General features: G+C 40.0%; 1 protein-coding gene across 1 annotated transcript; it reads left to right on the top strand.

The window, feature by feature from the left end:
- Positions 1-37,837: 37,837 nt before the first annotated feature.
- Positions 37,838-96,589, top strand: LOC309824203 (cyclin-T2-like; the record flags this gene model as incomplete). The annotated part of the gene is given in 6 exon segments (XM_082656921.1): positions 37,838-37,879; positions 93,162-93,421; positions 93,974-94,285; positions 94,563-95,838; positions 95,841-95,986; positions 95,988-96,589. Coding segments are annotated over 6 exon segments (2,208 nt in total). The 3' UTR covers positions 96,160-96,589.
- Between the last annotated feature and the right edge of the window lie 47,590 nt (positions 96,590-144,179).

Here is a 144,179-nt window from a genome sequence, read left to right as displayed (position 1 = left end):
CCAGGTCACTTTTCTGTTCTTCTGCCTCAGTTATTCTGCTATTCATTCCTTCTAGTGTATTTTTCATTTCAGTTATTGTATTGTCCATCTCTGTTTGTTCTTTTATTCTTCTAGCTGTTTGTTCTTTTATTCTTCTAGGTCTTTATTAAACATTTCTTGCATCTTGTTGATCTTTGACTGCATTCTTTTTCCGAAGTCCTGGATCATCTTCAGTATCATTATTCTGAATTCTTTTTCTGGATGGTTGCCTAGCTCCACTTCATTTAATTGTTTTTCTGGGGTTTTATCTTGTTCCTTCATTTGGTACATAGACCTCTGCCTTTTCGTTTTGTCTATATTTCTGTGAATGTGGTTTTTGTTCCACAGGCTGCAGGATTGTAATTCTTCTTGCTTCTGCTGTCTGCCCTCTGTTGGATGAGACTATCTAAGAGGTTTGTTCAAGCTTGGTGATAGGAGGGACTGGTGGTAGGTAGAGGTGAGTGTTGCTCTGGTGGGCAGAGCTCAGGAAAACTTTAATCCACTTGCCTGCTGATGGGTGGGGCTGAGTTCCCTCCCTGTTGGTTGTCTGGTCTTAGGTGACCCAGCACTGGAGACTACAGGCTCTTTGGTGGGGCTAAAGGCAGACTCAGGGAGGGCTCATGCCGAGGAGTACTTCCCAGAATTTTTGTTGTCAATGTCCTTGTCCCTGTGATAAGCCATAACCACCCCCCACCTCTGCAGGAGGCCCTCCAACACTAGCAGGTAGGTCTGGTTCAGTCTCCTATGGGGTCACTGTTCCTTCATCTGGTCCTGATGCACCCACTAATTTGTGTGTGCCCTCCAAGAGTGGCGTCTCTGTTTCCCTCAGTCCTGTTGAAGTCCTGCAATCAAATCCCACTAGCCTTCAAAGTCTGATCTCTGAGAATTTCTCCTCCTATTGCAAGATCCCCAGGTTGGGCAGCCAGGCATGGGACTCAGAACCTTCAGTCCAGTAGGTGGACTTCTGTGGTATAATTGTTCTCCAGTTTGTGAGTCATCCACCCAGTGGTTATGGGATCTGATTTTATTGTGATTGCACCCCTCCTACCATCTCATTGCAGCTTCTCCTTTGTCTTTGGATGTGCAGTACCTTTTTTGGTGAGTTCCAATTTCTTCCTGTCAATGATTGTTCAGCAATTAGTTGTGATTCCAGTGCTCTCACAAGTGGGAGTGAGTGCACATCCTCCTACTCTGCCATCTTGAACCAATTCTTACCATTCTTTTTTGACACTAAATGAGTTATGAAAAATTTTTGACTTTTAGAGCATTTTGGACCTTAGCATTGAACACAGGAGAATGTGAATTTGTCTTCTGTTCCTTCGAGTTCATTTGAGGATAGTCATAGGATAATAAGCATGTATATTGGTTTATATGATTATTTTATGCCTTCCCCACAATGCTAACTATAATCATCAGAAAGTGTGGACAATGTTCCATATTACATACCTGACACACAGCAGGTGTTCAATAAATACAAGTGTTATGGAAGGCAGAAGGGAGGGAAGGAAGAAGAATCCTGACTTCTACATTTCCCTCCACCATGTTCTATCAATGTCACCAGTGCGCTCATGCTCTAGGTTCAGCAGACACGTTGATTCCTGTATTCCTTAACCATTTGCAATGTGCACCGCTATTGACCACTTCCTTCTTGAAGCACTTCCTTACCTTCCTTGCCTTCCATGACATGGCATCTTCCTGATTTTTCTTCTTTATCTCCATCTTCTTTTGGAGTGCTACTTCATCCCCCTTGTCCCCTAAATGTCAATACTTTATAGATTTCTGCTCTCAGTGCTCTTCTCTTCTCCCTCTGTAAACTCAGGATACCTCACCTACTTTCTGGCTTTAATTGTCAGCATGTATGCTGCTGGCTTCCAATCCAAGTGTATCCCTGAGGGAAAGCTCTCATGAACTTCAGATTCACATATCTCTATCCTCTGAGGTGTCTGATAAGCATCCCAATTCCAACATCTTCAGAAGAATCCATCTCATTTTGTCTAAACCTAAATCTCTCTTTGTGTTGTATTATCATGAATGGCACCATCATTCACCCAGGCTAGGACCCAGGGAAGCATCTCTTCCTATTCTCTTAAATCAAGTTAATTGCCAATCCCCGCAGCAATGCCATATTTACCATCTCTAAGTACACCTCTACTTTTCCTTTCACCTCCTTTTAGCCACTTGCTTCACGCTGGTTCTTGTCAGAACTTCTTTGATTTACTTCAATGTTTCTGAAAAGGTGATCCAGAGACCCCTCCCCAAGGTCCAGGATGCTCTCATGGTTTCTGCAAGGTCATGATCATGCACAAGTAAAAGCCATTCAAAATGCAAGATAGACTAATAGATTTAGTGTAACAATATTTTTATTGCTATGGCTTCTGAGTCCACCTAACAACTAACCTTAAAGAAATTACCACTTGCTGATTTTGGTGTAGTATCAAAGAATAACATGAACACTTATCTGAAAATACTCCCTTTTCCAACTTCATATCTTTGTAAGTTAGATTTTCTTTGTATATTTCAACCAAATCACTTGCAACAGACTGACTGTGAAAGCAGATGAGACTTCATCTGCCTTCCATTAGGCCAACAATAAAGAGATTGGAAAAAAGGTAAAATAATACCATTTTTTTTCTCTAGAGCTTTTTTGGGTTTTGAAAATATAGTTTTGTTTCATAAAAATGTGCTATGTTGATATGTAATGTATTAATCATTGTTATTTTAATGAATTAGATAAATATCTTTCATTCTAATATGGCAAATATTGCTAGATACGACCCATAAAAACAAAAGCTTAGGGGGTTCCTTAATAATTTTTAAGTGCAAAGGGGTCCTGAGACGAAAACACTTGAGAATTTTTGATTTACTAAAACAACTTTATGACCAGTTTCCTTTCTCCAGTCTTGTCCCTCTCTAATCCTCCTCGGAGTGATTCTCCTGCAAGGCAATGTCATTATATCACTCCCCCGAATAAGCCTTGAGTGGGTCCCCACTTCTCTGAGGGTAAGATGGCCAGCAGGGTGCTTTACGATCCTCCAACCTTACCTCCTTTTACTTCTCCCTCTCTCCCAATTCACTAGTCATGCTAAGTGCCTCACATTCTCTTGTCACATTTGTTCACTCTCACTGGAATTTTCTTTCCATTTTACCAACTCTTCTAATGAGTCAGTTAGGAAGCTGTCAATTACAACTTAGAAAAGCCAGCTTAGATTGAACAACAAAGGATATTTATTGGCTCATGTAACCAAAGAGTTCAAAGTTAGGGTTGGCTTGTCAAGGGCTGAGCAGCAGCTTGGCCGTGTCAACTCTCATCTATCTCTTGCAAAATAGGCTTTGTCATAAGGCTGGTTCCCTTCATGGTGGTAGGATGCATGCCAGAAAACTAGAGATACACACTTCTTTATCGTGCCCAGTGGTTCAGAGTCTTTCTCCTCAAGTATTGCACAAAAAAACAGGACTTTCTCTGATAGGAGTATATTAAGTTATTGACCACAGATGACCAGTAAATTGGATTCCTGGACGTCCACAGTAGATGACCCCCATGTATTCCCATTGCAAATGTACTTTCCTATCAGTGACACTGAAATAGTGAATAGATTGAAATTGTTTGAAGAATTATTTTTCTCTTGTTTGATTCTAAGCTATATGAGGTCAGGAACTGTTTGCCTTGTTTAATGTTGTGTCTCCAATACCTGATGTAATGAGGGCATGGTATATGGTAGGCACTCAGTAAATGTTTGTTGGTTGGAGAAAAGTAGGCAAAGGAAGAGAGGCAAAGTCAGGTCTTAGCAAAGATCAGGAGAAGAATATCTGGAGCAAGAGTGGCAGATTTTTTCAGTGTCAGAAAATATGTCAACTCCCTGCTCTGGGTTTTCATGTAGGAGTGTGGTGATTATTACTGAATATTCAAATACTTCATATCTTACTTGAAAGCTTTAGAGAAGATACAATTTAACAGTCAAATTTGATTAAATTTTTTATTATAAAATTGTTAAGTAGATTTTAAAATTATCTTTAAAAATGATTATCTGGAGAATTTTGATAAACACAAGTAGTATAATCCTGAATTTTACATTTTGATACTTCGATGGTATCATGCCCCAAAAACTAGATTTCAGTAGCCCTTCATTGTGTATTACCTTGAGAAGACTTTTGCAGTTGCCTTGAATACATAGATGAACATTTTGACTATGTGTATGTGAGGAAAGAACAGACTTTTTTAAAACCGCATATCAAGTATCCTGTCTATACTTTGGAAAGAATCCAATCTGAATGCTTAAAGGTATAGCTTCAGTTATTAATAATTTTAAATGAAGAGAAAAACTCTCTATTTTGCTTGAATATTTTTTGGATTATTTGGGTTTGTGCCTAAGAAATTTTTTTAAATGTTTATCATTCAGACCCTGTTATCATTCTCTGCTTTAAAGGAGGGGGGAAATTAAAGGACAGCTCTGGATTAATGGTCATGAAAAGGCTTCCAGAAAAACTCTCAGTTTCAGAAAGTGATTTAATGTCTTCATAAAGCAGGCACACAAATTCTTCTGGAATTGGATTTCATGTGATGTGTTTTATATAGATCATTTCTTTGATCCAAACCCCTATTAGATTTAAAAAGTCAGATCCTTCCACCAAGCCCCAAATGTGCTTCTCAGCTGAGCCTCCCTCACCAGAGGGACCCCTAAGATTTGGTCTCATCCACTAACCCAAATGGAACCATTAAACTCAATCCAGTGTGTTCCCAGAAAGGGCTAGCTGGTATGTGCCTCCAAGGATCTGAGTTCTTAAGAAGCCCCATCTTGACATTGGCAAGGTGACCCAGGTTCTGTCCAATGTGAATCCTGGATGGTTTTGCAAAAATGATATAAAACTTGGCCAATATATTAACTATGTCTTTTATTTCCTGTACTTCTGATGCTTTTGTATCCGGGGCCTACTGACCTTGGAGGGACTGCCCCTCCCAGATTTAGCCAAGTCCAGAGAGAGTAAATGACCTAGACTTCCCTGAAGGAGCATCTCTCATATACACACCAACCCATACACAGCCCCACCCCAACTACCTCCTCTATCAGGCTCTCAGACTCTGGTCCACCATCACCTTCCCTAATAAACATGGCCAGGTACCAGACAACCAAAGATAGCCCCAGAGCCTGCTGAAATTATTCAAACTAGCCAATCCTAAGCCTGCTTACCTTGCCTCATTTTTTCCTTCAGATGAAACCACAATAAAGACTCTCACCCACAGATTCTTTCTTTCCCTCTGCCTCCTGACCAATGCTGATGCTTCCCTTTGTGGTCCCATGTGAAGTGGCATGCCCTCCTCTCTTGGGATTTGTAACAAGCTATCTTTTCAATGGCAGTCATCTCCTGATTTTTTTGGTTTCACTATGCCTCACATTTTCTATTAATACACTATATTTTAAAACTGTCAGTGAAGGAGATTTTCTCATCCAGCATCTACGTGGAAGGAACCAAGATAAAGAGAGTCACTCAGAAAGAGGGCTCCATCCTTAAGTGCAGGTACTGGACTGAGAAGGACCAGACTGGGCAGAGAAGGCCTACTCCTATGTGATTTCCCCTCTCCTCATCACACAGCACCCAGTTGAGCAAGTTTCTATCTGTCTGAACACCTCTCTACGTGTTCCCGTTTAGTGACACTTTTAGATCTTCTTTTTTGGGTCTTGAACTTCATGATAATCCCCATCTGCCTGAGTTAAGAATGAATGTCACAATAAGACTTGGCAGAAGCACTCACTTTTCTGTCACAGTTTGCAGCAAGTCTTCAGGCTGATTGGAGGAAAATCAATGATAATATATGTGACTGAGTGGTTGTTCTCAATTCACAATCACTTCGTGATGTCTTCCAGAGATAACTGGTTATCTGTGTTCTCACTTTGGGATGAAGAACCTGCAGCCTTAAATAGCAATAAGTACATACCTATCAATAATTACTATAAATATCAGTGAACTAAATACTGTAATCAAAAGACAGGGTGGCTGGTTGGATTGGATTAAACAACCAAGACCCATCTATATGCTGCTTACAAGAGACTCACTTCAGAGCTAATGACACACAGACTGAAAGTGAGGGAATGGAAGAAGATATTTCATGCACATGGAAATGACAAGAAAGCTGGGTAGAAATACTCATAACAGACAAAATAGACTTTAAAAAAAAAGCTTATAACAAAAGACAAAGAAGGGCATGAAAAAAGGATCAATACAGGAAGAGGATATTACACTCATTAATGTACATACACCCAATACAAGAGCATCTAAATATATAAAGCAAATATTGACAAACATAAATGGCAAAATTGACAATAATACAATAATAGTAGAAGACATTAACACCCACTTACATCAATGGACAGATCATCCAGATAGAAAATCAATAAGGAAACGGTGGTCTTAAATGACACAATAAACTGGTTGGACTCAATACCTATCTATATAGAACAATCCATCCAAAAACAGCAGAATTTACATTCTTTTACATGGAATGTTCTCCAGGATAGATCACATGCTAGGTCACAAAAAACAAGTCTCAACAAATTTAAGAGAATAGGAATTATATCAAGCATTTTTTTTCAACCAGGACAATAGGAAACTAGAATCAATTACAGGAAGAAAAATGGGAAAAGCACAAACATGTGGATACTAAACAACATGCTACTAAAAAAAGCAATGGACTTAATGAAGAAATCAGAGGAAGTCAGAAAATACCTCAAGACAAATGGAAATGCAACTTTCTAAAATTCATGAGATGTAGTAAAAGCCGTTCTAAGAAGGAAGTTTATAATGACAAAAGTCTTCTTCAAGAAACAAGAAAAATCTCAAATAACAACCTAACCTACCATGTAAAGGAATTAGAAAAAGAAGAACAAAGCTCAAAATCAGCAGAAGGAAAGAAATAATGAAGATCAGAGAGGAAATAAAATAGAGACCAGAAAACAAATAGAAAAGATCAATGAAACCAAGATCTGGTTTTCTGAAAAGATAAACAAGATTGATAAATCTTTAGCCAGGCTAATCAAGAAGAAAAGAGGACCCAAGTAAGCAAAATAAGAAATGAAAGAGGAGAAATAACAACCAGTACCACAGAGATACAGAAAATAATGAGAATACAACGAACAGTTAGACGCTGTAAGTGGTGCTGGGAAAACTGGACAGCAACATGTAAAAGAATGAGATTAGAACATTTCCTCACACCATATACAGAAATAAACTCAATATGGATTAAAGACCTGAATGTAAGACCTGAAACCATTAAACTCCTAGAAGAGAACATAGGCAGAACATTCTTTGACATAAATTATAGCAGTATTTTTTGTATCTGCCTCCTAGGCAAAAGAAATAAAAACAAACAAATGAGATATAATTAAACTTAAAAGCTTTTGCATAGCAAGGGAAACTATCAACAAAATGAAAAGACAACCTGCAGAATAGGAGAAAATATTCACAAATGATATGATTGATAAGGGGTTAATATGCAAAATACATAAACAGCTCATACAACTCATTAACAACAAAAAACCTGATTAAAAAATGGGCAGAAGACCTGAATGGACATTTTTCCAAAGAAGACATACAGACTAATAGGCATATGAAAAGATGCTCAACATCACTAATTATTAGAGGAATACAAGTCAAAACTGCAATGAGCCATCACCTCATACCTGTTAGGCTGGCTTTTATCAAAAAGGAAAAAGCAAAATAAAACAAGTGTTGGTGAGGGTGTGGAGGAAAGGGAACCCTTGTGCACTCTTGGTGGGAATGTAAATTGGTGCAGCCACTATGCAGAAGAGTATGGAATCTCCCCCAAAAATAAAAAGTAAAATTTCCATATGATCCAGTAATTTCACTTCTGTGTATTTATCCAAAAGAAACGAAATCACTATCTAGAAGAGATATCTGCACCCCTATGTTCATTGCAGCATTATTTATCATGACAGAGACATGAAAATAACCTAAGTCTCCATCAAATATGTGATATATATAGAATGGGATATTACTCAGCCATAAAGAGAATGAAACTCTGCCATTTGCAACAACTTAAATGAAATTAGAGGTTATTATACTTAGTGAAGTAAGACAGAGAAAGAAAAATACTCTATGTTATGACTTATATGTGGAATCTAAAAAATAACACAGAGTAGACCCATAGGTATCAAGAACAAACTAGTGGTTACCAGTGGGGAGGGTAAGGGGCAGGGGCAAGTAGGGAGAGGGGATTAAGAGATACAAAGTACTATATATAAAATAAATAAGCTACAGGGATATATTTTAGAGCACAGGGAAATATGCCATTATTTTTTAATAAATTTAAATGGAGTATAATCTATAACAATATTGAATCATGATGTTGTACACCTAAAACTTAATATAACATTGTAAATCAATTATACCTCACTAAAAAAGAAACAAAATCCTGAGCCCAAGTGGAATAGCATTCACTGGCAGCCTCATCTGGGAAAATGCTTCACAGGAGAAATGGGATCAGACAGATGACCTGTGGCCTGGTTCTGGCTCCATCCTGTACTAGCAGAAGGAAATCAACTCTGTTAAGTCTCCATTGGGAGCAGGAACTTTATGGATATTACTTAATTTCAAACTCAAAATAACCCTGCAGGTTAACTATTACATTCCAAACTTGTAGAGGAAGAAATTAAAGCTGAGAGAGGGGCTTTCCTGGTGGTGCAGTGGTTGAGAGTCCACCTGTTGATGCAGGGGACACGGGTTCGTGCCCCAGTCCGGGAAGACCCCACGTGCCGTGGAGCAGCTGGGCCCATGAGCCATGGCTGCTGAGCCTGCACATCTGGAGCCTGTGCTCTGCAACGGGAGAAGTCACAACAGTGAGAGGCCCACGTAACGCAAAAAAAATAAACAAATAAATAAAAAATAAAGCTGAGAGAGACTAAGAAAGTGCAGAGTTACAGAGCTAATAGCACTTACACAGGAATTCGAACTTGGGTTTTATTGGTTTCAAAGTCCTTATTGTCATCCCAAACAGGCTGAGCTCCCAGAGGGTGACCTTGGGCCAGTTACTCAAACACTACACTAACAAGTATGGAAGGAGTACAGGCTTGATCACTTAACTCCTCTGAGGTCTGAACTTACTTCCTAAGAACACTATGACCATCAGATGAGCCAGGAAAACCACTTTGTAAAGTGTAAGTCTGTGCCCCCTTGTGAAGTATGTCACCTTTGTCACAAAATTTGTCAGCATCAGGTCCCCATGAGGTACCCAAGGCAAACTTGTGCACGAACTCCACGCCATCAGCAAAGGCCAGCACAGTTTCCTGGTTTTGAGGTTATAATTTGCAAAGGATTGTTTGTCTGTGCCATGCTTCTGGTCAGATAGAGAACAGGCCTGCTATCTTTTAATTGCATGTGTTAGAAGCCACAGCTAATTCAGGACGAGCTAAAACATTTGAAATCAGTCCCAGAGTGGAAGAGCATCAGATGGTATTCCAAGCATTGCCACGTTACATAAAACAATGAAAGGAAGAGAAAACTGAATACAACAGGGTGTGTGATGCATGCCCACCTTTTCTAAAGACTGGCTTCAGACATGACTGTTGTGATTTTATTCGAAGAAGAAATTTTCATATGACCTTCTGGAAATCATCTGGACATGGCTCACATCCCACTGATATTTAATTTTACAAAGGCACAGAGGCTGGGAAAAAATGTGTGGGCAGTGCTGGATAAAAGTTCACGTAATACATGGGTGAATGAAGGAATGATGAGGAGATGCAGACCTTCCCTGACTCCGCTGCAAATAGGTCAAATGTGGGAGCTCAAACCCCAGCATTGTTTTCTGTCTAAAAGGTGCTCCTAGGAATTTCCTCTCACATTAGAAAGTCATAGCCCAGTTTAGTGTGTGGCCTGTCTTCTTTTAACTAAATATCAGTGTCTATCTGGTTCTCCCTTGCTTATTATCCTGTTGAAATTGTTAGAAAAAAGGCAATCATCATGTCTCCTTTAAACAAAAGTAGTCTTTTTTATCAGAATATGTTTTGCTATGTTTCAACACATATTCAGACACAGGAGGTTCTCTGTTGCCTAAATAAAGTGAACACATTATGGAATGTTGTTTATGCGTTGTGATTGTTACAATCCCATCTTCACGATCCTAACTTGTAGAAGGAGACTTTATCTTTGTTGAGGGTCTCCTCTCTATCAAGATCTCCACTCACAGCAGTTAAGTAATTTGTTGGTCCACCTTGTGAGGCATGCTACATTCTTTACTGAGCCCCATTTAGATGCTGGGGACAAAAAGATGGGGCATCACAGTCCCTGACCTCAGGTCACCCTCATACCAGGAGGGGTGGAAGGGCATGTAAAATTCTGTTAAAAGCATTAGAGAAGATTCTGTCGTTTCTATCACAAAATTATTTTCAGAGGACTATGCAGTCAAGGAGTAGGTCAAAGCTGGGTATTTATCCAAAAGAACTGAAACTAGGTCTCAAAGGAATATCTGAATCCCCAAGTTCATAGCAGCATTATTCACAAGACATAAGATGTGGAAACAACTCAAGTTTCTATCAGTGGAAGAAAGGATAAACAAAGTGTAGTATATACATACAATGAAATATTATTCAGCCTTACAAAGGAAGGAAATTCTGACACATACTACAATATGGACGAACATTAAGGACATTATGCTAAACGAAATAAGCCAGTCACAAAAAGACAAATACTGTATAATTCCACTTATATGAGGTATCTAGAGTGGTGAAACTCACAGAAGCAGAGAATGGAATGGGGATTGCCAGGGGCTGGGGGCAGGGGAAGTGGGAGTTATTGTTCAAGGAGTTCCAGCCATGCAAGCTGAGTAGGTTCTAGAGATATGTTGTGCAACATAGTACATATAGTCAATAATAATGTACTGTTCTCTTAAAAGTGGTTAAGAGGGTATATTTATATTATGTGTTTTTTTATCACCTGCAAAAAAGCAGGGCAAGGTCAGAGATGACCTTGAAAAGGATGGGTCTCCATTGAGTCCTCCCAAGAACACCGTGAAAGACAGTATTGCCCCATTTTACAGATAGGAGAGTTACAGGTACATGTGATGTGGAAGCCCATGATTTTCCATTATCCACCAATGTCTTTTCCACAAGTCACTAAGTCCATATGACTCATCTTAGAAAATTTGCACATGGAAAATCAGAAAGTGCAGAAATCGTTATAGCATCTATTGTCTGCAAACCAAAAATGACTAAATCAAGAACCAACAATTAGGGGGAAATGTACTAAACATTGAATTTTGTTTATGTATATTTGTTTACTTAGCTGCTAATGGACATGATTTAATTTTTTTTACAAAATCTACAAGTCTTTAAAGCTGTAATGTGAAAACTGTCTTCCAAAAAATGATTTCAATCAAATGGAGCCAATTTACTGAATGAGGCTTCCCAAAATGTGCTTCTTGAACACTACCAAAACAGCTTCAAACAAACACAGGTGCCTCCCAGCAGGAAGGAGAACACAGGATTCTTAGAAACCTTAAAAATAGCCTGAAATATAATTTTGTGAAGAAACTCATATATCTTCCTTCCTAAAGCAGTATTTGGAATTTTTGTTCATTGTTGTTTTGTTTGAAATACAAACAGTAATTCAATATGATATACCAGTAAAACACACTATGCTTGTCCCCAAAGAGAAAATATGAATTCCCAAAAAACCTATAAACAAGATGAGTAATAAATAATACATCTGGTGCAATGTTGTTGGGTTATAGCCATTGCTCTTCCTGGTTGTTAAATCAATCACAGTGGAGGCAAACTGTTCACAGGGTGATATTTTGCTCATGGTTCTCAACTGAGGGAGACTTTGCCCCTCAAGGACATTTTTGATTGTCATGACCTGAGGGTACTACTAGCATCTGGTGGGTAGAAGTCAGAGATGCTGCTAAACTTCCTTCAATGAACAGGACACACACACACCCGCCATGCCAGTAAATAAGCATTTAGTCCAAAATGTCACTAGTGCTGAGGTTGAGAAATCCTCTCTTATGCCATTGAAAGAATAGAAAGAAATTCTTTCTTATAGAAAGAATAAGCAATTTTATTCCCTGCCAGGAAATAGATCCTCAGAAAACACACTGCTCATGGCTGGGAAATGTTTATTTTCAACTGTGGTATTTTTATACAAATGACATAAAGTCATCCAAAAGGAGATAGAGTGATAGAATGCAGGCACCAGAGAAACCAAACACTTTTCAGAGCTCTGCACTGCCTTTACATCATATCGAAAAGACAGTACCACTTGGAACAGGACCAAAATGGTACATTTTCTTGATTTGCTCACCAGACCTGAAAAGAGAACCACACCAAACTCAGTACTCAAGATTCCATGTAAGTAAATACTTTTTACTTACCATGTAAGTCTCATGTATTCAAACATTTTATTATTTAGTTCAATTAGCCCATAAAAGGTTTCACTTGTATACAGCATAACAGGATTAAATTAAAATTAGAAAAAAATCAAGTCCATCAAACTGTAAATAAAAAGGGAAATAACAGGAAGTCAACACAAGAGGCAAAACCTTTCACATAAATTTACATAACCAGGGTTACCCCAAAGAAATCAAACCATATATCCCATGCTCCTTATCCTGTTGGAACTTATGTGTGGATGGGATGATCTCTTTATGTTGTTACCCAATTGTCTCTGACATGTTTCAGGATGTCCATACTTTCCCTCATTCCTACAGTTGTTTGTCCACTTGCTTAGTAGTTTTGTGCTATTATATAATAAACATTTGAGACCCTTGATGTATGTCTTCTTTATGTACTGCTGAAGAACGAATTACCCCAAAGTTTAGCAGTGTAAAAGATGCACATTTATGATCTCACAATTTCTGTGGGTCAGGAAACTTGGCATTACTTATTTGGGTCCTCTGCTTCAAGATTTCTCACAAGACTGCAATCACATGACAACTGAAGCAGTCTCATCTGAAGGCTTAACCAGGTAATAATCTACATCCAAGCTCACTTACACAAAATTCAGCTTCTTAAAAGCTTTTTTTTTTTAAACCCTCACTTCTTCTCTGGCTGCTGATCAGCAGACACCATCAGTTCCTTGACAGATGACCCTCTTCATCACAGCAAGTTTGCAGAAAAATCAGAGAGAGAATGCCAGTAGGATGGGAGCTCCAGTCTTTTGTAACTTAACCTGAGATGTGTCACCCCATTCCATTTGCTATGCTCTATTTTCTAGAAGCATATCTTGAGGTCCACACTCAAGGGGAGGGGGACACACAAGGTTGGGTCCCACTGGGGACCATCTTATGAGGCTGCCGACCACACTGTGCTGTTGGGAAAACTCTTGCTTTCCTTTTGAGAAGGTTCAATGTGGCGGGGGGGGCGGGGGGGCTATCTTCCCCTAGAGACAGAGACAGATTCAAAGCTTCCAATTTCCCTTTATTTCTTGTCAAATGTGATTCTAAGTAATGTGTAATTACGAGTACTATTTTAGTCACAGCAGTCCCAGGCCACTGAGCCAGTGCGGCTGTGTGTCAGGTGGGTGGTTATGCAGGGTTTTGCCTTCAACTATCCCCCCACCCTGTAGGAGCAACCAGGCAGAGGTGGGGCTGTATGTGACCACTTTTATCACCTTCCACAGAGCTTCTCAGAATGTCCAACACAACTTTCCTTCCATCCATTTTGGGAAGTAATGTGATAGTTTTCTCCACAACTATTTACTGAAATGTACATATCAATATATAAAGCAAGTGAATTCTCTGGGAATTTGTAGTTGTCCTCTTTTCTCCTGACTTACAGCAGATATGCAACCCATCTTTTTGGAAGTGTTTGAAACTATCCTGTTCAACAATATTCACCAGTAACCAAAGTATAATGATCTGCTTCCCAGAAGGACATAGGAAATTTCTGGCTAGAGGAGGGTCCTGGGGGCCTCCTACACTTATAAGCCCCTCAATACCAAAATCAGCAGCAAAGTGCCATCCCAAATTCCCCAGGAGAGGAGCCTGAGGCTTGGGTCCCAGGAGTGAGGGTAGGGGCGGGAATAGACTGAGTCATGGAAAGAAGAAAAATAGAGGGAAATGCTTGCCCAAGTTGACTTCACCTTCTTAGGAGCACAGCTTATGACTCTATCTCACCAGAGTCTGCCTGTATGACTGCCTCTCCAGATAGTTCATCAGGGAGGAAGAAGAAAGGACTTTTCCACTGGTGACCAAGTCACCCCATTGAGAACTGCCTCCCTCCCTACCTCTGGCCAACAGCGAATCCCCAGGGGTGGGGATGCTGTCAGTCACAGGGCTACATATGATAGCAACAGAGCGCAACACACCTTCTTCCAAGAAAGAAATGTCTACTCTGCAGCTTATGAGAATTTAGTTGTTGCCAGGCCATCTTCCTGGAGAGGTCAAATCACATCAAACAGAGAACGTGGGAAGGCAAATCTAGGCTGGTGTATACTTGCTTACAGTACTTGAGTTTGAAGGTTTTCACTAGACTAAGGACTTTGGATGGGTCTAGGAACACTGCACCAGATGTTAGAAGTGGGTATAGATGGCAAGCCCAGGTATGTGGCAGTTGAAGAGATACAGGAGTCACCTGGGACCTGGGAGCCCAGGATCTCTACAACAGACTTCTCTGGCAGCTGAGGTAGAGGTAAGAAGATGAAACTGGGATTGCAGGAAGCCAGGCATAGCCAGGCAACTGGGAGCCCCACTGGGAGTGAGTACAGAGGGCACAGACTGGGGAGATGTGCTGACAGGTCTCAGGAGTCAGCAGCACTTCAGGCAGTTGCACAAGTCTATCCAGCACATAACTATATCAGGTACTACGTTGGGTAATGTGATTTAGCAATGATCAAGATATAATAATAAAAAAAAGCCTCCATAACCTTTGGGATAAGCTCTAGATAGGAAGTAAACAGAGGAAGGGGGAAAAAAATGACTGGTTGAAGTAAACACTAGCAGTGCTCACCCCTGTCCCCTCATTTCATCCCACAGCTGGCCTGGAACAGCTTCCTACATGACCACTGTTTCCACAGATTTCTGCCTGGAGGCTTTCTCTGGCTGCAGGAGTGTGCTCAGCCCATGTTCAGGGCAGGTCGGAAATGCTGGAGAGATATCACCCCGGCAGTGACTCCCCAAGCTGCCTGCCCTTCAGGGGACAGTTCTGAGACTTGTTCTACATAACCAAAAAATGGGTTCCCAACAGACCTGAGCCTCATTTGCCCACAATATTCTCTTCCTTGTTTCACTTCTGCACCCTTCCCAGTGCTTCTTGGGATCACACCCACCCAAGTGACCCACTTGCTTTTAAATTCTTGTTTGGGGAGGCATGTAAGACACTGCCTTGCATGCCCCAATGAGGCCATGCCAGAGGCCCCAGTTCACAGATTTACAAACTTTCCTTTGCCCCTGGGCATTGTATGTACTGCTCCTACCTGGAATAGACTGTGTTCACTCAGCTCTCAATCTGGAAACTTCCTCCTCATTGTCAAGGACTCAGCTTAGTTGTTGCTTCTGCCAAAGTGTCTTCCCTGACCACTGTATTGAGGGATTCATCCTCCCTACAACCCCCATTGCAGGCACTGCACACTCTATATTATATCTCTCTGTTTCCTTCACTAGAATGTGGACTCCATGGAAGGCATGATCCACATGTTCACTGTGTTTTTATTGTAGTATGTTATTATTGTAGCACAGTGATGAGAGCTTCCAAAGTACTTAATAAATGGATGGATGGATGGATGGATGGAGTGAGTCAAGGTAGAACTTGGGGGTCTGATAGCCACCTTCTATTTAGTTATGGCTCTAGAATTTCTACTTAGAAGGGACTTGGAAGTGGCAATTGTATTGGAAAGAAATTTTTTGTAACTCTTTATATAATACTTTGGACAGGATTGAGAAAATTATGCAAAGATTGGAAGAGATCTGTTGGAGATTAAGGAGCTAAGTTCCAGCTCCCTCTGAAAGTAGCACTTTGTTTAACCACAGCTCTGTGATAGATTCTGCACTAGGTGCTAGAGACAAAATGGGATGTGAGACTGGGTGTATGGGCCTCAGTGATCTCACAAACTAGATGCGAAAGGATATAGACATAGGAAGAGAAATACACCTACAAGGGAATTTATGCTAAAGGCAGGTTGTCTTGAAGAGGGACTGTTTCTTGACCAGTGACAACTGAAGCCATCGAAGAAGCTGGAGTTGAGAGGACTTGAAGTCCAGCCCCAGAAAACTTGGGAGAAGGGAAGAAAGTAAGAGTGTGACCAAGTCACCATGAACAAAAATTTTAAGTTTGTTTGGGGACTAATAAAAAAAAAGCAGAGAGCTTATGTGGGAAATATATGAAACAAAATAAAGGAATCCAGTAATAAAAGTCATTAAGATGAAGGACTTGGGAGCCACAGCATCCACTTTCAAAGTCTAGCTCTTCCTTCTTGTTCCTGGGCAAGTTATTTCACCATATTGTGATTCAGTTTCCTACTGTGACATGAGGTGGCAGTAGTACCTGCTTGAGGGTGAGTGGGAGAACTGTGCACGGCACATGGTAGCAACTACCACAACGACCAATATCACTGATGTTTGTTATTCTGCAGACAGCCAGGCACCATAGGAGGATGTAGGAGAGGAGATAAAAAGCACAAAGTGATTGTCTAGGGAGATTCATGTACCTGAGTCTGCATCCATGGTGAATGGGGTGGGGTTAGAGGCTCTAATCCAGGCAGGAGTTGATGAAGACCAGCTCTCACAGAGTCACAGTGAGAATGGAAGGAGGACCCAGAAATGTGGGCAGGTCAATGGTGACCAAGCAGGCTTGAGGGGCAGATGTGAGGGTTGAGGGAGGGTTGCTAATTAGCTGCTCCAGCCTAGGTTGATTACAACAACTAGTTCCTCCTTCTATGTGTAAAGAGTGCTCAATAAATGCTGATGATTCAAAGTGAAATTAAGTGCATTCTAGCCATCTCATGGCCCCATCTCAGCACAAGGTTGAATGTAAAAAAATCAATTCAGCCCCCCAAATAATTTAAAAGTGGCTCAACATTTCACCACATCCCACTGAGAATACCATAAAGAATGTATAGTCATAATGCCCAAAACACTTTCTTAAAAATTCCCTAACTCTCTCATTTGAAAGGTCTCTCTTATACCTGGGCTTCCCAGCCCCTCGGAACTACCTCAGACCAGCTTGCTGAGGCTCCTATTTTTCTTCCTTACTCCTTGACTCTTCAATTTTTGTGCTTTTGCTTGGGTTGAGGTTTGTGTTTTTTTATTTTGTTTTTTTCAATTTTCCTGTTCCCACATTTCCTGGATTCCATCGGAAAAAACTAAAACAGTCAAGCTATGACTCTTATCCCAGAATCTTTTCTTTCTTGCTCTCCCTCTCCTTACCCACCTCATGGTACTGGTGATAACAGAGACTACAGGTGCCTATAAATTGTGTCTTTTCTTTTCTCTTTGTCACAGAAGTAAACCCTTGACTCTTATTTCACCTACGTTGCTGAGACTTAAACAAAATTAAATCCAGTCTGAATATTCATGTTTATTTAACCTTGAATGAGAACTACCAAAAAAGAAAAAAATCCATTCTCCTTGTGAGTCATTTTGAACTATAGCCATGATTTTTTTTAAAAAGTCAATTTCATGATCCCTAACTATCCAATTGCCACTCAAATTGGAGTTGTCCAACCCTGGGAAAAATGGAAAGATAAACAGCAAGGGACACTGGAGCTTTTAGGCTGAAATCAGTGGGCAGGATATTAAGAAGAAGAAGGGGTGAGAAAAAATGAATTCTCAATGTGCACAGGTGCATGTGTGCACACACAAGTACACGAACACATACATTTCCTTCATGTGTGTTATGGCTATTGCACCTAAATAATTAATACGGATGCCTTTTTTAAAACTGCACACAAATTACCAAGAGGGTGTACCAGCAGATCCCTGTTGGCCATAGGGAGGTTTTCAGATTGCCTTTGCTCCTCGTGTTCTGCAGATTCCAGCTGTTTGCCTTGAACCCTGACCACCTGTCCCCTAAGAGAGATCTTGCCTCAGGAATTGGTCCATGGACCCATCAGAGCACCCACATGACTCCCTTTTCTGTGGTGAAGGGGGTCGACTGAACATCCAGATTCAGCAGTTGGGATGAAAGCCCTGGATTCAACTCCCTGCTGCTTCCAGTTCATGCAAACTGTGATTTGAACTGTGCTGTCATTATAAAGTACAGGTTCAAATATTTTGCAAACAGTAATTGAACTGTGAATTAGACCTGCCTTCATTTTACCTAGCTGCTTATCACCTTTTCTTTATCTCATTGCAACAAAGTTATTCTGCAATATAGTAATAATGACATCTTAAGAATTATAAATATTAGAGATAACCCCATGAATATATTGCATAAATATGGTGACTTTGCAGAGAGGACATATTTTTATGTGATTCAGTTTTTAAATTAGAAAATATTCCAAGCGCACTGAACTGTCATGGACACCCATGTACCCATTATCCAGACTTCAAAAGTTTTGTCATAGTTGCTTCAGGTTTTCTGTAGTTGAATCCCAGTTTGTGCTGACTTATCCATCTGCCTTTCTTTCTACAGTGCACCAGGATGGAGAAAGGGCTTCTCCTCTTCTTTTTTCTAGATGGAACCCCCTTTGACATAGAACTTTATGACTTATTCCACCAAGCTTATGTCTTGATATGTTCAGTGAATTTAGAAAATCCTTTCTTTCTCAGAAATAGCTAGTACCAAGCCTATTTTCTGGATGTGAACTTAAAATCATCATCACCATCAACATACTCATCATCACTGTCACCATCACCATCATCACTATAACCACCATCATCATCATCATCATTATCTACAATCTCAGCTGACCCATTGATTCTAGCTGGTCTCTGCCTTTCTCCAACACACTGAAATCCAGGGCTCTGAAGGGTGGGAAGCTTCAGAGCAAAAGTATTCACAAGATAGGTCTGAAAATGGTTTCTAAAATATTACTTTTTTTACGTGTCTAACTACTCCAGGACCAAAAAACATTTAGAAGCCCCAACCATCCTCTGTATCAGCTGCTGTAAGTCATCTGAGGCTCCAGAAGGGTCTTGAGGTGTCTTCCTAAATGGAGAATCCAAGAGGAGACATATCCAGGAAGCAATGGATGTTGTCTTTTTTTTTTTTTTTAATCTAACCCTGAAACAGACAGCATCCCCACCGGGAAATCTACTGAAGTGGGACATGTACCTGGGGCATGGTGTCCATCTGCCTTAGTCTGTTCAGCATTCAGTATATGTGCAAATATTGACTTTCCAGGGTTTTTTATAATGACCACAATTCCAGATTCATTTGGACTCCAAGACTTACTATGACACCATTTTGAATTCCATAATACGGTGCTTATGTCATTGAGCACTGTGAGAACAGCCCTCTGGAGGGCTTCACAAAAGTTCTGGGGCTTGTGATTCCATTCAGAGGTGGTCACTTCCCACCTCCCACAACCTATTCTAGCATCTTACTCATGGCTGGTGAACTCTCCCTCTACCTTTCCTTCCATTCCAAGGGTGCTGCCAAGTGTTGAGATAATAGCTGTCTAGAAAAACTCAAGATTCCATTCTCTGGACTCAGACTTTTAGAGGCTTTTGATTCTATTCCGTCCAGAGGTTGCCAGGAAACACTCCCTTAATCTCCTCTGACTAGGGAGGACCCTCCTTGCTGATCTCTCATCTTTGACTTTCTTCCCCATCACCCCTCTGGCTTTTTATCCCTCTCTCCATGCACCAACTCCCAAACATCATTCAAAAAAATCTGTGGTTCTCCCCCATTTCAATGGGATAGGAGGTCTGTAGGGACCAGAGGGAGTTCTTCACATTCTGTGCCTTGCTGGAAGGGAGACTTAAATTCTTCAAAGATCTGAAGAGATCATCTAGAAAAACCTATGAACCTTTCTTGCTAATATTGAACACCTCTTATATCATGTACATTTCATGCAGACAGTGAAGACTTCTTCTACCTCACCAAAGGACACATCTCACCCACCCCCATCCCAACTCCAGTGGTGTGCTGAAGCTGGCTCATACCAGTTGACAAGAATCAATTTTTAATTTGTCAGGAATTTCACCTGCTTGTCAACATTAAGGTGGTAGCTTGAAATCAGCCACAGTGGAAATAGTTATACCATAGAAATGGCAGGTGTTATAAATCAGGGTTCACCCCTGCAGGAATGTTAAACCTTTACCAGCACACCTCTGCCCCTCAAAAAAAGAAGGTGTGGGAAGAGGGGAAATGTCATCCTAATACTTAAATAAAAGTTTATAAAATAGATGTAAAAAGTCAGCCATGATCCCAAAGTATTTTCTCCCAATTTTTGTCCTCAGGCAAATATATGTTTTCCTTTTAACCATTATTGTATATCTGTAACTTCTATTTTTTTGACATGCATTTTTCATGTCACTGCTCATCTTTTGTAATTATCACTTTAACACCAATTCCTCTACTTGTTCATTTTTCATTCCCATGGACATTTTAGAGCTTATAGCACTCTTCATTTTTAATATTTGTGTTCTGAATATGCATCAGTAATTTCCCATAATTTATTTAGGTTCCTCCTTTATTGAAAACACTGAGAAATGGAATTGGTATGTTCAAGGGCAGCACATTTTATAACGTGTTGCTAAAAAAGTTTAGAAAAAACAAACAAGGTGTAGATGCCTCTTTCCACACATATTCTCAAACCCTTGAATATAACTAAATTAAAAGAAAAAAAACCTTTTCCACTGGAATAAGCAAATCCTGGGTACACCGTGGCTCTAATTTGCATTTTATGATTAAAAAAGAAGTGGAGCAAGTTTTCATGTGTTTGTCATTTACAGTTTTTTTCTGAAAATATCTTTTTTATATCCTTTGCCTATTTTTCAAATGAATTGTTTTACCTTTTATTATTGATTTATAGGGGCACTTTTTACCAATGTTTCACCTATTAAATATGTTGCAAATACTTTCTACCACTCTCTTAATTGTCTTTTAACTTTGCTTGTCATCTATTCTGCTGTACACAAGTTCTAAAGCTTTGTGTTAATAAATCTGACAGTCTTTTCACTGATGATTTCTGTATTAGTCCTGGCTGCAGGTTTATATTTAAACTTCAAAATCCAAGTGAATTTACATATGCACACACACACACACACACACACACAAATAATTTTATTTCTAATTCAGAAGTTTCTGGTCTAATAACCCTTCCTGGTTTCTCTCCTCCAGATTCAGGGATCTGAGTCCTTTCATAGCATCCCTGCCCTCACCATGTGAGTGGGAGAAGGAAAGAGCAGACAACACTGCTCAGAAGCCAGGAAGGGCTGAACAGGGCCAGCATATATCACTGGCTCCCACATTCCCCCAGCCAGAACTCACTCACGTGTTCCTGCTCTGACGCAGGGAGGACTGGGAAAGGTCATTGTCCTCTTTGCCCAGGAGAATCAGGGGACAATTTGGTGAACACGTGGCCTATCTCTGCTACAGCTCTGGCTTTGCTTCTTGCTTTGGAAATCCTTCAAAGGGCTGCAATGTCTCTCCTATGTTCCCTTCTACTATTTTTTTCAGATGGTGTTCCCCTATTTAATCCATCTGGAGTTTACTTTTGAGACCATACTAAGGGTCTTAATGAATAATCACTTATCTCAAAACCTCCGACTAAACAGTCTTCTTCCTACTATTTTGATATACCTCTGTTTTTGTCCCAGTTTTATTGAGATATAAACAGCATATAATATTGTATTAGTTTAAGGTGTACAACATAATGATTCAATATATGTATATATTGAAAAATGATCACCACAATAAATTTAGTTAGCATTCATCACCACACACAGTTACGAAAAATTTTTTTCCTATGGTAAGAACTTTTAGGATCTATCCTATTAGCAAGATAGCCATTGTGCTACACATTACATCCCCAGAACTTATCTTATTACCGGAAGTTTGTACTGATATACTACTTGACCAAACTGAATTTTCATATATAAGTGTTTCTGTTTGTGGACTGTCTTCTATTTCCTTTATGTGTCTATCTTTCCTGAGTCAATTCCACCTTGTTTTAATTCCTCTGGCTTTCTAGTATGTTTTCATATAACCAATCCCTCTCCTTTATCTTCTTTCTCAGAAATGTCTTGGCTCTTCATACATACTTTCTTTTCCATATCAGCATCATCATTTTAAACATTCCATTACACAGATATATATAATTTATTGACATTGGCATTTTCAAACTTTTTACTGCCATGATCCTCCATGTAGCTAAAACTTTGTTCACATTCACATTAATTTCCCCAGGGTAATTTTTGGAAGTGAAACTGCTAGGTCAAAGGTTATAAACAGGGCTTCCCTGGTGGTGCAGTGGTTGAGAGTCCACCTGCCGATGCAGGGGACACGGGTTCGTGCCCCGGTCCGGGAAGATTCCACATGCCGCGGAGCAGCTGGGCCCGTGAGCCATGGCCGCTGAGCCTGCGCGCCCGGAGCCTGTGCTCCGCAACGGGAGAGGCCACAGCAGTGAGAGGCCCACGTACCGCAAAAAAAAAAAAAAAAAAAAAAAAAAAAAGGTTATAAACATATTTAAGGGTTTTGGTATGTGCTACCAAACTGCCCTCCAAAATGGCTGTACCAAATATATTTCCAGCAGCAACAGGGCTCTTTTCTTCACATGGTTGGCAGCTCTGAGGGTTATAATCTTTTAATAATATTTAATCCAATGAATATTTTATTTTATTATGAATTCATTTGAATTCAAGTAAGGTCACCCTTACATTCCTAGATGTTTTCATTTCTGGCATGAATTGCTTGCTTATGTCTTTATTGCAAAGGATCATTAACTATAAATGATTTGCTGTAAGAAAACCAACACAGTGCAGCTGTAGCGACTCATCGCCAGGAATAACAGCTTTGCCCCGTGGCTCCAAAAGGGCCTGTTGTCTGTCACTGATGTGGAAATTTGTGGAGCATCTCGTTTGATGCAACACCCTCCTCTGGATAAATTAATTGGGGGGAGTTTTGCTACAGGAAGTGTTGGGGTCACCCAGATGGTGCTCAAGCAGGGTGAGCCTTCAGGCACTTCCCCAGGATGGGGTCCTTTGATCCCTGGTTGTGGACTGTCCCCAGCCCCACACAGTGCACACTGACCAGGGAGCAGTGACCTGTCCCATCCCTCTTCTATGCACGCATCTCTCTTAGTATCCCCCCCTGTCATGCCCCTACCACACCCTCACAAGCTGCCTGGCTGGCGGTGTGGCCTCTCCGTGCATACAACAGGGGACGCAGCAAGCTGCTGGAAGTTTCTCCTGCCTTTATGATTGGACCTCTAGCATGAGGCCCCCTAAACATGAGGTGGCTGATGTTTTCGGTGGGATGGGGGTGGGGTGATTCCGCAAGGATGGACGGGCCCCGGGCCTCTTCATATAGAATGCCAAGGTGCGGGAGATTGTCAGACGTCATCACGGGAAGTCCCTCCAAGTGCGCACCCACCCTTGCAGAACAGAGCTGCCTGCATGAGGGGAGGGAGACGCCCACTGCCTTTGCCCATGTGAGTCACCGGGAGAACAGCCGGAGGAGGTGGAACGCAAAGGCTGAATACCCAGATGTGATTTCTCACCCGGAAAGCTCTCCAGGCCAGCTGCTGACCCACTTGGGACTGTCCTTTGTGCATTCATGATGAACATTCTGAAAAGACCTGTTGTTGAATTCTTCTGCTATTTTGCAACGTCAACAGACATGGTGCTCTGAAGTGGCAAATGAGGCCCGGCTTTGACAAAGCTCTTTTATCCCCCATGAGGCAGAATGAGTTAAACGCACTTGGAGAGGTGAAAGGTCCCAGAGCATCAGGATGCCCGGCTGGTGCCTGGCAGGAGGGAAGCCTAGAGCTGGAATGTTCCCAGTTCCTCAAAAATGGACTAGGCTTGTCTGAGGGGTGGGTGTGTTTAACCGTCACAGCAAAGAGTTTGTCTTGCTCCGCTAGGAAGCACTTAACGAAACTCGGTAAGGATAGAATTCTGCTCTTGCACAGCTGTAAATTTGCCAGATTGAACAAAGAAACATGACATGCAACTCAATTTAAATTTTAACTAAACAGGTCAGTTTTTAGTGTAGGTATGTCCCATGCATACTTTTTTACTATGACTTTTTGTACTAAAACTTAATAGAATTGATAACATATGTGAAGTGCTGGCAGAAGGCTTGGGGAGGTAGATGTCTGATAAGTTTTAGTTTCCATTATCACAGATTAAGATTTCCAGGAGAATCTCCCCCCTAATCAGAAGCAAAGCTCATTAAGAGACCATTTGGTGTCAACTGTTTAGAGGGTCCTGACTCTTGGTTTAATATTGCCTGTCTTTGAAGTAAACATTTTAGGATCTCTAATTCAGTAAGTTGTCATAGTGTCATGGCCACGTGTGGGTAATAAAACAAACAGATAGATCTCAAAGTCGCATACATAAGTTTAAAAAGAAACACTTGGAACGGACTACAGAGGGCATGAAAAGAAACTGTGAGTAGAAGTGGTCTATTGTATTAAGAATAAAGCTCAAAGAATACATTTTTATGATGTGTTTTTATTATTTAGGACAATATTTACACATGCCTATTACTTTTGCCCTGGTATCAGCCACTAGAAGGACCCATTTCCATGGATTCTCCGTTTACAAATTTTGTACAAAGCCCTAAACAGCTGTCAGTGTCCACTCGAACTTCCCACTCCAAGACCTACAATCAATAGGAACCCTGTTCAAAACCCAAAGAGAAGGGATCAGGGTAGCCTTGCTTGTCATTTTGAGTGTTGTCACACTTGTCTTGGGCCTGTGACCATCTCACGAATGGGCCCCAGGGTGGTTGAATCCACTGCCTAAACAGGTGGTGGGTAGGGACAATTGTTCTGAGAAGACTGTCCCCAGTCTTTTGTCCCCAAAATATTTCATCCCCAAAAATACACCCCTCAGTCTAATAAATAAATTGCAGAAATACAAAATAAAGGGGAAGAAACTGCAGCTTGCTACTTGAAAATTGGCTTGATGGGTTTCACCAACAGTAAACCCAGGAGGAACTGAATGAGATGTGTCTGATGAAGCCAAGTATGCAGCCACATTTGGTGTCTGGTCCCAGTAGAGTGGGACCCACAGGACACTGGGGTGGGGCCAGGCCTCTTCTGGCTCATTCTGATAGCCGCCATCTTGCAACCGGCTGATTGGTTGTGAAGGGAAGGTACCCCTCTCTGCCTGATGAAAGTAAGGCCTCTCATATCATGTTCAGTTCTGGGAACTGCTGCACTCTCAGAAAGAGAGACAAACCCAGCCAGAGAGAGACAAGGAGGTCACGATAAGTCTCCACACTACACCATATGGGCATATTTGGAGAAACTGGATATGAGGCCTCCAGGGAGAGAATGGGAGACACATTGCTGAGTCCAGCTATTTATGACTGTCATGCAGAAGCGTCACTCCATTTATAGAATCCCGAGGGGCAGAGCCCATTTCAAAGGGTGTCAGCTACAGGAAGAAGGATTTTATCTTAAGTTGGGAGTTATTAAAAGTAGACTGAATATCCACCGGATGGGACCCAGAACAAATATGTTTTCAGAGCCTTCTACCCAGAGATTCTGAGACTTAATTCCCATCTGTTCTTCCAGGCAATCTTTTTTTAAATACCAACTGGTCCCAATCACTCCCTTCTCTAAACTAATACTGCATTTAGGACCCCAACCAGTCATTTTGGCATTTTTCACATTCTGTGCTTCATATTTGGTTACTTTCAACATGTCCGGGTGCTATGGTTGAGCAGAGAAACCACAGATGACGCTGACAATATCCCTTGCTCTTAGGGGCTTGGTCCCCAGCCAGGCTCAAACCATATGTTCACTTCCTTCCAGGCCCCTTGTAATCAGTGTCAATCACTGTTCCTACGTCTTTATTTCTGAAGGATTAATTAATTTTCTAGTATGAATCCAGGGTCGAATAATAATCAGATGGGAATATGGCTGTGTCATGTTAAGCTTTCTGCCTTGTTATAACATCCATTTGTGTATTAAAGTATTTCTGAACCTTAGAATGAAATATACTTTGCTTGAAGCTTTGCTCTCTAAACCAAATCTCTTATTCTATCACAGCTACTAAAATGTTCCCTGGTCATTCTAGTATGATAACAGAGTGATGACATACTGAGCCACACCTCCTGGTGGGTCTAGTGGACTCTGTGTGATGCTCAGTTCCTCCAGCTTCAGCCTCCCACTGAGCTATCAAGCCTTCAGCACTTCCAGTCCTTACTCAGGGTCTGGGCTGCATTTGTGGCTCAATGACGTCCCCTGTAACATCCATCCCTGGGCTATGACTTGCCTGCGTTCTGGTTTGGTGGGAAACAGAGCTCAGCTTGGAGCTAGCTAATCTCTACTACCTGGCTCCCAATTACAGAAATGACATTTACTATGAGTTGCTGCTCCCCTGAGCTGCCCACTCTACTCACCAGAACCTCCTGTGGTTCTTTTTATTATCACCATGAACCAACAATTATAAGCAATGTCAATGGTAAAATACTCCTCCCTATAAAATATTTTTTGGTCTTACATATTTACTATCTGGCCCTTTACAGAAAATGTTGGTCGATTCCTGACCTGATCAATATTTGCGTGCGTGACTTATTACTTATTGAAGCACTAATGGAAATAACTCACAATTCAGTTTTTCTTCCTTATGTCATCAAACCCCTCCTTTTCATGCTCCTGCTATGGTCAAGGCCCTGGCGTGGTCCCCAGGGAGCAGATGCCTGTTTAGAATACATGTGACACCTTCCTGTTTTGCATGTAAACAGTGTGCTGAAGTCTCTCCTTCTAAGTATATATTACCATCTTCTTTCATCTTTCATCCTAATCAACTTGCAATTTCTTTCCATTAAGAGGACATTGGGGGCCTTTACGGAAATCTCTTTCCTCCACTCCAAACTGAGGATGCTGCTGTCCTTCCACTACTTGAGAAATGCCCTGTTGCTCAGTGTGTAAAGTAGTATCTATCCTTCAGATAAGGTCCTGAAGATGTAGAGGAAGCAGAAAAATGTAACAGTAAGCGAAAGGAAACCCTTTCGCTTATACTTCACAAATATAATCAAAGCAGGTTGTACTGTGGCAGTCTTTACCATAGGGCCCACCACATCATGCACAGAGAAGCAAAGGCAGGGGTAGAGAGTTGCCCATCTTTACCAGCACTGAGATTACTCAGTCCTGCTTCTATTTGGCATTCATTTTAGACAGTATTGACTAGATATTTCTCTAGAGATGTCCTTGATAAAATCTGATTAACCCTATTTTAACAGAGTAAGGAGACACAGAGGAAGCAAAAGTGAAGGGCAGGAAGGGATCTATTAATTGAACCAGTAAGAGTTCTTAGATGCAAACAGATGCCAACTAACCTAAGCACGTTATTGGATGATTATCAGATACTCGTAGAATCAAGAGAAATCTGGACATGCAGCTCAGAACACAGGAGCAGTGGGGTTAGGAGTCAAGAGTAGAGCCAGAGTCATACAGTGGGATGAATGTCCCATCTCTGAGGGACATTGCAGCCATCACCTTCTCCCTCCACTGCTTCCTCCACCAGGCCTCCTGGCCCCACTGACTTTGCCAGTAATGATCTCTACATGGGGATCCAGCACGTGTGCATTGTTGATTCAGAGCCCCAGGCAAGAGCTTCCAGTTGACCTGGCCTATATTCTGTGCCCAGAACCAGCTGCCAGGTGGCAGAAGAGAGAACGTCTGGCTCCCTTGAGCTTGCAGAGGAAATGGGTCTGCCTTCCACCAAACGCATGTAGTATCAAACACCCCCACTGGGTGGGAAGAAGATTTAGGAATTGGCCACCAATGTAACACCCAGCAATTACCAACTGCAGTCCATCACGTTGACCCCTGATCACCCTCGTGCACCATTCTTCCCATACTTTTGATGCATGGAAAGGAAAACATTTGCATCAAACATCAACTACTCCCATTGCAATCCTCACTAACACAACCGAAAAACATGCTCGCTGCCCAAGAAAAACTCCCAAAGTCTCCTGTGGGTCAGCATCCAACACCAGTCAGGGTCTCTGTTGACAAAATACTCTCCAACCAAGCAAAGAGTTTGTAGATGGTGAGACAAGAAAACTCAAGGGGGCCAGGCTATGTGGGGCTTTGTGAGCCATGGCAAAGACATTCTCTGGTTCTGAGTGGTGGGAGCCTCTGGGAGTGCCAACCAGACATGTGACATGGGTAGACATACCTTAAAAGACACCTCTGTGTGGGAAACAGACTTTAGGGAAGAGTGTGGAAACTGGAAGATCAGGAAGGAGGAAATGCTCTGGACGGGATATGTTGACAATGGCTGGAATATCGGAATAAGTATGGGCATAATAAGAAGTGGTCAGATTCAGGTTGTGTTGTAAAAGTAGACCTTGGCTGATAACTCCTGATATGGATGATGAACATTTGGTTATTTCACAGATTTCTCCCCAACACACACATCCTCCTCCACCCTCCCAATATAGTTAAATCACAAACTTGGGTTTAGTCAACATGCCATATTTTCCTATTATATTTCCCTAAGTTACATATTGATAATAGCCAAGTCCCAGAGACTGGAACTGAGCATCTTGAGAAAGAAGTACTGTCCCTCATCCAATTCTCAGAACTGATGCCAGCACTTTGTGCAGAACCAACAGTAAGCCAGGTTTAAATATTTTTATCTTCAATCAACTGCTATTACAGTACTCACTTTTAAACCACAGATGTACCTTAGCAAGAGTTGGCAATGATGCAAAAATAGGCAATGTGGGAGTGAGAATGGGGAGGGGGGATGAATGTCTTCAGGGTGTGACCAGCCCCATCCAGTATTTGCCACTTGACCATGAAGGCTGGTGCACACTCGGAATTTGAAGGAAAGATGAATGAGAGGATGCACAAGTCTCAATGAGTGACTAAGGCTGTATGGTCACTCAGGGTCTGTATTAGTTTTCTATTGCTGTATAACTAATTCCTACAAACTTTGGTATTTAAAACATCATTTATTATCTCACAGTTCCCGTAGGTCAGGAGGCTGCACACGGCTTAGCTGGGTCCTCTGCCCAGGATCTCACAAGACTGGGATAAAAGTGCCAGCCAGGACTGGAGTCTCATGTGAGACTCACACTCCTCTATAAGCTCATGTGATTGATGGTGGACTTCTGTCCCTGCAGCAGTAAAGCCTCCTGTCATCAAGGCTGCAATGGCTCCACTCTGCTCCAAATTCCAGAGGGCTGCCCTGGAATTTCTATGGGGCTGCTGCTGACCCCAAACAGGACCCTAAGCCTTGTGGACAGGCAGAGTCTCCAAGATTCATAGCAGAGCTGCTGGCCATGCCTCCTGGTCCAGCTGGAGGACCTCATGTGTCTTAGCCCCCTCACAGCTTCCAGGCTCTGAGTCAACCCACACATATGATCAGACTTGGCATTTGTTGCCTCCACATTTCAAAGAAGCCCAGTTTCCTTCTGAGTGATGAGAGTGTGAGGACCAGCAACGTGTTCTTCCCTTTGTAGAAGGGAAACTACTCTCAGAAACTTCATTCACATGCTAGGCTTCCCTGATATCAGTTGGGGTTCTCGAGAGAAACAGAACCAATATGATCTCTACCTGCATTTTGTCTTTCTCTCTATTTCTATCTCTAGCTCTACCTCTGTCTCTATTACCTATGTCCCTGTAACTATCAATCAATCTAGAGAGAGAGATTTTAAGGAACTGGCCCACATGATTGTGGAGGCTTGTCAAAATTGGTAGGGCAGGCCAGCAGATTGAAAATTCAGCTAAAAGTTGATAGTGCAGTTTTGAGTCTGAAGGCTAGAAACTCAGGCAGAATTTCCAAGCTGCAGCCTGGTGGCAGAATTCCTCCTTCTTTGAAAAAAACCTCAGTCTTTTGCTCTAAGGCCTTCAGATGATTGCATGAGGCCCATTACAGAGGGTAACCTGCTTTAAAGTCAACTGATAGCAAATGTTGATCACAGCAACATCTGGACTGGTGTTTGACCAAACAAATGGGCACCATAGTCTAGCCAGGTTGATACATAAAATGACCCAGCTCACGGTCTTATGGTGAGATGTCTCTCTCCTTCTCCACAGGACACCTGCTCCTCCTTGTACCCTCAGAACCTGTTTATATACCTATTCCCCAGGGTGTTCCCAATGTAAAGTGAAATCATGCAATTTATTTGGTGGGGGCATGTTCCAGTTTTTTATTGCTGCAAAACAAACCATCCCCAAATGGTGGCTTTAAAGAATACAGTCTCATATTATTATTACCCCTCTCAGTTCTGGGCTGACCAAGGTCAGCAGGCTGATTCTCACCAGGTCTTTCATGTGGTTGCTGTAGGATGGTAGCCACAGCAGGGGTCATCCTGAAGTCTTGTTCACTCACAAGGTGGCCCCAGGGTAGCTAGAATTCTTACAAGACAGCTGGAGTTCTCACCAAACACACACACACACACACACACACACACAAGTAACTATGTGAGGTGATGGATGTGTTAACTAAACCTATCGTGATAATCATTTCACAATACATACGTGCATCAAATCATCACTTTGTACAACTTACACTTACACAATATAATATGTCAATTCAATCTCAAGAAAGCTGGAGAAAAAATAAAAATAAAAAAGAACACTTGGAGGCTCCCAGAACAAGTGTCCCAAGGCACGGCTGCATGACTTCTTCTATCTGGACCTCAGAAATCAACACAGCGCCGCAGAGGCCCACCCAGGTTCAAGAGGAAGCCACATGGAATCTGAGGACATGTGTTAAAACTACCTCAGAAAGATTTCTCCTCTGTGATTTGACTCTGAAATTCACCCCAAGATCTGAGTGTAATTGTAGATCAATCCCCCTGCAGAGCAATTCCCTCCAGCAAGGAAATTACAGTACCTTCAAAAAGAGGGATGGAAGGAGTGTTCTTACAAAGTGCTCTGAGTTTCTGCATTCTCCCATATATTGATATCTCTGTTCCAATGTTCATTGCCACTGCTTCCCATCTTATGCTTAACTGTCACAGGCCGTTTAAATTCAATTGTTACTGCAGTTTGGGAAACCGTTGCATCTAACTTTGCTTTTGTTTGTTTGTTTTAATTTTTACTGGGGTATAGTTGATTTACAATGTTGTGTTAGTTTCAGGTGTACAGCAAAGTGAATCTGTTACCAAGGGTAAGGTGAGGGGGAATAAATTGGAAGATTGGGATTGATATATACACACTACTATATATAACTTTGCTTTTGATTTTTAGCTATTGTCACCATGTGGGAACAAGAAAGAAGAGATTCCATTAACACATCTTAGGAAGACCCTAGGCTGGGGACATGTGTTGGGATTTGAACTTCTTTTTCTTCCATCTTCCCAGTGTCAATAGAAGCAGTCATCTACACCAGAGACCTGGAGACCTTGAGTTGCTAATATTCTATATACTGTCTCATAAAGGAGAGCTAGTTGGCTGCAAAAGCTTGAGTTTACTGAGTACTTCAGTCCAAGTGACCACAGGCAAAAATGTAAGATATAATTTTCTGTTTAGTCATCAGATTCTATTTCAGTTTTCTATACTTGTATACAAAACCACCCCAAAAGTTAGTGGCTTCAAACAACACTTTGTATTTCTCATGGTGAGCCGACTTCTGCTGATCTTGGTTGGGGTCACTCATACAGCTAAATTCAGCTGGTGGGTGGACTGGGCTGGAAGGTCCTGGGTGCTGACCGATGGCTGGGGCACCTCAGTGCCTCTCTACATAGCCTGACTCTCAGAGTCTTGCTTGAGTCCCTAGAAGAGTTCCAAACCCTGTTCAGTGTTTTAATGGCTTTATGTACCTCTCCTTTGTTGTACTTATTACAGTTACAATTTAATGTTCATCATGTAACTATTTGTCAAACACCTGTCCTCTCACTCTAATGCAGACTCCACATGGACAGGAGCTATGAGTGTCTTGTTGAGAACTGTACCCTCGGAGCTTATCATGGTGCTTCCCATGCATCAGGACTGAAATGTATAGCCACTGAATGAAGAAATAAATGTTTGGGAGATAGGAAGTGCAAATCCTTGTTCACTTATTTAATGGCTATGTGGCTTGACAATCAGGGTTCCCATCTGAAAAGCAGGAAGTGTAGCAACTTTCTCTCTTGGTGATGTGAAGATGAAAGCAGAAAGCACATACACATGTGCTGAGCAGGTAGTATGTTTGAGAACGATGTGGCCTGCCAGTCAGCCTGGGGTTAATTATGTAGAAGGATTGTTTAATACTTGATTGTTGGGCAAGTCATGGTGCCTTAACTGATTCCTTTTGTGGAATTCAGGAACTACTGTCTCCTTCAGGAGAATTAGGAGGAAAAGGAGTGGATGATGCAAAAAATTAAAAATAGAACTACCACCCCCCGAAAAAAATAGAACTACCCTATGATCCAGCAGTTCCATTTCTGGGTATATATCTGAAGAAAACAAAAACACTAATTCAAAAAGATATTTGCACCCGCATATTCATTGTAGCATTATTTACAATAGCCAAGATACAGAAACAACCTACGTGTCCATTAACGAATGAATGGATAAAGATATGATTTTATATATATATATATATATATATATAATGGAATATTATTCATCCATAAAAAAAGAATGGAATCTTGCCATGTGCAACAGCATGAATGGACCTTGAGGGCATTATGCTAAGTGAAATATCAGACAGAGAAAGACAAATACCTATGATCTCATTTATATGTGGAATCTAAAAAACAAAACCAACAAAACAAGCTCATAGATGCAGATCATAGATTGGTGGTTGCCAGAGAGAAATCAGGGGTAGAGGTGAGTGAAATGGATGAAGGAGGTCAAAACGTACAGACTTCCAGTTATAAAATAAATAAGTTATGGGGATGCAATGTTCAGCATTGTAACTATAGTCAATAATACTGTACTGAATATTTGAAAGTTGCTAACAGAGTAGATCTTAAAAGTCCTCATCACAAGAAAAAATATTCTGTAACTCTTATGGTGTCAGATGGTAACTAGACTTACTGTGGTGATCATTTCACAATGTGTACAAATACCAAATCATTACAGGGTACACTTGAAACTAAGATAATGTTATATGTCGATTATACCTCAATTTTTTTAAATTTCATTCATTAATTAATTTTTTAAGAAAAGAAAAGAGTGGAGTGACTTTGAAAAGAGGTAGTTGGGAATGAGTGGATTAACCATAAATTTAATATTTGATGCCTGGGGTAACAGAGAACAGACGTAGTTGATGAGTGTTGACTGAAAGCTAAGCCTTGTGCTGGGGCCTGAGACAGCTCGCAGGAACCAGGCCTTCAAGGGTTGGAGAAAATGGCCAATCCCCAAAGCATGCTGGTGGAAGTGTAAATTGACACAAATTCTCCCGAGGACAACTAACCAGCACCTATCAGAAATTGTCACATTCCATGCAAATCAATGAAGTTAGAAAGCTCCCACACACCATACACAAAAATAAACTCGAAATGGCTTAAAGATGTAAATACAGGACATGATACCATAAAACTTCTAGAAGAGAACATAGGCAAAGCATTCTCTGACATAAATCATAGCAATGTTTTCTTAGGTCAGTAGAAATAAAAGCAAAATTAAACAAATGGGACCTAATCAAACTTATAAGCTTTTGCACAGCAAAGCAAACCATTAACAAAATGAAATGACAACTTACCGACTGGGAGAAAATATTTGCAAACCAGGCAACCAACAAGGGTTTAATTTCCAAAATACACGAACAGCTCATACTACTCAATAACAAAAAAACAAGCAACCCAATCAAAAAATGGGCAGAAGACCTAAATAGACATTTCTCCAAAGAAAACATACAGATGGCCAATAGGCACACGAAAAGATGCTCATCATCACTAATTATTAGCGAAATGTAAATCAAAAGTATAATGAGGTATCACCTCACATCGGTTAGAATGGTCATCATTAAAAAGTCTACAAATAATAAATGTTGGAGAGGGTGTTGAGAAAAAGTAACCCTCATACACTATTGGTGGGAATGTAAACTGGTGCAGCCACTATGGAAAACAGTATAGAGCTTCCTTAAAAAACTAAAAATAAAATTGCCATATGGGACTTCCCCGGTGGCGCAGTGGTTGAGAGTCCTCCTGCCGATGCAGGGGATGCGGGTTCGTGCCCCGGTCCTGGAGGATCCCACGTGCCACAGAGCGGCTGGGCCTGTGAGCCATGGCCGCTGGACCTGCGCGTCCGGAGCCTGTGCTCGGCAACGGGAGAGGCCGCAGCGGTGGGAGGCCCACGTACCGCAAAAAAAAAAAAAAAAAGTTGCCATATGATCCAGCAATCCCACTTCAGGGCATATATCTGGAGGAAATTCTAATTGGAAAAGATATATATACCCCAATGTTCTTAGCAGCACTGTTTACAATAGCAATAGCCAAGACGTGGAAGCAACCTAAATGTCCATCAACAGATGAATGGATAAAGATGTTATATATATATATATATATATACACACACACACACACACACACACACACACACACACACGTGCATGTGTATGAAATACTACTCAGCCATAAAAAAGAATGAAATAATGCAGCTACATGGATGGACCTACAGATTATCATATTAAGTGAAGTCAGACAGAGAAAGACAAATACCATACAATATCACTTATATGTGGAACCTAAAAAAAAGGTACAAATGAACTTACTTACAGAACAGAAACAGACTCACAGACATAGAAAACAAACTTATGATTACCAAAGGGGAAGCGGGGGAGGGATAAATTAGGAGTTTGGAATTAGTAGATACATACTACTATATATAAAATAGATAAACAACAGGGTCCTATTGTATAGCACAGGGAACTATATTAAATATCTTGCAATAAACTATAATGGAAAAGAAGATGAAAAAGAATATATATATGTACATATATATATATATATAACTGAATCACTTTGCTATACACTAACACAAAATTGTAAATCAACTATACTTCAATTAAAAAAAGAAAGAAGTCATCACATCTGTAACCCAACAGTGGGTCTTGAGGAAACAGTCCTCCCATCAAGGGTTTGGGAGGGCCAAGAGAGCTTGGCAGCTTTCTAGTCTGAACCAACAAGGCTCTGATCTCATGAAGCAGACCCTCTCATTGGGGAGATGCAATGGACAAATAAATTTTTAAAAGTAACTGGACACAATGCATACATATATCAAATCATCATGTTTGTACACCATAAAGTTACACAGTTACATGTCAATTATAACTCAATAAGGCTGGAAAAAAAACTGTTATGAAAATTTTTTTAAAAAGAAAGGTAATTGAAGATGGTGATAAGATCTGTCCAGAAAATAAAGTACTATAATGTAAAAATGGGTATGGGAAGGGTTGGGCTGGGCATGTTGTAAAGAAAAGTCTCTCTGTGGAGTAATGTTTGAGTGGGACTGGAATTACAGGTGGGGGCTGGGCACTCAAAGGTCTAAGGCTTAGGTTTACATGAAAGGAACAGCAAATACAAAGGCCTGAAGGTGACTGAAGTCCATGTCTTTGAGGCACAGGAAACAGGCCTATGGCCAGAGCACAGGAGATAAACAGGAACGTGGATAATACTCAGGTGGAGGTTGTAGGGGGAAGAGATTGCATCAGCCAGACCAAGGGATGTGGGTTTTATTCTAAGAGAGGTGTAAGCAGGAGAGCAGCTGCTGAGGGTGTCAGACAATGCAGTTCCATTTTCTTGTCATATTTCTAGTTTTATAACTTTTTTTTCACAATGAACACATTCATTCTGTAACAAAAAAATAAACAAAAGCTATAAAACAACAATAACGTCACAGTCCTGGGACTGCCTCTATTGCACTGGCCATGATTCCAAGCTGCTCCTTTCCTGGTCCTAAGAAGCCAGGTTATTGATCAGAGCCTAAGGCAAGCTGAGTCTGAGGCCAACAGGTGAGGTGGTCTTAAGTGAGGGGCTGAAGGGAGTCAGGTGCTCAGAGAGGGAGGTGCTGTCACTAACAAACAGGCTAGGAAGATGAGGGACCACAACTGGGTCCCCCAACATCCCTCTTGCTTCCATCTCCTGAAGTTTGTGGCTTTGCCTGGGGTGGGAGGACGCTGAAGTCCTAGCTTTGAAAGCGCTCCTGGCTGTCACTCCCTGCACTTACAAATGTTATTGTCCTGAACTTTCTTAACCTCTCCTGTGAGTTCCAAATATGTCAAGAGGAAAACATTAAGGCTAATCGTCCCTTGTGACCATTACTGGGGAAATTTCAGTGTCAGCATCGTGGCTGTTGAACAGGGATGTTGTACGTCCACATGTCACATAGACACAGCTCTGCCAAGCTCCCTCCTCCAGTTTGGAAGCTTTTTGGTAGAATCTGCTTCCCTGAAGTACCAGTGTATCCTGGATGACACACGCAGCTGGAGGAAGCATTAATTTGGAATGTTTTACAGTCTCTTAAAGCTTACTTCGAACTGTTCTCTCCAAATCATCTCTCTCCTCCAAAAATGACCCACAAAATTATCTGAAGGAAAATTAAGCTTCATTCTTGCCACCTTGTAAGAGTGGCACAGCATTTATATCTGGAGACAGCTGTACCTGGGTTTCAAGGCAGAGGGTCCATGAAGTGGCACCAGCCACGCTGCAGGGAAGGACCTGGGGGTGGGGTGGGGGCGTGACATTCCATGCCTGAAGAATGGTTTTCCAAGGCTGATGCTGGGGTCCGGGAGTTCTCCAATCTGCTTTGGTGATTAATTTTTCCTGAGATGCCTGCAAAGTGAGTTTCAGTAAACTAAGTCATGTTTCTTCATTGATTTCCATGATAAAATCAGAAATTCTTTCCCATGGAAAACAGTTTTAGCCACAAGTTGCAATAACATATTATACTTTAAAATGTGCTACTTTAGAATGAAAATTACAATTTTCCCAGGAAACCAACTAAAAATAAATCATAAAGCACACACTATTGAAAGTTTCGGTATACTGTCAGAAGTTACATTCACTTGGGCAAAACCCATGAGGATAAATCTTCTTTATTTTAACAACTAAACTTTAGCTACTTTTCTTAAAAGGGTTTATCTTTTGAATATGATATTTTTATTGTTTCCCAAATATAATTTAAGGCCTTTGCCATCCTTTAAGTTTTGCCATGCTCTATTTTTTTTAAGTAATTGTTTTGATGGTTTATTTTTTTGGAAGGGTTGGTATTTGTACAAAATCAAGTTTAAAAATCCAAGTCCAAAGAGATGTTAAGATAATATATTTCTATCTTTCACATTAAAAGGAATCCCCTTAGCAGCAACCCTGGCAGACAGCAACCAACTCAACCTGAATGGCTATGTGGGATCATGAGGTGTCCCAGGATGTCCACAGCATGAGGGAAGAACTGTCACCCCAGTGAGCTTTTCCTCACTTGGACTAAATGAAGTCTGCCTCCCCCTTGGAGTCTCTGTCCTTTTATAATGACATGGGACAACCACAGAGCCCAAGAGTCAGCTTTTCCGTGCTCTGCAGGCTTCCTGAGCGCATGAGCTGTCGAGGATCAAGTGAAAGACAGGACTTGAAATGAGATCCCTCCTCTCTGTGTGTCAATCCCCCCATTCTTCATCTAATCTTCACGGTTCCCCCAAGCTGTCCCTCTCATTCACCATTTGGGGGACTCATTGCCGTGGGGCTCTGTGGAACCCAGAAAACCCACAGTCCTCCAAGGATGGCAGGGCAGGACAGAGCTCAGGGGTACACCACACTTACCACTGGGGACAGAAAAGGCTGGCATTGGTAAGAGAGATGGGAGGCCAGTCGAGATGCCACCCCAGACACACCAACACCAGTACTGCCAGGCTCTGGTAAGTTCCAGAAATAAAGCAAGACAGTGGCTTTCTCACTAGGCTGTCTCGGCTGTGCTGGGAAATGAATTCAGCACATTATTCAAACCAAGGGTAGTATTTGGAACACTCTGCAGGCAGAGACAGATGGTACACATGCGTCTTCAGCCAGCTGGGCAAGGCTCCTGCATTTTGCTGTTCCTATACTCATTTCTTCCTCTGCTGCGTGATGTTGTTCCTCCTTCTGAGAGCGTACGCTGCTTCTTCCTGTCACCACTGCTTTCCATGGACAATGCTTGTTAATTGATGACAAATCTCTCTAAAAACAGACCTCTCGACCAGAGTTCAGTCTGTTTCACCCATTCTTACAGTCGAAGTCTCCTCTTTGCAAACCTTTCTTATGGTTTTTTTTTAAAAACTCCTTTCAGGTTGGCTTATGTTGGGTGCAGAGGGGTTGTGTTGGGAGGGCAACAGGGAGAACTGTCCCTGCAGGGCCGGGCCCACCACCTGCCAATTTCAGGATGCTGGAGACACACACAGGGAGAGGGTTGTGTCTGTGCTGCTTGGGAGAACACCTGACCAGAGGTTCTTAAGTCGACTCCCCAGAACAGCAGCGTCCCTCGCCCAGGAACTCATTATAAATGCAGGTGACCTGGCTGTCCCTCTCCTGCTGAGTGAGAACCTCCAGGGTGGAGCCCAGAGGTCTGTGCTGTGACCAGCCCTCCAGGGGTTCTCCTGTGTCTCAAGTGTGAGAATCATGCTCCAGAGAGATGTTTTCTAGCTGAAGGGTCCACCTGTCATGTACCTATGAATCCAAATGCCATCAAAAGTCAAATTAGAGGTGACAATCTCAATCATTTCTGTCAGGTGGCCAAAGGAGGATTTGACAAGCTTCTCACACTAAGCAGCCTAGAATGTGCCCTTTTCCCTGGGAATTCCACCAACCTCACCACCACCTGCAGCCTCCTAGGTGTGTGAGCTTGGTGGAGAAGCCAGGGTTTTCCCTTCCTCTCTGATCTACATACTCCCTATACTTTTATTCATATATTTTCACTTTCCAGACTTTACAAAACCTTGCTTCTAATTCTTTACATATGTCATAATTGAATAGTTGGTGAAAGTGTGAAAAAATACATTAAGTGATCTAAAAAAATAACCTCTGAAAAAAGAATAAAATACTTGTTTTCTTTTGATGGTTTTTCTTATGCAAACCAGCAACAAAATACTTCTACCCCTCATAGTCTGCCTTATTCCAGAAAGAATGGAAGAGGCTTAAAGAAATATATTCAACATAACAGGATAGACACAAAGACAGAGAGGAATTAGGAAGATGGGAAAATATTAAAGAAAATATTTTTCACTGAACAGCTTTCCCTCAGTGATGAGTTCTCAGGAGTGACTTCAGTGGTTAAGCCAGGGACAGGGGTAACACAGCTGTTCCCTGTGGCCTCAGGACTCCCCATCTCCCACACCACCCACCTGTGTGCGCCTCACCAGTGCCAGCCTCCTCTCAACTCTTCCCAGACAGTAACTCTTGGGAAGACTTTCAGCCCCCTCCCTCCTCTTCTGCTGACCTAGTTAAGTTCAAAATAGCCCAAAACTCCCTTTCCAAGTGCCATGGCTGCCCTGCCCAGGACCACCCACCATTCTCTCCTGGCCTGTTTTCCTGCCAGCCGAGCTCAACCTGGCTTTGGGTGACATGCGTGGCCCTCTGGATGTGCCAGGCCTCTGTCTCTGGGACCTGTGAGTATAACAAATCCTTAATTTCTATGCCTCTCTTAGTGTGACTTCCATGGTCGTGTAGAAGTGATCCTGAAAGGACCTCAGCTAAGGGGATTGGTCCCGTTTACACAACAATTGGTGACAAGTACAAGAGCACTTTTAACATGGGCAGATGATCCCTCAGTCCCCTGGAGATGCTCACTGTTTGCATGTAGCTTACTGATGGGCTGTCCTGGCTGGGATTCGCCATCTGGGAAGGCTGTCTATCCAGCTGACCCTCTTGTGTGCTACTTTGCACTGCCTCTTGTTACCTCATCCAACCTCGATGAAGCACCACCTCCTCCACTTATGCCCACCACACAAACAGCCAGACAGGCCCAGCACTTACTCAGACCATCCATGTTTTGGAGGCAATATATTACACATCTTTCTATCTTGCTTCATCCCACCGATGAGATTACCAAGAAGGCTGCCTCTTTCCACTGAGGCACAACAGGCTTTGGAACTAACACAGCAGGCTATACAGCAAACCTTGCCCCTGGCTCACCAGGAGCTGATTATTGATTAGAACACTGGCTACATTTGATCACACTTCCTGGAGACTTTGGACCAAACATGGCCCTGAATGGCTACCCAGAGGCTTTTGAGCCAAATGGCTTGCTTTGGCCACTACCCCACATAGACCCACGGAACACCAAATTCTGGCTGCCTATTGGGCTCTAATAGAGACTGAGGCTTTTACTGGTGCCTGGCTAACAAACCATGCAGATTCCTATTCTGCCCTGGGTGAGAGGTAGCTCCTGTATTAGTCAGGACCCTCCAGAAAAACAGAATGAATGGAGATACGGGAATAAAAAGATTTATTATAAGGAATTGTCTCACATGATTATGGAGGCTAAGTCCCATGATCTGCCATCTACAAGCTGGAGACCCAGGAAGCTGTTGATGTAACACAGTCCCAGACAAAGGCCTGAGAACCAAGAGCTCTGAGGGCAGAAGATCAATGTCCCAGCTCAAGCAATCAGGAAGGAAAGGCTGAATTCTTCCTTCTTATGCATTTTTGTTTCCATTTGGGCCCTCAACTGATTAGATGAGGCCCACCCACATTGGGGAGGGCAGTCTGCTCTACTGAGTCTACCAATTCAAGTGCTAATCTCATCCAAAAACACCCTTAAAGATACACTCAGAAATAATGTTTAGCCAGATATCTGGGTATCCAGTGGCCCAGTCAAAAGGACATATAAAATTAACCACCACACCTCCCAACAATGCCTCAGCATGGCCACAGAAGCCTCCTTGCTAAAATGGAAATGGAACCTACTGGAAAGAGCCAAATCTGACACACTGGGACTCTCCAAACTGCAGAAGGATGTAGCCTACCACATGCTCAGTCCCTTGCCCACAGGTTTAGAGATGTTGACAATGGCAACTCTGTTTTTCCCTTCCTAGCTGAGTGGGGAACCCCATGGGATCAACTGTCTGACATGGAAAGGGAGTTGCTGTTCTTCACCAATAGCAACACCACCTTTGTATGCACTGTATCCTGTTGGTGAGCAGTGGCCTGCCATCTGGCCTTCAGTTCCTCTCTAACTAAAGATGGGTCCTTGATTCTACCCATTTGGCTGAGTTAGAAGTATTTCTGTCTCTGAAAGATGCCATACATGGGTAGTTACCCCAAACTCACATATTCACCAATTCATGGCAGTTGCCAATGGACTAGTGATGAAGTATGGCCAATGGCAGTGAAATGATTCTCTAGTACAAGGCCAACTTGTTTTGGGGTTCTTATGTTTGGAAATAAAGAGCCCAGTCTCCAATTCCAATATTTTTCACACATATATCTGCACATACCAACCAAGAGACACCATCTGGTCAATCAACTCTCCAAGATATAAACTGTTTCATTGGCTACAGTTCCCTTAGAAGAGAGTCCTCATTCCTTGGCCTTTTAGGGCTCATGTAACATCAGGTCATAGGGGTATTCATACCCTGATAGAATGGACCCAATAATGTGGAATCCCTCTAGGCCCTCCCTTGCTGAAACTTCTGTTGAGGACTGTAATGTTTGTGCCAAAATTAAACATTGGCAGTTGCCACAATGGGGTGCTATGCCAAGGTGTGATATCCCTTTTCACCAGTGGCACACAGATTACATAAGACTACTGCCATTGTTATGCTTTAACAAGAATTGACTCCTTTATGGGACTTCTGCTAACATTTCCTACACAGCAAGCCAACACAGAAACACCTACCCAAGGGCTAACTGAAACTATTCTGGTGCCCTTTGGGCCTCCTGATATCATAGATCCAGATTAAGGGACACATTTCACATCCTAAACAGTACAACAATGGGCCCTGAAATAAGGTATCCTTTGGAATCACCATCTCTCATACTAATTTACTAATTGAACATCATAATGGACTATTAAAAGACTTCCTGTTAAAGTTAAGGAGGGGGGAATGGAACCCTAATGAACCTCTCTATTGCCACAGGTATTAATATAATTAAATTCCCATGCCCTTGAGGAACACACACCCCATACAAATTTTTTCTGACCTCCTAAAATTCTCCTTTTAGTTATAAGAGGAAACCCCTGATATTTTCAATAGTGGATGATTGCATCTGGATTTCGTCCACAAATAAAACATCCCAATATAAATTTGATTTCTCAGTCATATCCCCTTCCCCTTCAACATAGAAACCTGACCAAGGGCAAATCAAAAGTTTTGACCTACTGATTATCAAAAGCCCAAAAGAATGTCCTGCTTGCCTGATCTGGACACATAAATATCCAGATCTGCTCATGCCCAAAACTGAGATGCTGCTAATTAATTCTGGTTATAAATAAGTGCTAGTTAATGAACCCAAGTCATATAATTTCTCACAGTAGGTAGAGATTATAGCAACAGTGGAATCGTGCAGGTTCCCATCAAAGGAGATGATAGATTTCATCTGGTCAATGTCAGTCATACTCGGAAATGACCAACACCGAGAATGATCCCATGTTGCCTCCCTCTCAGGTGCCCATGGGAACTTCCACAACAGACTGGAAGAGACCTGTGGCCTCAAAGTGCCCACCTTGTGGTCATACAACTTCCTCAGACAACACAGTCTCGAGGCCCCTAGTTAAATTGCTGCCAGTGCTCAATTGCCTCATGGTTATTGGTCTTATTATGTTTGGCTGAGATCCTAGGATTGCTGGCAGACACGCAAGGGCTCTCCATGACCAAAACCTGTTGCAACCAAATGGCCCGAAATATTCAAAATCACATTCAAGAATGTGTCAGCCGGGAGTGCTGGACAGCAATGACCACTTCTCAGGCCCACACGCCATCAAGTCCGGATGGTTTGAAATCCATTATAAATGCCACCAATGGCACAGATGTTTGACCCCAATGGGGCAGAATATTGATCCAGAATACTAATTTTAACTGGTCAGAGGGTCTTTGGCTGGCTTGAACAACAACCCCAAATCCATCCTCCTCCACTAACCAATCTCTGTTATACTGCCCCTAATGTTGTTTATATGACTACATCTATGGACTATGTCACAATTATATCCAGGACCACTAAGTTAGCTCTCTATATATGTGACCAAAAGATTTATTCTCTATGGATGGACTATCAAGTTCAGACCCTAAGAGTGGCTGCCCAGGTCTTGGTCCAAGGTGCCACAATGATCCCCAAGAGTTACTGAAAATTTGCAGCAGTTCAGATGCTTATGGCAAGATTCTAAAAGAGGTCTCCAAGCTTCCTTAGGCCACATTTCCACATGGGGCCCCAGGTTTCCATCAGTGGACAGCCACCTGGGAGGGACACTCACTCTCAGGGTGGACCACAGCTTCCACGCCACTGGAGAGGAAAACATCTTGTCCACTCCACTTTTGGAACTGAACGTTACATCCTCACCCACCTTCAGCCTCTAACCCACACTGGTCCACGCTGGTTTCCGTCAACCCCACATTGCTTCCCCAATTCCTGGGTCATTACCTTGATCTGTATGATCTCCTGTGTTCTATTTTCCTGAGATTACAAAATGCCTGACACTGACCCCTCACGGCTTCCATGGGCTCCACAGAACTGTGAGTCATAAACCCCATGATGATAAGGCCACCCTAAGATGTGTCAAGCCCCTGTGGGATGCAAAGTTATGCCCGCTAAATGCCACCAACGTTCCTCACATACTTCCTCCTTGCCCTGCTTTCCAGGCCCAGCCCCTCCCAATCTTCTCTTTTTACGGGGGTTGTTAAAAATGATTCATGACTTTTGCTTCCCTATGCTACTAACCCTAACCTGGAACTCCCCTACCATCAGCCCTCTTATGCAACACACTTCCTCGGGATCCCCGGCCTCCACAGCCGCTTCCCCAAGTACAACATTGCCCATCACCCTGCCAACCACAACTCTCCTTGGCATCTACCCAGAGCCTCCAGGATGTCAACCCAAACTGCAGAAGTGACAGCACACACATCAACCTGATCTGACTATTGGGTCTGCCACTCAGATGTGTACCTCTGCCTAGAACACTGGTGCTATTCTGAATTTGGCCAGATGGTCCAAAGTCCTGAGACCACAAGGCTTCTCTGGAGATGTGAACCTTTGGGAAAACTCAAGCACCTCCAATATTATTCAATTGAGGGAATCCAACGTCCAGGCACCAATTATATTTGTCCAGATTTCGGTACAGTCTGGCCAAATGCCTATGTTCTCCCAGACCCCACACTCATATCTACATGGCTAAAACCTGGAAATTATGATGCACTAGCTGATGCCTCCATAGGACCAGATTGTGACCCTGATGAAAATGCACGGCACCTGTTGTACTTTACTTTCCTAATAACAGGAGCCTATATTTCATACCCCATGGCATTGGGAGTGCCCGTGACTATCTACCCCGTTGCAACATCTACATTCTCTTCAAAGAGTCACAGGGTCAGGCAGCTGACCTCCGTACATCTATTAATAGTTTTTGCTGTAAATGGTGGAGGCAACTGCACTGGGTACAGGCAAACAAAATCACATGATCTCAGCTAATCAACAACTGTCTGCCGCCCTCACTGGAACATGTTAAAAGAATATCCAGAACTTGTCTCTAATACAGGAAACCCAAGAACCTCTGGCCACTGATAGTCCTGCAGTCCTTGAATACCTGCTGACCAAGGAAGGCAGGGTCCATGCAACTCAGAGACCCTCTTGTCAACAATTTTGGCAAGGACAGACATATCTCCGACAACTTAGAGAAGATGGGAAATCTTTCACAACAAAACTGTGGTTTTTCAAAAAATTCTTTAAACCCAGAGGTATCAGGCATTTACTCCTGTCTATCCCCCTGGTAAATGGGGAGACTGGCTACATGCCGGTTTCTAAGTTCTGGTCACCACCTTGGGGGGCCCCCTTCTCCTAACCTCTGTATTAACATTGGTTGTCCGATGTCTCAGCAATGCTTTCCGTCTATAGGCAAAGTCTCCCCACTCAGGTGGTAAGAGGAATTCATCCTGTTTGAGAGCCATTGAGGCACATGTGGTCAAATGTAACACAATTGTTCCCTGTGACCTCAGGACTCCCTATCCGCACCCCCAGCCACCTGTGTGAGCCTCGCCAGTGCCAGCCTCCTCTCAAATGTGCCCAGGTGGCAAGTCTTGGGAGGACACCCCATCTTCTTCCCTCCCCTTCTGCTGACCTAGTTAAGTTCAAAGTAGTCAACAACACACTTCCCACATGCCATGGGGCAGCCAGGACCCCAATAAAAGCGTTCGCCTGTCATCCTCTCCTGGCCTGTTTTCCTGCCAGCCGAGCTTAACTGAGCTTTGGGTGACATGTGTGGCCCTATGGCTGTGCCAGTTTTCCCTTTCTGGGAACTGTGAGTATAATAAATTCTTAATTTCTATTCCTCTCCAAGTGTGACTTCCATGGCTATGCATAAGTGATCCCCAAAAGACCCCAAATGAGGAGATTAACCCCATTTACACAACAGTCGGTGTAGTGGTCAGCTCTGGATTTTTCTCTGATTTTGCCTTGCCTGGCCAAGGCCTTTGAACAGCTAAGGGACCAGTAAAGCAGTAAAAAGCATCCACATGCTATTTTTAACATTTCAAAAAGCCCAAAAGGAATCACACCTTTACCATCAACATTGCTCACTAAGATATTGTCTTCCTTTCGAAATTCTATCAACTTTGGATGACAAAGCTAATCTTGCTGTGCTGCTGCTCAAAGCCTCTGAGTGTTCATTATAAAAATGAAAAACTATTAACTAATAAATCTTTCAAAGCATAATAATATAAAGGAGAATAATAAAAAGGACTCATCTGACAGCCTGGGTGAGATCCAGGTCTCCTCAAATCCAGTTCCCCTGCTTCATGGGGAAGGCAGAGCTGGCTTGGGGGAAGGCATTTGCACGACCTTGTATTAGTTTGGATAGTGTATTAGTTTTCTCTGGCTGCGAGGCAAAGCACCACAGACTGGGGTCTTAAACAACAGATGTTTATTCTCTCTCAGTTCTGGAGGCTGAAAGTCCAAGATCAGAATGTCGGCAGGGTTGTTTTTCCTGAGGCTTCTCTCCTTGTCTCGTAGAAGGCTGCCTTCTCCCTGTGTCCTCTCATGGACTTCCCTGTGTGTGTGTCCTAAATTTCCTCTTCCAATAAGACACCAGTCATATTGGATTAGGACCCATCTTAATAACCTCATTTTACATTAATTACCTCTTTAAAGGCCCTATCTCTAAATACAGTCACATTCTGAGATGTTGGGGGTTAGGACTTCAGCATGTGAATTTTGAGGGGGCACAGTTCAGCCCATAACAAATGGCATCAATCACTCTGGTGGAGTCAGCCCTTAAAGATAGCAAAGAGTGACAGTTTACAAAGTGATATATTTGAATCTTTAAAACAGAGAATAAAATAACCACCCATGACTCCTGGGAATCCAGAAGCTATGTGGGGGACATGCTCCAGGCCTTTCTTCTGGGTCCAGGAGCCAGTATCTTCTGTGATGGACTCAGAATAGTCAAGAGTGCACAGGCTGTGCAGAGAAAGACTCCGGGGTCTGCTGGGACCCTGAGCTGAGTGTGGAACCTCTCAAGGCTCATCTGCAGACCTATCCTGAGTCCTTAGAGGGATAAAGTGCTCATTTCTCTGTGTTGTACATGAGCCCACCTTTAGCTCATTTGCCTATAGACTAAGTTGTGTTTTTATTTTCAAAGAGCTAATCTCCTTCTAAATGGTTGTGAATGAAAACTGATGTAACACAACATCATTTTGATTTAAATTTGCCTCTGTTTTTTCCTTCACCACCTTGATCCGAACAGATGTTTGGCCTGGGTCCATCACTCCTTCAGGACCACACCTTTTGGGGCAATGGGAAGCACCCAGAATCAGACAGTGGGAGTGAAGGTCAACTTTCTTTGAAGGCCAGCTCTGTCCATGGGGCAAGGCACTCGGCGCCCCGTGCTCCCACTGGGGCCTCGGGCACTGCTGGTACCCATAGCCTTTGGCACTGGGGCAGATTCCCAGCCAGCCTGTGGCAATGCCTGCTTTGCCTCCACCACTAACCCCATCCTTTGATTTCCTTCCCACGCTGCTCTAGGATCTTGCGAAATGCTGCGAGCGAGGGCTTGTAAAACAGCAGAGGACACAAGCACACACAGGCCTCATTCCGCCTTCTCCACCTCCTGTGGCACCTCTGGAAAGAATTCCAACCCCCTATTGTGAAAGCTCCAACGCACCAAGAGTGGAATTCCCTGAATGTTCGCTGATGAGCCAAAGTCATCCACTGTACAAGGGCCTCCATTGACAGGCCACCAGCCCCTCCACCGGACAGCATGGCCCCTACAGCGTGAGCGATGGGATGAATAGCCCAGCTTCCAAGAGCTCATTTCAAAAGCTGATAAAAGTGTGTCTATAACCAAATCAGGCCTCCCAGCACTGTAACCAAATCCATCCCCATCCACAGGGCCCTGGCCACAGTTTTCCCAGCTGTAAAGGGGAGATAATCAGCACACCTACTTTCCTTCTCTATCTTCCTCCCTGATTTCTGGTGGAAATAAAGTGAGAACATGCATCTGGCCTGCTTTCAGTGGCTCTCAGAGATGAAGCCACTCACTTATCACAGGCTCCCTGGATGCAGGCCCTACGGCCAGTGGGTCCCGGCACCAGGCGTGTCTAATCTGCTGTGCTCTCTTCCAACATCCAGAGAATAAGGCTGGCAGGAGTCTTGTCCATTCCATTAATTTCCATTAATCCAAATATCAGGAGGCCTTTAGTGCACACTTCTCTCTCTCACTATCAAGGCTGAAGGCAAGAGAAAATCTGGAGACAGAATATAAAGAACCGACTTTTCTCTGGAGATCAGCTGCTCTATTCTGTTGAAGAAGGAGAGAGCCATGATGTTCACGCTCACTTCCAGGAGCCTGAGAGCACAGAGGTGCACTGGATGTGAGAGTGGTGACCATAGTACATCACCATCACCAGGCAGACGACAGAAGGCATTTGGCCCTTACCAGATGGTGCCCTTGAAAGCAATCATTGGTGCCAACTGAGGTCTTTTTCCGAGTCTTTTACAGCGAGCTGCTCACCCCACCACAGGCGCAGCTTGGGTTTGCTTGCTAAGAGTGATCTTCCCCTGTTCTTTATCTCTTGTCTAATGAAAGATCCTTCCTTTTGAAGGGAATCTTCTTCCCCACAATTTATCACACCCACCCACAATTTGAAACCTTAGGCTTACACATTAAAAGATAAACAGCGATAAGCAGGTTGACACGTTCCCAGTTTGTGGCCAGACAGCACGTAAGGACATCCAGGCTTGTGGTGGGAAGGGGAGGGCTGGGAAGGCGACAGGGCTGCACTAATGTGCGTGGCAGCAATATCAAGGAGGCCTTTCCATTCCTCCCCTGGAGCAGACCCATAAATCATTATTGTCATCACATGACATCTGGGATTTGTTTTAAGATACTCCACGGAAAAGGGAAGAGGTGAAGCAAGTGTGGCAAAATCTTAATAATTTCTGAATCTAGATTGTGGGTGTCTGGGTTGGGTCTCCTAAAGCTGACTCCAGTACATGAGTTGGTAGGTGACCAGGGGCACATGAGAGTGGCAGTGAGTGAGGCAGGGAAAAGAAGGAAGACAAATATGGGGGGCGTGGTTAATGAGCGGCACCTGTTCTGAGAAACTGTGGAACACCCAAGGCCCACCCTCCGAGGGCAAGGGAGCAGGGTCTTTGTCCACCAACTCCTGACCCTTGAGCATCTTGCCTGCCTTGATCTCAGGCTGTCTCACACAAGGGACAGGACCATGGGCATCTGAAAGAACTCTCTACACAAAACTCCAGAGACTGAGGGCTATGGGTGGGGCACTGTGGCCTCTGCTACAGCAGGAAAACATCAGCCCTTATATTATCCTCTCCATTTCTATACATGACTGAAATGTCCTCGGTGGAAAGACAGGCAGACAGACCATTGGAGCGAGAGCTGCAGTGTTAATTCACATTTTTACAATGAATATATTTGCTTGAATTCAAACCAACTCACCATGGGGACCTTGTCCCATATTTCCTTATTTCAGACAGCTGCCTCTCTCATGACAACTGAGCTTTTCCTCCTGACCCTTTATTTGCTTTTAAACAGAAACAAAAGTGTATGAAGTTTTCCCACCATCCCAGTGGCTGGATTGATTGGAAGCCGTGATGCAGTCCAATCCAGTAAAAACGCAAGTGATGAACATCTGTTCAAGGTTGTAAAATGAGGTGGGGATTACAAGGTGTAAGCCACAGTCCTTGCCCTGAACAAGTGACTTGCTAGTTGAAGAAACAAGAATTGCACAAAGGAAACCTTAAACAGACAACAAAAAAATGACAGAAAACTTTCAGTATATGAGTCTAATTCAGCCACTCATATTCTGGGAAAAAGCACAGGTCCAGTTGTTCCCAACCCAACAGTTGGAGCCTGGTGGGGCCCAAACGGCATAGGCTCTCCAGCCTGTGAATAGGCTTGCACAAGGTAACAGGTGAAGGATGCAAAGTGAGCCACTGATGAGAGAGACCAGGTACCTATGACTTCTCTTGTTGGCTTTGTGTCACCTTGACCTGTCAGAGTGTCTGAGCCAGAGGACACAGGATGGCTTATAAACTGCTGTGAGAAAACCAGACCAGGTGAGGTGGTGACTCCAGGTCAGGGGCAGAATCCCACTGATCCCTTCCCACCCCACTGCCACCCCACCTCCTCCTCACTCATATTACAGCGGCCCCTGCTGCCCTGCCAGAGTCTTTTGGGGACTCCCTGAGAAATCATTTTAGCCAGTTTGTAGACTTCAGAGGATTAACTGGAGGTGTCCTGGGAAGCTTGCAGTCATGTCCTTGCGGTTTCCACAGCCTCGTGAGCCCCTTGATGCCATTTATTTATTCATTCATTCAGTCAGTCAGTCACTGTGATGGCTAATTTTATGTATCAGCTTGACTGGGGTGCCCCAATATTTGGTTAAACCGAATTCTGGGTACGTCTGTGAGGGTGTTTCTGGATGAGATTAGCATTTGAATCAGTAGACTGAGTGAAGTAGACTGCTCTCCCCAATGTCAGTGGGCCCCATCCAATAAGTTGAAGGCCTGAATAGAACAATATCTGCATTAAGGGAGAATTTGCTCTCTCTGTGTGACTGTCTTTGACCTGGGACATTGGTCTTCTAACTGGAACTTACATCATTGATCCCCCTACTACTCAGGTTTTTGGGCTGAGACTGGAACCATACCACTGGCTCCCCTGGGTCTTCCTGTGTCTGCAGCTTGCTGACTGCAGATCTTGTACTTCTCAGCCTCCATAACCGCATAAACAAATTCCTTATAACAAATCTCATAATAAATCACCCCAGTGGGTTCAGAAGGCAGCGCATAGAACCAAAGAGGATTAATCTCAAGCTTTAAGATCTTCTGGAATCTTCCTTGTTATGTTTTGTACTTGCTTGGGACCTGTCTCCCCCTCATCTTTTTTCTAATTCACCATTTTGGATTGGGAATGTCTATCCTAGGCCTGTTCCACCATTGTATTTGGGACCATATAACTTGTCTGGTTTCACAGATTCACAGCTGGAGAGGAATTTTGCTTCAGGATGAATTATAGTTCAAGTCTCATCCATATCTAATTCAGATGAGACTTTGGACTTTAAAGTTTAGCACTGATACTGAATGAATTAAGACTTTGGGGGCTGTTGTATGGAATGAATGTATTTTCCATGTGAGAAGGATGTGAACTTTGGGGGGCCAGGGGCAGAATACTATAGAATGAATGGTGCCGGCTCAAATTCATATGTTAAGACCCTAATGACCAGTGTGATGGTATTTGGAACTGGGGCCTTTGGGAGGTAATTGGGTTTAGATTAAGTTATGAGGGTGGGACCCTCATGATGAGATTAGTATACTTTCAAGAAGAGACCAGAGAGCTTGCTCTGTCTCTCTGCCATGTGAGGACACAGCAAAGGAACCAAATTGGCTGGCACCTTGATCTCAGACTTAACAGCCTTCAGAACTGTAAGAAATAATTTTGTGGTGTTTAAACCACCTAGCCTATAGTGTTTTGTTATGGCAGCCCTAGCTGACTAAGGCAGTTACTTAACACCCTCACAAATTCCCTCAGTCACTGCAGCGTAGCCAATACTTACACAGGGACCCCCAAGGAGCCCCCGTCCATTCAGGCTGCTGTAACAAAATTTACCATAGACCAGGTGACTTAAACAGCAGACATTTATTTCTCATAGTTCCAGAGGCTGAGAAGTCAAGACCAAGGCACAGGCAGATTTGGTGTCTGATGATAGCTCACTTCCTTGTTCAGAGACAGCTGTCTTCTCGCTAGGTCCTCACATGGTGGAACACTCTGTAGGGCCTCTTTTAGAAGGACACTGATCCCATTCATGGGGACTCCATCCTCATGACTTACTCAACTCCCAAATGCCCCACATCCTAACACTATCATTGGGTGTTAGATTTGAACATATGAATTTGAAGGGACACAAACATTCAGTCTGCAGCAGCCCTGCATGGCTCTGCCATGTGGGACCAACACAAACCAGGGGGTGTCCTCAGCATACGTGCTGGCTTATACTGTCGTGTCTAAGCACTCCCACGTCTGGGAGACATACTCTGAGGTTATCACCCTGAGATTGTGCCTGCCTGGTAGAATCAGTTGCCTGATGAATTTCTGACAATCAAATTATGTTTTGACTGGAGAAGGGCTTGAAATTTGAATGGATCTCTAGTGAACTCCTACCCAGCAAAACCTACTTAAGACAGAAAAACCACCTCTCATTTTTGTATCCTTTGTAAAAGTCCAGCTTTGCATAACATGTTTTGCTTGGAACAGGGGGTGTTATTTAACAGTTCCCACCCATTTTCCTCTGTAGGCAAATGATTTAGTGTGGCTAGAAAGGCAAATCATTTTCTAGCCAAGTGCTTGATTCAGACTAAAGTTCTGCTTTGAGGAAAGTTGACCATCAAACCTCTCTGTTCGCTGAACAGCTGTGTTAACTTTTCTCTAAGTCAAAGCCTTTGTTCAACCACAGTTGTCAGTAATGACAGAATGACAAATGCATTTTGGGTTATGCAATAGATTATACATTAATATCTGAAAACCACCATCATAATTCCACCCCCACTTTGAAGAGTCACTATGGGAGAAGCTGGAGTCTCAAACAATAGATTGGGGAAAATGTTTACAATAGGAAAATGTTCAATAATTTTATAATATGAATAACACATACTAATTTATAAGGAAAAAATCTATTGCCCTATTGGAAAGTTGTCACCAAATAGTTAATACAACCCAAGACATCCCTACACGACTCACTGCTGATGCATGGAGGTGGACAAGACACCCAGAAACCTCATGGCCAATGGTTAGTCCTCCTGGTCCTCACTGGCCCCTTAAACTTCACTGACCCCCATGATTTTCACTGGACCTCATGGACCTCACTGACCCCCATGATCCTCACTGACCCCTACCATCCTCACTCACCTCCATGGTTCTCACTGACCCCCTTGGTCCTCACTGGTTCCCATCATCCTCACTGACCCCCATCATCCTCACTGACCTCCATTATCCTCACTGACCCCCACCATCCTCACTCACCTCCATGGTTCTCACTGACTCCATGGTCCTCATTAGCTCCCTTACTCACTGCTCTAGACCTTGGCTCAATTGCCCTTTTAGGATATCTCTTCTGTTGGGAACTTGGCATTTATATAAGGTCTTTTGTATCCAGATTCCCCACTGGAGTCAAGAATTCTACCCAGGCTTCATGAAGACACGACTCAAGATAGAATTTCAGAATGTAACTCTTGACCAGGTTGCCCTGGTCCCCCACAAGGCTGGGGGTGGAGATGATTCGGGGATTTAGTAAACACATGACCAAAAGATAGTGTTACCATGAAAAAGGACTCAATATCATTAGTCATCAAGGAAGTGTAAATTAAAACCAAAATGAGATATCACAACACACCCACCAGAATGACTAAAGGTAAAAGACTGACAATATGAAATGTTGATGAGAATATAGATCAATCAGAACACCCAAGCACTGCTGGTGGAAGTATAAAACAGTGCAACCATCTTGAGAAAAGGCCTGGTAGCTTCATATAAACGTAAACATAAACCTACTATATGAAACCTACCTATTTCAATCCTAGTTAGTAACCCAAGAGATATGAAAAACATATATCCACAGAAAGACTTACACAAGAACATTCATATCAGCATTATTCATAATAGTCAAAAACAACCCAGATATCCATCAATAGGAGAATGTTTAAACAAATTGTGATATATCTGTACAATAAAATGCTTCTCACCTGCAAAACAGAACAAACTGATACATTCAACAACATGGATGAATCTCAAAAACATCATGTTGAATGAAAGAAGCCAGACACAAAATAGTACATACTCTGTGATTCCATATGTATTAATTTCTTGAATAAGCAAAACTAATTATGGAGGGAAAAAATCATTGGTTGCCTCTGGAGGGGTGAGAAAAGGATGACTGAAGGAACATGGGGGAAATGTGGGGTGATGTAAATGTCCTGTTGATGAAGTTCAGATCACACAGGTGAATGCACTTTCAAAGCTCATTGAATGGTACACTTAAGATTTGTGCATCTCGTTGTATGAATTTTTCCTCAAAAAAAGAGCTATACACTATATACTTGCTGAAGCACTTGGGAGAAAGGTATTAATATCTGCAACTTGCTTTGAAATGCATCAAAAAATAACATGGGTTGATGAACAAGTAGAATATATATGGATGGATACCTAACAGAGGTAAGTGTAATAAAATGTTAGTGGTAGAATATACATTGTACAGGTGTTTACTATAACATTTTCAAATTTTCTGTAGTTTGAAATTTTTCATAATAAAAGTTTGGATGGGAGGACACAGGTAGAAATATTTAAGATGCCTCCTGGTTATGGTTTCTTAGTAATTAGTAATTGATTTTTCTCTCTATGCTGCATCTGCCCACATGGCTCCAGGGAAAACTGGAGGATGGGATGTACAGAAAGTTCTTTCAGAGTGGAATGGAAAGGGGAAGGGGAGGGAGGGGGAGGTAGATGACAAGGGTAATGGGGTGTGTGTCAGCCAGGGTTCAACAATTGACACAGAAGCTGTAGGAAACATGTATTAAGAGGCTTGTCACAATCAAATGATTTACGTGGTTTTGGAGTCTGACTGGGCTAGTTCGAAATTTGTCAGGTAGGCTGTGTGAAAGGGTGGGAACCCTCAGGCAGGGAGTGAAGCTGCTGTCCATGGTGGGTTTCTTCTTCCTCAGGGAAGCTTCTGCTCTGCTCTTGGGTCTCTTCAACTGATCAGATCAGGCCCACCCAGGTCATCCAGGATAATCCTCCTTGCTTAAAGACAACTGATGAGGGACTTTAATCATATCTACAACATACCTTCACAGCAGCACCTAGGCAAGTATTTGATTGAATAATTGACATCTGTAGCTCAGCCAAGCTGACACAGAAAACTGACCGTCTCTGGGAAGCTGTGACTCAGAGAGCTTTTGTCTCCATTCCCATTTAAGACTGCAGGAAGTCGTGACCACTCAGATACACCTGAGAAGTCTCATTCAGGCACACTTTTTCCTAATGAACTGTAGAAAGTCCAATTTCTTAAACAGCCTTCTAACCAGCTTGGGTTGGTATTTATTTGTCTTCCCTGCTGGTTATATTGTTAACGAGTTCAAAAAGCACTCAAAACCCTGATTAACTCAAAAGCCATGGCACGTGAGCCCCATCCTTTGTGTGGGAATTGGGTTTATAAGATGACCCAAGGGAGGCCCCAGGAGCCAGGAGCCCACAGCCTCTATAGACACCAGCAGATGAGGTACACTTGGAACAGCTGAGCACAACCCAGGAAGGGACCATTCTAAACTATAGGTGTGTCATTCATTGAAAATCTTAAGTTTCCTTTGCCATCTTGTGAGAAGACAAGATCAGTTCTAGGGAAATGAGCTTCTGATTTTTCTCTGTACATCAGACAGAGCAATTAAAAGGTACAAGCTCACTGTCATTGAAGTAGATTCACAACAGAGGCCAAACGACTCATTAATAAACACATGGGAAGATGTTCAAAATCATTAGTGATCTTAGAGTGTAAATTAGACCAATGATACACCATTTTTGCTAACCAATTTGGAAAAGAAGAATAGCCAACCCCGTGGAGGTGTGGGGAACAGGCTCTGCTGAGTGCAAACTGGCACAGCCCTTTCAGAAGGTGATTTGGTGACAGGCACAAGTGCAGAGCCATGGGATGTCCTGCCTTTGGCTCCTGGCATTCTGCTTAGAGGTGTGGCTACATCATTATTTCTAGGAGCAAAAACCTGACAGCATCTTAACGACTCACACCACGGGGAATAAATAGGGAAACGAGTATCTACACCTGATGAACTTTAAGCAAGACTAATAATGTCCATGATGGCTATAGAAAAACATGATAAATTTTCTGTGAAGATACAGAATGCACACCATCTTCTTCTGTACAAGTAATTCAATGCTGTTATAAATACAAACATATGCACATAGATACAATGTGCTTTCCATTCTCACAGGAAGAACATTAAAAGAATGTGCAATAGAAAACAATAAGTTGTATTTGAAAGTGGAATTGTGAGTAACTAGTGTCTATTTTCCAAATATTCTGAGAGGTGGTTATTATTGATTTTACAATATGGAAAAGAAATTATGAGCCTGTCTAACTCATTACAGCCTCTTGTTTCATGCCTATGGGATCCCCGAAACCAAACTACAACTGAAGCCCATGAAATACAAATTGCTTTTTAAATTAACTGGCAAGAAACCTTGAACACATATTTTGCCTCCATTTGGTTAATAGGAACCAGATGCAAGGCTTCAATCAAACTTTCATTGTCTGGTGGTCTGGTATCCATTCATCCATTTCCTTGCTGAGCTAAAAATATTTGATTCATCTGCATCTTTTGTTGGTTAATACCTTGGATACATCAGTAACTGCCTAAGATATGCTCTTTCTATGTAATAAAAATGAACTTGCAAACATTAACATGGGAATGCAAGAAATGTCTCATTTTTTACAAAGCCAAATGAAATCTGAGTTGAAATCTCTCTCCACTCTTTCTGGTGGAAAATTCAATCTCCGTCTTTATGGGAACTTCCTCCCAGCTCTCCACAGGGCCATGTGGTGGTCCTGGGGGCCTAATGTCAAGCAGATAATTCTGAAAGGTCTGTTTTTCAGTCCACACAGCTCACTGCCTGTGGGGGTGGACAGTGAGCCATTCTCCTCAAAGCTTTGTGAGGGATCTGGGCCTGCCCAACATGGCTTCTCACCACAGCCATGAGCTTTCTTGGACTGGGAAATGGCTCTTCCTGCAGGGTCAGCACTTCCTTTCTGTCCCAAGAGTCCATCCCTCTGTGCCTGCAGCCTCCTTCCTGGGGATCAGTGTCCTGAAAAGTCTGGTTTTAAAACACACACACACACACACACACACACACACACACACATCCCACACACTAAGAAGATGTAGCAACTGTGCAACTCATTTCCATCCTGAGAATGGCCCCTAAGGTAAGACCTTTTGGGGGATGGAAGAGGAAAAACATGAGGCAAAAGCAAAAATGATACTTAATAAATTATCCAGCATTGTTAATAGACATTTTTTTCTCATTAACACTGCAAACATTCTCCTGATGCAATGTATTAACCTTTGGTTAATACTAATAAACCTAGTGGTTAACACTATTGGTGTACTAACCTTGGGAAAGTGAGTTAATCCTTCTAGGTTTCAGTTTCTCATCACAAAATGGGGCTAAATCATAGTTCCCCTCACAAGAATTACTACAAGAGAAGGAAACAATGCAGGGAAAACACAGTGTCTAGTGCCTGACGCAGTATGTGTTCAATGACCTTGGAAAAGAGCCACTCTGTTCAACATGAAAAGTCCACAGCAGGGCATGAACTCTTGGTCTAGTGAAGAAAGTTCTAAGGGCTGGATATTTCTTATTTAAAAGCATCCAGAAAGCTAACAAGCAGTTAATAGAAGAAATGAAAAGGGATGATAGTGATCAGAGAAGGTGAATAAAAGCAATAGGATCACTTTTTTCTGATTAGATTGACAAGAATGTAGAAGATTGGTAGTACTTAATGCTAACAAGAATGAAGGGAAAAGAGAGGACGAGGGGAAGATGGCAGAAGAGTAATACGCGGAGATCACCTTCCTCCCCACAGATACACCAGAAATATATCTACACGTGGAACAACTCCTACAAAACACCTACTGAACACTGGCAGAAGACCTCAGACCTCCCAAAAGGCAAGAAAGTCCCCACGTACCTGGGTAGGGCAAAATAAAAAAGACAAAAGGATAGGGATGGGACCTGCACCAGTGGGAGGGAGCTGTGAAGGAGTAAAGTTTTCCACACACTAGGAAGCCCCTTCGCGAGCGGAGACTGCGGGTGGCGGAGGGGGGAAGCTTCGGAGCCGCGGAGGAGAGCGCAGCCACCGGGGTGCGGAGGGATAAGCGGAGATATTCCCACGCAGAGGATCAGGGCCGACCGGCACTCACCAGTCCGAGAGGCTTGTCTGCTCACCCGCTGGGGCGAGCGGGGCTGGGAGCTGAGGCTCGGGCTTCGGAGGTCAGAGCGCAGGGAGAGGACTGGGGTTGGCGGCGTGAACACAGCCTGCAGGGGATTAGTGCACCACGGCTAGCCGGGAGGGAGTCCGGAGAAAAGTCTGGACCTGCTGAAGAGGCAAGAGACTTTTTCTTCCCTCTTTGTCTCCTGGTGTGCGAGGAGAGGGGATTAAGAGCGCTGCTTAAAGGAGCCCCAGAGATGGGCGCGAGCCGCAGCTAAAAGCGCGGACACCAGAGACGGGCATGAGATGCTAAGGCTGCTGCTGCCGCCACCAAGAAGCCTGTGTGCGAGCACAGGTCACTATCCACACCTCCCTTCCGGGGAGCCTGTGCAGCCCGCCACTGCCAGGGTCCCGGGATCCAGGGACAACTTCCCCGGGAGAACGCACGGCGTGCCTCAGGCTGGTGCAACGTCACGCCGGCCTCTGCCGCCGCAGGCTCACCCCACACTCCGTGCCCCTCCCTACCCCCGGCCTGAGTGAGCCAGAGCCCCCGAATCAGCTGCTCCTTTAACCCCGTCCTGTCTGAACGAAGAACAGACGCCCTCCAGCGACCTACACACAGAGGCGGGGCCAAATCCAAAGCTGAGCGCAGGGAGCTGTGAGAACAGAGAAGAGAAAGGGAAATCTCTCCCAGCAGCCTCAGAAGCAGCGGATTAAAGCTCCACAATCAACTTGATGTACCCTGCATCTGTGGAATACTTGAATAGACAACGAATCATCCCAAATTGAGGAGGTGGATTTTAAGAGCAAGATATATTATTTTTTCCCTTTTCCTCTGTTTGTAAGTGTATGTGTATGCTTCTGTATGAGATTTTGTCTGTATAGCTTTGCTTCCACCATTTGTCCTAGGGTTCTGTCCGTCTGCTTTTTATTCTTTTTTCTTAAAAAAATTTTTTTTCTTAATAATTATTTTTTTATTTTAATAACTTTATTTTACTTTATCTTACTTTATTTTATTTTAACTTCTTTCTTTCTTTCTTTCCTTCCTTCCCTACTTCCTTCCTTCCTTCCTCCCCCCCTCCCTCCCTCCGTCCCTCCCTCCTTTCATTCTTTCTTTCTTTCTTTTTCGTTCTTTCTTTCATTCATTCATTCATTCTTACTTTCTTTCTTTCTACTTTTATTCTGAGCCGTGTGGAGGAAAGGCTCTTGGTGCTGCAGCCAGGACTCAGTGCTGTGCCTCTGAGGTGGGAGAGCCAACTTCAGGACACTGGTCCACAAGAGACCTCCCAGCTCCACATAATATCAAACAGCGAAAATCTCCCAGAGATTTCCATCTCAACACCAGCACCCAGCTTCACTCAACGACCAGAAAGCTACAGTGCTGGACACCCTATGCCAAACAACTAGCAAGACAGGAACACAACCCCACCCATTAGCAGAGAGGCTGCCTAAAATCATAATAAGTCCACAGACACCCCAAAACACACCACCAGACGTGGACCTGCCCACCAGAGAGACAAGATCCAGCCTCATCCACCAGAACACAGGCACTAGTCCCCTCCACCAGGAAGCCTACACAACCCACTGAACCAACTTTAACCACTGGGGACAGACACCAAAAACAACGGGAAGTACGAACGTGCAGCCTGCAAAAAGGAGACCCCAAACACAGTAAGATGAGTCAAATGAGAAGACAGAAAAACACACAGCAGATGAAGGAGCAAGATAAAAACCCACCAGACCTAACAAATGAAGAGGAAATAGGCAGTCTACCTAAAAAAGAATTCAGAATAATGATAGTAAAGATGATCCAAAATCTTGGAAATAGAATAGACAAAATACAAGAAACATTTAACAAGGACCTAGAAGAACGAAAGATGAAACAAGCAATGATGAACAACACGATAAATGAAATTAAAAATACTCTAGATGGGATCAATAGCAGAATAACTGAGGCAGAAGAATGGATAAGTGACCTGGAAGATAAAATAGTGGAAATAACTACTGCAGAGCAGAATAAAGAATAAAGAATGAAAAGAACAGAGGATAGTCTCAGAGACCTCTGGGACAACATTAAATGCACCAACATTCGAATTATAGGGGTTCCAGAAGAAGAAGAGAAAAAGAAAGGGACTGAGAAAATATTTGAAGAAATTATAGTTGAAAACTTCCCTAATATGGGAAAGGAAATAGTTAATCAAGTCCAGGAAGCACAGAGAGTCCCATTCAGGATAAATCCAAGCAGAAATATGCCAAGACATATATTAATCAAACTGTCAAAAATTAAATACAATGAAAACATATTAAAAGCAGCAAGGGAGAAACAACAAATAACACAAAAGAGAATCCCATAAGGTTAACAGCTGATCTTTCAGCAGAAACTCTGCAAGCCAAAAGGGACTGGCAGGGCATATTTAAACTGATGAAGGAGAAAAAGCTGCGACCAAGATTACTCTACCCAGCAAGGATTTCATTCAGATTTGATAGAGAAATTAAAACCTTTACAGACAAGCAAAAGTTGAGAGAGTTCAGCACCACCAAACCAGCTTTACAACAAATGCTAAAGGAACTTCTCTAGGCAAGAAACACAAGAGAAGGAAAAGACCTATAATAACGAACCCAAAACAATTTAGAAAATGGGAATAGGAACATACATATCGATAATTACCTTAAATGTAAATGGACTAAATGCTCCCACCAAAAGACACAGATTGGCTGAATAGATACAAAAACAAGACCCATATTTATGCTGTCTACAAGAGACCCACTTCAGACCTAGAGACACATACAGACTGAAAGTAAGGGGATGGAAAAAGATATTCCATGCAAATGGAAACCAAAAGAAAGCTGGAGTAGCAATTCTCATATCAGACAAAATAGACTTTAAAATAAAGACTATTACAAGAGACAAAGAAGGACACTCCATAATGATCAAGGGATCGATCCAAGAAGAAGATATAACAATTTTAAATATTTATGCACCCAACATAGGAGCACCTCAATACATAAGGCAAATACTAACAGCCATAAAAGGAGAAATCGACAGTAACACATTCATAGTAGGGGACATTAACACCCCACTTTCACCAATGGACAGATCATCCAAAATGAAAATAAATAAGGAAACACAAGCTTTAAATGATACATTAAACAGGATGAACTTAATTGATATTTATAGGACATTCCATCCAAAAACAACAGAATACACATTTTTCTCAAGTGCTCATGGAACATTCTCCAGGATAGATCATATCTTGGGTCACAAATCAAGCCTTGGTAAATTTAAGAAAATTGAAATGGTATCAAGTATCTTTTCCGACCACAACACTATGAGACTAGATATCAATTACAGGAAATATCTGTAAAAAACACAAACACATGGAGGCTAAACAATACAGTACTTAATAACGAAGTAATCACTGAAGAAATCAAACAGGAAATCAAAAAATACCTAGAAACAAATGACAATGGAGACACGACGACCCAAAACCTATGGGATGCAGCAAAAGCAGTTCTAAGATGGAAGTTTATAGCAATACAATCCTACCTTAAGAAACAGGAAGCATCTCGAATAAACAACCTAACCTTGCACCTAAAGTAATTAGAGAAAGAAGAACGAAAAATCCCCAAAGTTAGCGGAAGGAAAGAAATCATAAAAATCAGATCAGAAATAAATGAAAAAGAAATGAAGGAAACAATAGAAAAGATCAATAAAACTAAAAGCTGGTTCTTTGAGAAGATAAACAAAATAGATAAACCATTAGCCGGACTCATCAAGAAAAAAAAGGGAGAAGACTCAAATCAATAGAATTAGTAATGAAAAAGGAGAAGTAACAACTGACACTGCAGAAATACAAAAGATCATGAGAGATTACTACAAGCAACTCTATGCCAATAAAATGGACAACCTGGAAGAAATGGACAAATTCTCAGAAATACGCAACCTGCCACGACTGAATCTGGAAGAAATAGAAAATATGAACAGACCAATCACAAGCACTGAAGTTGAAACTGTATTAAAAATCTTCTAACAACCAAAAGCCCAGGACCAGATGGCTTCACAGGTGAATTCTATCAAACATTTAGAGAATAATTAACACCTATCCTTCTCAAACTCTTCCAAAATATAGCTGAGGGAGGAACACTCCCAAAACCATTCTATGAGGCCACCATCACCTTGATACCAAAACCAGACAAGGATGTCACAAAGAAAGAAAACTAAAGGCCAACATCACTGATGAACATAGAGCAATAATCCACAACAAAATACTAGCAAACAGAATCCAACAGCACATTGGAAGGATCATACACCATGGTCAAGTGGGGTTTATTCCAGGAATGCAAGGATTATTCAATGAATTCAAATCAATCAACGTGATACACCATATTAACAAATTGAAGGAGAAAAACCATATGATCATCTCAATAGATACAGAGAAAGCTTTCAACAAAATTCAACACTCATTTATGATAAAAACCCTGCAGAAAGTAGGCATAGAGGAAACTTACCTCAACATAATAAAGGCCATATATGACAAACCCACAGCCAACATCATCCTCAATGGTGAAAAACTGAAAGCTTTTCCACTAAGATCAGGAAGAAGACAAGGTTGCCCACTCTCACCACTCTTATTCAACATAGATTTGGAAGTTTTAACCACAGCAATCAGAGAAGAAAGGAAATAAAAGGGATCAAAATCAGAAAAGAAGAAGTAAAGCTGTCACTGTTTGCAGATGACATGATACTATACATAGAGGATCCTAAAGATGCTACCAGAAAACTACTAGCGCTAATCAATGAATTTGGTAAAGTAGCAGGATACAAAATTAATGCACAGAAATCTCTGGCATTCCTATACACTAATGATGAAAAATCTGAAAGTGAAATCAAGAAGACACTCCCAAAGAAAGAAAACTCCAGGCCAATATCACTGATGAACATAGATGCAAAAATCCTCAACAAAATACTAGCAAACAGAATCCAACAGCACATTAAAAGGATCATACACCATGATCAAGTGGGGTTTATTCCAGGAATGCAAGGATTCTTCAATATACGCAAATCTATCAATGTGATAAACCATATTAACAAATTGAAGGAGAAAAACCATATGATCATCTCAATAGATGCAGAGAAAGCTTTTGACAAAATTCAACACCCATTTATGATAAAAACCCTGCAGAAAGTAGGCATAGAGGGAACTTTCCTCAACATAATAAAGGCCATATATGACAAGCCCACAGCCAACATCATCCTCAATGGTGAAAAACTGAAAGCATTTCCACTAAGATTAGGAAGAAGACAAGGTTGCCCACTCTCACCACTCTTATTCAACATAGTTTTGGAAGTTTTAGCCAGAGCAATCAGAGAAGAAAAGGAAATAAAAGGAATCCATATCAGAAAAGAAGAAGTAAAGCTGTCACTGTTTGCAGATGACATGATCCTATACATAGAGAATCCTAAAGCTGCTACGAGAAAACTACTAGAGCTAATCAATGAATTTGGTAAAGTGACAGGATACAAAATTAATGCACAGAAATCTCTGGCATTCCTATATACTAATGATGAAAAATCTGAAAGTGAAATCAAGAAAACACTCCCATTTACCATTGCAACAAAAAGAATAAAATATCTAGGAATAAACCTACCTAAGGAGACAAAAGACCTGTATGCAGAAAATTATAAGACCCTGATGAAAGAAATTAAAGATGATACAAATAGGTGGAGAGATATACCATGTTCTTGGATTGGAAGATTCAACATTGTGAAAACGACTCTACTACCCAAAGCAATCTACAGATTCAATGCAATCCCTATCAAACTACCACTGGCATTTTTCACAGAACTAGAACAAAAAATTTTGCAATTTGTTTGGAAACACAAAAGACCCCGAATAGCCAAAGCAATCTTGAGAACGAAAGAAGGAACTGGAGGAATCAGGCTCCCTGACTTCAGACTATACTACAAAGCTACAGTTATCAAGACGGTATGGTACTGGCACAAAAACAGAAAGATAGATCAATGGAACAAGATAGAAAGCCCAGAGATAAACCCATGCACATATGGACACCTTATCTTTGACAAAGGAGGCAGGAATGTACAGTGGAGAAAGGACAGCCTCTTCAATAAGTGGTGCTGGGAAAACTGGACAGGTACATGTAAAAGTATGAGATTAGATCACTCCCTAACACCATACACAAAAATAAGCTCAAAATGGATTAAAGACCTAAATATAAGGCCAGAAACTGTCAAACTCTTAGAGGAAAACATAGGCAGAACACTCTATGACATAAATCGCAGCAAGATCCTTTCTGACCCACCTCCTAGAGTAATGGAAATAAAAACAAAAATAAACAAATGGGACCTAATGAAACTTCAAAGCTTTTGCACAGCAAAGGAAACCATAAACAAGACCAAAAGACAACCCTCAGAATGGGAGAAAATATTTGCAAATGAAGCAACCGACAAAGGATTAATCTCCAAAATTTACAAGCAGCTCATGCAGCTCAATAACAAAAAATCAAACAACCCAATCCAAAAATGGGCAGAAGACCTAAATAGACATTTCTCCAAAGAAGATATACAGACTTCCAACAAACACATGAAAGAATGCTCAACATCATTAATCATTAGAGAAATGCAAATCAAAACTACAATGAGATATCATCTCACACCAGTCAGAATGGCCATCATCAAAAAATCTAGAACCAATATGTGCTGGAGAGGGTGTGGAGAAAAGGGAACACTCTTGCACTGCTGGTGGGAATGTGAATTGGTTCAGCCACTATGGAGAACAGTATGGAGGTTCCTTAAAAAACTACAAATAGAACTACCATATGACCCAGCAATCCCACTACTGGGCATATACCCTGAGAAAACCGAAATTCAAAAAGAGTCATGTACCAAAATGTTCATTGCAGCTCTATTTACAATAGCCTGGAGATGGAAACAACCTAAGTGCCCATCATCGGATGAATGGATAAAGAAGATGTGGCACATATATACAATGGAATATTACTCAGCCATAAAAAGAAATGAAATTGAGCTATTTGCAATGAGGTGGATAGACCTAGAGTCTGTCATACAGAGTGAAGTAAGTCAGAAAGAGAGAGACAAATACCGTATGCTAACACATATATATGGAATTTAAGGGAAAAAAATGTCATGAAGAACCTAGGGGTAAGACGGGAATAAAGACACAGACCTACTAGAGAATGGACTTGAGGATATGGGGAGGGGGGAAGGGTATGCTGTGACAAAGCGAGAGAGTGGCACTTTTAAAAAGATGGTAGAGGGAAGGGGAAGGGTAAGCTGGGATGAAGTGAGAGAGTGGCATGGACTTATATATAATACCAAATGTAAAATATATAGCTAGTGGGAAACAGCTGCATAACTCAAGGAGATCAGCTCGATGCTTTTCGACCACCTAGAGGGGTGGGATAGGGAGTGTGGGAGAGAGGGAGATGCAAGAGGGAAGAGATATGGGAACATGTGTATATGTATAACTGATTCACTTTGTTATAAAGCAGAAACTAACACACCATTGTAAAGCAATTATACTCCAATAAAGATGTAAATAAATAAATAAATATAAGGACAAAAAAAAAAAGAATGAAGGGAAAGGTGGGAGTGTAAACTGAAACAACCTCTGGGAAGGCAATTTGGCAGTAATTTGACTCCAGGAATTCATAGTTCAGAAATATTTGCACAAGTTCTCAAGTCTATGGACAGAAAGTTGTTCATTGTTTTTAAAGGCAAAGGTATGGAGACAACTTAGATGTCCATCCACCAGGACTCAATAAATTATGCTTCAGCCATCCTGTATGATGTCATGCAATCCTAAAATGAATGAGAGAAGTACACTTAATGACATGTAAGGATGCTCCATACATATGGTTGAGTACAAACAATAGTGAATTGAAAAATGCACAGAGCTTCCATGAATTTATACCAGACACATGTTTGTGTCAGCCTGGAAGTCATTTGCATATATATGCAGGTGCATGTAATTTGCATATACACAGAAAATTCTGGGCAGAAGCACAATGAACTTCTTATAATTGTATTCTAGGGATCAGGGATCAGAAAAGGGAATTATGGGGCCATTTCACTCTGTATCTTGACACTATTAGTACACTCGCTGAAGTATGCAGCCATCATCCCATTCAATTTTTGAAAAATTTCAGCACCGCAAAAAGAAACCGCATGTCTATCTGTGTCACTCCTCATTTTCCTCCAACACCCTTCCTCTCCCTAAGCAACGACTAACCTACTTTCTTTATAGATTTGCCTAATCTAATTCGCTTTTCTCTGTTTTTGTCTTTCTCTTTCATGTTGGAGATTTTCCTCAAATGCTTAATGCTTTACATCTGTCATTCATAGTTGAGTGAGGCACTAAAAGATTTGCTAGATGCTCTTATGTGCACCTCACTATGAAATCAAGGCAGCATTTTCTTTGTGAGGCTCCCAAGTCAATGACCACACCCAGCCACATCTTCTGTATTTGATGTCTTTAGACTACATCTCTAGGATCCTGTCTGGCACAGGAGAGGTATAGACATCTGCTGCAGGGTATGGTGGAGGACGAGACCCAGAGAACCCAACTGCTTCTCATGTAGCCTTCCAACTTTCAGGCTCTCACAAGCCCCATTCGCAAGCCCCACCTGCCATAGTGCCTGTTGTCTTCAATACAAAGACTTCAGGGAGTTTTCAGAGTGTATTTACTCACTCTTCACAGTTCTCCACCCCTGCAGGCATTTAGACGTTCATTTCATCTTCTCCACTAAGTCAGTTACACTCCCATACACCTAAAAATTCATGTCATTTATCTGTTTTCTTTTTTCCCAGTCTCTGTTCTTGTAGTTTGATCTTATTTATTTGTTTATTCTTTTGTTCATTTACCTATTCATTTAGTCATTTTACGCTTTTAGTAAAGACCTAAACATGAAAGTAAAATTGATATTTTATAAAATTATATTACATTAGTCGGATTTGCAAAGGGAGAGATGGTAAATGCCTTTTAAATAGAAATATTTTATTATTCAATCTTTACATTTTGCCAATTTGATTATAATAAACTAATTGGAAATAAATTAGTTGAATTTTCCTCATTGTCAGTGAGAATGATGTCTTATTAGATTTCCTCTTCTATAAATTGCCTATTAAAATACTTTGCTGATTTTTCTGTTTCTTGTCTTTTGTTTTTTAATGAATATTTTATATGTTGTAAATATTATCCTTTTTCTAAGTTGTACGATAAAAAATGTCTTCTCCCAGTTTACTACCTGTCTGCTAACTTCATGGAACAGACTCCACATTCTTTTTTTTTTTTTTTCTTCAACAAATTTATTGGAGTATAATTGCTTTACAATAGTGTGTTAGTTTCTTTTATTATTATTATTTTTTTTTTGCGGTACGCGGGCCTCTCATTGTTGTGGTCTCTCCCGTTGCGGAGCACAGGCTCCAGATGTGCAGGCTCAGCGGCCATGGCTCACGGGCCCAGCCGCTCCATGGCATGTGGGATCTTCCTGGACCGGGGCATGAACCCGTGTCCCCTGCATCAGCAGGCTGACTCTCAACCACTGCGCCACCAGGGAAGCCCTAGTTTCTGCTTTATAACAAAGTGAATCAGTTATACATATACGTATGTTCCCATATCTCTTCCCTCTTGCATCTCCCTCCGCGTCCTCCCTATCCCACCCCTCTAGGTGGTCACAAAGCACGGAGCTGATCTCCCTGTGCTATGAGGCTGCTTCCCACTAGCTATTTTACGTTTGGTAGTGTATATATGTCCATGCCACTCTCTCACTTTGTGGCCCTGTAATATGTCTCCCTTCCCCCTCCCCGTGTCCTCAAGTCCATTCTCTAGTAGGTCTGTGTCTTTACTCCCATCTTGCCCCTAGGTTCTTCATGACCATTTTTTTTCTTAGATTCCATATATATGTGTTAGCATATGGTATTTGTTTTTCTTTTTCTGACTTACTTCACTCTTTTTGACAGACTCTAGGTCCATCCACCTCACTACAAATAACTCAATTTTGTTTCTTTTTATGGCTGAATAATATTCCATTGTATATATGTGCCACATCTTCTTTATCCATTCATCTGTTGATGGACACTTAGGTTGCTTCCATGTCCTGGCTATTGTAAATAGAGCTGCAATGAACATTTTGGTACATGTCTCTTTTTGAATTATGGTTTTCTTAGAGTATATGCCCAGTAGTGGGATTGCTGGGTTGTATGGTAGTTCTATTTTTAGATTTTTAAGGAACCTCCATACTGTTCTCCATAGTGGCTGTACCAATTCACATTCCCACCAATAGTGCAAGAGGGTTCCCTTTTCTCCAAACCCTCTCCAGCATGTATGGTTTGTAGATTTTTTGATGATGGCCATTCTGACTGGTGTGAGATGATATCTCATTATTCTTTTGATTTGCATTTCTCTAATGATTAATGACATTGAGCATTCTTTCATGTGTTTGTTGGCAATCTGTATATCTTCTTTGGAGAAATGTCTATTTAGATCTTCTGCCCATTTTGTGATTGTGTTGTTTGATTTTTTGATATTGAGCTGCTTGTAAATTTTGGAGATTATTCCTTTGTCAGTTGCTTCATTTGCAAATATTTTCTCCCATTCTGAGGGTTGTCTTTTGGTCTTGTTTATGGTTTCCTTTGCTGTGCAAAAGCTTTGAAGTTTCATTAGGTCCCATTTGTTTATTTTTGTTTTTATTTCCATTACTCTAGGAGGTGGGTCAGAAAGGATCTTGCTGCGATTTATGTCATAGAGTGTTCTTCCTATGTTTTCCTCTAAGAGTTTGATAGTATCTGGCTTTACATTTAAGTTTAATCCATATTGAGTTTTGATGTAGTCAAATCCATCTAATTTTTTGCCTTATTCTTCAGGCTTTAAGAATCTTGTTCACAAAATCTTTCCACTTCCCAAGATCACTAAGGTATTCTATATTTTCTTTAAAATTTCATCTTTTACATTTAGGTCTTCACTCCAAATTGTTCAAATATGACATGATGTCAGGATCCAGCTTTATTTTCCCTTATTAACAAGGCCAATTTTGCCATCAGCAATGACTAAATAATCTACCCTTATCTTGTAAATTTGTTATATTACCTCCTACATAAAAGGTACCTGTGAACACTTAGGTCTGTTTCTGAGCTGTCCATTCTGTTCTACTTAGTGGTCTCTTTTTCCCCCACTGGTGCCTTTTCCTGAGACCATGCTGTTGGTTTTGTTTTGTAAATTGCTATGGCCCTGTAATATGTCTAAATATTGGAAAAGTAAGTCCCTTACCCCAAATACTTAGCTCTTTTTTCAAAATGGAGGCTTTTTCTTTCTCTCGATAAATTTTTGAATCAATTTTTTGTTTCCAAAAATGTTCTACTAGGATTTTTATTGCAGTTACATTAAACATATGAAACAATAAGCTTATTTTAATAAAATAAGTCTCTCCATCTATAGACATGATCTATCTTTCCATTTATTCAGGTCTCCTCTCATGCCCTTTAAAAGAGAGTTAAAATCTGTCTCCATGAATATCTTATGCATTCTTATTAGATAATACCTAGGTATTGCATTTTTGTTGTGTGATTTCATTTTCTACTTGTTTATTGCAGGTATAGAGGATGATGTTGAATGTTCATGTGTGTTGACTTTATATTTGGAAACCTTTGAAACTGACATTTGTAATTGTTAAAACTCATGGTCATCTTGCCGTCAGTGTAGCTCTATGTAATGCTTGAGTGATAGCTGCCTCTTTGATTGTCATGACTCCTTTTCCATTTTCATGAAGGGAACTGCTCCCACAGTAACTTTCTATACCTTTGTGAAACTTGTTCCTTGAAGGAAGAAAAAAGGAGAGGGATAAAATGAAAATTCCTTCCTTAAGAGTCAATAGAAGTGATCTGCTCAACTCTGAACTCACCTCCCCAAGGAAGCAACAGGAGGCAATGGCTGAATCATTAAAAGTGACTTGAGTTCTGATATGCTTGAAGAAGAACTTGCAGAATCAGAAATATTTGCACAGACTTGGGCCATAATTTGTGGCCACTGATTGGTTGAGCAACATTTACATAACTTGCAGTTTATCTGGGTGACAAATGTCATGTTTGACATCATGCAAAGAAAACCCAAGTAATCTTCTTTGTAAATACCTACTCCCTGAACATTTTAATACTGAATTATATATTCATAAATATGATAACACTGCTCTTCATTCAGCACTTTGCTATATTCTAAGTGCTTTATATTAGCACATTTTACCCATAAAAGAGCCCTAAGAGAAAGATGTCACTATCCCCATTTTATTAATGAGAAAACTGGAGCTCAGAGATATTAGTCAGCTTGACTGAGGTCCCATAGCCCTCCAACACTCAGTCTGAAGAGAGGGCTAGGATTAGGGTTACGGCAGATCTTGGCTGTGAACTTTCTCCATAAAAGGGTCCTCTGTGTTCTTATAAGGATGTACCTAAGTACTTTATATCTTGGTGTCCATGGTGAGTGGTGTTTTACTTTCTACACACTTGAAATTTTGTTTAGAATATATAAAATTGTGTATAGAATTTTGTGTAGAATAACCAATTTGTAACAGTTATTGCCAGTATACAAAAATGATAGTGATTGTATTTTGGTATTTTTGTAGTTTGGTTTTCATTTTTCCCATCAAATATTAAAAAGGACTTAGAAGTGTCCATGTTGAAACACTTTTGGAAGAGGAAGAAAGAGGAGTTGTTAAAAACAGAGATGTACCTATTTCCCCTTCTTCCCTCCCAGCAGAATTTTCGCTGAGCCCGTAGTCTCTCTGCCAGATACCACATATACCACCTCCCTTGCAGCTGGGGGTGGTCCTGGGATTGAGTTGGAACAAAAGTGATAGGGACAATTCTTTCATCACATGTCCCTCACAGAGGATGCTGTTCTCCATGCTGCTGTCCCCTTCCTGAAGCTGAAATGATCAAGAACCACTCTGACCATGCAGACAAGGGCCTAAGGAGAGTGAGGAACAGCAGTGGAAGGGTCTGCACCCTGGAGGGCCTTATGGGGAAAAGACACCCACCAAGAACCCTTCAATCTGGGTGCTGTGCCCTGAGAAAAATAACATTCTATGGTATTTGAACCACTGCATTTTGGGGTCTCATTTTCACAGCAACTTTGCCTGCACTCTAACTAATACTACTTTTTTCTACTGCAATGATGCTAAGGATATTACACATGTTAATATTTAATTTCCTTTTCATAACAACTGCATGTTATTTCCCATTTCTACAGAAACAATGCTTGCATTGTTACTCTTGTTCAAATTTTCAAAACTTACCTATCAGTCCCAGATTTCAAATTCAAATCACAAGCTATTTCTACTACACAAGTGGTTTCAGAGTGTTATTTATGTATTTATTCTTTTATTTAGGATTTATTTTTTCTTATTGGTGTAATTCTTCTTTTTCTTTTTTCTAGTATGTTGACCTCTGATACAAAACACAACAAACCAACAGAAGAAAAGCTGTTCTGGTTGAAGGTGGGTTGAGGAACCTAGAGACCCACCTGTCCCCCTTCATCTGCAGGTGGCCCCTGAAATCTCTCCACAGATCACCTCCTCCCCTCCAGAAGCCAGGTATACACTCACCAGAACAGAACCACAAGGAAATTAGGGCCTACACACAAGACTCATCTGCAACCAGCCTTGGTTTTCCATTCTTTATCTTGAGACAATAAAAGTCCCCACTGCTAAATGCTAAGTCAGGTCTCCTGGAATTCACCAGGTAGAAAAGTTTTTAAATGCGACATCAGAATGATTAAATGAGTCACAGTCATTAAATGTTCTGCTAGATTCTGAGAGTAATATGGTAGTTACTAAATACCTCCTGGAAGTCCTCACTTCCAAATGGGTTCCAACAGTCATGAGCTTCCTCACTGAATACAACTTCACAACCAGTTTATAGGTCAAGGATGAAACATTGGTCTATTTGTTTTACTTCAGTTCTTGACTATCCTTCTTAATAAGATTTGGTACCTATTACGACTTGACTGTTTCTAAGATTTAAACTCGTCTTACAGAATGAAGTTAAAAACTGTTGGCACATTCAGGCCACCAGTGCACAGTCTGGAGTTAATTCCCAAAAGGTTTCCAGAAACACTGTGAGCCATGCCAGCAGCTCTGGTGAAAGTGCTCTGGCCCCAGGAGAACCTACTGAAGGAGAGGCATCCATTGGGGTGCAAAGGGTTTAGGATGTTTATTAATAATCATTAATTTTTTACAGTGCCAGCTGTGAGAATGTTACCCCAAATACTCCTTCTCATATATATGAACACAATTGTGAAAAAGCAAATCGGTGAGAAAGGAACTAAAGATATTTATCTTTTTTTCTCGAGAATTGATAAACCAAAGTGATGCCTTAATCTAGAGTAAAAGGTTGAAGATTTGAAGTCACGGGGGAAGACTAACCTTCTATGTTTTACAACCACTTTGGAGATTTCTTTTGTTGCCCCAACTGAATGCCACTAACTGGCTAGCCCTCCTCATGTGTTAATTTCTGACGGCATGAGGGTTTTATTGAAAAAGGACATTAAGCCTGCTCCAGGCTTATTCCATTTTCCCTTGCTCACAGACTGGCTCATTTCCAAGTTAAAACAGCATTATCTCTGTGATGGTTAATCATGTGTCAACTTATCTGGACCTCAGGGTGCCCGGATATTATGTCAAACATTTTTCTGGATATGTCTGTGAGGGTGTTTTGTGATAAGATTAGCATTTAAATTGATAAGCTAAGTAAATCAGATTGCCATCCCTAATGTGGATGGGTCACATCCAATAAGGTGAATACCTGAGTAGAACAAAAAAAATAATCCTCCCCAGAGTAAGAGGGAATTCTCCAGCAGAGAGACTTCACCCACCCCACTTGCTCTGCTGAGTGGACCTGCCAGCCTCCATAATCAAATGAGCCAATTTCTTACAATAAATAAATAAATCTGTGTGTGTGAGTGTGTGTGTGAGTGTGTGTGTATCCTATTGGTTCTGTTTGTCTGGAGAACCCTGACCAATATACACCCCTTTGCCAAGACTGAAGCACAGTGAAGCTACTACTTTGAATCAACTTGCATTGTTGATATCCTGCCATATCCATGAAATGGAACCAAGAGAACATAAACACTTAACACAAAATTCTCCTTTTTCAATTAAATGACATTGGGAGCTGGCCAGAAATGATTCTTTAATTTGTCTGCTGTGTTTTTGTCATTGAAATCCCAGGGTTTTGGCAAAATGAAATTTCCAGAGCCCATGATAAAATAGGTTATTATCTCCAGGCTTGAGAAGTGATTCCAAGATCACTTCTCGGAAACGTGTCTTTTCTGAAAAAAACTGTTAAGTATTTGGAAGTGTAACTGTGCTCATTCATGCTCATAACAACAAGAATAATATTGGTCTTTGGGCATTAACACAGTAGCCTGACTATTTTCTCACTAATTTTAAAGGTACATTGATGACAAGGAAACCAAAAGAGCAATTGCTTCATTGAGGATTTTTCCAGACTAGTTCATCCATAACCTAATCAATTCCCTGGCATCCAGATACGAACAGGCCCTCGTGATATTAATGTGGCGAGTAGCTTCAGAGTGATGACAAAGATGTGATTCTCCCATGCGTGCCTCTCGGTGGGCAGGAGCACAGAGGGCAAAGCATTTCCTGAAACTTCTGGCATGGAGCCTTTAGGATTCACTGTGCACAAATATTCCTTATGGGCTCCAAGGTCCAGTTTACTTTCCTTCATAAGAATCCTCTACAATCTGACCAGTGTTGACCGAAATGCTTGAATAAACGTGTTTGGGAAACAATGATTTTTCTGGAAAACTACAAAGAAATACAAGCACTTTTCCTGAGAAAAGGGAAAATGGATTTCTTCCCTCAAAACCTTTCCTAGTTTCTATGAACTGCTACCAGTTGGTATATGTATACTAAAAGTTTGGGTTTGTATTGACCACTTGGTACTTCAGGTCACCGTGAGTGGCAATTGTCAATGGAGAGAATTAGAAATACATCAGGAGGTCTACATCAGGAGGGTGATTGAAAATTAACTTGAGAAGGGAAACGTGTTCATACATACATTGCACATGGTCACCTAATCTATGACAAAGGAGGCAAGGATATACAATGGAGCAAAGACAGCCTCTTCAATAAGTGGTGCTGGGAAAACTGGACAACTACATGTAAAAGAATGAAATTAGAACATTTCCTAACACCATACACAAAAAATAAACTCTAAATGTATTAGAGACCTAAATGTAAGACAGGACACTGTAAAACTCTTAGAGGAAAACATAGGAAGAACACTCTTTGACATAAATCACAGCAAGATCTTTTTTCACCCACTTCCTAGAGTAATGGAAATAAAAACAAAAATAAACAAGTGGGACCTAATTAAACTTAAAACTTTTGCACAGATTTAGGAAGCAAGATAGCAGAGTAGAAGGACGTGCTCTCACTCCCTCTTGTGAAAACACCAGAATCACAACTAGCTGCTGGACAATCATCAACAGGAAGACGTTGGAACTCACCAAAAGAGACACCCCACATCCAAAGACAAAGGAGAAACCACAATGAGATGGTAGGAGGGGCACAATCATAGTAAAATAAAATCTCATAACTGCTAGGTGGGTGACTCACAGACTGGAGAACACTTATACCACAGAAGTCCACCCACTGGAGTGAAGGTTCTGAGCCCAACGTCAGTTTCCCAACCGGGTCCAGCAACGGGAGGAGGAATTCCTGGAGAATCAGACTTTGAAGGCTAGTGGGATTTGATTGCAGGACTTCAACAGGACTGGGGGAAACAGAGACTCCACTCTTGGAGGGCACACACAAAGTAGTGTGCACAATGGGACCCAGGGGAAGGAACACTAACCCCAGGGAAGACTGGACCAGACCTACCTACTAGTGTTGGAGGGTCTCCTGCAGAGGTGGGCAGTGGCTGTGGCTCACTGTGAGGACAAGGACAATGGCAGCAGAAGTTCTAGGAAGTACTCCTTGGTGTGCACTCTCCCAGATTCTGCCATTAGCCCCACCAAAGAGCCCAGGTAAGCTCCAGTGTTGGGTTGCCTCAGGCCAAACAACCAACAGGGTGTGAACCCAACCCCACCCATCAGCAGTCAAGTGGATTAAAGTTTTACTGAGCTCTGCCCACCAGAGCAACAATCAGCTCTACCCACCACAAGTCCTTCCCATCAGGAAACTTGCATAAGCCTCTTAGGTAGCCTCATCCACCAGAGGGCAGACAGCAGAAGCAAGAACTACAATCCTGCAGCCTGTGGAACAAAAACCACATTCACAGAAAGATAGACAAGATGAAAAGGCAGAGAGCTATATACCAGATGAAGGAACAAGATAAAACCCCAGAAAAACAACTAAATGAAGGGGAGATAAGCAACCATCCAGAAAAAGAATCCAGAATAATGATAGTAAAGATGATCCAGGACCTCTGAAAAAGAATGGAGGCAAAGATTGAGAAGATGCAAGAAATGTTTAACAAAGACTTAGAAGAATTAAGGAACAAACAAACAGAGTTAAACAATACAATAACTGAAATGAAAACTGCACTAGAAGGAATCAATAACAGAATAACTGAGGCAGAAGAATGTATAAATGACCTGGAAGACAGAAAGGTGGAGTTCACTGCTGCAGAACAGAATAAAGAAAAAAGAATGAAAAGAATTGAAGACAGCCTAAGAGACCTCTGGGACAACATTAAACACAGCAACATTCGCATTATAGGGGTTCCAGAAGGAGAAGAGAGAGAGAAACGGCCTGAGAAAATATTTGAAGATTATAGTTGAATACTTCCCTAACATGGGAAAGGAAATAGCCACCCAAGTCCAGGAAGCACAGAGACTCCCATACAGGATAAACCCAAAGAGAAACATGCCGAGACACATAGTAATCAAATTGGCAAAAATTAAAGACAAACAAAAATTATTGAAAGCAGCAAGGGAAAAATGACAAATAACATACAAGGGAACTCCCATAAGGTTAACAGCTGATTTCTAGCAGAAACTCTGCAAACCAGAAGTGAATGACATGATATACTTAAAGTGATGAAAAGGAAGAACCTACAACCAAGATTACTCTACCTGACAAGGATCTCTTTCAGATTCAAGGGAGAAATCAAAAGCTTTAGAGACAAGCAAAAGCTAAGAGAATTCAGCACCACCAAACTAGCTCTACAACAAATGCTAAAGGAACTTCTCTAAGTGGGAAACCCAAGAGAAGAAAAGGACCTACAAAAACAAACTCAAAACAATTAAGAAAATGGTAATAGGAACATACATAGTGATAATTACCTTAAATGTAAATGGATTAAATGCTCCAACCAAAAGACTCAGGCTTGCGGGATGGATACAAAAAGAAGACCCATATATATGTTGTCTACAAGAGACCCACATCAGACCTAGGGACACATACAGACTGAAAGTGAGGGGATGGAAAAAGATATTCCATGAAAATGGAAATCAAAAGAAAGTTGGAGCAGCAGTACTCATATCAGATAAAGTAGACTTCAAAATAAAGAATGTTACATGAGAAAAGGTGTGACACTACATAATGATCAAGGGATCTATCCAAGAAGAAGATATAACAATTATAAGTATATATGCACCCAACATAGGAGCACCTCAGTACATAAGGCAACTGCTAACAGCTATAAAATAGGAAATCAACAGTAACACAATAATAGTGGGGGATTTTAACACCTCACTTACAACAATGGACAGATTATCCAGACAGACAATTAATAAGGAAATACAAGCTTTAAATGAAACAATAGACCAGATAGATTTAATTGATATTTATAGGACATTCCATCCAAAAACAGCAGATAACACTTTCTTCTCAAGTGCACATGGAGCATTCTCCAGGATAGATCACATCTTGAGTCACAAATCATGGCTTGGTAAATTTAAGAAAATTGAAATCATATCAAGCATCTTTCCTGACCACAATGCTATGAGACTGGAAATCAATTACAGGGAAAAAACTGTAAAGAACACAAACACATGGAGGTTAAACAATACATTACTAAATAACCAGGAGCTTACTGAAGAAATCAAAGAGGAAATCAGAAAATACCTAGAAAAAATGACAATGAAAACACGATGATCTAAAACCTATGTGATGCAGCAAAAGCAGTTCTAACAGGGAAGTTTATAGCAATGCCATCCTACCTCAAGAAACAAGAATAATCTCAAATAAATAATCCAACTTTACACCTAAAGGAACTAGAGAAAGAAGAACAAACAAAACCCAAAGTTAGAAGAAGGTAAGAAATCATAAAAATCAGAGCAGAAATAAATGAAATAGAAACAAAGAAAACAATAGGAAAGATCAATAAAATTAAAAGCTTGTTCTTTGAGAATATATACAAAATTGATAAACCTTTAGCCAGACTCATCAAGAAAAAGAGGGAGAGAACTCAAATCAATAAAACAAGAAATGAAAAAGGAGAAGTTACAGCAGACACCACAGAAATACAAAGCATCCTAAGAGACTACTACAGGCAACTCTATGCCAATAAAATGGACAACCTGGAAGAAATGGACTAATTCTTAAAAGGTATAAACTTCCAAGACTGAACCAGGAAGAAACAGAAAATATGAACAGACCAGTTACAGTAATGAAATTGACACTGTGATTAAACGTCTTCCAACAAACAAAAGTGTAGGACCAGATGGCTTCACAGGTGAATTCTATCAAATATTTAGAGAAGCGTTAACACCCATCCTTATCAAACTCTTCCAAAAATTTGCAGAGGAAGGAACACTCCCAAACTCATTCTATGAGGCCACCATCACTGTGATGCCAAAATCAGACAAAGTTACTACAAAAAAAGAAAATTACAGACCAATATCACTGATGAGTATAGATGCAAAAATCCTCAACAAAATACTAGCAAACAGAATCCAACAACACATTAAAAGGATCATACAACATGATCAAGTGGGATTTATCCCAAGGATGCAAGGATTCTTCAATATACACAAATCAAGCAATGTGATACACCATATTAACAAATTGAAAAATAAAAACCATATGATCATCTCAATAGAAGCAGAAAAAACTTTTGTCAAAATTCAACACTCACTTATGATAAAAACTCTCCAGAGGGGCTTCCCTGGTGGTGCAGTGGTTGAGAGTCCGCCTGCCAATGCAGGGGACACGGGTTCGAGCCCTGGTCTGGGAAGATCCCACATGCCGCGGAGCAACTGGGCCCGTCAGCCACAATTACTGAGCCTGCGCATCTGGAGCCTGTGCTCCACAGCAAGAGAGGCCGCGATAGTGAGAGGCCTGCGCACCGCGATGAAGAGCGGCCCCCACTTGCCGCAACTAGAGAAAGCCCTCGCACAGAAATGAAGACCCAACACAGCCAAAAATAAGTAAATAAACAAAATGACGGAGGAATTACGTTTAAAAAAAAAAAAAAAAAACTCTCCAGAAAGTGGGCATAGAGGGAACCTACCTCAACATAATAAAGGCCATATATGACAAACCTGCAGCAAACATCATTCTCAATGGTGAAAAACTGAAAACATTTCCTCTAAGATCAGAACAAGGCAAGGATGTCCACTCTTCCCACTATTATTCAACATAGTTTTGGAAGTCCTAGCCACAGCAGTCAGAGAAGAAAAAGAAATAAAAAGAATCCAGACCAGAAAAGAAGAAGTAAAGCTGTCACTGTTTGCAGAGGACATGCTACTATACATAGGGAATCCTAAATATGCCACCAGAAAACTACTAGAGTTAATCAATGAATATGGTAAAGTTGCATGATACAAACTTAATGCACAGAAATCTCATGCATTCCTATACACTAACAACAAAATATCAGAAAGAGAAATTAAGGAAACAGTTCCATTCACCATTGCAACAAAAAGAATAAAATACCTAGGATTAAACCTACCTAAGGAGGTAGAAGACCTGTACTCAGAAAACTATAAGATACTGATGAAAGAAATCAAAGACAACACAAAAAGTTGGAGAGATATACCATGCTTTTGGAGTGGAAGAATCAATATTGTGAAAATGACTATACTATCCAAAGCAATCTACAGATTAAATGCAATCTCTATCAAATTACCAATGGTGTTTTTTATGGAACTAGAACAAAAAATCTTAAAATTTGTATGGAGACACAAAAGACCCCAAAGAGCCAAAGCAGTCTTGAGGGAAAAAAATGGAGCTGGCAGAATCAGACTCCCTGACTTCAGACTATACTACAAAGCTACAATAATCAAGACAATATGGTACTGGCATGAAAACAGAAATATAGATCAATGGAACAAGATAGAAAGCCCAGAGGTAAACCAACGCACCTATGGTCAACTAATCTATGACAAAGTAGGCAAGGATATACAATGGAGAAAAGACACCCTCTTCAATAAGTGGTGCTGGGAAAACTGGACAGCTACATGGAAAAGAATGAAATTAGAACACTCCCTAGCACCATACACAAAAATAAACTCTAAATGGATTAGAGACCTAAATGTAAGACTAGAGACTATAAAACTCTTAGAAGAAAACATAGGAAGAACACTCTATGACATAAATCACAGCAAGATCTTTTTTTATCCACCTCCTAGAGTAATGGAAATGAAAACAAAAATAAACAAATGGGACCTAAAGAAACTTAAAAGCTTTTGCACAGCAAAGGAAACCATAAACAAGATGAAAAGACAGCCCTCAGAATGAGAGAACATATTTGCAAACGAATCAACAAAGGATTAATCTCCAAAATATATAAACAGCCCATGCAGCTCAATATTAAAAAAACAAACAACCCAATCAAAAAATGGGCAGAAGACTTAAATAGACATTTCTCCAAAGAAGACATACAGATGGCCAAGAAGCACATGAAAAGTTGCTCAACATCACTAATTATTAGAGAAATACAAATCAAAACTATAATGAGGTATCACCTCACACCAGTTAGAATGGGTTTCATCAGAAAATCTACAAACAACAAATGCTCGAGAGGGTGTGGAGAAAAGGGAACCCTCTTGCACTGTTGGTGAGAATTTAAATTGATACAGCCACTATGGAGAACAGTATGGAGGTTCCTTAAAAAACTAAAAATAGAATTACCATATGATCCAGCAATCCCACTACTGGGCATATACCCAAAGAAAACCACAATTCAAAATGACACATGCACCCCAATGTTCATTGCAGCACTATTTACAATAGCCAGGTCATGGAAGCAACCTAAATGCCCATTGACAGACGAATGGATAAAGAAGGTGTGGTACATATATACAATGGAATATTACTCAGCAATAAAAAGGAACGAAATTGGGTCATTTGTTGAGACGTGGATGGATCTAGAGACTGTCATACGGAGTGAAGTAAGTTAGAAAGAGAAAAACAAATATCATATATTAACGCATGTTTGTGGAACCTAGAAAAATGGTATAGATGAACTGGTTTGCAGCGCAGAAATTGAGATACAGATGTAGAGAACAAACGTATGGACACCAAGCAGGGAAAGCGGCAGGAGGGTGGTGGTGGTGGTGTGATGAATTGGGCGATTGGGATTGACATGTATACACTGGTGTGTATAAAATTGATGACTAATAAGAACCTGCTGTATAAAAATTTTTTAAAAAGAATTATATGCCTGTTGAATGCTATCCTAGTCACCAGCTAACTTCTGGTGTGAAGGTCAAGGTGATGTTAAAATATTCCTTTATAACACTTTCCCTCTGAGAGAGAAGTTCGCAGTGGAATATTTTGACTTAAACATTTTTGATGAATATCGTCTTCTTTTCTGTTACTGAATAAGATTACATAAATAAAGAATAATACTATTTGTTCTATTCTTTGAGCACTAGCTTTTTGTACTAGTTTCCTGGGATGATCAGACAATGCTAGGATATTTAGGGTAACAGCACAGATATCTCTGACTCTCTAAGCGTTTATTGTCTCTCTCCCATTTCAGTCCAACCACATAACTGCCAAGTTGTCTCCTGCTGTGTTTTCTTACTCTTTCATTCGTTCATTACATATTTATTACGTGCCTCCTGCATGCCAGACAATGTTCCAAGCAATGAACAATACAAATTCCCTGCCTCTAAGAAGTTTTCATTCTGGTAAAGTAGACAAACAAAACAAAACAAAACAAAAAACATTTGCACAGCAAAGGAAACCATAAAGAAGATGAAAAGACAACCCTCAGAATGGGAGAAAATATTTACAAATGAAGCAACTGTTAAAGGATTAATCTCCAAAATATACATCATTGCACAGTGCCTGACACCTAGTAAGAGCCTACCACATGAGGGTTGATAGGGCTCCTATTTCCAGTATTTTCAAAGCTAATTGTCTCTTTCGGTTACCCCTACAGCCCAATGAGAAGATAAACTGTATTCATACTGAATTATCAGATAAAAATTCTTTCCCACATCTGTTACTTCAGGTTGCTTTTACTGATGAGGTGCCTGTCTTTTAAAAGCATAGTGTTACAATGTTTTATTTTGGTCTATTGAAGCTACTGGTTCATTGGGTTTTATTTATTTATTTATTTTTAACTTTAAACAAAATTCACATTTCATTTAGGTTGAAATAAACTCTACAAAATTGATTTTCTTCACCAAAAATAACAGCAATATTTTCTGTATTATTCCTAGATAAACCACAAAACTCTTATTTTTTGTAGGTTTTCTAGGGTTCACTTGTAAATCAAGATGAGGCAGTAGATGCAGTCATGGAAAAAGACAGAAGAAAACAGACAAATCAGTTGTCAGTATCCATTGCCTCTGATCTTGTCTTGACCATGAAACAGAAATGTTCAACATATACCTGCCAAAAAGCTTATGAAGATGTAGGCTCAATAAAGGAATGTAAACAGCAACAACCAGATGTGGAACAACAATGGCAGGCTCTTCCATTCAAACTTTAACTATAACTTATTCCTTTAATTTCATTTGATAAAACAATCTACACTGAAATCCTTGTTTGGCGTGCTCACATGTTTCTCTTACAGTCTGATAATTTCCTTAACTGTCCCTTACAGATTTTTTTTTTTTCCGGTACATGGGCCTCTCACTGCTGTGGCCTCTCCCGTTGCGGAGCACGGGCTCTGGACGCGCAGACCCAGCGGCCATGGCTCACGGGCTCAGCTGCTCCGCGGCATATGGGATCTTCCCAGACGAGGGCACGAACCCGTGTCCCCTGCATCGGCAGGTGGACCCTCAACCACTGCGCCACCAGGGAAGCCCTCCCTTACAGATTTTTAACAGCATACTTAAAACTACTACTATTCAAAGGTCAGTTGTGAGCTGCATTGTAACACTTTATAAAATGTATTCCTTCCTCCCATAGCTCCTCAAAATTTATTTCTTCAAAGAACTGATAATTCAATACCTGGCAATTGGATCCACAGTGATAAATGTTATATCTAAAATGACTTACCTAATACAATTCCAAAGTGCCATTAGCAAAGATCACACAGAAGTGTAACGTGGTACTTTCAATGCTATCTTCTGGAAGAACAGTTAGGTCTCCAAAGCATGGGAATTCAAATGGGCCATTTAAACAGGCAGATCATCAATGACTAATGTACTCAATGGGAGGCCTACAGGTCAAGATATTCAGTTATTAAGTGGCCTACGTACACCTTACAACTATCCTGTAAGATATTTTCAAAGTTCTTACAGATTTTTTCTAATATCAAATATAAGAGAAAGCCTATTTTAAAAGTCTCTTAGGTATTTTGAATTGTTTCTAAATTATCTGTAGGAAGCTCTGATTTACTTATATAGAGTTTGATATATGTATCCACCATTAAATCCAAATTGTGTTTTATATCAAAATTTATGTTAAGCAGTGCCAAGTTACTTGACCTTTGGTCTGTCAAAGTGGTTTTTAGATATCCATGGAAATATCTGGAGAACAAATAATAGGAAAGAAACAAGTCTTTTGATGAAAACTTTTTAAAAAGTGAAAGTGGGGGCTTCCCTGGTGGCGCAGTGGTTGAGAGTCCACCTGCCAATGCAGGGGACACGGGTTCGTGCCCTGGTCCAGGAAGATCCCACATGCCGCGGAGCAGCTGGGCCCGTGAGCCATGGCCGCTGAGCCTGCGCGTCCGGAGCCTGTGCTCTGCGACGGGAGAGGCCACAACAGTGAGAGGCCCGCGTACCGCAAAAAAAATAAAATTAAATAAATAAATAAAAAGAGCAAAAAGGGATCGAAAATCAAAACTAAAGCTTCTATATCCACCTTCATCTACCACACAGAAATAAAAATACAAGGACATGTATGATTCCAACTTCTTGACATTCTAGAAAAGGTATAACTATGGAAAGAGTAGAAAGATCAGTGTTTGCCAGAGGTTAGGAGAGAAAGATAAAAGGCAGAGAATGGAGGATTTTTAGGGCAGTGAAACTCTTCTGTATGACACTATAATGATGGACACATGTCATTATACATTTGTCCAAACCCATAGGATATACAACACCAAGGGTGAACCCTAATGTAAACTATGGACTCTGAGTGATTATGATGTGTCAGTGTAGGTTCATCAGTTGTGACAAATGCACCTCTCTGGTGAGGGATGCTGATAATGGAGGAGACTATGCATGTGTGAGGGCAGAGGGCAAGTGAGAAATCGGTGTATCTTCCTCTTAATTTTGCTGTGAGCCTAAACTGCTTTTTAAAAAATATTTTTTTTTAAACTGCGAGGACATAAGCATTTAATGCAGCACTGTTCATACTGGCAAAAGAGAGGAACTCAAATAAATGCTTATTAACAAAGTAATGGTCGAATAAATTCTCGTTCGTTCACACCACAGCCATCCAAAAAGATGAATTAGAGCCATATTTAATGACTTTGGAAGATGTCTATGAGCAATTACGGAGTAAGTAAGACCAAGTGCAGAATAGTGTATAGGTTTTTAACCCATTTTTTAAATAATGAAGAAAAACCCTCTGCATCAGTGTATATAAACACAGGTAAGCACATGTGCAATGAACAATAGCTGTGTACAATTTCATGTGTGCGATGAAAAACAAAGGCCACATCCTGTTGTCACACCTGTGCAGGAGGCAAGGAGGGAGATTGACAAGGGAGTAAGACAAGAAAAACACAAAAAGAAAAATTTTGAAAAATAACATTGTGTGATCCATTAATGTGTTGATTTAAAATACATACATGTGTTATATGTATAAAGGGGGAACTTCAACTTTATATATTGTCTTCCCCTGTCTGTCACATCAGCCTTACAAGACAATGGCAAATTCCCACTTGTTTTGATTCCTCAGAAAATGTCCTCTCTCCACAAAGTGGACAGAAATTGGCCAGATATCATTTCATAAATGGACTTCCTATGACTATTCTGGATAAGAAAATGTATCTACAGTTGAACAGCCAGTGCTATTTGAATTTCATCAAATGAAATTTTTGTTTCTCTTTCTAGCTTGTGCTTTCCCTTGGAGAAATAACTCTATAAATGTTTAAAATTTGCACTACTTTTCATGCTGAATAAAGTATGGTTGCATAGAAAATTGAGCCCAGTATATTAAAAATCAATATACTTTGAGAACTAAAATAGGATGGAAATTTTTGTGCTGTCTGATATTGAGATGTCCAGACAATGCTAAACAAAAAGAATCACTATCATAAAAGAAAATTACAAGAGAGAACATTTGTCATTCTTGCATGAGAAATGCAATTGAGTGAAAGAGAAAAATTAACCTTGCCTGTGTCTTATTTAAGGAGCCATGGATGCAACTCAGTGTTAATTTGCCTCCTTTGAATTTACCATTCTTAGTGGCAAATTGTTTAGGATCATCCCAGCCTGAGGACATACTCTTCTAATTAAAGATCCTCACTGAATGTTCTGACTTGTCTTGTTTCAAAGTTACTTTAGTTTTAAAGCTTGATTCAAGATCTCCAATCATATCTTAAAGAGTTTAAATACACTTTATGTTTCTGTTATTAACTATGCAAACTTAAGGATGTTTAAATAGCAGCTAAGCCCATGGTTTTAAAAAGCTATACTAGTGCTTATCTCTGGCTCTCACTTCCCAAAAGGGACATGCAAACCTTTGAAAGACAGTTTACCAGCTCCCACCTAGGGCTGCCCCCAGACCCAGATTCCAGGCTTAGGGAGTTAGTGTTGAAGAAGCTACCCCACCGTCAGTCCCGACTGGTGATTCCCTCTCTGTGAGAGGACAGGCCAGGCAGGGAGTGAAGCACTCATCTGCCTTCGTAATCCCTAAACACGGCCTTCCTTTCTGGAGCCCTCTGATGTCCCCTTGAATCGGGACAAAGACCCAGTTGTGGCCCCCACTCTTGGTAAAAGCCCCCAGGGCCTGAGTGGTAGCTGCCTTAAATACACAATAGAAGGCAGGTGGCCTTAGCTGCAAGGAGTTGGATCAGGGCTAAGCCCATGGGGTAGGCTGCCCCCTGGTGGCTAGTCTAACCAGTCCACAGTAATCTTGCATCTTGGCAAATGGAGAAGTTAGGAAATGTGATGATGTGTGTTCTTGCATTTATCATAACTACCTGTGTCCCTGCTAGAGAGCAAGCATCTCTATCTGCTTTGTTCACTGAGGTGTCCCAAGCACCTAGACAATTCCAGCTCATAGTGGGTGCTGAGTAAATGTTTGCTGGTTAAATAGCCCATTGGGACACACAGATAAGCTCTGGCCAGAGATGACCAGCCAAGGACCTCTGGCCTCAGGGCTGGACATAAATATTCAGAATGCCCTATAACTACTTTACAGTGCCATTGGTGGGTTTTCTGCTGCCCTGTGCTTCCAGAAAAATGGTGGGTCAGTCCGTCCCCAAAAGATCCAGTCTGTCCAACAGTGACAATGAACCCCCTACTTATTCATGCACTTAAGATACACAAGATATCTATTTCCTGTAGTGGGGCATCACCCAGGGTGGTTGATTAAAGGGAGACATGAATAAACAATAATGTGAACTCTCAAGGTCTTCTCGCCTAGGCTTTAGATGAACTATTATTAAATGGGTATCATCTTAGATGTTAGATAATGGGTTTAGATATTCTCAAATCTTTGCCTTGGCTCAAATCATTAGATGCTTTGATTATACTTTGGCCATAATAGGAAAACACCATTTTTTGTTGACAATTCAGAGAACTGACATGTCCCCAAATGTACATTTTGTTAAGCTGGGCCACACCAACATGGAAGTGAAAACAAGGTCATATAGAGCAAAGTGTAGAATCTCTGACTTGACCTTTCCCAGCTCTCCAAGTCCTGATGCTTGCCTACATTTCCACACAGATAATCAAGGACCCAAGGACTCAAAATTTAGTGTCCTCACTTTCCCAGACACAAAGCCCACAACTCCTCCAGGCCAGAGTCATGCAAAACTTTAAAGATGTTCCCATCAAGGGAACTCAATAAATGTTGAACATTAACTGCGTGGTGAAAAGTCACTCTAGAGATGATTCATGATGTTTGGACATCACCCAAAATGTACAGAGTGCATGAAGGCCCAGATAAAGGGTACATTTGCCTTGCCCCAAGTTTAACTTTAGGATTGAGGAGACCTATTTATTGAACCCAACTTTCTCCCCTGTGGTCCAGAGTTTGGATTTCACACATTCTTCAGAAGCTCAAAATGAGCCTGCACTCACTCTGCCTTACCTCCTCCAGCTTCACCCTACATCTGTAGGCTGACTGAAGGGTGATTTTATCAGCGGAAGCTAATTTATCTTCTGGTTCTACTTTCATTGTACTGGTCCCTTTAATTACTCTGGAAAACTACTAGATTCCCATGTGCAAGCTCCAGGTAAAGAGCATTCAACTCTTTATCCATGGAAATTTTAGAGATGGAATGTGTAGGTGAGCCATTTATTGCTTATTTTTAAAGAATCTGGGGGTACCTAACATTCAGATGACAGGGTCTTCCGTGGGTCGTCTCCTCCCCATACCTCCTCTTGACACACCATGACTATCTCCTTGAGGTCAGCCAATAGCCGGCAGAGGCTGTCTTTCCTTCTGTTTCAGAAACCCATGGCTTGTGCAACCTAGGAAAACTTGCCCACAATTGTCTTCCAAGAGCATGAGTGAGTCAGCCCTCTGCCTCCCTCACCAACTGCCTGTTCTCAAACAAGACACCCTGTCTAGTGGCCGGCTCAGTGCCAAGGTCATGGGGATCAGAGGGAAGGTGAGGCAGACAAACATCTAACAAACACACAGCCCTAACAGGAATTTACCAGAACTGAGGTTATGTAGATGGAGCAGATCTGAGTTTCCCTTCAAGGCTATTGACTAAAGACTTCCATTATGTTATCACATTGAACTTTGATGAACATTTTCCAAGAATGAGCTAAAAGAGTTACCTGTTCCTCTTTACACTGAGAATTGTAGCATATTTTAGGCACATAAAAGTCATTTTCTTTTTCATAAAAACATATCTACATTCATTGTATATCTGTCCTAACTTTAAAAACATTCCTTATTCTAATCGTTGAGGCTCAGATGAGGAAACAAAGGCACCCACATGTGAGTGATTTGCCCAAGCCACATCAGTAGAAAGGGACAGAGTTTTGTGTCTAATCCCAGAAGTTCACCTCTTTGCTACCCCACATCTAATCGACTAGTGGTTCTCACAGTAGTTTCCAGGCCAGGGACATCAGCTTTGCCTGGGAACTTGACATATTCAATAGATGAAAAATCTCGGGCTCCAACCCACACTTACTAAATCAGAAACTCTGGAGGTTGGGCCCAGAAATCTGTGTCATCAGGTGACTCTGATGCAACTAAGTTTTGAGAGCTATTGAACTAAGCCTTTGGAATGAAATTTTCCGTTATTGAGTGTTTCAGGGGAATTCTTGGGCAAATATCAGAAGAGAGTTGCTAGAATCCTTTCCAGGAACAAGTTAATAAATAGCTTCCCAATCAGGGTACTGTGTGCAATGTTCATAACTCTAAAACTAGATATATATTTATGAGCATTTTAATAAGAAATGTACTCACTATATGAAAATAATATTTCCCTTAGAAAGAGGTTTACATAAAGTTGGTGATTGATCTGATGAAATGCAGACAAGAAGGATACAAGAATCACACTACATTTGTTGTCTCAGGTCAGCCCACCTCTTTCCATCTCACTCCTACTATGGTACAAACCAAGCTTGTCTCTCACTCAGAAATGTACCCTTTGTTCCTAACTTATCCAATCCCTCCCAAGAAACCCCACTCAAGGTGTTCTCCACATTGAAGCCAGAGTGATTTTTCTGAAAAATCTGAACTTGCTTAAAACCCTTAAAAGATTACAATCCCTCACTGGATAAGGACCAAAACGCCTAACAATTGTATGGAACCACAAAATATCTTGAATAGCTAAAGCAATCTTGAGAAAGAAGAACAAAGCTGGAGACATCACACTTCCTGATTTCAAACTACATTTCAAAGCTATAGTAATCAAAACAGTGTGGTACTGACATAAAAACAGACACATAGATCAATGGAACAGATTAGAAACCCCAGAAATAAACCTGTGCATACATGGTCAATTAATTTCTGACAAGGAGCCAAGAATATACAATAGGAAAAAGAGGGTGGGAGGGAGACACAAGAGGGAGGAGATATGAGGATATATGTATAGCTGATTCACTTTGTTATAAAGCAGAAAATAACACACCATTGTAAAGCAATTATACTCCAATAAGGATGTTAAAAAAAATAGGAAAAGGAAAAGGACAGTCTCTTCAATAAATGGTGTTGGGAAACTGGACAGCCACAAGCAAAAGAATGAAACTAGATCCCTATCTTAAACCATACACAAAAACCAACTTAAAATGGATTAAAGACTGGAAATAAGTCCTGAAACCATAAAACTCCTAGAAGAAAACATAGGAGATAAGCTCCTTGACATTGGCTTGGCAATGGTTCTTTTGGATTTGACACCAAAGCAAAGGCAATAAACAAGTGCGGCTCCATCAAACTAAAAGGCTTCCACACAGAAAAGGAAACCATTAACAAATGAAAAATCAACCTAAAGAATGGGAGAAGATATTTACAAATCATATGTCTGATAAGGGGCTAATACCCCAAATATATAAAACACTCACACAACTCAATAGCAAAAAAAAAAATCTGTTTGAAAAACAGGCAGAGGAGCTGAATGGATATTTTTCTCAAAGAAGATATAAAAATGGCCAACCGGTACATAAAAATATGCTCAACATCCTCAGGGAAATGCAAATCAAAATCACAATGACATATTAATCACACCTGTTAGAATGGCTGTCATCAAAAAGACAAGAGATAAGTTTTGGCAAGGATGTGGAGAAAAGGGAACTTTTTTGCACTATTGGTAGGAAAGTAAATTGGTGCAGCCACTATGGAAAACAGTCTGAAGATTCCTCAAAAAATTAAAAGTAGGACTACCATATGATATAAGCAACCCCACTTCTGGGTACACATCCAAAGGAAATAAAATCAGTATCTCAAAGAGATATCCACACTCCCATGTTCATAGCAGCATTATTCACAAGAGCCAAGATATAGAAACAACCTAAATGTCCATCAACAGATGAACGAATAGAAGAAGATGTGTGTGTGTGTGTGTGTGTGTGTGTGTGTGTGTGTGTGTGTGTACGAATATTATTCAGCCATGAGAAAGAAGGAAATGCTGCCATTTGCAACAATATGGGTGGACCTTAAGGGCATTATGCATTGTGAAATAACCCAGACAAAGACAAAGACTGCATGGTATCACATATATGAGGAATCTAAAAAAAAAAGTCAAACTTCTAGAAATCAAGATTGTAAAAGTAGTTGTCAAGGGTTGGGTGCAAGGTGGAGAGTGGCGGCAGATAGGGACAGTTTAATAAAATGGTACAAACTTTCAAATTTAACATGACTACGTTCTGAAGAGATAATGTGTAACATGGTGAGTATGGTTGATAATACTGTATTGTGTAATTGAAATTTGTTAAAAGAGTAGAAATTAAATGTTTTCTCTCTCTCTCTCTCTCTCTCTCTCTCTCACACACACACACACACACACCACACAAATAAATATATGAGATGATGGATGTGTTAAGTAGGTGGAGAAAATTCCTTCACACTGTATATGTATATAAAATCACTACAATGTACACTTTAAATATCTTACAATTTCATATGTCAATTATACCTCAATAAAGCTGAAAAATTTTAAATGTCCAACAAGACCCCTGAAGAAAGCAGGGAATGATCTGCCCATGCCTTCACCCCCAAAGACACTTAATATAATTATTCTTTTTATTTATTTGTTCCAACCACACTTGCATTCTCTTATTTTCTCAAAAATGCAAAGACTTATATACTCAGGTCCTTTGCATATGCTGATCTCTCTTCTTTAAATGCTTTCTGTCTCATTTAACTCTTTAATCCATTCATATCCTTCAACATTCAGCTCAAATATCACTTCAAGAAACCTTCCTGGATTCACCAGGAAATTTACAGTGTCTGACATCCAATCAAAGATACTAGGCATGCATGGAAGCAAGAAAATATGCCCATAATGAAGGTAAAAATCAACCAAGTGAAACTGACATGAGTGTTAGAATTAGCAAACAAGAACATTCAGCAATTGTTGTAATGTATTCCATATGTTCAAAAAACTAACTAGAGATGTAAAAGATATTTTTCTAAAAGACCTAAACTGAACTTCTAAATATGAAATCTAGGATTCTGTGATAAAAAAAATATACTAGAATAGATTAGTGGCAATTAGGTATTGAAAAAGAAACTTAAAGACATAACAATAGAAACTATTCAAAATGAAACAAGAGAGAAAAATAATTTAAAAGAAGAAGAGCACCCATGGGTAGTTGGGCACATTAATTAACCTTCATGTTTCTTGTGTGAAGAGCTCATTAAGCTTCTTTCATCTGGGGTTTATAGTTTCATCAAATTTGGAATTTTTTCAGTCATTATTTCTTCAAATATTTACTCTCCCTCCAACTTATCCTTTCTAGAGACTCCCAATATTTATCTATTAGATTATTTATTTGTTTGTTTAATAAAAAATGTAAAGGAAGTCTTCCAGACAGAAGGAAAATGACACCAGATGAAATATGAATTTACACAAAAGAATAAATAGCACTGGGAGTAGTAGCTACACTGGAAAATTTGTAAGATATTATTCTTATCATTTAAATCTCTTTAAAATAAAATTGTTTAAGCAAGACTAATACCAATGTATTATGGTGTTCATAACATACATAAAAGTAAAATGGATGACAACAATGTCATAAAAGTTGGGTGAGTGGAAAGGAGCAGCTAGAAGTCCACTATTGTGAGCTTCTTATACTACAAGGTAACTTAATATCACTTGGAGGTATAGTATTATAACCCTAAAACAACTAGTAAAATAACAAAACAAGGAGTTATAGCAACTAAGCCAACAAAGGAGATAAAATAAAATCATAAAAAATTCAAATAATTCAAAAAAGTCAAGGAAAAAGGAATAGGGTAACACAGAACAAATAGTGCAAATAGAAAACAAATGGCAAGATGATAGGCTTAAACCTAACCATAGCAATAATAATATTAAATGTAAATGGTTTAAACATCCCAATGAAAAGGCAGAGATTTTCAGATGTCAAAAAGCAAGACCCAAGAAACACAAGAAATTTTCTTTAACTATAAAAACATAAAATAACTAAAAGTAAAAGAATCAGAAAGGATATAACATGCTAACACTAGTCAAAGAAGACTGGAGTGGCTATATTAGTATGAGGTATAGCAGATTTCAGAGTAAAAAATACTGTCAGGGATAAAAAAGGAGGAAATAGAAATGACTGTATACACTTTTATATTGTTTGAATTTTTTCAATGAGCATGTACTTACTTGGTACTTTAAACATTCAATAACTTTTCATAAAGCTTCCTTCTATGCCTAGCACTGATTAGGTATTGAGAAGGAATAAAGAAATTAAACAAGGTTCTAGGCTTAATGGGCACACAATATTAGAGAGACAACATACCAACTTTTTTTAAGCTAATAAAGGATGTGTCAAATATTGATTGCAGAATGAGAGTTCAGAGAATCAAGTATTTCTGGCATCACAGCAATTGGGGAAGCTTTCTAGAGGAAAGCAGTGTTGTCTTCAGTTGTAGAATGGGGTGATAATACCTCTTACTAGATCTGTGTGAGGATTACAGATATAACATATTGAAGAACTTACATGACTGTCAGCCATGGGAAGGGCTCCCCTGTAGACATCCAATCCCCCAATCTTCACTGTGTGTTCAAAGCAAAGCTTTGCAAATCGACCTCACTCAGTGAATGATGATCACACCAATGAGTTCAGGGGAGGCAAAAAACCACTAGTCTGGATTCCAATGCAAGAAGTTACAGAATTCAGAGTTCTCCAAACTAAGAATGTTTCATTGCACTAGCATAGTGGGTGTCAGCCTGTCAAGGAAAATCAGGTGAGCATGTGGAATAGTCAAGTGGAATATATTTGCATGAGTAAATTTGTGAGATGGTTTGGCAAATGGAGGGCAGGGGTTTATACAGGCTTCTGAGCAAAGGGGAGATGAGGGTAGGAAGGACAGACATCTTCTGGCAGGATTCCAGGTTCATGGCAGAACAGTACACAGACAAGATCTGAAGAACAAATGCAGGTTCAAGGACCCTGGGAAAGTGGGTTACAAAAAGTGCTTATCTGGGGCTCAGGTAATTAAGTGTGACACAGGGAGGGGCAGCCAGAACTGGTAACTTCTCATCTAGGAATATTGCATGGTTGGGAATATATGATTTGAAGGTGCTCAGAGATGTCACCTCTGGCATCAGTTTTCTCTAGGACAAGCCCCACCCTCAAAGGGCCTCTCAGGTGGCAGAGCACAATGAGTGTAGGTGGGAGAAAGAAAAGGGCGGTCCAGGGCCACATGATGGACACCCTCTGGGGTGGGTGGTACAATGGAAAAGGGGTGAAGTTCTGTGGTATAAAGACATGTGAAAGAACCAAAAATATATATATTTGTCTTGAGAGTCAACCTCATTAATACCCTCAGTCTGGAGACATTAACAAAGATTGGAGAAGTAAGATTGGAGAAGCATAAAGAAGTAGGACCATGTTATCTTGCCCTTTCATCATAGCTTTCCACAATGCTTTGTACTGATTTAACCATGGTGGAGAGCCTTAGTAATTTCCCAATGAAATGCTCCAGTTGAGTAAGCTTATTTGCCCCTTAGTAAATGCTCCCTTCAGTCACCCATCTGTGGGCAGGATCTACCTAGACAGGGAGAATCCCGGGTGACTGAGGCAAGAACCCACCATGACTTTTTTCCTCCTCAGATGGAGGCATTGTTTGCATTGGTGACAAAGGAAGCATACCTTCATATTCTTCTTGAATGATGCCACTGGATTCATACATGATTCTGAGTTTATTTCATATTAATTAAGACCTCCTGGCATTTCTCTATTTTGAAAATGTTTGAAAATGACAGAAGTGCTGTCATATGGTTCTCATGGTCTAGTCCAAGCTTTCTGTCAATCCCTCTCTTAAAACATACACCGTGGAGGAGAACACGCCGAGCCGCCGCTGCGGAGTGGAGGCGGATAAAGAGCTCTCGTACCGCCAGCAGGCGGCCAACCTCATCCAGGACATGGGACAGCGTCTCAATGTCTCTCAGCTTACGATAAACACTGCGATTGTTTATATGCACAGGTTTTACATGCACCATTCTTTCACCAAATTCAATAGAAATATGCAGAAACAGAGCCACAAAGAGAATAAGTAATTTGCCTAGGCTAGTCAGATAACAGAGCCAGGATTCCACTGAGGCAGTCTGACTACTGTGCTACAGCTGGCTTCATCACCTCTACCTCCCCCTCTCCATCATTTGTATGCCCTGATGGAGTAAGATGTTTGCAGGCAGTAGAGGAGGAAATGTGAATGGAGGTAGTGGATTTCACCAGGAACTTTGGAAGAGTGTTGGGTATTAGTTGCACTGGAGGAGGATGAGAATTGAGCCCTATTTAGAGGGAGAACAGAAAGACTTCTGTGAGGAGTGTGGGTAAATAAACCAGGAACCTATCCTGAAGATCATTGCTTAGCTCCTTGAATACTTAATTTTTAAAACTTTTTTGTAGAATTTTAGAATCATTCACTAGCATGCATATTTTGTGTCCATTGAGACTGTCTTCTAAGGAGAAGAGCTATGTGGTTTGAAAGTGCTTCTTGATATTGAGGTTTACAAAAAGTCTGAAGAGGATGGAGCTGTGACTGGGAGTCCTAAGAGATTTTACCAAGAAAAACTCATTGGAGACTTTTAGAAGTGCCCTTTAGGCAAATAATATCACCTACTGCATTATTTTTGGCTGCAAAAGTAGAAGAACAGGCTCGAAAACTTGAACATGTTATCAAAGTAGCACATGCTTGTCTTCATCCCCTAGAGCCACTGCTGGATACTAAATGTGATGCTTACCTTCAGCAGACTCAAGAACTGGTTTTACTTGAAACCATAATGCTACAAACCCTAGGTTTTGAGATCACCATTGAACACCCACACACAGATGTGGTGAAATGTACCCAGTTAGTAAGAGCAAGCAAGGAATTGGCACAGACATCCTATTTCATGGCTACCAACAGGTTGTTATCCTGACCCTCTTTGTTGCACTGTTGTAGCACACTATAGCTTCCTTTAATGCAGGGCCCCCTCAATGTGTCTCTTACCCTTGTTGCAGCAGGAGACTGGACCATCTACTGTGGTGGTACCTTCCTGTCTGCTTTGCGGTGTATTGTACAAGGGACTTTTGGCACAGAGGGGTTAAATGCACAATGTGAAGTGTAGTGGTGCTTTCTGATGACATATTCTCGATTTGTGAGTGCATAAGTCTAAAATTGGTAGCCTGAATAGCAGCTAAAGATTACAAAGAGCTAAACTTAACGTAGAAATTCGAGCAACTTGTCTGCATCTTACAACCTTCTGTCTTCAGTATAAACCAACAGTGATAGCATGTGTATGCATTCATTTGGCTTGCAAATGGTCCAATTGGGAGATTCCCGTGTCAACTGATGGAAAACATTGGTGGGAATATGTGGATCCTACAGTTACTCTGGAATTACTAGATGAGCTAACACATGAGTTTCTACAAATATTGGAGAAAACGCCTAGTAGGTTGAAGAGGATTCGAAACTGGAGGGCTAATCAGGCGGCTAAGAAACCAAAAGTAGATGGACAAGTATCAGAAACACCACTTCTTGGTTCATCTTTGGTCCAGAATTCCATTTTAGTAGATAGTGTTACTGGTGTGCCTACCAACCCAAGTTTTCAGAAACCATCTACATCAACATCCCCTGCACCAGTACCTCTAAATTCAGGAAATACTTCTGTTCAAGACAGCCATGCATCTGATAATTTGTCAGTGCTAGCAACAGGAATGCCAAGTACCTCATATGGTTTGTCATCACACCAAGAATGGCCTCAACATCAAGAGTCGGCAAGGACAGAACAGATATATTCACAGAAACAGGAGACATCTTTGTCTGGTAGCCAGTACAGCATCAACTTCCAGCAGGGACCTTCTGTATCACTGCATTCAGGACTACATCACAGACCTGACAAAATTTCTGACCATTCTAATATTAAGCAAGATTATACTCATAAAGCAGGAAGCAGTAAACACCATGGGCCAAGTTCTGCTACTCCTGGAGTAATTCCTCAGAAAATGTCTTTAGATAAATACAGAGAAAAACGTAAGCTAGAAACCCTTGATCTGGATGCAAGGGATCATTATATAGCTGCCCAGGTAGAACAGCAACACAAACATGTACAGTCCCAGGCAGCCAGCAGCAGTTCTGTAACCTCTCCCATTAAAATGAAAATTCCCATTACAAATGCTGAAAAACCTGAAAAATATATGGCAGATAAGAAGGAAAAGAGTGGATCACTGAAATTACGGATTCCAATACCACCCACTGATAAAAGTGTCAGTAAAGAAGAACTGAAAATGAAGATAAAAGTTTCTTCCTCAGAAAGACACAGCTCTTCTGATGAAGGCAGTGGGAAGAGCAAGCATTCCAGCCCGCATGTTAGCAGGGACCATAAGGAGAAGCACAAGGAGCATCCTTCCAACCGCCACCACCCCAGCAGTCACAAGTATTCCCACTCATACAGTGGCAGCAGCAGTGGTGGCAGCAAGCACAGTGCTGGGATGGGATACCACCCGCTGTTCTGAGGAGTCCTGTTGGCCTGAGCACTGATGGCATTTCCTCTAGTTCCAGCTCTTCAAGGAAGAAGCTGCATATCAATGATGCATCTCACAACCATCACTCCAAAATGAGCAAAAGTTCCAAAAGTTCAGGTGGGCTACGGACATCTCAGCACCCTCGTGAAACTGGACAAGAAGCCAGTGGAGACCAACGGTCCTGATGTCAATCACAAGTACAGTACAAACAGCCAGCATATGGACTACAAAGACACATTCGACATGCTGGACTCGCTGTTAAGTGCCCAAGGAATGAACATGTAATCATTTGTTTAGGTCAATTTTTCCTTTACTTTTTTAATTTAAAAATTGTTAGAATGGAAAACTTCCTCCTGATCTAGCAGTGGTAACACCTGCTGTTACTGCCACTGCTTCAATATTTGTAAGTGCTGCTTTATTCTTCATTCTGAAAAGAAGAGATTATAGTAAACAAGTCTTTATCTCCACATATGATAGTGTTATAAATACTGTAAAAGCATGGAAGGTGCAAAACTCAGTATTTCTACAATTGCAGCTAAGAACATTAGGGTGAATGGCTGGCTGCTTCTAGGAATATAAGATGCCTCAAGCATTCGTTTATTTATAATTTGAATACTGTAGCTATTTTTTGTTGTTGCTTGGCTTTTGAATGAGTGTAAATTGTTTTCTTTTGTGTATTTATACTCGTATGTATGATTTGCATGTTTCAATGATAAAGGGATAAAACAGTAAAAAAAAAAAAAAAAAAAAAAAAAAAAAACATACACCGTGGTTTGTGGGCACTCCCGTCACCTCCTCTTTTCACTCTGGGTGCTGTACTGAAACACGCATAGTAGTATGTAAGCAGCACCTCTCACAGTCCTCGGACTTTCTGCTCCTCCCTTCTTCTCTCCTTTCCTCTCTCCCCTGCTTTCTTTTTCCTTCTTCTCCACTCTTTTCTTTCTCTTCTGTAATCTTTTTCTTTGCTTTTATTTTGTTTCTAGTTTTCAAACTATATTTATAAAGAGCACACCCCCCTGAGCCAAAATTAACAAAACTATTTCACATGCTTTATCTGGTAGCAGACTGACATCTCAATAGCATGATAGACACTTCAGACATTCCTTTCTTAATGTGCCTGCCTGATGCTCAATTTTAAGACATCATTAGCCCTAATGAGTGCTGGTTTCCCCCTAGAAACTAGCAACTAATATAAATTATGTAATATTAATATTAACACCAACAAACTGCCTTGTATTTGCAACATGAATGAATCATCTATCATCTTAAAATCTTCAAGGAGAAAGAAAGAAAAACATAAAATATATGATGAAGTTATAAAATGTTTTCTAATAACATCTGATTTAAAATATTCAGTTTTGCTTATTTCTCATTTTGCTCAATACACCAAGCTAGTAACTGAGTCAACATAGCAAACAGAGGAAAGCATGTTACAAAGACCAGATCTGTTCCTGGGCAGACAGGAAGACTATATTTCCCAGTCTCCACAGCAATAGGTTGAGACATGTGACTGAGATCTGACCAATGGAAGCTGGGTGAAAATTGGGTACTTCCAGAGGTGATTTTTAAAAACAACTCTCATGGGCTTTGCTTACTCTATGTAACTACAAGATGTAGGAGGATTGTCCAATCCATACTGTATGTGTGGTAAACAATATGTAATTTTTATTGTGTTAAGTTACTGAGATTTCAGGGTTTGTTACTGTAAAACAGTCTAGACTCACCAAGATAGCTGAGGAGTGGGAGGATGTGGAGTTCATCTCTCTCCACAAATGCATCAAGAATACATCCATGATGGAACAATTCTCACAGAACACTGGCTGAACACTAGCAGAAGACATTGGACACTGGAAAGGACAATAAAGATCCCCACATAAACGAGTAGGATGAAAGAAAGAAGGGAAAAAGAAGAGGAGAAGAAGCGGGATGAGATCTACGTCCCTGGGAGGGAGCTGAAGCAGAAGCTAGGCTCCCGCATCTGGGGAAGCCCCCTCACCAACGGGGAAATCAGTTGGGACAGAAGGGGAGCATCTGAGGCTGTAGGAGGAGGGTGAAACAGCTGGTCTGTGGCAGACAAGATAGAGTGAGACCTACACAGATGGTCCGCACCACAGCACTGCATGCCCCAGACTGGGACTTGCGTCTGCCGGTGCACATAGGGCCTGAGAGCTGGAACATAGGTATTGGACAGCAAACCCTGGGGTAGGACTGCTGTTGGCTGTGAGGAGAGAGCTTGAGGGGATGGGAAGGAGGACATTCATAATTGGGAATACCTGTGGAGGAAACCCAGACTGCCATAGAAGCAAGGTGCCACAGTTGAGTTACTTGCAAGGGTGGAGACACCATTTTAGCCTCTCTCTTCATGCACTGGCTCCCTGCCCCACCAGGCACTAAAAACAGCCCTCAATAGTGCTGACCTTCTTGTGCTGGCCACCAGGCTCTAAGGCCGGATCTATTGCACCTGTAACTTCTGGATTTTCCATGTACCTGTCACTGCCAGAGCCCCCTCAACCCAAGCAGTCATGCCACCTCCGCACCTAGTTCTCACTGGGGCAGAGCAAAGTGCTCCAGGGCAGCCTCGGGAGCAGACTCCTGTGTGTGACCCACATGCAGAGGTGACACTAAAGCTACAGCTAAGTCCCAGGGGCAGGGCGACTAAGGAAGTGGAACAAAAATGTTCCCATGAAGCTGCACAAGCTGCAGATTAAATCCCCTTGATCAGCTTTGTAAACCCTGCATCTGGAGTATCTAAATGGACAATAAGTGTTCCCACAAATGAAACCAGTCTAGCTCTAGCAGCTGTGGACTTTGGGGACTAGTACATGAAGGAGTTGGGCCAGGTAAGAGTCTGAGCTACCCCCACGGTGCCTACAGGGGTACCAGAGAACTACCAAGATGTTTTGGAGAGCCTGCTGGGGAGGCATAGGTTGGATGTGACTCATGGTGGGGGCAACAACACTGACAACAGAGACTGCAGGAAAATATAATTATTACTATTTTTTAAGTTTTGTTTTGTTCTGTTGTTGTTTTATTATTATATGTTTTATTTTTATTTAGTTTTTTTATATTTCTATTTCTTCATTATTTTTTGTTCTGTGATTTTTCCTTGTTTTTTTCTTTTTTCTTTCCATTGCTCTACTTTGTTTATATCTCTTTTCTTTGTTCTATTTGTTCTTATCTTTTGTATCTTTTTTTAAATCATTTATGTGTTTGTTTTGTTTCCTTTGCTTTTTCATTCAGTTTGCATTCTGCTTTTGCTTTGTTTTTTAATTTTCTGTTTTGTCAGTTTTATTTTTAATTGTTTGATTTCATTTTGGTTTTTCTTTTCTTTGTCTGGTTGTTCTCTTGTTTTTTGTTTTCCCTGTTTTTGTACTTGTTGCTTTTTGTGTATGTGTGTGTGTGTTTCTTTGTTTTTGTTTGGTTCTGCTTTTACCATCTGTCTGGGGTTTTGTATCTCTGTTCATTTGTTTGTTCTTCATTGTGTTGTTGCTGTTTGCTTGTTTTTGTCTTTGCTATTTGTCTTGGGGGTATTTTGTCTGTTCATTTTTATTTCTTTTCTTCCCTCCATTTTTTTCTTTTTCTTTTTTTTTGTGGTATGTGGGCCTCTCACTGCTGTGGCCTCTCCCGTTGCAGAGCACAGGCTCCGGATGCGCAGGCTCAGCTGCCATGGCTCACGGGCCCAGCCACTCCGCAGCACGTGGGATCCTCCTGGACTGGGGCACAAACCCATGTCCTCTGCATTGGCAGGCGGACTCTCAACCACTGCACCACAAGGGAAGCCCACTTTTTTCTTTTTTCTCTTCTTTTTCCCTTTTACTGCCAAGCCATGTGGCTTGTGGGGGTCTTTGTTCCCAGGCCCAAGGTCAGGCTTGAGCCTCTGAGGGGGAAGAGCCGAATCCAGGACTCTGGAAAGCCATAGAATTCCCAGTACCATGGAATATTAAACAGCGAGACCTCTCCCGGAGGTCTCCATCTCAACTCCAAGACCTGGCTCCACCCAACTGCCTACAGGCTCCAATGCTGAGTGCCCCATGCCAAACAACAAGTGAGACAGGAACATAAACCCACCCATCAGAAGACAGGCTTCCTAAAGTCATACAAAGTCCACAGATACCCCAAAACACATCACCTGATGCAGCCCTGCCCATTAGAGGGACAAGATCCAGCTCCACCCACCAGAACACAGGCACTAGTCCCTCCCACCAGGAGGCCTACACAAGCCACTGGACCAACCTCGCCCCCTGGAGGCAGACACCAGAAGCAAGAGGAACTATGACCCTGCAGCCTGTGGAAAGGAGACCTCAAACACAGTAATTTAGACAAAATGAGAAGACAGAGAAATATGTTGCAGATGAAGGAGCAAGAGAAAAACCCACAGTACCAAATAAGTAAAGAGGAAATTGGCAAGTTACCTGAAAAAAATTCAGAGTAATGATAATAAAGAAGATCCAAAATCTCAGAAACAGAATGGAGAAAATACAAGAAACGTTTAACAAGGACCTAGAAGAACTAAAGAAAAAACAAACAGTGATGAACAACACAATAACTGCAATTAAAAATACACTAGAAGGAATCAGTAGTAGAATAACTGAGGCAAAAAAATGGATAAATGAACTGGAAGATAGAATGGTGGAAATAACTGACACAAAGAAGAATAAAAAATAAAAGAATGAAAAGAATTGAGGAAGTCTCAGAGACCTCTGGGACAACATTAAATGCACCAACATTTGAATCATAGTGGTCCCAGAAGAAGAAGAGAAAAAGAAAGAGTCTGAGAAAATAATTAAAGAGATTATAGCTGAAAACTTCCCTAACATGGGAAAGGAATTAAACAAGTCCAGGAAGTACAGAGAGTCCCAGACAGGGTAAACCCAAGGACAAACACACCGAGACAATTATTACTCAAACTAACAAAAATTAAATACAAAGAAAAAATATTAAAAGCAGTAGGGAAAAGCAACAAACAAGGGAATCCCCATAAGGTTATCAGCTTATCTTTCAGCAGAAACTATGCAGGCCAGAAGGGAGTGGCAGGATATATTTAAACCGATGAAAGGGAAAAACCTACAACCAAGATTATTCTACCCAGCAAGACATTCAGATTTGATGGAGAAATCAAAAGCTTTACAGACAACAAAAACTAAGAAAATTCAGCACCACCAGACCAGCTTTACAACAAATGTTAAAAGAACTTCTCCAGGCAGGAAACAGAAGAGAAGAAAAAGACCTATAAAAATGAACCCAAAACAGAAAAGAAAATGGTAATACGAACATACATATTGATAATTACCTTAAATGTAAATAGATTAAACGTTCCAACCAAAAGACATAGACTGGCTGAATGGATACAAAAACAAGATCTGTATATATGCTGTCTACAAGAGACCCACTTCAGACCCAGGGACACATACAGACTGAAGGGATGGAAAAAAGATATTCCATGCAAATGGGAATCAAAAGAAAGCTGGAATAGCAATACTCATATCAGAAAAAATAGACTTTAATATAAAGACTGTCACAGGAGGCAAGGAAAGACACTACATAATGATCATGATCAAGGCATCAATCCAAGAAGAAGACATAACAATTGTAAATATTTATGCACCCAACATAGGAGCACCTCAATACATAAGGCAAATGCTAACAGCTGTAAAAGGGGAATTTGACAGTAACACAATAATAGTAGGGGACTTTAACACCCTCCTTTCACCAATGGGCAGATAAACCAAAATTAAAATAAATGAGGAAACACAAGCTTTAAATGACACATTAAATAAGATGGACTTAATTGATATTTATAGGACATTCCATCCAAAAACAACAGAATATACTTTCTTCTCAAGTCCTCATGGAATATTCTCCAAGATAGATCACGTCTTGGGTCACAAATCAAGCCTTGGTAAATTTAAGAAAATTGAAATCATATCAACCATCTTTTCTGACCACAATGCTATGAGACTAGATATCAACTACAGGGAAAAAAAAAGCTGTAAAAAATACAAACACATGGAGGCTAAACAATATTCTACTAAATAACCAAGAGATCATGGAAGAAAACAAGGAGGAAACCAAAAACAACCTAGAAACAAATGACAATGAAAACACAATGACCCAAAACCTATGGGGTGCAGCAAAAGCAGTGCTAAGAGGGAAGATTATAGCAATACAATCCTACCTCAAGAAACAAGAAAAATCTCAAATAACAACCTAACCTTACACCTAAAGCAACTAGAGAAATAAGAACAAACAAAACCCAAAGTTAGTAAAAGGAAAGAAATTATAAAGATCAGAGCAGAAATAAATTAAATAGAAACAAACAAAGAAACAAACAATAACAAAGATAATAAAACTAAAAGCTGGTTCTATGAGAAGATAAACAAAATTGATAAACCACTAGCCAGACTCATTAAGAAAAAAGGGAGAGGACTCAAATCAATAAAATTAGAAATGAAAAAGGAGAAGAAATACACTGCAGAAATACTAAAGATCACTACAGGCAACTATATGCCAGTAAAATGGACAACATGGAAGAAATGGACAAATTCTCAGAAAAGTAAAACCTTCCAAGACTGAACCAAGAAGAAATAGAAAATATGAATAGACCAATCACAAGTAATGAAACTGAAACTGTGATTAAAAATCTTCCAACAAACAAAAGCCCAGGACCAGATGGCTTCCCAGCTGAATTCTATCAAACATTTAGAGAATAATTAACACCTATCCTTCTCAAGCTGTCTCAAAAAATTACAGAGGGAGGAACACTCCCAAACTCATTCTATGAGGCCACCATTCTGCTGATACCAAAACCAGACAAGAATGTCACAAAAAAGAAAACTACAGGCCAATATCACTGATGAACATAGATGCAAAAATGCTCAACAAAATACTAGCAAACAGAATCCAACAGCACATTAAAAGGATCATACACCATGATCAAGTGGGGTTTATCCCAAGAATGCAAGGATTCTTCAACATATGCAAATCAATCAATGTGATGAACCATATTAACAAACTGAAGGATAAAAACCATATGATAATCTCAATAGATGCAGAAAAAGCTTTAAAGAAAATTCAACACCATTTGTGATAAAAACTCTCCAAAAAGTAGGCATAGAGGGAACTTACCTCAACACAATAAACATCATATATGACAAACCCACAGCAAACATCATTCTCAATGGTGAAAAACCAAAACATTTCCCTCTAAAATCAGGAACAAGACAAGGATGCCCACTCTCACCACTATTATTCAACATAGTTTTGGAAGTTTTAGCCATAGCAATCAGAGAAGAAAAAGAAATAAAAGGAATACAAATTGGAAAAGAAGAAGTAAAACGTCACTATTTGCAGATGACATGATACCATACATAGAGAATCCTAAAGATGCTACCATAGAACTACTAGAGCTAATCAACAAATCTGGTAAAGTAGCAGGATACAATATTAATACACAGAAATCTCTTGCATTCCTATACACTAATGATAAAAAATCTGAAAGAGAAATTAAGGGAACACTCCCATTTACAATTGCAACAAAAAGAGTAAAATACCTAAGAATAAACGTACCTAAGGAGACAAAGACCTGTATGCAGAAAACTATAAGACACTGATGAAAGGAATTAAAGATGATACAAACAGATGGAGAGATATACCATGTTCTTGGATTGGAAGAATCGATATTGTGAATATGACTATACTACCAAAAGCAATCTACAGATTCAATGCAATCCCTAACAAACTACCAATGGCATTTTTTGCCGATATAAAACAAAAAAATTTACAATTTGTATGGAAACACAAAAGACCCAGAATAACCAAAGCAATTTTGAGAAACAAAAGTGGAGCTGGAGGAATCAGCCTCCCTGCCTTCAGACTATACTACAAAGCTACAGTAATCAAAACAGTATGGTACTGACACAAAAACAGAAATATAGATAAAAGGAACAGGATAGAGAGCCTGGAGATAAACCCATGCACCTATGATCACCTAATCTATGACAAAGGAGGCAAGAATATACACTGGAGAAAAGACTGCCTCTTCAATAAGTGGTGCTGGGAAAACTGGACAGGTACATGTAAAAGTATGAGATTAGATCACTCCCTAACACCATACACAAAAATAAGCTCAAAATGGATTAAAGACCTAAATGTAAGACCAGACACTATAAAATTCTTAGAGGAAAACGTAGGAAGAACACTCTATGACATAAATCACAGCAAGATCTTTTTTGACCCACCTCCTAGAGTAAGGGAAATAAAAACAAAAGTAAACAAATGGGACCTAAAGAAACTTAAAAGCTTTTGCACAGCAAAGGAAACAATAAACAGGACGAAAAGACAACTCTTAGAATGGGAGAAAATATTTGCAAACAAAGCATCTGACAAAGGATTAATCTCCAAATATACAAGCAGCTCATGAAGCTCAATATCAAACAAAACAAACAAACCAATCAAAGAATGGGAGGAAGACCTAAATAGACATTTATCCAAAGAAGACATACAGGTAACCAACAAACACATGAAAAGCTGCTCAACATCATTAATTTTTAGAGAAATGCAAATCAAAACTACAATGAAGTATCACCTCACACCAGTCAGAATGGCCATCATCAAAAATCTACATCAATAAATGCTGGAGAAGGTGTGGAAAAAAGGGAACCCTCATGCATTGGTGGGAATGTAAACCGATACAGCCACTATGGAGAACAGTATGGAGATTCTTTAATAAAACTAAAAATAGTGCTACCATATGACCCAGCAATCCCACTACTGGGCAGATACCCAGGGAAAACCATAATTCAAAAAGACACATGCACCCCAATGTTCATTGCGTCACTATTTACAATAGCCAGGACATGGAAGCAACCTAAGTGTCCATCAATAGAGGAATGGATAAAGAAGATGTGGTATATGTATACAATGTATTATTACTCAGCCATAAAAAGGATCAAGATTGGGTCATTTGTAGAGATTTGGATGGACCTAGAGACTGTCATACAGAGTGAAGTCAGAAAGAGAAAAACAAGTATCGTATATTAATGCATATAATGTAGAATCTGAAAAAAATTGGTATAGACAATCTTATTTAACAAAGCAGAAATAACAACACAGACATAGAGAACAAACATATGGATACCAAGGGAGAAGAGGGGGTAGGATGAACTGGGAAACTGGGATTGACATATATACACTATTGATACTATGTATATAATAGATAACTAATGAGAACCTACTGTACAGCACAGGGAACTCTACTCAGTACTTTGTGGTGACCTAAATGAGAAGGAAATCCAAAAAAGAGGGGATATATATATACCTATAGCTGATTCACTTTGCTGTACAGTATAAACTAACACAATATTGTAAAGCAACTATACTCCAATGAAAAAAAGCAAAAAAGTCTAAACTATCCTGACTTGTACCATGGAAAACTACAATTTGAACATCTAATAAAAATCTTAGAAGAAAGCATAAGGATAAATCTTCATGACCTTCAATTTGACACTGGATTCTTAGACACAAAAACATGAACAACAAAAGAAGGAAAACATAAATTGAACTTCAACAAATCTAAAAACTTTTGTGCATCAAAGCACATTATCAAGGGACTTCTTTGGTAGTCCAGTGGTAAAGAATCCACATTGCAATGCAAGGGACATGGGTTTGATCCCTGGTTGGGGAACTAGGATCTCTCATGCTGTGGGGCAACTAATCTTGCACATCACAACTACTGAGCTCACGCACCTAAACTAGAGAGTCCACATGCTGCAAACTACAGAGCCCTCATGCTCTGGAGCCTGCACGTCACAACTACAGAGCCCACGTGCTCTGGAGACTGCACACCACAACTAGAGAAGAAGAAAAAACCCACATGCCACAACTGTAGAGAAACCCACACGCCACAACTAGAGAGAAGCCCACACACCACAATGAAGAGCCTGCACACAGCAGCGAAGATCCCGCATACCACAACTTAGACCAGATGCAGCCATAAAAATAAATACATTAATTAAATAAATATAGAAAGAATATAACTGAAAAATAAAAAAAATATATGCAAAGCACATTATCAACAATATGAAAAGAAAACCTACAGAATGGGAGAAGACATTTGCAAATAATATATTTAATAAAAGTTAGTACCTATATTTCATTTATATTTCTTTTTCTCTTGCTATTTACATATTGAAGAAATTGGGTCATTTGAGATCCAATTGGGAATTGGGAATACATAAAGAACTCCTATAACTTAACAACAGAAAGACAACAATCTAATTTAAAAATGGTCAAAGGACTTGAATAGACAATACTCCTAAGAAGACATACAAATGGTCAATAAGCACATGAAAAGATGCTCAATATCATTAGTCATTAGGGAAATACAAATCAAAACCACAATGAGATACCACTTCATACCTAGTAGGATGGCTATTAACAACAGCAACAAAAAAATAACAGAAAATAACAAATGTTGAGGATGTGGAGAAATCAGAATGCTCATATATTGCTGGTGGAAATATAAAATGGTACAGGGCTCTGGAAAACAGTTTGGTGGTTCTTCAAAAGCTAAACAGAATTACTATGTGATCTAGCACTTCCTGGTATATACCCAAAAGATTTGGACGAAGGGACTCAAACAGACACTTATACGCCACTGTTCATAACAACATTATTCACAATAGCCAAATGGTGGAAACAACTCATTTGTCCATCAACAAATGAATGGATAAACAAAATGTTGCTTTACATACAATGGAATAGAATTCAGATATAAAATGGAAGGAAATTCTGATACATGCTACGATATGGATGAACCTTAGTGAAAGAAGCCAGACACAAAAGGACAAATACTGCATGATTCCACTTATATGAAGTATCTAGAACAGGCAAATTCATAGAGACAGAAGGTAAATTAGAACTTACCAGGGGTTAGGGGAGGGGAGAATGGGAAGTTACTCCTTTAATGGGTAGTTTCAGTTTGGGGGGGGATGAAAAATTTAGAAAATAGATAATGGTGATGGTGACACAACAGTTTGAATCTAAATTAATGTGACTAATTGTACCCTTAATATGGTTAAAATGACAAGTTTTATGTTATTTATATTTTACCACTCTAAAAAAAAGTGGAATAAGTCCATGATCTTGATTTTGAAGTAGCAGTATGGATTAATGATGTACTTAATCTTTATATTTTATCTTTATATTCCTAGCTCTGTCTACTGAAAGGGCCAAATAACAAATATATCAACACAACAGCAATGTGTACTCCTAGAACCTAAATTGCCTTTAAACACCATTTTCCTAAAAAAGGAACTAGACATCCTTGGAGAAATGGCCAATTCAAGGTATGCGGCACAAAATGTATAGGATGAATCTGGAACATCTTGTTACAGAAAGCTAAAAACCTCTCATTAGATCTGTTAGAATTTTGCCAGATCAACTCTGGAGGCAACTTGTCAACCTCCCATTCACCAAAGGTGGGGCAATCTGAACACTCATAAGAATAAAAAAATGAAATTGATTGAAGTACATAAAAGATACTTAATTCCGTGAGTTCATAATAATACTAAAAAAAACTTCATTGTCACATTTAGAGGGTACTAAGAAACCAGTTCATTATTTTGAATACCAGCAAATAGAAAGAATCAAGCATTTTTATTCTGCCTTTCCTATACCTTTACGTATACCTCAGCAGCTTTTCCTATTCTGATGTCTCAGAATAACGAAAAGTTGCTGAGGGAAGTTTCTCTTTATAGAATTATTACAGCTTTAAAAAAAGAAGAGAAAAAAGAACGAGAAGAAACGATAGGACACATATTTCTATATTGCAGTAACAAATGAATTGATGGATCTGGGCAATGATCATCAAAGGCCACTGACATCACAGAGGTACAATCAGGTATTATGTGCTGTATCTCCTGATGGAAAGACACATGACCACTTTGAAAGATTCTTCCCAAAACATTGAAACTGAATCTGTCTTGGACATAATGATCAACAGGAAACTAAGACAAGATGTTGAACAACACCATTAGGACACAATTAGCAAAATCAAGACTGTTGACAACAACCCTATTTCTTCAACAAATAAATAGAAAGAAAAAATGTAAAGGAAATCTAAATTAAAAAATACTTCAGAGACATATGAACTAACTGAAATTTCATTTGGACTCTGATTCAGCCACATAAGTTATTTTTTTAAATTACATAATCAGGAAGATATAAACATTTGAATTGTGATATTAAAGAATTATAATTACTTAGTATAATAAAGGTATCAAGCAAATGGTTTATTTTAAAGGGTTTCTTATTTCTTTAAAATATGAAATATTTACAAAAACTATGATGTGACATCTGAGATTTGCTTCAAAAATAATTCATAATTTGACACAGGCATTAGGAGAGTGGGTGGGCAGCAGATAAAACAATGTTGGTCATGAGTTGGTAGTTGTTGAAGTTGGGTGATGACTACATGGAAGCTTATTATACAGTTCCCTCTACTTTTGTGTATGTGTAAAAAATTTTCATAATAAAAAGTAGAAAAAAAAAGGAAAAATCAGTGCTTCTATCCAGGGTTCCCTCCCCAGAAAGGAACACCCCCAGTGCAGTCCCCCAGGGCTCTTGCTTGGGCAGGTTGCCCCCTTCCTTCCTGTGCCTCCTTACACAGCCCTGTCTCAATGCCAGCAAGCCAGAATTTCCCTCGCCTGGTTTTTTGCATTTTTAAAACTCCCTGAGGCAGCCTCCAGGCACACTGAGTTGCCTGCCTGGAGTGTCTATGTTACCTCCAGATGCATAAAGTATTGTGTTCATCTGTGCTTACTTACATAGTTACATAGGTTTGGAGTTGTCTGCCCCTAACCTGAGTTTCCCTATAATCTCTGTTATTTTTAATGTGTGATTTTGAAAGAAAGCAAGATCTTTAGGGGAATACATAGAGGGTGTTATAGCAGAACCATCAGCATGTGCCTAGAATTATTTCAGAAATTAGGGGCTGGAAGAAGCCAAACAAAGGAAATGAAGAGGTGGGCCCCGCCCTTAAGACTTTTACAACCTCATGATGGTAGCATCAAAGAAGCAAATGTGCTTAGTCCTCTTCATCCCTATTATACCCCAAATTTGGGGACAGTGTTGGAATTTCATTCATTAATCCAGGATACATTTTAAAACATACACAGTGCTACATCTTGTAGTGAATAAGACCAACACAACCCAGGCCCTCATATACCTTTCAGACTAGTGAGGGGACATGCAATACTTTTCAAAATTAAACAATTTGTTGTAAAATCACAATTAATGCATACTGTGAGCACAAATACCAGAGAAATCTCACTTCATCAAATAGAAAGGCTTCCCTGAAAAAGTGGCATTTCAGGAACAAAATCAGTTGAGGTTGCTTCATGGTTGAGTATAAAGAATGGCATTAAATAAAGTTTTAGACTAGGAATAACTACAAGAAAATGAGTTAAAGGGGCATTGTAATTATCCCAGTAAAAGTTGTGATTGCTTGAACCAAGGTAATGACCCCAGAGACAAAGAGAAATGAACAGATTTGAAACCTAATTTGGAGGATGAATCAATAGAATTTGGTGTTCATTTGGCTCTGGAGGGTACTGGAAAGTCATGCATCTGGCAAGATTCCCTCACTTCCACCAACAACTGAGTGGGTGGTGACACCATATACTGAAAACGGGACTCACTAGAGGAGAAACGGGATGGAAGGAATGCATGAGTTTTGTTAAAGACTATATTAGTCAACTCAGGCTGCCCTAGCAAAGAGCAATAGACTGGGCAGCTTAAGCAACAGAAATTTATTTCTCACAATTCTGGAGGCTGAAAGTCCAAGGTCAAGGTGTCAAAAGACTGGTTTCTTCTGAGGCCTCTCTCCTTGGCCTGTAGATGGTCATCTTCACCCTGGTTTTCATGTAGTCTGTGTCCTCATCTCCTCTTCTTATAAGGACACCAGTTACGTTGGATTAGAGCCCAATATAATATGGCCTCATTTAATTTAATCATATCTTTAAAGACCATATCTCCAAGTATGGTAATATTCTGAGATATTGGGGGTTGGGGCTTCAACATATGAATTTGGAGGGAGACACTATTCACCCCATAACAAGACATACTTGCTTTGAGATGCCTGTGAAATCTGAGTGGAAATGTTGAGCAGGCTGTTTTGTGATCAGGCCTGGATTCAGAAGAGAGAGCTGGGCTGGGAGTGAATATAGAGCTGGAGAAGGAAAGTTGAGTAAGAGATACACATGGCTGTTGGAAGCCCCGTCTACAACAAGCGAGAGTGGGCCAGGACATCCAGATCCTGGCTTCTCAATACCATTGTCCAGTGAGAAGAGTGAGGGCTCTTTGGAGAAATGGCTGGGCAGGAAAAGTATAAGTTGAGCTTGGAGTATCATGTAGTACCAGAAAGTAAGGAAGTATCCTCAAAAAAGGATGGAAACATGTCAAAAGGATACAGGGGCAAGGTTGAAAAGGTTCTTACTGACCAAACTTGGAATACTTTGAGCAATTAAGTAGTGATGATAAAGGATTATAACCCACAGCATAGAATAAGAATACATGTACTCACACAGATGTAAGTAAATAAATAGGGGAGAAGGAACGGCTCTTCCTTACAGTGGAGTGCCAACTCATACATACAGAAGAAATGATAGAATCAGAAAATCACCATTTGGCACCCACCACTGTCATGATTGTTTCAGACAAGAATCATCAATAAATGCTAAAATTAATGGGTAAAAGTATGATGAGAAGCAGGATATTTTCAGTCTCAGAGTTTTACCTCACCAGATCCTTATTAATGACAAAGGGGGAAATGGTAACTCAAGAGTGGAGAAACCTGGCAGACACCAGTTTAACCAAAGGTTCAAAGTTACTATCACCAGGAATAGGACAAACCAAAATCATGTGCCTCCTGATCTAATACAGCATCACTTCTGTTGTATTTCTGTCCAAAAACGCACGAACTGTATCTAAACATGAGGAAACATCAGACAAACCCTACCTGAGGAATGTTAACAAAATAGCTGAATACTACTCTTCAAATATGTCAAGGTTGTGAAAGATTAAGAAAGAGGAAGGAAGGAAGGGAGGAAGGGAGGGAGGGAGGGAGGGAGACAAGAAAGACAAGATAAGACAAGAAAGACTGAGGAATTAGAGGTGAGTAAGACTAAATACAAGGTGGTTTCCTGGATGGGATCTTGGATCAGAAAAAGGACATTAGTAGGACAGTTGGCAAAATTTGAATAAGGTCTATAGATTTAAATATTCTTAAATTGTCCATGTTAATTTTTTTTAATTTTGACAACTGCACTACAGTTATTAAAAAAAGATATCTTTAGCTTTGGGTTATGCAGACTGAAGCCCTGGATGTAAGGCACCATGTCTGCAACTTATTCTCAACACTTAAGAAAAATGCTACAGACACACACACAGAGGAGAGGGCAAGGGAGAAGCAAATACAGTAACATTGTTGTACTATTTTTTGCAAATTTTTGTAAATCTAAAATGATTCCAAAACAAACTTTAAAAAAAAAAAAAAGAAACAACAAAACAGTTGGGAGAAGATGCTCTGATGGGACTGAGGAGGATACCTAAGCCTGCCCCTCTGAACTTTAATGTCAGCTGTCACCACACCCTCTCTTGACGCCTGTGTCCCAGGACAATTGTGCTGTTTCAGTGGAAGTTGCAAATGCCCCACTGATGTATTTAGGAGTACCCAGTTCTCTTTCATTGCTTCAACTTGGGACTAAATTTATCATGTGGATGGAGCTATAATGAAACAAAGAATTTAAATGAAATTCGGTCTCAATTATTCAATGGCAGGTCTTTGGCAGTCTCTCTCCTTCCTGGAATAGTATTCAAAAACCCAACCATTCCTCACTGGACAGAAAAGTGAGACAATAGCAGAAGTACCTGGAGGCTGATGCTCCTGGCCTGGTGAACCTGAGTAACAGAAGTTTCTCGAGCATTGATTTTTTTTTTCTAAGCAGCTGGTTAATCTCTACCACATGCACTCCTGAGAATGAAAAGAGATGAACAATTGGACAACCAAGACTGATGATATATTTTCCCAGCTTCTGATTATCCACAGTCCTGCTGGATCAATCAGAGGAGCTTCTGGTCATGTGACCATGACCAGGACCATCCAGAAACCAAGTTCCCTTCTTTGGACAAAGAACTGGAAAGTTTGCAAAGGTGAATTTGAATGTCACCTCCATCCTCCTCTTTCCATGGACTGCTTAGATGGGTAGAAGTTACAAGCTGGTTATATAATTAATAAAAGGATTTGGAGAATCATATAGTTCTCAAACAAAACACCCTCATATTATATGGTCCAACTCTCTCATTATTCAAATAAAGAAACTGGAAGCCCATTGGAGCAAAAGGACTTGTCCAAAGCCATATAGCTGGTTGGTGGGACAGGATCGAGCTAAGAGATCCTGTCAGGGTGCCATAGAGCACACCACAGGGACACCTGCTCCAGGTTTTTAAAGAAAAATTCCTGGAGAAAGAGCACAGTGAAGCAGAATTCTGGGGGATGGGTGAGAATTAGCTGATTAGGAGGGAGCAGAAGCGGGTTCCAAGGAAACAGACTCATGGCAGCCCAGAGCTGAGAGAGCAAGGTGGCCAGGCACTCGGGCCCTCTGAATGTGACCAGCAGGCAGATGGGCTTGCCAAGGAGCTGCGGAGCATGGTGAGTCCCAGAGGAGTTTACATTTGATCCTGAGGGCACAGGGAGACTTTGAGGACATTCCGGTCAGGACTGTCCTTCTCGTCACTCTTCACTTCAGCCTATGTTTCACATAGTGCTCCTCCTTCCTTCCTCCTCCTTCCCTCCACCTGCAGCTCAGATGTCTGTGACACCAGTTCTAAACCAGGACAAGAGGTCAGCAGGAACAGCAGACTGGGACAAGTTCTGGGCCCTGGGCCTGGTGGGTCTGTCTCACTGTTGGAGGAAGGGAGGATTCTCTCTTTCTCTCTCTGCCTGACTTCTCTACCTGGGACATGATCTTCTCCTGCCCTCAGACTAGGACTTACACCATTGGCTCTCCTGGTCTCCAGACACCATTGGCTCTCCTGGTCTTCAGGCCTTTGAACTTGGACTAGAATTTATATCACTGGGTCTCTAGCTTGAAAACAAGAGACTATGAAACTTAGCCTCCATAACTACATGAGCTAATTCCTTATGATACACACACATATACACACACCTTATTGATTCTATTTCTTTGGATAACCCTAATTAACATGAGGTCTTCTGCCTCCCATCTGGGTGTACCCTTCCAAAGGCTGGGCCTCAAGTGGCCCCTCCCATGGTGCCAACTCTTGAATTTTGGATTTTTATTTACATACAGACACACCACACATACACATTCTCTCTCTCTCTCTCTCTCTCTCTCTCTCTCTCTCTGACTTTTTCACTCACTTTTTCATTTCCCCTCTCCCTACTAGTTTCTTTTACTTTTATAATGAGTCTTTTCATTCTCTATAAGGGGGAGTATTTACAGAGAGATATACCAGGCAGGTCCACACCTGCCTGCCTCCTTCCTGGCTATTCATGCTCTTTGAGACCCACCACCTTTCTGAGGCTGAGTGACCAGCACTGCCATGACACCAGTGAACAGTTGAGGTTGGTATGGGTCTCTTCTCCTGGCTGAGAGTCAACATTGCTAATATCCCAAACCCAACCTCACACTTGTGCCGTTCACTGACTCACTGGGACTCAAAGCCATTTTGTATTCCTCCCTATAGGGAAGCACGGTGGTAAGAGATTCTCATGTGCTGGTGCTCAAGGAACAATACTAGAGTCACTCCTCCAACCATCCCTCACACAGGGACACCAAACCAGCCAGCTCCTCCTCTCAAGCAAGGAAAATCCCAGCCTAACAAGATGCTCAGTATGGACACCTGAGGCTTATTGAGACTTTGAGTTAATGTTAAATTTTATTTATAAGTAATATAGACAGATGTAAATGTACATATGCATGTTCCATTGTTCCTGAGTCTATTGATGGGAGCGCTCTGGTAGGAACGCCTGTGGCAATAGCCCAGGCACACATCACTCATATCAAGCTCCACAGACATCTCCCCCATCAGAACCCCTATTTATCTCTGGGCCTGCTCCTATGGTTCTTATTATAACTGCAGGATGCACTTCAGAAAGAAATGTTAGGAAGAAGATTTATTATTCACAGTTCCTGGAGAGCACAGGGCATCCCCAAGGGCCATATGGTGAGGTCGTGTGCAGAGAGAGGGAGAGAAAAGGGGCCTGGGGCTCTGCCTTTATTAGGGTCTGAGGGTGGGGTGTCTAAGGTTTTGCAGGATCACTCTTTGTTGGTGAATTTAAAACATAAGAACAGAGATTAGGGCAGGGGAAAGGAGAAGCAGGGTCAGTTACCTAAGGCTTTCTGAAAAGAGGAGCTCCATAGGTGGGGGAAGCTTTGTTCCTTAGCTGGTTGTTTTGCTACTAGTTGTGTCACAAAGCAGGCAGTATGTTTATTTAAGATGGGTGTCTCTGAAGTGGATGCTCCTGCAATCAAAAGCTTAATGTCAGGCACTTACACTATGATGTATGTACTGTATACATATAGCCTATATGTAGGCTTAGAAAGATGATTGGAAGGACATCTACTAAAATGTTATGTTTGGGTGGTTGTAAGTGTACAGGTGATTTTTAAATATCCTGTCTTATCAAATTTTGATAAATCTGCAACAGTTTTAGAATCAGAAAAGACTTGGTATAGAAAGTGTTTACAATTTTAATTTTAAAGAAAATCATGTTGTAGTTTAAAAGTTTATTTTAAGGAAAACGTTGACTATGACATTATCTTCATTCCATAAAGGTTCAGTGAGAGGGTAATGACCATAAAAATGTGGCTATGTCTAAATAATATCTGGATCATTGGTATCACAATCTGGTACTTTTCCAAAATATTTCTGAAAACTGTGCTGGGATCAGGTCTTGGTGAAAAGAAAATGTTGATCTTTTAGAGGATTCATTCCAAATAAAGGTTTTGATTTATAAGAAGGATATTATAAAATTTTGCATTACCATTTTAAGCAGTAGTTAGCTTCTTGATAAATATGTTTATATTTTCTGGAAGAAGAGTTTTATTTTATAATCAACTTTTTTAAAAAATAGTGCTTGAAAAAGACTGGAAAAATATTTTGAGGCACATGAAAACCTCAGTGATAAATAGACAATGGTGCAATAATTTGTTTTTTTAGTCTCCTAGGAAGGGAAGGGTCAGGGGCATTGAAAATGGGTAAATATCCACAATGAGATCATTTCTCCCACTCAGGACTTCTTTGACCACTGTGTACAGCTTCAGGGAATGCATTGAAACTGGTTCCAGAACCCAGTGAGACTGCTCGGAAGGCTGGCCTCTTCTGAGGACATACAAGTAACTCCAGACCTTCATCTGTCTCAGCAAACTGACGGTGAAGGTCTATGAAGCAAACTCCAGGAGCGCTCCCTTCCGTCCTCTTTCTTCCTGTCCCTGTTCTTTCCCTAGCTGTGTCTCTCTTTCTAATTCTATTACCTCTTATTAGTAGTATCTGCAGAGACAAAATGAAGTAGAATATTGTCATGAATTTTTGGAATTGTAGGGAGAAGCACCTCGTTTACCCAAATAATTGAGCCGTGAGCAGGTTACCTGGACTCCAGTTATGAGATAATTGCCCCAGTTCTTCCCTTGTGGATAAGTGTGATCCAGTCACCCTTGAGGAGTTTCCAAGATCCTTTCAAGGGGTTCATGAAGTCAAAGCTATTTTCATGATAACACTAAGGTGCTATTTGCCTTTTTTCACTCTTATTCTCTTATAAGTCTACAGTGGAATTTTCCAGGGGTTACATGATGAGTGAAATCTCAACAGATTAAATTCAGTATGATTTGAGAATCCAACTGTTTTCTATTAAGGTAGGCATTAAAGGTATTTGAAAAATATAAAACAATGTCTCTCCTCACTATTTTTTTTAATGTTGGAAAATGTAGCTATTTCTATAAAAAGATGTTACTTATATTAACATGTAATGGTTTATTCTTATTTCTAAATAAATTAATATTTTTCCATATTTTGTTTTAATTTCTAAAATGATAAATATCAATAGTTATAATCCATATAAACAAAAGATCTGAGAGATCCACAAAAATTTTAAGACTGTAAAAGAGGCCTGAGATAAAAAACTTTGAGTACTGCTGTTTTAGTACAATTAACAGAAAACAAATTTCTTTTGGTGGGCTTATTCATTTTGGTTTGTGTGATATAATCTGTTTGGGGGCTAGATGTGGTGGTTTTGTAAGGTGTCACTGTCTAGGCTGGACTACATTTCCTAGGATTCCCTTTCCTGTGTGTTTCTGGTCAGGGCAGGCCACAAGAGAGGTTCTCCTGCAGTATCTTGGGGACAGAAGTTGAATGGCAGCCATCTGTAGCTCACTCATATCCCTCACCTTATTGACTCACCTCATTGTCCCGAGACTGAACCAGACAGGCTGTTACTCACCTTTCCCTGAATCCCCTTTCAGTTTCTCTGACTTCTTGGCCAGAGGTGTACATTTAGTTCATTGATGAAAGGCCCTGGTTTCTACAAGATGTGCGTACCAGCAAAGTCAGAGGAAACGAGAATGGACTTGTGTTTTAGTCTGCTCTCATGGGCTCCAGGTTCTGCTTCTTTTCTCACATTATAACTACCTTCCCTTCCAGCTGCATTCCTTGTGAACTCCAAGCTCCAGCACCAGACATAAAGACAAGGGCCTTAGCCAGCTCCTACGACTGTCAAGTCCCTATTAAATATATGTGTGTGTATGTGTGTGTGTGTGTGTGTGTTAAATATATATATATGTGTGTGTGTATATATATACACACACACACACACACACACACACACACACACATATATTCTCCTTATAATACACCAAGGCAGTAACTAGGATTTGACAAAAGTTGGAGAGACAGGAAGTACAGAAACAGGAAGTCATGGACAGTAGTTATAGTGAAAGACATACTGACCATCTCCTCCTCACAGTGAGATTATGTCCTTTCACATTTTGGCTTCTGAGGTCATCTGTCACTCTGAAAGTATCCAATAATTGAAAGGTCACACACAGAACTACATCCATAAAGAGAGGTGAAGGCAGAGCTCATTTGAAACAATGCCTCAGGTTGTCTCACTTGGAAACACATTTGCTGGCAGGTCATGAAAGTTGGTAAAAAGACATACATGATGTCATTCTGGTCATTTATGCAGGACAGACAGCCTCATCTGGGAGTAAGTTGTTAGTGTACATGTGTATATTCTGCTTTCCGGCCATTCCTTCTTTTCCTTTTCTTTTTCAAGTATTGTTGAATTGAGTACCCACCATGTGACTAACCCTGGGTTGGATTCTATGGGTAAATACATATATTATTCTACTTGAGGAATTGTATTAGTTTTCGATTCCTACACAACAAATTACCCCCAAATCTTAGCAGCTGAAAGCAACAAACATTTATTAACTCACAAAGTTTCTGGGAGTCAGAAATCTTGGAACAACTTAGCTGGGTGTTTCTGGCTCAGGATCTCCGAGGAAGTTTCAGTCAAGCTGTCAGCCAGGCCTACAATCATCTGAAGACTTGACCAGGGCCGAAGATCTACTTTAAAGAAATAGCCACTTTCAATCTCCTTCACATGGAGATAGACCGGAGGCCTCACTATGTAAGTTTATCCATAGGATGGCTGGTGACATGGTAGCTGGCTTCCTCCAAAGCAAATGATCAGAAAAAGAGAAAAATAGAGAGAGAGAGAGGAAACTAGTATCTTTTATCACCTAATCTCAGAAATGATATAACATCACTCCTTCCATATTCTATTGGTCACACAGAATAATCCCAGTATAGTTGTGGAAAGGGACCACATAGGGCATGAATCCTAGGAGGTGGAATCACTGGGGACCATCATGGAAGCTGGTTTTCATAAGGAATCATCATCTTATGACTCAGGGAGAAATTGAATAATGAATACACAGACCTCAAGCAAAACAATTAATTATCCTTTATATTTATTCATTAGTTCATTTGACTTTCTTGGAATAGAATTGTAATCTCAACAGGGAAATTATCACCATCCCTAATTTGCAGACAAGAAGAGTGAAGCAAAAGAGACCTTTGGCTTGCCCCAAGTCACCAGGTAATGGCACAGCTAAGTCGGGATCTAGAACTCTTCACTGACTGGATTTTCCTCTTTGTCTCCCCATTATAGGGTGAGGCAACAAGAGTCCATAAAAGAGCTCCCCATGCAATAGAATAAAGAATAGCCAGCAGGCAGAAATAAAGATTTTGGCCATTTGAGGAGAATTTCCTACATAATCCTCCCCACTGACTTTCAGGCTAGTGGCTTCCAAATAATACATCCTCTCCCTGTCCTGAACAACATGCCCTGCTGTTAAAATTAAATGATGCCAATTTTTTACACATTCGTATGCATACACAAATATTAGATAGAATTTTCTTAATTTTGAAATTAATTTTACCCTTAATTTTTATCCTCTAAATTTTTCCTAGACTTTGCAGCCTGATACCAATTATCTAGTAAGAGCTGGTAGAAAACACAATGAATAAGGACCAAATTGACTATTAGAAAAAAACAGGTACAGCCAAGTATGTTTTGTTAAATGCCTTGTGGTATTTTTAATATATTTTCACACGTGCTTGAGATTATCTCATGTTATGCAAACATATTTTCCTAATTATTCCTAAATTGTGTTTCATTAAATGAATTGGTGTTTCCAGTGACTCACGCAGGAGATTTAAGACTAAGAGGCAGCCTCTCAGATAGTTCTGAAAGACTGCTCCAAATAGCTAAGGAAGGAGCCAGGATATATAGGGGGTTTTGCTTAAAATAATAATAATAATAACAATTTTTTAAAAAAACAGGTAGTCGAATATCAAAATGTTGCTGCTATTTAAGAAAAGCAGACATTTCAAGTTAGTGAATTTAATGCTCTTCTATTTATGGGAGGAGGCAAGAGTCTGGGCTCACTGAAATCATTCCTTTAATATGCACTTTAACTATCTAGGGCCACTGTCTTGTTTTTCTCCATCCTGAATCACCTCAGGATGCACAGTCTGGGGTGGCTGCAATGACTGATGGCTTGATGGCCGCAACATCCTTTGCTTACTGAGATGACAAATGACATTTTTCATCCACACCACTGAAGATGAACTCATTCTAACTCATCCCCTCTCCTGGTCAGTATAAAAAGCTGATCTTTGGCTTTCACAAAAAATATATCAGAAGAAACTTAAAATTTTCTGCCCCAGAAGAATACAGATTTGGGAAATGTCTGTCTAGTAGCACCCAGCCAGCTGAACTTTTTAGAACCACTATTCTCTCTTCTTAGTCAGACTTCTGAGGGGAAGAAAAAGAGTCCTTCTTGCCACCAGGAAATCTTGTATCTTCCTCTCTGATGATGTCATGTGAAACCTGTCATTAGCAACCCCTGAGAGGCTTTTAGCTCCTCCAGCATAGGAATCCCACATCCTTGGCTCTGCACAGTATTTGTCATAATACTGACCTGGTCATAAGAGGCAGCCAATAATGATCTGTTGAAGTAATGAACACCTCAGAAGTCTCAGATGGCCTTGTCCTGTTCCCCAAGCTTTCTAATTACAGCCTTTTTCAATCAGGATTCCATAAGACAATTAGCATAAAGATGAGTGATTTAAGTGACTATTTTCTCAGTTCTACCAAGAATGCTACATAATTGTTAGTCATTGTAGTTAGAGAGCAGATAAGCTAATTTATTACATATGTAGGTTGCCTTGGGGAATTGGGGATTTATTCTATCAGGAATTTTTGCTGGGAATGGTCAACTGAGGTTTCCTTGTTAACTTGGCATACGGTGGGAATACACAAGGTAGATGTGGGATCTGCAGCTCTGCCTGGGAATAAACACCTACATGCATTTGAGTTCCTTCAATGAGCACAAAACCTAAATTTCATGAGCACAGAAAGCAGATTAGTGGTTGCCAGGGACTAGGAGAAAGAGAGGAGGAGGGTGACTGCAAATGGACCTGAGGAATCTTTCTCAGGCAGTGGAAATGTTCTAAAACTGGATTGTGGCAACAGTTGCACAGCTTTATAAATAAAAATCATTGAATTATACACTTAAAACAAATGAATTTTATGGCATTCAGATTATACCTCAAAAGAGGTTTTGGGGTTTTTTTGCAGAAGAATGTATGTAAATTTTTATCATTCACATACTTGTTTTTATACATATAGAATCTCTCTGAAAATATATACAAGAAACTGGTGATACTAGTTGACTCCAGGGAGAAGAACTGAATGAATGAGGAAGGAACTCTACTTTCTATATCTTTTAATTTTACAACTTGTGAATATTTTAAAAATTAAAATATTTTCAATGCTTCTCCTCCAATTTCCTTTATTCTCTACTTCTGGTCCTCCCTTTAAATGTCTTTTGGAACCTCTCAGTCTTGACAGGTTCCTCCTTGTCTCTCAATTGCTTTTTCGTATTTTAAAATCTCAGTCACTGGCCTACTTTTGGGTGAATTCTTCCATGCTGGCTTCCAATTCTTTAATTTTCTTTTTAACTATGTCCAGTCTAGAGTTCATACCCTTTGTTGATATTTTTAAGAATTACAATTATTGTATTTTTCACTTCCAAGATTTTTAATTGGTGTTTTGCCTGTTCATCCATTCTTTTTTAGTTGTGCATGTTTTTATTTCAAAGTGTATTGCCACTACTTCCATCTTTGTGAAAATAAATATTATTCTTACTGATTGCTCTGAGTGCCCTAAACATACTTGTTTTAAACTTTTGTCAGACTGTTCAACAAAATTAATTTAATCTTGGAATGAAGTAATGTTCCAGTTATTGCTTTGGTTGGCTGTTTCTCATCATTTGATTTCTGTGTGTATTTTCTTTTTTTTTCACACCCACACACTGTATTTTATAAGAGTTATTTTTTTAAGAAACCCATTTACCCATAAACATCTACTATAGGAACAACTAAGGAAACAGGCATGAAAGAAAGACCTCACGTTGAGATGAACCACAGGCTGATTTAGAATCACAGTGTCACACTATTGTTAAGAATAAAAATGGTGAACACAGCCATGTATTAAATAAAGATTTTTAAACTTTCCCTCCAGTGATTTCTTTCCCACATAATATAAACATGTTCAATTAAAAAAAAAAACCTCCTTCAAAATTACTCATTTTCTAGGTACCTTATGTCTACTTGCAATCATAGCCAAACTTTTCATCTGTCTCCATTTTAAACTCCTATTGATGTATGCATATATTCATGCAAAGAATATATAATAAACATTTATCATGCAACCAACAGTTTGCTCAGCACATGTATAAATAAAATACAGGACGTATCTACTCTTAAAAATGATCGCAGAGGGCTTCCCTGGTGGCTTGAGAGTCCGCCTGCCAATGCAGGGGACAGGGGTTCGTGCCCTGGTCTGGGAGGATCCCATGTGCTGCGGAGTGGCTGGGCCCGTGAGCCATGGCCGCTGAGCCTGCGCGTCCGGAGCCTGTGCTCCGCAACGGAAGAAGCCACAACAGTGAGAGGCCCGCGTACCGCAAAAAAAAAAAAAAAAAAAAAAAAAAAAAAAGATAGCAGAGACTTCCCTGGTGGTCCAGTGGTTAAGACTCCATACTCCCAGTGCAAGGGGCCCGAGTTCGATCACTGGTCAGGGAACTAGATCCCTCATGCCGCAACTAAAATATCCCACAGGCCTCAAAGAAGATTCCACGTGCCCCAACTAAGATCCTGCACAGTCAAATAAATAAATATTTTTTTAAATGATAGCAAAAATGACAGAGGAAGGGGCTCCAAAATTCCACATCTCCATAAAAGCAATGAAAAGGAAAAAAAAAACAGGCAGAATCAACATTTTTGGAACTCCGGAAAATACCCCAAATCTTGCACTAACCTGGGGAGCACTTCCAGAAAAATGTTTGAATCTTGGTAAGCCTTGTGGCATTTTAACTTAGCATATCCCATCACCCATGACCCAGCTGAGGATCAGACTTAAAAATAACAATCTTCATTCCTGGTACAGGTACCAGAGGGAGAAAAATGAAACTCATTTGCAAAGAGTCACCATTATTTGATTTGTCTGATGGTTTCCTAGGGGATATGCTCAAAAGGCTTGGATTTCTGGCCTCGTGCAAAAGCTGTTACCTGGTGGCCATTTGTCAAAAACATTTGTGGGCAAATGTGTTAGTCACTGATGCATGAGGCAATGATTAACAGTACACAGTAAACTGGACACAATTATGGGGAGGAAATGCAAGGTAATGAGGAGCTTTGGGAAATAAGGGCTTTGAAAAGTTCCTACATATTTATGGGAAAAAATAAAAACCTCTTGAAAACCTCATGCATGCCCAGAGCTGTGCATATATGCAAGAAAGACCTGAGAAGACCATAAGCTCTCACTTCTGGCTGGTCTGGGGGCTCTATGAAAGCTAAGTTAAGGCTAAGGCAGAGTTGCAAACTGCCTAGTTGAGAGTTGGAGGTATGCCCCAGCACACATAGACACAAACACACACACACACACACACATACATAACACTTCATCAAAGACTGGGAGATTTTTTTAGTCCCAGTCATTTAAACAATGTCTGTCAAATTACTAGCTGACCACTAAGCTAATGGAACAGAGACTTCAGTAGGCATATATGACAAAGAGCATAGACTACAAAATTTGTTCAGAAAAAATCACTAAAAGAACAAACTACTACTACTACTACAAGAAGCAATAAAAACAAACTCTTGGGAAGAGGAAGAATTAAAAGTTGTCACATTGTAATATACAAAATGTCAAGTTTTCAATAAAAAAGTATGAGGCATGCAAAGAAACAAGAAAGTATAGCCCATACGCAGAGGGGGAGAAAAGTAATTAATAGAAACGCCCTGACAGTCAGCTATTTTAAATATGCTCAAAGAAATAAGGGAAACACTGTGTAAAAAAAAAAAATTAAAGGAAATTGTGGGACTGGTGTCTCAAAAAATAGATAATATCAATGAGAGAAATTATAAAAAGAAACCAATTAGAGAGAGAAAACGAGATCAAGATGGTTAAGAAGGAGGACATGAAACTCACCTCCCCCGAGAAACACATCAAAAATACATATGCATGTGGAGCAATTTTCACTGAAAACTAACTGGAGATTGGCAGAAGGACTCCTGTACAACCTAAGCTTTAAGAAAGATACACATGTAATCAGATAGGAAGGGAAGAGAGATAATCAGGTTGGGGCCTGTGCCCCTGGGAGGAGACACAGAAGAGGGGTGATTACACAGGCTCCTTGGGGTGTGGATGGTTTGAGCCACATATTGAGTGCCCCAGCTCTGGGGGTTAACACTGGGAAAACAAGTCCCCTTAGCTGGTTAGAAAACCATGGGACTAAGCGGAAGGCTGTAAGAAACCTAGACTCTGCTCATGAAGATCATGCACACATTTACTCAGTCCAAAAACAAGGTAGAAAAAACAGACTGCAACTGCACAGGGCTCAGGCTAGTTTCCTACAACTATTCCAGTGCACAACCTGGCCTCAGCTGAGTGCCCACTGCACTCCACTTGTTTCATGATGCAGTTCCACACTAGAGTGAGGGCTAACACAGCCAAGTGGAGTCCTCAGTTGTGAGGGATGGTGCCAGCCTGGACCTGGAACAATATCTGAGGTGGGAAGGGGCAGCTATTACTGGTACTTACAGAGGGAGCACATCAGAAGTGATTCAGTACCATGACTGGGTCCAGGGTCACCACAGCCTGAGCCCAGACCCACACCAAGTGCCTGATCCAGCCACTCTTGCTCCAGCACTGCTCCCCTCTGGGGCAAATGTGCCAGTGCTGGGATGGGGGAGAGCACACACTTAGAGAACAGAACCAACTTGGACCCAACCCCCAGAGCTTCTGCTCCAGTTACTTGGGACCCCACCTCCACCCCCAATAAGGTAGAGTTGGCCACTAAGCAAAGGAAAAACACTGACTCACACCTGACTCTAGCTTTAGCCACTCCATCTCCAGCCCCACCTCTTACTAAGGTGAGAGCTACCAGCACACCCTGGGGAAAGATGTGACTTGTGCTCATGTCATATCCAGCTTTCTCACCAAAGTCCCTGGGTACACACAGACTGTATAGGGATGGTTCCACACAGGACACCCATTCAAGATTCAAATAGGTAACTTTCACCTAATTTCATAGAGACAGAGAAAGTTAAGCAAAATGAGAAGACAGAGAAATTTGTTTCAATTGAAAGAACAGGAGAAAGCATCTGAAAAAAACAACTCAGGAAATAAAAATAAATAATTTACCAAATAAAGAGTTCAAAGCATTAGTAATAAAAATGCTAACTGAGTTAAGGAAAAGTATAGATGAACACAGTAAGAATTTTAAAAGGGAGCTAAAAAATATAAAAAACAAACAGTCAGAATTGAAAAACACAATAACTGAAATGAAAAACACAATGGAGAGACTTAACAGCAGAGTAGGTAATACAGAAGAACGCAAAAGTGATCTGGAAGATAGAAGAATATAAACAACTTAATCAGAACAGCAAAAAGAAAAACAAATTTTAAAAAATGAGAACAGCTTAAGGGACCTATTGGACAACATCAAGCATACAAAAATCCACATAACAAATGTGCCAGAAGGAAAAGAGAGGAAAGGGTCACAAATGTATCTGATGAAATGATGACTGAAAATTTCCAGAACCTGAAGAAAGAAAGCAATATCTGGGTACAGGAAACACAAAGGGTCCCAAATAAGATAAATCCAAACAGATCACACTAAAACATATCATAATTAAAATGACAAAAGTTAAAGATAAAAAGAGAATTCTAAAGGCAGCAAGAGAAACATGAAGAGTAAAGGGAACCGCCATAAGGCTAATAGCTTAATTTTCTGCAGAAACTTTGCAGGCCAAAAGGGAGTGGCATGATATATTCAAGTGCTGAAACATGAAAACCTGCAATCTAGGATATTCTACTCGGCAAGAATATCATTTGGAATTGAAGGAGAAATAAAAATTTCTCAGACAAGCGAAAACTAAGAGTTCATCAATGTTAAACTGAATTTACAAGACGTGATAAAGGGTCTTTTCTAAGTAAAAAAGAAAAGCCTACAACAAGAAGTAAGCATATATAGGGAGGTAAAAATTCCACTAGTAAAGGCAGATATATGTAAAGGCTGAGGATCAAAACTTAGGTAAACTTGTACAATGATTAAAAGACAAAATATTGTAAATCAGCTATAACTATAATAAATATTGAAAGAAAAACATGAAGATGTAAAATATGACATCAAAAAACAAAATGTGGGGGAAGGGAGTAAAAAATGTAGATCTTTAGAATATGTTTGAACTTAACTACCAGTTTAAAACAAATAGATATACTTATAGGTCAACATATAGAAAACTCATGGTAACCACAAATGGAAAACCTACAATAGATACACAAAAATTAAAAGAAAGGAATACAAGCATACCACTAAGGAAAATCATCAAACCACAAGGGAATAAGCTAAAAGAAGAAGAAAAGAACAGAGAAAAACTACAAAAACAACCAGAAACCATGTAACAAAATGGCAATAAGTACATGCCTGTCAATAATAATTTTGTCAATGGACTAAATGTTCCAATCAAAAGACATAAGGTGGCTAACTGGATAAAAAAACAAGACCCATCTACATGGTACTTACAAGAGACTCACTTCAGAGCTAAAGATACACAAAGACTAAAAGTGGAGAGATAGGGCTTCCCTGGTGGCACAGTGGTTGAGAGTCTGCCTGCCGATGCAGTGGACACAGGTTCGTGCCCCGGTCCGGGAAGATCCCACATGCCGCGGAGCAGCTGGGCCCGTGAGCCGTGGCCGCTGAGCCTGCGCGTCCGGAGCCTGTGCTCTGCAACAGGAGAGGCCACAACAGTGAGAGGCCCACGTATCACCAAAAAAAAAAAAAAAAAAAAAAAAGAAAAGTGGAGAGATAGAAAATGATATTTCAGGCACATGGAAACAACAAGAAAGCAGAGGTAACAATAATCATATCAGACAAAATAGACTTTAAAACAAAGCCTATAATAAGAGATAATGAAGAACATTATACAATGATAAAGAGATAAATACAAGAAGAGGATATAACACTTGTTAACAGATAGGCATCTAATACAGGAGCACCTAAACATATAAAGCAAATATTAACAGGCATAAAGGGAGAAAGTGACAATACTACAATAATAGTAGGAGACTTTAACACCCTGTGTACATCAATAGACAGATCACCCAGACAGAAAATCAATAAGAAAACAATGGTCTTAAATGACACAATAAACCAGTTGAACTTAATAAATAGCTATAGGACATTCCACCCAAAAACAGTAGAATAGACATTCTTTTCAAGTGCACATGGAACTTTCTCCAGGATAGATCACATGTTTAGGCCAAAAAACAAGTCTCAGTAAATTTAAGAGGACAGAAATTATAACAAAATAATTTTTTCCAACCACAACAGTAAGAAAATACATATCAATTACAGGGATAAAAGTGGGGAAAACACAAGCATATAGAGACTAAAGAACATGCTACTTAAAAACCAATGGATCAACAAAGAAATGAAAAAGGAAGTCAGAAAATACCTCAAGACAAATAAAACTGGAAACACAACTTTCCAAAATCTCTGTGATACAGCAAAAGCAGTTCTAAGAGGGTATATTTTAGCATTCAGGTCTACCTCAAGAAACAAGAAAAATCTAAAATAAACAACCTGACCTACCATCAAAAAGAATTAGAAAAAGAAAAACAAACAAAGCCCAAAGTCAGCAGAAGGAAGGAAATAATAAAGATCAGAGAGGAAATATAAGATATACACCAAAAAAATAGAAAAGATCAATAAAACCAAGAGCTGTTTTTTTGAAAAGACAAATTTGATGAACCTTTTTTAAAAATAAAGTTAGTTATTTATTTACTTTTGGCTGCATTGGGTCTTTGTTACTGCACACAGGCTTTATCTAGTTGCAGCAAGCAGGGGCTACTCTTCATTGTGGTGCACAGGTTTCTCATTGAGACAGCTTCTCTTGTTGTAGAGCACTGACTCTAGGAACATAGCTTCAGTAGTTGTGGCACATGGCCTCAGTAGTTGTGGCACACAGCCTTAGTAGTTGTGGTGCATCGGCTTAGTTGCTCCATGGTGTGTGTGATATTCCTAGACCAGGGATCGAACCCATGTCCCCTGCATTTGCAAGTAGATTCTTAACCACCATGCCACCAGGGAAGTCTCCAAAATTGATAAATCTTTAGCCAGGCTCATCAAGAGAAAAACAAAAAGAGAGGATCCAAATAAACAAAATAAGAAATGAAAGAGGAGAAATGACAACGGTTATCATAAAGATTTTAAAAATTACAAAAGAATACTACAAACAGTTATATGCCATAAATTGGACAACCTAGAAGAAATGGACAAATTTCTAGAAATATACAACCTTTCAAGCCTGAATCAGGAAGAAACAGACAATCTGAACAGACCAAGCACTAGTAGTGAAATTGAATTTGTAATTTAAAAATTCCCAGAAAACAAAAGTCTAGGACTAGATGGCTTAACAGGGGAATGCGACCAAACACATAAAAAAAGAGCTAATGCCTATCATTTTCAAACTATTCTAAAAAATTGAAGAGGACAGTGCACACCCAAATTCATTTTATAAGATCAACATTACCCTGATACCAAAACCAGAGAAAGAAAGAAAGAAAGGAAGGAAGGAAGGAAGGAAGGAAGGAAGGAAGGAAGGAAGGAAGGAAGAAAGAAAGAAAGAAAGAAAGAAAGAAAGAAAGAAAGAAAGAAAGAAAGAAAGAAAGAAAGAAAGAAAGAAAAAAAGAAAATTACAAGCCAAAATCTCTGATGAATATAGAGGCAAAAATACTCAACAAAATATTACCAAATAGGGGCTTCCCTGGTGGCGCAGTGGTTGGGAGTCCGCCTGCCGATGCAGGGGACACGGGTTTGTGCCCCAGTCTGGGAAGATCCCCATGTGCCACAGAGCAGCTGGACTTGTGAGCCATGACTGCTGAGCCTGTGCGTCTGGAGCCTGTGCTCCACAACACGAGAGGCCACAGCAGTGAGAGGCCCATGTACCGCCAAAAAAAAAAAATTACCAAATAGAATTCAAGAATATAAAAAGAGATCATACACCATGATCAAGTGTGATTTATTCCAGGGATGCAAGGATGGTTCAATATCCACAAATCAATCAATGTCATACATCACAATAACAAAAGGAAGGATAAAAATGACATGATCATCTCAATAGATGCAGAAGAAACATTTGACAAAAATCAAACTTCATAATAAAAACTCTCATCAAAATTGCTAAACATATTAAAAGTCATTTATCACAAACTCACACCTAATACCATACTCAACAGTGAAAAGATGAAAGTTTTTCTTCTAAAATCAGAAACAATTCAAGGATGCCCACTCTCACCACTTCTATTTAACACAGTATTGAAAGTCCAAGCCATAACAATCAGACAAGAAAAACAAATAAAAGTTATCTAAATTGTAAGGGAAGAAGTAAAACTGTCACTATTTGCAGATGACATGATACTATATATAGACAACCACAAAGTCTCCACCAAAAAAAAAAGAGAACCCACTATTAGAACTAAAAAATGAATTCAGTAAAGTTGCAGGATACAAGATTAATATACAGAAACCTGTTGCTTTTCTATACACTAATAAACTATTAGAAGGAGAAAGCAAAAAAAAAAAAAACAAGTTTAAAATCACATCAAAAAGAATAAAATACCTGAGAATAAATTTAACCAAGAAGGTGAAAGACCTATACTCTAAAATCTATAAAACATTGAAAAAGGAAATTGAAGATGATACAAAGAAATAGAAGGATATCCCATGTCCATGGATTAGAAGAATTAACATTGCAAAAATGTCCATACTACCAAAGCAATCTGCAGATTTAATGTAATCCCTATCAAAATACCCATGACATTTTTCACAGACCAAGAAAAAATAATCCTAAAATTTATATGAAACCACAAAAGACCCTGAACTGCTAAAGCAGTCTTGAGAAAAAAAGAACAAAGCTGGAGGTACTGCACTACCTGGCTTTAAACAATAGTCAACCTATAAGCTACAGTAATCAAAACAGTATGGGACTGGCACAAAAACAGATGTTTAGATGAATGAAACAGAATAGAGAGCACAGAAATAAACCCACGAACTTTTGGTCAATTAATCTATGACAAAGAAGGTAAAAATATACAATGAAGAAAAGACAGTCATTCAATAGTGGTGCTGGAAAAACTGAACAGCTACATGTAAAAGAATGAGATTAGAACATTTCTTCACACCACATGCAAAAATAAACTCAAAATAGATTAAAGACATAAATGTAAGACCTAAAACCATATCAATCAGAGTGAGGCCTCCTGAAGGTCATCATCTCAGCACCAAGACCCATCTCTACCAACTGCCTGAGAACTCCAGTGCTGGACACCTCAGGCCAAACAACCAGTAAGACAGGAATACAATCCCACCCATCAAAAAAAAAAAAAATGAAATGACAAAAAAAGTTTAAGATGAAGGAACACAGTAAAAACCTACAAGACCAAATAAATGAAGACAAAATAGGCAACCTAACTGAAAAAGAAATCAGAGTAATGATAGTAAAGATGATGCAAAATCTCAGTAACAGAATGGAAAAAATACAAGAAACCTTTAAAGAGGATCTAGAAGAACTAAAGAGCAAAAAAACAGTGATGAACAACACAAAAATTGAAACGAAAAATACTCTAGAAGGAAACAATAGCAGAATAACTGAGACAGAAGAACAGATAAGTGACCTGGAAGATAAAATACTGAAATAACTACTGCAGAGCATAATAAAGAAAAAAGAATGAAAAGAATTGAGGACTGTCTCAGAGACCTCTGGGATGACATTAAACACACCAACATTCGAATTATAGGGGTCCCAGAAGAAGAGAGAAAAAGAGAGAAAGGGTCTGAGAAAATATTTGAAGAGATTATAGTTGAAAACTTCCCTACCATAGGAAGGAAATAGTCAATCAAGTCCAGGAAGTACAGAGAGTCCCATACAGGATAACCCCAAAGAGAAACACGTTGAGATACATATTAATCAAACTATCAAAAAATTAAATACAAAGGAAAAATATTAAAAGCAGTAAGGGAAAAGCAACTAATAACATATAAGTGAATCCCCATAAGGTTAACAGCTGATCTTTCAGTAGAAACTCTGCAAGCCAGAAGGGAGCTGCAGGACATATTTAAAGTGATGAAAGGGAAAAACCTACAATCAAGATTACTCTACCTGGCAAGTATCTCATTCAGATTCGACAGAGAAATCAAAAGCTTTACAGACAAGCAAATCTAAAAGAATTCAGCACCACCAAACCAGCTTTACAACAAATGCTGAAGGAACTTCTCTAAGCAGAAAACACAAAAGAAGAAAAAGACCCACATAAACAAACCCAAATCAATAAAGATAATGGTAATAGAAACATACAGATCAATAATCACCTTGAATGTAAATGGATTAAATTCTCCAACCAAAAGACACAGACTGGCTGAATGGATACAAAAACAAGACCCTTATATATGCAGTCTGCAAGAAACCCACTTCAGACCTAGGGACACATACAGACTGAAAGTGAGGGGATGGAAAAAGTTATTCCAGGCACATGGAAATCACAAGGAAGCTGGAGTAACAATACTCATATCAGATAAAACAGACTTTAAAAAAGACTGTTATAAGAGATAAGGAAGGACATTACATAATTATCAAGGGATCAATCCAAGAAGAAAACATAACAATTATAAATAATTATTCACCCAACATATCAGCACCTCAATACATAAGACAAATGCTAATAGCCATAAAAGGAGAAATCAACAGTAATACAATAATAGTCGGGGGCTTTAACATCCCAATGACACCAATAGACAGATCATCCAGACAGAAAATAAATAAGGAAACACAAGCTTTAAATGACACAATAGACCAGACAGACTTAATTGATACTTTTAGGACATTCCACCACAAAGCAGAAGAATACACTTTCCTCTCAAGTGCACACGGAAAGTTCTCCAGAATAGATCACATCTTGGGTCACAAGTCAAGCCTTGGAAAATTTAAGAAAACTGAAATTGTTTCAGTTTTTTGGTTTTTTTTTTTAAATTAAGGAATAATTTGGTTTTTTTACATCTTTATTGGAGTACAATTGCTTTACAATGGTGTGTTAGTTTCTGCTTTATAACAAAGTGAATCAGTTATACATATACACATGTTTCCATATCTCTTTCCTCTTGCATCTCCCTCCCTCCCACCCTCCCTATCCCACCCCTCCAGGCAGTCACAAAGCACCAAGCTGATCTCCCTGTGCTATGCGGCTGCTTCCCACTAGCTATCAACCTTACATTTGTTTGGTAGTGTATATATGTCCATGTCTCTCTCTCGCTTTGTCACAGCTTACCCATCCCCCTCCCCATATCCTCAAGTCCATTCTCTAGTAGGTCTGTGTCTTTATTCCTGTCTTACCCCTAGGTTCTTCATTTTTTTCTTAAATTCCATATATATGTGTTAGCATATGGTATTTGTCTTTCTCTTTCTGACTTACTTCACTCTGTAGACAGACTCTAGGTCTATCCACCTCACTACAAATAGCTCAATTTCGTTTCTTTTTATGGCTGAGTAATATTCCATTGTATATATGTGCCAAATCTTCTTTATTCATTCATCCGATGATGGACACTTAGGTTGTTTCCATGTCCTGGCTATTGTAAATAGAGCTGCAATGAACATTTTGGTACATGACTCTTTTTGAATTATGGTTTTCTCAGGGTATAAAATTGAAAGCATCTTTTCCAACCACAACGCTATGAGATTAGAAATCAATTTTAGGGGAAAAAACTGTAAAAAACATAAATACATGGAGGCTAAACAGTGCACTGGTAAGTAAGCAAGAGATCACTGAAGAAATCAAAGAAGAAATTTAAAAATACTGAGAAACAAATGACAATGAAAACACAACAATCCAAAACCTATGGGATACAACAAAAGCAGTTCTAAGAGGGAAGATCAATTCAAGCTCACCTCAAGAAACGAGAAAAATCTCAAATAAAAAATATAACCTTACACCTAAAGGAACTAGAAAAAAAGACAAAGAAAACATAAAGTTAGTAGAAGGAAAGAAATCATAAAAATCAGAGCAGAAATAAATGAAATAGAAACAAAGAAAACAACAGCAAAGTTCAATACATCTAAAAGTTGGTTCTTTGAGAAGATAAATAAAATTGATAAACCTTTAGCCAGACTCATCAAGACAAAAAGGGAGATGACTGAAATCAATAAAATTAGAAATGAAAAGAAGAGATTACAACTGACACCACAGAAATACAAAAGATCATAAAAGACTACTACAAGCAACTATATGCCAATAAAGTGGACAACCTGGAAGAAACAGACAAATTCTTGTAAAGGTACAACTTTCCAAGATTGAACCAGGAAGAATTAGAAAATATAAATGGACCAATCACAGGCAATGAAATTGAAACTGTGATTAAAAATCTTCCAACAAAGAAAAGTCCAGGGCCAGATGGTTTCACAGACGAATTATATCAAATATTTAGAGAAGCATTAACACCTATCCTTCTCAAACTCTTCCAAACATTTGAAGAAGGAGGAACACTCCCAAACTCATTCTACAAGACCACCATCACCCTGATACCAAAACCAGACAAAGATATCACAAAGAAAATTATAGAACATAGTGAACATATATAACAGATGAACATACATGCAAATTCCTCAACAAAATACTAACAAACAGAATCCAACAGCACATTAAAAGGACCATACACCATGATCAAGTGGGATTTACCCCAGGGATGCAAGGATTCTTCAATATACACAAAACAATCAGTGTGATATACCATATTAACAAATTAAAGAATAAAAACCATATGATCATCTCAATAGATGCAGAAAAAGCTTTTGACAATATTCAACACCGAAGTATGATAAAAACTTTCCAGAAAGTGCACATAGACGGAACCTACCTCAACATAATAAAAGCCATATATGACAAACCACAGCAAACATTATTCTCAGTGGTGAAAAACTGAAAGCATTTCCTCTAAAATCAGGAACAAGACAAGGGTGCCCATTCTCGCCACTATTATTCAACATAGTATTGGAAGTCCTGGCCACAGCAATCAGAGAAGAAAAGAAATAAAAGGAATACAAATTGGAAAAGGAAAAGTAAAACAGTCACTATTTGCTGATGACGTGATACTATACATAGAAAATCCTAAAGATGCCTCCAGAAAACTACTAGAACTAATCAATGAATTTTGTATGGTTTCAGGATACAAAATTAATGCACAGAAATCTCTTGCATTCCTATACACTAACAATGAAAGGTCAGAGAGAGAAATTTTTAATATAAATTTACTTATTTAATTTTTGGTTGCATTGGCTCTTTGTTGCTGCATGAGGGCTTCCTCTAACTTCAGCAAGCAGGGGCTACTCCTCACTGTGGTGCATGGGCTTCTCATTGTGGTGGCTTCTCTTGTTGCAGGGCATGGGCTCTACATGCACAGGCTTCAGTAGTTGTGTCATGCAGGCTACATGCATAGGCTTCAGTAGTTGTGTCATGTGGTTTGCAGGCTCTGGCGCACAGGCTCAATAGTTGTGGCTCATGGGCAGAGTTGCTCCACGGCATGTGGGATCTTCCTGGACCAGGGCTTGAACCCATGTGCCCTGCACTGGCAGGCGGACTCTTAAATACTGCACCACCAGGGAAGTCCCCAGAAACAGACATTAAGGAAACAATCCCTTTTACCATCGGAACAAAAAGAATAAAATACCTAGCAATCAACCTACCTAAGGAGGCAAAAGACCTGTACTCAGAAAGCTATAAAACACTGATGAACGTAATCAAAGATAACATAAACAGAGGGAGAGATATACCGTGCTCTTGGATTGGAAGAATGAATGGTGTGAGAATGACTATACTACCCAAAGCAATCTACACATTCAATACAATCCCTTTCAAATTACCAATGGCATTTTTTACAGAACTAGAACAAGAAATTTTACAATTTGTATCGAAACGCAAAAGACCCTGAATAGTCAAAGAAGTCTTAAGAAACAAAAACGGAGCTGGAAGAATCAGGCTCCCTGACTTCAGATTATATGACAAAGCTACAGTAATCAAGACAGTATGGTACTGACACTGACACAGAAATATAGATCAATGGAACAGGATAGAAAGCCCAGAGATAAACCCACACACATATGGTCACTTTATCTTTGACAAAGGAGGCAAGAATGTACAATCGAGAAAACACAGTCTCTTCAATAAATGGTGCTGGGAAAAATGGACAGATACATGTAAAAGAATGAAATTAGAACACACCCTGACACCATACACAAAAATAAACTCAAAATGGATTAAAGACCTAAATGTAAGGCCAGACACTATAAAACTCTTAGAGGAAAACATAGGCAGAACATCTATGACATAAATCACAGCAAGATCCTTTTTGACTCACCTCCTAGAGAAATGGAAATAAAAACAAAAATAAACAAATGGGACCTAATGAAACTTCAAAGCTTTTGCACAGCAAAGGAAACCATAAACAAGATGAAAAGACAACCCTCAGCATGGGAGAAAATATTTGCAAATGAAACAACAGACAAAGGATTAATTTCCAAAATATACAAGCAGCTCATGCAGCTCAATATCAAAAAACAAACAACCCAATCCCAAAATGGGCAGAAGATCTAAATAGACATTTCACCAAAGAAGACATACAGATGGCCAAGAAGCACATGAAAATCTGCTCAACATCACTAATCGTTAGAGAAATGCAAATCAAAACTACAATGAGGTATCACCTCACACTGATCACAATGGCCATCATCAAAAAATCTACAAACAATAAATGTTGGTGAGGATGTGGAGAAAAGGGAATCCTCTTGTACTGTTAGTGGGAAGGTAAATTGATACAGCCACTATAGAGAACAGTATGGAGGTTCCTTAAAAAAATACAAACAGAACTACCATATGACCCAGCAATCCCACTGCTGGGCATATATCCTGAGAAAACCATAATTCAAAAAGATACATGTACCACAATATTCATTGCAGCACTATTTACAATAGCCAGGACATGGAAGCAACCTTAATGTCCATCAACAGTGAAATGGGTAAATAATATGTGGTATGTATATATACAATGAAATATTACTCAACAATAAAAAATAATAAAATTTTGCTATTTGCAACAATGTGGATGAACCTAGAGGGTATTATGCTTATTGAAATGCCAAGCAGAGAAAGATTAATGCTGTATTCTATCACTTATATGTGGAATCTAAAAAATAAAACAAATGAATGAATATAGAGAAACAGAAACAGACTCACAGATATAAAGAAAAAACAATGGTTACCAGTAGGGAGAGGCAAGCAAGGAGGGGCAATTACAGGAAGGGGATTAAGAGATACACACTACTATTTATAAAATGAATAAGCTACAGGGATATATTACACAGCACAGGGAAATACAGCCATTATTTTGTAATAACTTTAAATGCAGTATAATCTATAAAAATATTGAATCACTGTGTTGTATATCTGAAACTAATATAATATAATCAACAATACTTCAATTAAAAAAGGAAACCAACTAGAAATTATGGAGCTAAAAACTACAACTGAAATTAGAAATTCAGTTAGAGGAGTTCAATAATAGATTTGAATAATCAGAATAAAGAATCAGTTGAAGAAAGGACAAATGAAACCATCTAATCTGAGGAAAAGACAGAAAAAAATGTGAAGCAAAATTAACAAAACCTCAGATACCTTTGGGATACCATCAAGCATACCAAGGCATGCATACTGAGATTCCCAGAAGGAGAAAGGAGAGAGAAAGAGGCAGAAAGAATTTGGGGACAAATAATTGTTGAAAACTTCCTGAATTTAATAAAATACATAAATCTACATAGCCAAGGAGCTCAAAAAAATCCAAGTAGAATAAACTGAAAGACAGCCACACAAGACATATCATAATCAAATTATTGAAAACCAAAGACAGAATCTTGAAAGCAATGAGAGAGAATTGACTTACAATGCATAAGGGATCCTCAATGAGGTTAACAACTGGTTATCATTAGAAATCATAGAGGCCAGAAGATTGTGCGATGATGTGTTCAAAGTACTGAAATTAAAAAACTAAAAACAAAAATCCTATACCCAAAAAAACTATCTTTCAAGAGTGCAGAAGTTTCAGTTTCTGATTCTGAATATAAGGAACGTAGAAGCTATTACAGCTATCCTCACAAGAAGAGAGTTGATAATCAACATCTGTTCTTAGATCAATCAGAGAACTGAGGTCACAGGACATAACATTGTTCAAAAAATTCAGATAGTTGGGCAGGCAGATACAAAATATCATAACCTACTGGAGCAAAAACCTAGGAGCAGAAACTTTCACAGGGATCAGCAGCAGAGTAAGAAAACATGCTATAATTGACAAATTTCTGGAGGCTTCATGTGAGCAAGTTCAAGAGTTAAAAATTCCAGGGGACCTAATCTTAGAGAGGCCTCCACACTTTCTTGAGCTTTATCTCCAGGAGACACTCGGCTCTTACAGTGAAGATCAGAGGAAAATCACCTCATACTTACGGCAAGAAAAAGAAGTGGCCATTTTGAAATATACTCAGAGCATTCTCTCTTTTTTTTTTTTCTGCCTTCCCTTCAAGAGAAGGGACTATTTTATCAGAGACTAACCATCTGGCGATTTACCAGAGCATAAAGAGCCCCTCTAGCTTTCCATACAGCAGAAGGGAAATACCCAACTCCAGCCCTTTCTAGCCTGCCTATCTCATCTAAGGAAGGAAAAACCCTGAGAAACACATGTGAAGGTTACAGCCCAGGAGATATAGGCTCACTAAAAGACTAAGACCCAATCATAGGACTATAAAAATGCTTCCCCTCCTCTCAAATCTTGTGACCACATCAACAGAAGTCTTGTGTACTAACAGAGGAATACAACTGAAAGAACTGTACACCTTAAACCTTATTTTTTAAGTCTCTAGGGAAACCCAATACACGGGGAAGATAACAAAAACACCACAGGAAATGTTACCCTCTGACAGCTACAGCAACAGCAAACAATAAACACAGCCTGACTTCTAGTCAGATAAACATAAAGCCTCACACTTAAGACATGTTTACCTCAGTTCCATTTCCTCAATATATGTCCAGTTTTCAGAAAAAAATTACAAGGTGTACAAAGATCAACACAGTGTAAGGAGACAGAGAAAACCTCAGAACTAGACTCAGATAAGAAAGAGATGTTGGAATTTTCAGACTGTGAATTTTAAAACAACTATGAATAACATGCTCAGAGCTATAATGAAAAAAGTGGGCAACATGCAAGAACAGATGGGCAATGCAAGTAAAGAGATGAAAACTCTAAGAAAGAGTAAAAAAGTAGTAGAAACCAAAAACAACACTGTAACAAAAAATTAATGTTTTGATTAGCTCATCAGTAGACTGGGAAGAATAACTGGAAAAGAAAAGAATAAATGTCAGTAGAAAATTCAAAATTGAAATGCCAAGAGAAAGAAGAATAAAAAGGGTGAAACATAAGGACTTCCTTTGTGGTCCAGTGGTAAAGGATCTGCCTTCCAATGCAGGGGATGTGGGTTCAATTCCTGGTTGGGGAACTAAGATCCCATATCCCGTGGGGCAACTAAGCCCATGCACCACAACTACTGAGCTTCTGCACCTCAGTGAGAGAGCCCATGTGCAGCAAACTACAGAGCCAACCTGTCCTGGACCCCATGCCTCAACTAGAGAAGAGAAAACCCACATGCTACAACTAGAGAGAAGCATGCATGCCACAACAAAAGATCCTGCACACCTCAGAGAAGACCACATGTGTCACAAGTAAGACCGAATGCAGCCAAAAAATATAAAGAAAATAAATAAATAAAATAAATTTCTTTCTTTTAAGTGGAATATATATCTGAGAACTGTAACACAATTACAAAAGGTATAACATATAAGTAATAGGAATGCCAGAGGAGAAAAGGAAAAGGGACAGAAGAAATATTGAAGAAATGATGACCAGGAATTTTTCAATATTAAGGATAGACACAAAACCATAAATCCAGGAAGCTTAGAGAATATCAAACACAATATATTCTTTAAAAAGCTATACCTAGACATATCATGTCCAAACTTCAGAAAATCAAAGGCAGAGAAAATCTTGAAAGAAACCAGAGTGAGGGAAACCTTACGTATAGAAGAGCAAGAAAAAGAATTACGTTTGACTTCTCTTCAGAAACTATACAAGAAAGAAGAGAGGAATAAAATATTTAAAGAGTTAAAAGATAGAGACCCTAACCTAAAATTCTATATTCAGCAAAATTATCCTTCACAAGTGAAGGAGAAATAAGGACTTTCTCAGACAAACAAAAATTTTGGAAATTTGGCATCACTAGACCTGCCTGGCAAGAAATGTTAAAAGATAATCTTCAGAAAGAAGGAAAATATAGATCAAAAGCTTGTGTCTATGTCAAGAACAGTATTAGAGAAGGAATAAATAAAGGTAAAATAAATTATTTTTCTTATTCTTAATTGATATAACAGAAAACACTTTGCTCAAAATAATAGCAACAATATATTTGGTGATTATAGCTTATGGATAGGTGAAATGAATAACAGTAATAGGACGGATGGAAGGAATGGGCTTTAAGGTACTTGCACTACCCAAGAAGTGGCATAGTATTATTTGAAAATAGACTTAGATTAGTTGTGAAAGCACACTGCAAACTCAAGGAAAACTACTAAAAGTAATAAAAGTACAATTGATATGCTAAGAAAGATTAAATATACAAAATGCTGAATTAAAACCAGATGGTAGAAAAAGAGTGGAAGACAAAAAAGAAACAAAAAATGAAAGCAACAAAAAAAGTAATAAATATGGCTAAAATTAATCTAACTATATCAATTACCACTTTAAACATCAATGATCAAAATATATCAACTAAAATACAGAGACTGTCACAGTGGATAAAAAAATGAAAAATAAGACCCAACTACAATGAACATTGTGGTACATGACTCTTTTTGAATTATGGTTCTCTCAAGGTATATGCCAAGTAGTGGGATTGCTGGGTCGTATGGTAGTTCTATTTTTAGTTTTTTAAGGAACCTCCATACTGTCCTCCATAGTGGCTGTATCAATTTTCATTCCCACCAACAGTGTATGAGGGTTCCCTTTTCTCCACACCCTCTCCAGCATTCACTGTTTGTAGATTTTTTGATGATGGCCATTCTGACCGGTGTGAGATGATACAAGACATGGAAGCAACCTAAGTGTTCATCGACATATGAGTGGATAAAGAAGATGTGGCACATATATACAATGGAATATTACTCAGCCATAAAAAGAAACGAAATTGAGTTATTTGTAGTGAAGTGGATAGATCTAGAGTCTGTCATACAGAGTGGAGTAAGTCAGAAAGACAAAAACAAATACCATATGCTAACACATATATATGGAATCCAAAACAAACAAACAAACAAAAAAAAACAGGTCATGAAGCGCCTAGGGGCAAGACGGGAATAAAGACCCAGACCTACTAGAGAATGGATTTGGGGACACGGGGAGGAGGAAGGGTAAACTGAGACAAAGTGAGAGAGAGGTAGTGTATATATGGACATATATACACTACCAAATGTAAAATAGATAGCTAGTGGGGAACAGCTGCATAGCACAGGGAGATCAGCTTGGTGCTTTGTGACCAGTTAGAAGGGTGGGATAGGGATGGTGGGAGGGAGGGAGACACAAGAGGGAAGATATATGGGGATATACGTATATGTATAACTGATTCACTTTGTTATAAAGCAGAAACTAATACACCATTGTAAAGCAATTATACTCCAATAAAAATGTAAAAAAAGAAAATCCAACTACATGTTGTCTATAAGAAACTCACTTTAAATATAAAGACACAGATTGCATAAAAGAAAAAGTGTGGGGCTTCCCTGGTGGCATAGTGGTTAAAAATCCACCTGCCAATTCAGGGGACACGGGTTCAAGCCATGGGCCGGGAAGATCCCACATGCTGCAGAGCAACTATGCCTATGTGCCACAACTACTGAGCTTGCGCTCTAGAACCTGTGAGCCACAACTACTGAAGGCCGCATGCAACAACTACTGAAGCCCATGCACTTAGAGCCTGTGCTCCACATCAAAAGAAGCCACCGCAATGAGAAGCCTGCGTACCGCAACGAAGAGTAGCCCCCACTCACCCCAACTAGAGAAAGCAACAACGAAGACCCAGCACAGCCAAAAATAAATAAATAAATTTTTAAAAAAAGAAAAGAAAAGGGGTGGATAAAGATATACTATGCTAACACTAATCAAAAGAAAATCATAGTGGCTATAATAGTTTCAGACAAAAGGAATTCAGGAAAAGTAAAATTATCAAGAGAAAGACGGGCATTATATGATGATAAAATGGTCAATTCTCCAAGAAGACATAATAATCCTTAACGTGTATGCATCTAACAGAGTCAAAATACATGAAGCAAAAACTGATAGAACTAAATGGAGAAATAGATGAATCCACTCTTATAGTTGGAGAATTCAACATACCTCTATGAGTAACTGACAGAACCAGCAGGCAGAAAATCAATAAGGACATAGTTGAGCTGAACAACACCATCAATAAACTGGATCTAATTGACATTTAAGGAATACTTTACCAAAAAACAGCAGAATACACATTCTCCACAACTAGATATGGAATATACACAAAAAAATTAGCTAAAATCATACTTAATGGTGAGAAACTACATACTTTCCTACTAAGATCAGAAACAAGACAAGGATGTTCCCTCTTGCCACTCCTATTCAATATTGTACTGAATATTCTAGCTAATTCAATATGACCAAAAAACGGAAATAAAATGGATACAGATTAAGAAGACAGTTGAACAGAGTAGAGACCCCAGAAATAGACCCACATACATAAACTGATCTCTGACAGAGGAATAAAGACATTTCAATTGAAAAATGATAGTCTTTACAACAAATTGAGCTGGAAAAAATTAGAAATGCACATGCAAACAAACAAAAAAACAAAAAGAATCTAGACATAGACCTTACACAAAAATGAACTCAAGATTACAAAACTCCTACAAGATAACAAAGGAGAAAATGGAGAAAACCTAGGTAACTTTTTTTTGAACTTTATTTTATTTTTTTATACAGCAGGTTCTTATTAGTTATCTATTTTATACATATTAGTGTATATATGTCAATCGCAATCTCCCAATTTATCACACCACCACCACAAGCCCACCCCCGGTTTACCCCCCTGGTGTTCATACGTTTGTTCTCTACATTTGCGTCTCTCTTTCTGACTTGCAAACTGGTTCATCTGTACTATTTTTCTAGATTCTACATATATGTATTAATATACGATATTTGTTTTTCTCTTTTTGACTTACTGCACTCCGTATGACAGTCTCTAGGTCCATCCACGTCTCTACAAATGCCCCAATTTCCTTCCTTTTAATGGCTGAGTAATATTCCATTGTATATATGTACCACATCTTCTTTATCCATTCATCTGTCGATGGGCATTTAGGTTACTTCCATGACCTGACTTTTGTAAATAGTGCTGCAGTGAACACTGGGGTGCATGTGTCTTTTTGAATTATGGTTTTCTCTGGGTATATGCCCAGTAGTGGGATTGCTGGGTCATATGGTAATTCTATTTTTTTTTTTTTCGGTACGCGGGCCTCTCACTGTTGTGGCCCCTCCCGTTGCGGAGCACAGGCTCCAGAAGCGCAGGCTCAGCGGCCATGGCTCACGGGCCCAGCCACTCCGCGGCATGCGGGATCCTCCCGGACCGGGGCACGAACCCGCGTCCCCTGCATCGGCAGGCAGACTCTCAACCACTGCGCCACCAGGGAAGCCCGGTAATTCTATTTTTAGTATTTTAAGGAACCTCCATACTGTTCTCCATAGTGGCTGTATCAATTTACATTCCCACCAACAGTGCAAGAGGGTTCCCTTTTCTCCACATACTCTCCAGCATTTTTTGTTTGTAGATTTTCTGATGATGCCCATTCAACTGGTGTGATGTGATACCTCATTGTAGTTTTGATTTGCATTTCTGTAATAATTAGTGATGTTGAGCAGCTTTTCATGTTCCTCTTGGCCATCTGTATGTCTTCTTTAGGGAAATGTCTATTTAGGTCTTCTGCCCACTTTTTGATTCGCTTGTATGTTTTTTTAATGTTGAGCTGCATGAGCTGCTGTATATTTTGGAGATTAATCCTTTGTGCATTGAGTCTTTTGCAAATATTTTCTCCCATTCTGAGAGTTGTCTTTTCGTCCGGCTCATGGTTTCCTTTGTTTTGCAAAAGGTTTTAAGTTTCATTAGGTCCCATTTGTTTATTTTTGGTTTTATTTCCCTTACTCTAGAATGTGGGTCAAAAAGGATCATGCTGTGATTTATGTCAAAGAGTGTTCTTCCTATGTTTTCCTCTAAGAGTTTTATAGTGTCTGGTCTTATATTTAGGTCTTTAATCCATTTTGAGTATATTTTTGTGTATGGTGTTAGGGAGTGTTCTAATTTCATTCTTTTACATGTAGCTGTCCAATTTTTTCCAGCACCACTTCCTGAAGACACTGTCTTTTCTCCATTGTATATCCTTGCTTCCTTTGTCATAGATTAGTTGATCATAAGTGTGTGGGTTTATCTCTGTGCTTTCTATCCTGTCCATTGATCTATACTTCTGTTTTTGTGCCAGCACAATATTGTCTTCATTATTGTAGCTTTGTAGTATAGTCTGAAGTCAGGAAGTCTGGTTCCTCCAGCTCTGTTTTATTCTGTCCAGATTGCTTTGGCTATTCGGGGTCTTTTGTGTCTCCCTATAAATTAAAAAAAAATTTGTTCTAGTCCTACTAAAAATGCCATTAGTATTTTGATAGGGATTGCATTGTATCTGTAGATTGCTTTGGGTAGTATAGTCATTTTCACAATGTTGATTCTTCCAGTCCAAGAAAATGGTATATCTCTCCATCTGTTTGTGTCATCTTTGATTTCATTCATCAGTGTCTTATACTTTTCTGAGTACAGGTCTTTTACTTCCTTAGGTAGGTTTATTCCTAGGTATTTTATTCTCTTCATTGCAATGGTAAATGGAAGTGTTTCCTTAATTTCTTTTTCAGACTTTTCATCATTACTGTATAGGAATTCAAGAGATTTCTGTGCATTAATTTTGTATCCTGACACTTTACCAAATTCATTGATTAGCTCTAGTAGTTTACTGGTGGCTTCTTTAGGATTCTCTATGTATAGTATCATGTCATCTGCAAACAGTGACAGTTTTACTTCTTCTATTCCAATTTGTATTCCTTTTATTTCTTTTTCTTCTCTGATTGGCATGACTAGGACTTCCAAAACTATGTTGAATAATAGTGGTGAGAGAGGACATCATTGTCTTGTTCCTGATCTTACAGGAAATGCTTTCTGTTTTTCACCATTGAGAATGAAGCTTTTTCTTTATTTTAACATCTTTATTGGAGTATAATTGCTTTACAAGGGTGTGTTAGTTTCTGCTTTATAACAAAGTGAATCAGTTATACATATACATATGTTCCCATATCTCCTCCCTCTTGTGTATCGCTCCCTCCCACCCTCCCTATCTCACCCCTCCAGGCGGTCACAAAGCACCGAGCTGATCTCCCTGTGCCATGCGGCTGCTTCCCACTAGCTATCTACCTTACGTTTGGTAGTATATATATGTCCATGCTTCTCTCTCGCTTTGTCAAAGCTTACCCTTCCCCCTCCCCATATCCTCAAGTCCATTCTCTAGTAGGTCTGTGCCTTTATTCCTGTTTTATCCCTAGGTTTTTCATGACATTTTATTTTCTTAAATTCCATATATATGTTAGCATATGGTATTTGTCTCTCTCTTTCTGTCTTACTTCAGTCTGTATGACAGACTCTAAGTCTATCCACCTAATTACAAATAGCTCAATTTCGTTTCCTTTTATGGCTGAGTAATATTTCATTGTATATATGTGCCACATCTTCTCTATCCATTCATCCAATGTTGGACACTTAGGTTGTTTCCATCTCCAGGCTATTGAAAATAGAGCTGCAATGAGCATTTTGGTACATGACTCTTTTTGAAGTATGGT

The sequence above is a fragment of the Grampus griseus genome (genome assembly GCF_964374135.1).
Source record: "Grampus griseus genome assembly, chromosome: 6".
NCBI lineage: Eukaryota > Metazoa > Chordata > Mammalia > Artiodactyla > Delphinidae > Grampus > Grampus griseus.
This window is presented reverse-complemented; position numbering and strand designations above follow the sequence as displayed.